This window comes from Pelodiscus sinensis, chromosome 8 (genome assembly GCF_052426305.1).
Source record: "Pelodiscus sinensis isolate ZL-2025 chromosome 8, ASM5242630v1, whole genome shotgun sequence".
In the NCBI taxonomy this organism is placed as follows: Eukaryota; Metazoa; Chordata; order Testudines; family Trionychidae; genus Pelodiscus; species Pelodiscus sinensis.
Window position 1 is genome coordinate 72,390,825 of NC_143059.1, and position 136,186 is coordinate 72,527,010.

The following is a 136,186-nucleotide window of genomic DNA, read 5'->3' on the forward strand; positions in this document are numbered from 1 at the left end:
CTGCCAGCCCTTTGGACGCTTGCCTGTCCAGCCCCTGGCGTGGCCGGGCCCTGCTGTAAGACAAAGGCACCCTGCTGTGGCTCACAATGCCCAGGAGGTCCTGCCATTCCTCACCCACGTGCCTAATAACAGCCCTGGGCCGGGAGCCGCTGGCAGGTGGGGCTCTTGGTGACCTGGGGATGCTTCCTCATTGTAGGGTGAGCGCTCATCAGGGAGCCAGGCCAGGCCCGGGGTGACCAGTTAATTGCAGCTTTCCGGGCGTGTTGTGTTCCCGCTGGTGCCGCCTGGCCTTGCCCGGAGACGGCCTCAGCCAGGCAGAGGCGGACGGGGGAGCCTGGCTGAGGTGCCCAAGGGAGGAGAAGGAGCCAGATTCCCGCCCGCGGTCTGAGATGGAGCCCGGGGAAATCAAGGTAATTCGTGGCCCTGTTTCTGTTGCGGAGGGGACAGGAGGGCAGGGGGTGGGGTGGCTGCCAGGCGGGTCCTGAGCCCGGTTCTCTGGGTTCCTTTCGGGGCCGTGAGCGCTGGGATGTATCTGGGGTCCCCTTCATTGCAAAGTCAGCCCTGGCCTCTCTCAGGAGCTTGGCTCGGGGAAATCACAAAATCCAGCCTCATGCACTGTGCTGCCCTGCCGGCCCGCTGGGGCGCCCGCCTCCTTGCTGGTCTCCCAGGAACAGCCAGGCCGGTGGGGGTCGACCCTGGCTGAGATCCCCAGGCACAAAGTGGGGCGAGGGCGGGGGGCTGGCAGAAGGCCGGGGCTAGCGGTGGTGGTGCTGCTATGCGGTAGGGGTGTTGCGGGAGGTGCCAGGCCCCATGCGCTAGGCGCTGTACAAACCTGGCACAGAGACACAGCCGGGCTCAGCTGCCCTGCATGGACAGCCCCGGGATGTTCCATGCAGCGAGCTGCTGTGGCTCTTGCTAGCTGGCTCCTTAGGGCCGGGGCTGGGCAGCCTCTGGCCCAATTGCTGACCTGTGCCCTGGGCGATCGGTCAAGTGGTGCTATTTCTTCTCCTTGATTGGGTGACTCCCAGGGGCATTTCAAGATGGCTGCAGTTAAGCAGCTGGGTCACAGAAGACTGGGTCTGCCACAGACACCTTGGGTGACCCACGTCAACTGCCTGTGCCTCAGTTTCCCCATCGATGATGTGGGGAGTGAGGATACCTCCTAGGGATTTTGTGAGGGGATTCCCAGGCTCCACCGCAATGGGGACCAGTAACACAGGGACTTTCTTGCTTCTCTGGTGACACCCAGCACTTTCCAAACACCTTAGTGCCTGAGGGGCTGTTGTCGTTAGTTTTTCTCCTGTGTCTGATCCATGCCAGGTCTCTCCATTGGTGCCAGAAGTGGGATTTTCCCTCCAGCAGCAGCGTGGTGCCCAAGCACCTCCTGACGCAGCAGCAGGGGGCGCTCATTTAGTCTGGCTGTGCCGGTGTCGGAGTCCTGAGATCCCGGCGACAGAGGGAAGGGGCAGGGGGAAGTTGCGAAGCCGCAGAGATGGGCGGAGGGCATCCGGCCCTGTGGACAAGAGGGTGGCAATATCACAGCTGGGCACACAGAGCCCCCCAGCGAGTGCCTGCTGTGACCAGGGCTCTGGCTCTGCCCCTCTGTGGGGAGTGTCCGAGCCGCCCCCCCACAGCGCTGGGACGGGCTGGGCCCACTGGGCATGTTGTCCCCCATGCAGTAAGCGGGGGTGGGTGGATTCGGGCTCCAGCCAGACCTTTGCGTCGGGGCTGCCGGGAGGCGCCAGGTGGGACCCTTAGCTGCTTGTGATGGGGGGAGGGTTAGCTCAGCAGTTTGCACATTGGCCTGCTAAACCCAGGGTTGTGAGTTCAATCCTTGCAGAGGCCATTTAGGGATTTGGGCAAAAATTTGTCAGGGATGGTGCTTGGTCCTGCTGTGAAGACAGGGGACTGGACTTGATGACCTTTCAAGGTCTCTTCCAGTTCTAGGAGATAGGCAATCTCCATTCATTTAAATTTTGTGTGGACAAATGGCTTGTGTCCCTGGGGTCCTGGCAAGCCATCTCCGGTGTGCCCGCTTGCTGCTGACCGATGCTGGTGTGTTATGGGGGCAGGATCCCCGCCCCGGCCCGTCTGTGGGCTGGGTCCTCCTGTTTCCTGGACCACGGGCTGGACATCAGAGAGATGCTGCCGCCGCCATTCCAGCCATGTGGCCACATACTGACTGCCTGGTGTCCCCTCCAAGGGCTTCCCTCTGCAACCCCTGCCCCTCCCTCCGAGTTCCAGGCAGGTTCCTTCGCTCCCAGGCCAGGTTCTGTCAGGAAAGCAAGGACGGGGGGGGGGGCTGCCCCACCCTAGAACTCTGAGCAAACAGCCCCACTCAGGCCCTTTGCTTGTCTTGGCCGGGGGAGGGGGCAGGTATCTTATTTACACACGGCTGTGTCTCCGCTTTCCAGCCCCCTTCCCACATGGCAGCGGGGGGGGGGGGGCTCTTGCGTGAGCCCCACAGCTCAGCCTGCCCAGGCTGGGGGCTGCTTCCGGGGGGAGCTATGGCTGTGCCTGCCCGGGGGCACGTCCCCAGATTCGGTTTTGATGGCCCTCGGGGCTCGCTGGTTAGATTTTTGTGTGTGTCCCCGGAATTCTGGGTTTGTTGCAAAGTCCATCTTTTTCCGGGGGTAGTTGTGCGGGTGACTGTCTACGTTCTTTAGCGGCTGTAATTAGCGTCTGGCTACAAAGGTGTCCGAAACTTTTCAAAAGACATTCAGTAAACCCTATTTGTATTTGGTTCTTGACGTCGCTGCTATTGGGTTGGGTCCTGGCTGGCGGGAAGCCAGAGTTGATTCCACTTGGGATCTGACCCTGTAATTAATTCAGCTGGGATGATGAAGTAGCAAAGTTGTAGCAAAGCATTTGTTCAGTTCAGTTCACCTTTGTTTCCTCTCTCTCCCGGAATAGTGGCTTGTCTGGGAAGAGACTGGGAAACTGTTTGACACATTTATTTTTTGGAGGGATAGCTCAGTGGTTTGAGCATTGGCCTGCTAAACCCAGGGTTGTGAGTTCAATCCTTGCGGAGGCCATTTAGGAATTTGGGGCAAATATTTGTCAGGGATGGTGCTTGGTCCTGCTGTGAAGGCAGGGGACTGCACTCAATGACCTTTCAAGGTCCCTTTCAGTTCTAGGAGACAGGCAATCTCCATTCATTTAATTAAATTTGTTCAGAATTATTCACCAATTATTTTTGCAGCCGGTTCCCCAGTTGTCAATTGCAGCTGTTTGTTGATTGCACTGGGAGTTAATTGGGGGATAACAAATCACGGTGCTTGGCCCTCATTTGGTTCGCTTCCTGGGTGGATCTCAAAGTGCTGGATAAAAAGGCCTCGATGTCATTAGCCCCATTTCGTAGATGGAGGAAACTGAGTCACAAAGAGGCAAACCAATTTGCCAGAGGCCAGGTTTTGCGTCAACAGCCGAGTGCTGCAGGGCTGTTTGGGTTTGCTTCCGTAACCTCCCACTCCCCTTGTGAAGTGTAGAGTGCAAATCTAACAACTGCCTATACAATCTGACATTCCCCTTGGGCGGTGCCCGGGATTAGCAGCAAAGACAAACAATCCTGCGTGATTTTGGAATTTACCACAACCGTCTGCGTGGCCAATGACAGACTTGACTGTAATATTCACAAATGTGCATTTCACGCTGCATTGGTTAGTTACGTAAGGGCCGCCAGTCCGCAAATGCAAACAAGGACACGGGATTTGTGAGCCCCGGTGGGGAATGTGCCAAGTGAATGTCAACTTTGCAGGTCGCCTTCTGAGAATAGTCACGACTCCAAACGGCTCGCCAGGAGCAGAGCGCGGCGTTCACTCGTTCCAGGGAGCGAAGGCAGCAGCTTTGCACAGCTGGTTTCATTGAGCTTTGCTTCTGAGTTCAAATGCGTGTCTGGGAGTGTGAGGCTCTGCACAGCATGGCCACAGGCGGTAACATGCAAAAGAGCAGCATTTTACTCCCTGGGATGGTGGAGACTCTCCACTGGCTGTGTGCAGTATAGGGCTTATGTCTCACAGGTGAGCAGTTTGATTCTATCCAGCAGTGAGCAGTAGGATTAATACATGCAGGTCAGTCCTTGTCTATCCCAAAAGCAGTGTTCTTTGTGCGCTGGGCGCTTGGGAGGCCACCCAGGAGAGATTCATTTGCTGTTTGTGTTTGTGTTTCTATGGGTGGTACACATTCACACCTGCCTCGGTGCACATAACAAAATGTATTCTGCATATGGATGGACAAAATTAGAGGGACCTCTCCTCACAGGTGTGGGGTGTGGATTAAAGTTTTCTTTTGGTGTTGGCCATGTGCGGAATAAATTCTGAAAATGGTTAGTGCACCAGGCTCAGCCAGCCAGCAGGGACTGGCTGTTTTGATCATCGGCAATACTACAACGAGGCAGGGAACCAGGCCCTGTCCAGGAGCCGCAGTCACAGAGGCCCCCTGGGTGCCCCCGGCGCTGGTCCCCGTCCTGATGCGGGCCTGGCTGTGGCCCCGTTGCCAGCATGCACTGACCGGCTGTGCTGTTTCTACTGGGGATGCCATGGCCCCAAGTGCCCTGGTGCAGCCTCGGGTCGGATGCTGTCAGCTCCAATGTGCTAAGCAGGGCCAGACAGGGTTACTGTCTGGATGGGGATTGGACGGGAGCTGACCAATGGGACGCTGCGGGTGCTGTGCCCTAGGAGCAGTGAGGGGCAGTCAGTAGGGGGCGCTCTTTCCTCTGAATGAGCCCAGGGCCCAGCCCAGCACCTGGGCGCCATGCAGCGGCAGGGGTGACTCCATAGGGGGCGCTCTGCCCTCCCAGTGAATACTGACCCCAAGGGGCACGGCTAGGGGGCAGGGGGCTTCAGGGGTGACACTGTATGGGGCACGCTCCCCACCAAGGAATGCTGACCCCTGGGGCAGGGCCAGGGCCAGGGGGCAGGGGGCTGCAGGGGTGACACTGTATGGGGCACGCTCCCCACCAGGGAATGCTGACCCCTAGGAGCAGGGCCAGGGGGCAGGGGGCTGCAGGGGTGACACTGTATGGGGCACGCTCCCCACCAGGGAATGCTGACCCCTGGGAGCAGGGCAAGGGGGCAGGGGGCTGCAGGGATGACACTGTATGGGGGGCTCTGCCCACCAGGGAATGCTGACCCCTAGGGGCAGGGCCAGGGGGCAGGGGGCTGCAGGGGTGACACTGTATGGGGGGCTCTGCCCACCAGGGAATGCTGACCCCTAGGGGCAGGGCAAGGGGGCAGGGGGCTGCAGGGGTGACACTGTATGGGGGGCACTGCCCACCAGGGAATGCTGACCCCTGGGGCAGGGCCAGGGGCCAGGGGGCTGCAGGGGTGACACGGTATGGGGCACGCTCCCCACCAGGGAATGCTGACCCCTAGGGGCAGGGGCAGGGCCAGGGGGCTGCAGGGGTGACACGGTATGGGGCACGCTCCCCACCAGGGAATGCTGACCCCTAGGGGCAGGGGCAGGGCCAGGGGGCTGCAGGGGTGACACGGTATGGGGCATGCTCCCCACCAGGGAATGCTGACCCCTGGGGCAGGGGCAGGGGCAGGGGCAGGGCCAGGGGGCTGCGGGGTGACTCCATAGGGGGCACGTGGGATCTCTGCCTTGCTCAACAGGCAGCAGCTGCCCCTAGAGGCCCCCAGGGGGGCTGATCGGGGGAGGGTCCGGGCTGTCGCTGCGGCCGGGTTCCGGTTGTAGGGACCCCCCCGAGCCGGGCCCCTCCCCAGCCGCGGCTCCTTCTCGGTGTCCGCTCCGCTGGGGGGGCTCTAGGGGGGTGGGAGGCGGCGGGCGGAGCTTGGCGCTGGGGGCTCCGGCGGGGGTGGGAGCCGCGAGCGGGGGAGCGCGGGGCGGGCGATGGGAGCCAGTGGAGCCGCCCTGGCCCGGGACGGGAGCGGAGCGCGGAGCCGGTGAGTGGCCGGGCGGGGGAAAGAGTGTGTGGGGGGGGGGGGGAGTTGGGGGCGGGGGAGGAGTTGGAGGGAGAGTGTGGGGGGGGGGAGTGGGGGGCGGGGGAGGAGTTGGAGGGAGAGTGTGGGGTGAGTTGGGGGGCGGGGGAGGAGTTGGAAGGATTCTGGGGGGAGAGTGTGGGGGGAGTTGGGGGGCGGGGGAGCAGTTGGAGGGATTGTGGGGGGGAGAGTGTGGGGTGAGTTGGGGGGCGGGGGAGGAGTTGGAAGGATTCTGGGGGGAGAGTGTGGGGGGGGAGAGTGTGGGGGGCGGGGGAGGGGGGGCTGGGGGGAGTGGGGGTGGAGGGAGGGGAGTGTGGAGGGGAGTGGGGGGGGGGGAGAGTGTGGGGTGAGTTGGGGGGCGGGGGAGGAGTTGGAAGGATTCTGGGGGGAGAGTGTGGGGGGGCGGGGGAGGAGTTGGGGGGGGGGGGAGCAGTTGGAAGGATTCTGGGGGAGAGTGGGGGTGAGTTGGGGGCGGGGGAGGAGTTGGAGGGATTGTGGGGGGGAGAGTGTGGGGTGAGTTCCGGGGCGGGGGAGGAGTTGGAAGGATTCTGGGGGGAGAGTGTGGGGGGAGTTGGGGGGCGGAGGAGGAGTTGGAAGGATTCTGGGGGGAGAGTGTGGGGGAAAGTTGGGGGCGGGGGAAGTTGTCTGGGGGAAAGTGGGGGGGGTCTCAACAGGGGGAGGAGTTGGGGGATTTGTGAGGGGAGCTGGGGGTGTCTGGAGTAGCAGGGGAAGGAGTCTAGGGGGATGTTGGGGCGGGGGAGAAGGAGTGGGAGGAGTTGGGGTGTCTGGGGCAGCAAGGGAAGGAGTGTGGGGGAAAATTGGGGCGGGGAAGTCGTCTGGGAGGAAGTTGGGGGGGTGTCTGGAGCAGCAGGGGGAGGAGTTGGGGAGATAATGGAGGGCTGGGGAAGGAGTGGGGGAGGAGTTGGGGGCGGGGGAAGAAGGGGGGCAGTTGGGTGGCCAGGGAAGGGGTCTGGTGGGAAGCTGGGGGTGGCAGGAAGCAGCTGGGGGGGGAGTTGGGGGGGATTCCTGAGGGAGTCGCTGTGGGGGGGATGGGGCATGGGAGGGGTTGGGGCTGCAGTGAGTGGGGGATGTAGGCTTCGGGGTGAGAAGGATGAATGGGACGGAGTGGGGGAGGGGGAATATTGGGGGGCTGGGGTGTTGGGGGAGGAGTTTGGGGGGCATATGAGGGGCTGGTGGAATGAGGTGTTTGGGGGAGTTTTGGGGTGATGTGGGAGGCAGAAAGAGTTGGGGGGCACGATGGGGAGGCAGGAAGAGGAGTTGTGGGGGAACCTTGGGGGCTGGTGGAATGAGGTGTTTGGGGGGATTTTTGGGGTGATGTGGACATGGGGAGTTTGGGGGATGCTGGGGTGGCAGGAGGAGTTGGGGGGCTTGGAGCAGCAGGAGAAGTTGGGGGCAGTTGTGAGGGGCTGTTCGGGTGTTGGGTGGGGGAGCATGGGAGGACTTGTGTCTGTGGGGGATGGGACATGTCGGGTGGCAGCTCTGGGGCCAGCATGCGGCAGTGGGGGGGCCGGGGGCTCTGACGCTGGGGGCTGTGGAGTGGGGGGTTGGGGGCCGCAGAGCAAGGGGGCTGGGTGTTACTGGGGGGAGTGTGGGGAGAGGTGGAGGGTTGCTGGGTAGGGGGGGGATGGGCTGCCTGGGGTGGGAGCCCGGCCTGGGGTTCAGGGCAGGCTGCAGCCGACCCCCATCACCCTGCGTGCGTCCCCCGTGCTGCTGGGCTATGCCCTGTGACGGATGGAGAGCAGGCCCCGCCCCCTCCGCCTTTGGGCTAAAGCCACCCGGCACCTCCTCCTGTGTGACCCCCCCCAACCCCCCACTTCCCCCCGCCCGGCCTGGCCCAGCAGGCAAAGCAGGGGAGATGCCCCTCTCCTGGCCTGGCCCCTCCCCTAGGCCCTGTCTCTCCTGTCCCCTGCTGCCCGACGGGGGTCTTTGGGGGGGGTGCGTGAAGGGCGGTTCGGGGTGCATCTGGGCTCGGTTCCTGGGCGAGAGGCTTAGGGCCGGGCTGAGTCTACGTGGAGGAGAGTCTGCCCCTCCGCCCTGCAGCCCAGAGCCGTTCCTTCTGGGGAGCGTCGGGGCCGTGGCGGAGGGCGAACCCCAGCGGGGGGCTGGCAGGGTGCCCGGAGCGGGCTAGGGGCAGGGGGCCGTGTGGGATCCACCCTGCTCCGGGTTTGGAGGGGCCGGCTCCACGGGGGAGGGACCCTCTCCTGTCTGGCTAGCTGCAGCTGCCCGGAGCATGCGGGGCTCTTGCTGCGCGACAGCCAGGCCGGATTTCCACCCTGGAGCACGGCGTCACCCGTCCGGCTGCGCAGGAGCGCGAGGATCTGCGGGGGGCTGTCATGCGATGCTTGGATTCGGCGGGCGGGAGTGGGCAGCCGGGGCCTGCTCCGACGGGCGGCTGAAGGCGGGCCGTCTCGCACGCCGTCCGGCTTCACGCTGTGCTGCCCGGCGCGGAACCAGCCGCCCGCTCCGTTGCTGCATGAAGGCCGGCGCCGGAGCCGTTCCCGTTCACCTCCCTCTGGCCCTCGGGGGCCACGGCCCGCAGAGCCGACGAGGGGAGTGGGCCCACGGGACCGGAGCCCCACAGGTGAACACGCACGTGGGCGCCGAGTCGCAGGCAGGAGGGGGACGCGCGGCGAGTCCCGAGGAGCGGGGCGGTTGCGTTGGTGCAACGTTGGCGCGGTTGGGCTCGTGAGCTGATCCCACCCGACGGGTTCCTGGCAGGCAAGCTTCTGCCGGGGGTTGGCAGGCCTAGTGGCAGGCTGGCGGCTTCCCCGGGCGTGTCTCTTGCTCGCCCCCAGCCGGGTCCCGGCACCCTGATGGCGCCTGGGCGGGACAGGGCCCTGCAGCTCGGCCAGCGTTCGACGGCGTTGGCGTGAGCGCGGGGCGATGCGGAGCCATGGCCCAGCCCTGCGCCCGGCCGCGCGCGTTTCACAAGGGAAACGACACCCCCCATGCGACGGCTTCGTGCTCACGCCTTGGGTTGGACCTTGGACTCCCAGGCTGGCGGCTGGGGTGGGGAATTCAAACGGGAGCCGCTGGAGAGTCCGGCCTGCGCGGGAAAACTGGCGGCGGGCAACTCGTCAACTGTGCGGAGAACCTGAAGGTAGAAAGTTGAGTGTGTACCTGTGTGTATATGTGTGTAGTGTGTTCGGGTGTGTGTTGTGTGTACATGTGTGGGGTGTGTGTAGCGTGTATTATGTGGGAGGGTGTGTGTACATGTGTGTATGCATGTGTGTGTAGTGTATCTGTGCAGAGTGTGTGTTTACGTCTATGTGTGTATGTGGTGTGTCTGTATGTGGTATGTGTGCATGTGTGTACATGTGGGGGGTGTAGTGTGTCTCTGAGGGCGCGTGTGTGTAGTAAGGGTTGTGTTTGTATGTGTGTGTAGTGACATGTAGTATGTCTTTGTGAGGTGTGTGCGTGTGTGTGCGCGCACGCATGTGTCTACATGTGTAGTGTGCGTGTGCATTTGTGTATGTGTGTGTGTGTGTGTAGTGTGCATGTGTGTCTGTGTGTGTGTGGTGGGTCTGTGTGCGAGTGCACATGTGTGTCTGTGTAGTGTGTGTGTGTGAGATGTGTGTGCATTGCTTCTATCCCTGGACTGTGGGACTCAGCAGGGCTGTGAACATTCACCAGACCCGTCTGAGCCTGAGGAATATCCCTGGTGGCTCTGGGCAGAGGGGAAAACCCGGCAGGACAAACGTTCCCAAGCAGCAGGGACATGATTCTGGGGTCTGAAGGGCTGTTGTGATACTGACCAGAGTCTTGTCGGTTTCACGCTGCGGCTGCTTCCCAAGCTCCTGAGCTCCACCCCTCCGGCTGAGCCACAGGCCTCCGTGCAGCTGCGGATGGACGCTGCCGGGGGCTGTTTCCAGGGTCCCGCAGGGAGCGGTTCTCGGTCCCACACCAGAGTTTCTCAAGCTGGGGTCCCTGCCCCTCTCCCGGAAGTGGCTGGCACATCCCTACACTCCTGGGGTTCCCCCTGCCTCGCCCCCGCCTCAAGCTCCAAGTCAGGAGCGGTGGCCAGTGGGAAGCTGCAAAGTGCCCCGTGAGCAGGGACAGCCTGCAAAGACCCCACAGGCCTCCCATCTGGGGTGGGCACTTCTATCCTGGGGAGCGGAGCCGCTGAGAGAGATTCCAGGTGAACCACAGTGAACACAGGGCGACGCTGTAGCCCAAAAAGCGAGTGCGATCCGGGGCTGTGTAAACAGGGATCAGGTCGAGTAAGAGCAGCGACGCGATCTCCCCTGTGTGTCTGGCCCCGCTGCTGGGATCCGGGGTCAGGTTGGTGGTTGATAGAATTGAAGGAGGAGGCAGGGAAAAGCCACGAGGAGGAGGAGCGGGTTAGAAACCTGCCTCGGAGGGCCGGACTCAAGGCCCTGGATCGATCTCAAAGGGAAGGCGAAGGGTTGACTCAGTCGCTGTCTGGAAAGGACCGCCCCAGGGAGCAATGTGGAATACAGCCCGGCACAGAAAGGCGGACAGTGGCGGAGTGTGGAAGGCAGACATGCCAGCCTGGAAATCAGGAGCACATTTCGGAGCAGGGAGAGGGATTAGCCGCTAGCAAAGCAATTCCGCCAGTTCCCCGGGTCGGTGGCGGTTCTTAAATCGAGAGCGGGTCTGCGGTGGGAGTTTTACTCAAGTCACTCACCATTCCTTACAAGCACTGGCCAGTTGCAACCCGGGGTCCTGCCAGCTCTTTCAATAGCTCCCTGCCACGGCTCACCTGCCTCCTTTCCCCTCCGGTTATACCGGGGCAGGTCCCTGCTACACAGGGGGTCAGACTGCATTGGGGTGGGTGATCATTTTTACAGGGGGGGCCGCTTCACGAACCTTGATTTCTGGTCTCCGCCTCCCTGGGCGCCCCTACGGGGGAGAGGGAGCTGCCAGAGGCTTTGAACAGCAGATGACTTGGTGAACTCCCCTACCCCCAGGTCCCCGTTGGTCTGAGGGCAGGGGAGCAGCAGGACGGGCCGGATGCGGGCCATGGGCCGTATCTCGGCCACCCTTGAACTCGCTCATCACAGTGGTCCGTTCTGGGCTTGGTCCTTTCTGCCCCTGTTGGTTTCTCCCCCTGCAAGGCCGTCTCCCTGCCTGTTCCCCCTTTGGAGATGTTTTGTGCCACGGGGGGGCACGTCTGTCCCTGAGGAAAGATGGAAAAGACAATCTCCCTTCCCCATCCCCGGCCCCAGGAGGCGGTTGCTTAAGAGGGAGGTTCTGGGTTGCGCTGCCCCGGGGGAATTAGTGGGTAGCAAGTCACGGAGCAGCATTTCTGCAGAGGTCACCGAAGGGCTGGGACAGAAACTTCTAACCCAGTTCCCCACATGCTTGCAGTCCCGGCTGCCAGGCAGAGGAAGCCGTGGATGAAAGCTGATCTCTGTGCAGAGCCTCTCTGGAGCCTGGGAGGCCAGGAAGACCCGGACAGCCCTGGGTCTGGACTTTCGCCTGGGTGTCTGGCCGCGGCTGCGGGTGGCTGCTTTGGCTGAGCCGCGCCGTGGTACCACTGTAAGCCGGCTGGTGTGGGGGCTGATCACCCAGCCAAGCCCTCGTTCTGTAGAAACGGCATACCAAGGACCCAGCCTGGGAAAATCTTGCTTTTTCCCCCAAGGGCTACTCGAGGCTGGTATCCGGAGTTCCCTGGAAGCTGAGCCCTTGAGGGGCCACCCAGGAGAGGTTCAAATGCCGCCCAGCTGATTAGTGCATCACCCACAGCCGGCAGCGTGTGTTTCCGTGGGTGGTGCACATCTGCACATGCTTTGGTGCCCAGAACAAAATGCATTCCACACATGGATGGAAAAATGAGAGGGAACATTGCTGCTCAGCCCATGAAATTTCAACCGGACAGGGATCTTTGGTTACGTCCTCATCGAAACAGGTCTCTAGTGTTGTGTGCCGCTAAACAACCCCGCGGTGGCTGCGTTTTGGGGGCGGACGCAAGAATCCCTCCCTCCATTGTCGCTACGCAAAACGGTAGGGCCGTGGACTGTGGCGTGCGCTGGCTTTGGTGAAAGACGAGGCTGCTGGGTGGCTTTGTGAAGCGCTGGGCTGGCCGGGTTCCCCACCGGATGGGTCCCTCTGGCAACTTTGCACCCTCCGGCCCCTGAGTCCTACGCTCCATAAAACTTCCCCCATTGTTACCTGCACAAATTTCTCTCTCCCTTCCACACTGTAGGGACACACACCCTTACCCGGTTCCTAGGGCTCAGGGTGTAACTTCCTACGGGTTTTGCAGGATCTTTAGCCACTGAAAGAGCCTCACCCAGTAATATCCTTCTCCTCTATGTATTGACAATTCCCAAACAAGCAGAATACACATGCTAAGCACACAGTGTCATGCTCACCCATCCGGGTACAGGCAGACTTCCCCTCTTGGCCAGGCAAGATCAGTCTCTCTGGTCTTAGGCTGTCTCTCGGAGGTGAATAGTAATAGAGATGCAGCCGTGTTAGTCTGGTCTAGCTGAAACAAAAAACAGGACTATGCAGCACTTTAACGACTAACAAGATGGTTTATTAGGTGATGAGCTTTCATGGGCCAGACCCACTTCCTCTTTTCCAGATCTTCCCCTTTCTCTTGGTGTTCCTGGTCTTCTTCCAGCCTTTTCGTCTTTCCTTCTGCGTCTGTTACTTCCGATCTTCCTGGTCTCCTTCTTGGACCCCAGTTTATAGAATGAAACCTGAGTCCTGCTTAGCTAGACCTTAACCAATTATTTTAGTATAATTTTACTAACTGGTCATAACAAAATTCCCTAACCAATCATACCTCCCCACCTTAATTGATTTACACCTAGCAAAATGAATTATCCAGCAGACAGGAACAGTTACAAACCAGACAGAGAACACACAGACAAACAATAGGAAAGTGAAACAAAAGACAGGACTATGTAGCACTTTAAAGACTAACAAGATGGTTTATTAAGTGATGAGCTTTCGTGGGCCAGACCCACTTCCTCAGATCAAATAGTGGAAGAAACTTGTCACAACCATAGATACCAAAGGATACAATTAAAAAAATGAACACATATGAAAAGGACAAATCAAATTTCAGAACAGAAGGGGGATGGGGGGGAGGTAAATGTCTGTGAGCTAATGATATTAGAGGTGATAATTGGGGAAGCTATCTTTGTAATGGGTAAGATAATTAGCATCTTTATTCAAACTTGAGTGTAAAGTGTCGAATTTAAGCATGAATGACAGTTCAGAGGACTCTCTTTCAAGTGAAGTCTTAAAAGGCCTTTGAAGCAGGATGCAGGGAATCAAGTCGTTGAGACAATGTCCTTTCTGGCTGAAATGGCAAGAAACTTTTTTCTTTGTGATCTTGTCTGATATCTGTTTTGTGGGCATTGATCCTTTGGCGAAGTGTCTGAGACGTTTGTCCAATGTACATAGCAGACGGACACTTTCGGCACATGATAGCATAGATTATATTTCTGGATGCGCAGGAATATGTGTTCTTGATCTTATAACTCACTTGGTTGGGTCCAATAATGGTGTCAGCAGAGTGAATATGTGGACAAAGCTGGCAACGGGGTTTGTTGCAAGGGAAGGTACCAGGGTTGGTATGAGTGCGGTATGTCCTGTGGTTGTTGGTAAGAATCATCTTGAGGTTAGGTGGTTGTCTATAGGAGACTATGGGTGCCACACCATCTCTATGGATAAGCAGTTTCTTGCCAGACACGGTGGTGTGACTTCAGTTTTCTTTACCCATCTTGGGATCTGTCTTTATCTGGTGACAGTGGGGGAGCGATCCGGGCAAAGTCCACTCCTCACAGCCCGGTGTGACACTGTGTAATACAATTTAGATGGAATGTGAGGATGAGACTTACAGCTGATGGCTGCTGCTCTTCTGTCTGGCTGCAGAAGGCGGCTTTGGCTCAGGCCTAGCACGGGTCTTCCAACCTGGCTACAGAAAAGCCGTATTGTTACACCGTCGGCGCCCCCTGTCTTAGCGTGGTAGCCATGGCGGTGGAGCCCGGCGCAAGGCCCTGCTGTGCTAGGCGCTGTACAAACAGAACAAAAGACACCCCCTGCCCCAAACCGCACGGCTGGGAGGCCCTGACTCCTCACCCCCGGGGAGGCGGATCCGACCCCCACAGAGAAGCGCGCTGGGGGGGGTTACGGCCTGGGCAGGGGCCGGCTGCGTGGTGGTGGGACGCTAGGGTTTGCGTCCGCTCCCGCAGCCGCCCCAGCAGGGCGAAGCGAGACCGTCCCTCCGCACGCTGGCCTCGCGCTGAGCTGGGCCCGGGGGCAAAGGAAGCGATGGCTTTGCCCTGGGAGAGGGGGGCTCCCTCCGGGTCTCTCACGGAGCCTGGGGGCAGGAACCGGAAGCATTTCAGGGGCGCGTGTGTGAAATATTTACGTGTGAGGGTGGAAGAATCCGCGCTGGCCCCTTTACCCGACTGGAGCCGCGCCGGGCGCCTGAAAGGCCAGCGGGGAGCAGCTGCTTGTGTGTGCACGTGTCCGCCGTCCCACCCTTCGCTTGCCACCTCTCCCTATGGAAGGGGGTCTCTGTGGGCGGAGCCTGTGGAGAAGGGGTGGGGCTTGTGGAGGGCGGAGCCTGTGCAGAAGGGGTGGGGCTTGTGGAGGGCGGAGCCTGTGCAGAAGGGGTGGGGCTTGTGGAGGGTGGAGCCTGTGCAGAAGGGGTGGGGCTTGCGGAGGGCAGAGCCTGTGCAGAAGGGGTGGGGCTTGCGAAGGGCGGAGCCTGGGAGTTGAACATGCCGCTGGGCCCATGGGTTGATGGAGAACCCCAAGGCAGATCAGCTCAGCTGCTTTCTTTTGGGGGTTTCTGCTGCATTTCCGTGGGGCAGTGGGGCTGGCTGGCAGGAGCGCACATGGTAGATCGAGGCCTAACCGTGCAGTCGGCTCCCGCTGAACAGGCTGAAGTTAATTGGCTCCCGCCGGCGCGAGGGAGTTTTCCAGCGTGAACCGGCTGGGGGTGGGCGGGGGATCCCAGCCACAGCCGCACGGGGTCACGTGCATGCCGGGGACGTCCTGAGAACGTGCGAGGCGGGAAGGGGCAGGAGGCCCGGCGGGGCTGGTGTAGACGCGGCTCCGGCCAGGCGGGAACCGAGTTGGCGGGTTCTCAGACGGGGCAGCGCGGTGCCGCCTCCTGCCCCGGGGGCCTGGGAAATGCAGTTCTGTGTCCCGTGGGGGGCGGGAGGGGGAGGGCCTGTCCCACTCCGCCCTCGCGTCTGTGCCTGGTCCAGAGGGGACAATGGGAGCGTTGGGGGCAGCGCCCGGCCGCGGCCAGCGGGATCCTGCCGCCCTCGGTGTTAATTAGCTCCCCTGGGCTGTGCCGGGTGCTGAGCTCGCCGGGCCGCGCGGACAGGGCAGAGAGACTCGGAGAGGGGGCGGGTGGATGTGGCCTGGGGAGCCGGCGGGGGCCCAAGTGTCGTCCTCTACAGAGCTGGGGGGGTTGGGGACTTGGGGGGCGGGCAGCTGGTTTCTGCTGGGGGGTGAATCGATGGGAGCCCGGGGTGGGTGCCGGGCGGGCTGTCTCATTGCTGGGCGTGTGCCACCCGGCAGCTCCAGGGCCCGTCTCGTGGGCCATGAGGTGTTCTCCAGAGCCAAGCAAAGACGCTTCGGGGGGAACTGAAATCAAATCCGGCCTTGTGCCCCACGAGGGCCTCCTTGGTGTGGGGGGCAGGCCCGATCCCCGAATGGGGCGGGGGGCTGTGATTGGCCCCCCTCTGGCTGTGCCCAGGGCAGCGATGTGACGTCCCAACCCGAATAGGGATGCCCCCCTTGCCCCCAGGGAGGCAGGCTGGGAACCTGGGGCAGGGGATCAGACTGTGACCCACCAGCTCCTGGCACCCGAGGGTCCCCGTGCGCCTCACGGGAGCCGGGCCAGGGGCACCGCCCAGGGCAGAGCTGCCCCCCAGCAGGTCAGTGGGCGACTGGGCCTAGGCCCCCCTCCCCTGGGCCCTCCAGGCCACCCCCCTCCGCTGTGTCTGGGCCCCCAGGCGGATGAGGGGCCGGTGCCAAGCTGAGCGGTGCTGATGGCGCAAGGCCCATGTCTGAGCCCCGGTGTCCCGGCCGCCCGGGTGCTCTGCCCCTTTAAGGAAGTTTGTTTTCCTCCCCGCCTGGCAGCTATTTTAGGGCCAGGCCCGCTGAGCGAGCCAGGCGGCTCCCGGCTCCTCCCCTGGCAGGAACTGGCCGGGCAGTGTGCCCAGCCCGGGCCATCAGGTAGGGGGGCCCTTGCAAAGCCCCTTCCTCGGCCGCCAGCCTGGCCTGCCGTCCTCGTGGGCCGGGAGCTGGGGAGAGCAGGGAGCCACAGGCCAGCAGGGGACCAGGGTGTGGGGAGCAGAGGGCTAGTGCCGCCCGGCCGTGGGGCCGTTGGCTCCGGGATCCCAGGGGCCGGGCGGCACAGTCTGTGCTGGCCGAGCGCCGGCTCCGGGGGCAGCTGACAAGCCCCTGTTCTGTGCAGGGCCCAGAGAAAACTGGGTGAGCCCCAAGGGGGTCCCCGCCCAGGAAAGATGCTGAGTAGCTGGGGTTGGATCGGGCTGGCTTCCGTGAGCAGCTGGGGTGCTCTGCCCTCCAACGGGGTGAATCGGGGGGGGCCCGTCTGCCTGGGGTCTCTGCGGCCCCCCGGCAGTGCTGGACGCCCGCTGGACGGGGTTCGTGCGCTCTGGTTGTGGTGGGCTGTGAAACAGCCGCGGGGCTCCACTCCAGAGGTGGCTGCATTTCAGTGGGGGGGCGTTAGCGCGGCGGGCGAAAGGGCCTGGGCAAACGCCAAGGGGCGCGAGGAGACGCGGCAGGGGAGCTTTGCGGAGCCTCCCGGGCACAGAGCGGCTTCGTCGCGGGCGCCGGGCCGGGCCAGGGCCAGTCCCTGGCGAGTCATGTGGCTGCCCCAGCGCCGGGCTGCTGGCTAAAGGAACAAACATCCAGATGAGATAAAGGCCCAGCCTGGCGCGGCTCCTTGGGGCTCGATGGGAGGGGCGGGGAGCCGGGGGCCTGGCACAACGGGCAGATCCCGCCCTGCCTCCCGGAGCCAGTGTGGCCAGGGGCCCTCGCAGCCCCCGCGGGGGTCGGGCGCCAGCGGCGGGGCTAGTGAGTGGGGGAAACGGGGTAGGGCGGGGGCTGGGCACCCCCCAGGCAGCCCTGCCGGTGCCCCTCACTCCCGACCCGCAGCCCCTCCCCCCGACCTGCAGCCTCTGCCCCCCAGCCCTGCCGGTGCCCCTCACCCCCGACCCGCAGCCCCTCCCCCCGACCTGCAGCCCCTGCCCCCCAGCCCTGCCGGTGCCCCTCCCCCCCGACCCGCAGCCCCTCCCCCCAACCTGCAGCCCCTGCCCCCCAGCCCTGCCGGTGCCCCTCACTCCCAACCCGCAGCCCCTCCCCCCGACCTACAGCCCCTGCCCCCCAACCCTGCCGGTGCCCCTCACCCCCGACCCGCAGCCCCTCCCCCCGACCTGCAGCCCCTGCCCCCCAGCCCTGCCGGTGCCCCTCACTCCCAACCCGCAGCCCCTCCCCCCGACCTGCAGCCTCTGCCCCCCAGCCCTGCCGGTGCCCCTCACTCCCGACCCGCAGCCCCTCCCCCCGACCTGCAGCCCCTGCCCCCCAGCTCTGCCCCCCAGCTCTGCCAGTGCCCCTCACTCCTGACCCGCAGCCCCTCCCCCCGACCTGCAGCCCCTGCCCCCAGCCCTGCCGGTGCCCCTCACTCCCGACCCGCAGCCCCTCCCCCCGACCTGCAGCCCCTGCCCCCCAGCCCTGCCCCCCAGCCCTGCCGGTGCCCCTCACTCCCGACCCGCAGCCCCTCCCCCCGACCTGCAGCCTCTGCCCCCCAGCCCTGCCCCCCAGCTCTGCCAGTGCCCCTCACTCCCGACCTGCAGCCCCTGCCCCCCAGCCCTGCCGGTGCCCCTCACTCCTGCCCCGCAGCCCTATCCTACCCCGGCCCTGCCCCCCAGCCCTGGGACCAGTGGGAAGTAAGGGTGTTAAGGGCTGGTCGACTATCCAATAGGCGTTTGCTTAACGGACAGTCTGTCGACTAGTCGATTCTCTGCCCCCCGCTGCCTCCGTGAGATGGGGGAGGGGTACTTCAAGGCACAGCGCTGTGTGGCTGATCTGCGGCTCAGCTGAGTGGCGCTGCCCCTTTCAAACGCTGAAGCCCCCCCTCCCCGGAGCCTGGGGTCAGCCGGGGACTCCCCAGCCAACCCCAGGCTCCGAGCAGCATTTCCCCCGAACCCGGGGTCACCTGGGCGTTTCGGGGGGCAGCCGCGGAGTCTGGGGTCACGTGGGGTTTCCCCCGCTGCCCCCGGGCTCCATGGCTTAGAAATGCACAAGAGCCCCCCCCCCCCCCCCGCCGGGGCCCTTGCCCGTTGCCCAGGAGGGACGTGGACGTGCCTGTCGACTAGTCGAGTCCTCGATGGAATTAACGGCCACGTGACCTTCGCCGTGGGAAGCCGGGCCGGGTAGGAGCCACCCAGACAGACAGATGGACCCCAGGGGACGGACAGACTCCCAGCAGCCTGACGCCAGTGACGCCTGCCCCTCCCCCACCCCGCGGGTTGGGCTCTGCCTTGCCAGCTGAGACACTAATGCCAAATGCCCCCCCCCCCACGAGACTCCCTGGCCTGAGCAGCGCTGGGTCTGGGGGGGGGGGCTTGGAGCGGGATGAACCGGTGGCTGGGCTGGTGGCTAAGGGCCCTGGGCTGGGCCCCTCCCCGCTTGGCTGCCCCAGGGCGGGGGCCCAAGGGGCACTTCTAGGGCCAAATCCCTGTGTTGCCCCCCCTGTGATTTTCTGCTGCCCCTCCCCCGCGGGAGGCTGCTGAGCTGGGCTGGGGGGGGTGGAGCCGAGCTGGGGGGCAGGGCTGGGGGCAGGTTACAGCTGTCGGGGGCTGCAGCCTGGCGCCAGGCCTGCCCCATTGCAGAGCCGCCGGGGGGCTGGTCCCTCGGCTCCCCTGAGCTGCTCCGGTCCCTGCTCTTTGGGAGGGGAAGGGCCAGCGGGGGAGGGGCTGCCCCGGTGCCCGGCTCCCCAGTGGCCACTCGGCTCCGTGGGGGTTCCCAGGGCCCAGCCCACGCGGGGTTAACACTGCTGGCTCGTGGGGAGTGGGGGGCGATGGGCAGCGCTGCCCCCTGCTAGATGGTGCCGCAACGCCGTGTGCAGCCCTGGGAGTGGACTGGGGATGTCTGTCTGTCTGGGGGGGTTCTCGGGGTGCGTGGTGGAGAGGTCTGGGGGTGCTAGGGGGCCTGGCGGAGGAGTCCAAGGGGGCTGGGGGGGCCTGGCGGAGGGGGCTGGGGGTGCAGGAGGAGGGTTCTGGGGGTGCTGGAGGTGAATGGTGGAGGGGGCTGGGAGTGCTAGGGGGCCTGGCGGAGGAGTCCGAGGGGGCTGGGGGGGCCTGGCGGAGGGGGCTGGGGGTGCTGGAGGTGAATGGTGGAGGGGGCTGGGAGTGCTAGGGGGCCTGGCGGAGGAGTCCGAGGGGGCTGGGGGGGCCTGGCGGAGGGGGCTGGGGGTGCTGGAGGTGAATGGTGGAGGGGGCTGGGGGTGCTAGGGGGCCTGGCGGAGGAGTCTGAGGGGGCTGGGGGTACAGGAGGAGGGTTCTGGGGGTGCTGGGGGGGCCTGGCGGAGGGTTCTGGGGGTGCAGGAGGAGGGTGCTGGGGGTGCTGGGGGGGAGTCTGGGGGCCCTGCCAGGGCTGCTGGCCTCTCCCTGCGCGTGGGTGGATTGATTGGAGGTGACAGCGAGACGCCAGGGCCCAGTGCCCAGCTCCGCCCGCCCCCCCCCGTGCCCATTGCATCCGTGGCTGCAGGCACTTCCTTCGCGGCCGTGCAGTGTGGGAGCAGGCGGGGGGGGAGCAGCCCTGACTCCTCAGCTGGTGCGCGTCACATGACTGGCTCCTGGCGTGGGCGGGCACGTGCCCGGGGTGAGTGTGTCGGGGGGGCACGTGCCTGGGGTAAGTGTGTCAGGGGGGCACGTGCCCGGTGAGAGTGTGTCGGGGGGGCACGTGCCTGGGGTAAGTGTGTCAGGGGGGCACGTGCCCGGTGAGAGTGTGTCGGGGGGGCACGTGCCTGGGGTAAGTGTGTCGGGGGGGCACGTGCCTGGGGTGAGTGTGTCGGGGGGGCACGTGCCTGGGGTGAGTGTGTCGGGGGGGCACGTGCCTGGGGTGAGTGTGTCGGGGGGGCACGTGCCCGGTGAGAGTGTGTCGGGAGGGGGGGGCACGTGCCTGGTGTGAGTGTGTCGGGGGGGCACGTGCCCGGGGTGAGTGTGTCGGGGGGGCACGTGCCCGGGGTAAGTGTGTCGGGGGGGCACGTGCCCGGTGTGAGTGTGTCGGGAGGGGGGGGCACGTGCCTGGTGTGAGTGTGTCGGGAGGGGGGGGCACGTGCCTGGTGTGTGTGTGTCAGGGGGGCACGTGCCCGGGGTGAGTGTGTCGGGGGGGCACGTGCCTGGGGTAAGTGTGTCGGGGGGCACGTGCCCGGTGAGAGTGTGTCGGGAGGGGGGGGCACATGCCTGGTGTGAGTGTGTCGGGGGGGCACGTGCCCGGTGTGAGTGTGTCGGGAGGGGGGGGCACGTGCCTGGTGTGAGTGTGTCAGGGGGGCACGTGCCCGGGGTGAGTGTGTCGGGGGGGCACGTGCCTGGGGTAAGTGTGTCGGGGGGCACGTGCCCGGTGAGAGTGTGTCGGGAGGGGGGGGCACGTGCCTGGTGTGAGTGTGTCGGGGGGGCACGTGCCCGGTGTGAGTGTGTCACCACCACCAGGCTCAGGCCCCAAGCTGGGAACAGACCAGCCTGCAGGGGTGGGTCCAGTGCTCTCTGAGGAACCCCTCTCGCTCGCTCCCGGAGGAGGGGAGCCCCCCGCCCTGGTGGCCTGGCTCTGCTCCCTTGTCTCTCCCCTGTCCCCTCCCACCCTGTGACGCCCCGCGGGGCTGTCAGGGGAGGGGCTGCGGCGGGGGGTGAGCAGGATCCCAGCCCCACCTGTGAGTGGGGCTGGGGGTGGGGGGACCAGCTGGGAGGGAGCCAGCCGCATTCTCGGGGCCCTTCCCACCCAGTTCTGCTCCCCTCCCCCTTCCCCGGCGGAGCCTGGCCATGGGGCACTTCCCCGGGGATGCAGGTCACGAGCCCCCCAAGCGCCAGAGGGGGAGGGGGGCTGGGGGCCCAGGAAGGCAGGCTGTGCATAGCACCTGTCAGAGCTGAGAGGGAGAGCCCCCCATCGTCAGCCCCTGCCCCCCAGCCCTGCCCTGCCCCCCAGCCCAGCCGGTGCCCCTCGCTCCCGACCTCTTGGTCCCTGACACCGAGGGCTCCACGGAGAGCCATGGATTCGGTGACTTTCCGTGACCTCCGTGACTTTCGCCGTGGCGGGTGTGGCTAACCCCAGGGTCGCCCGAGCAGCTGGCCCTGGGCAGCTGGCCCCCAGGACCACCCAGTGTGGCTGGCCCAGGCCCTCCCCCCCGAGCAGCCGCCCCCCCTGCCCCAGGGCAGCAGCCCCCCAGCTATGATTTAGTCGGGGTCTTTTTAGTACAATCACAGACCGGTCCCGGGCTGTGAATTTCTGAGGGGTGTCAGGGAACTGGGGTGGGGCTCTTGGGGTTAACTTGGGGGGCCCAGAGGTTTCCCTTTGTTGTCCTCCGACTCTGCCTTCCTTCGGCCCCAGCTGCAATAGGTCTTGGAATCTTGGGGGGGGGGGGGAGGCAGCATCTGCTGGGATCTGGGATGTTGGGGGGGGTTGGGAGGCTGTGTCCAGGAAGGGGGACTGGGGAGTGGCAGGGCGCCCACGGGGCAGGGCTACGGAGCGTTAGGTGGGGGCTTTCCAAGCGGCTGTTCCCCCTAGTTCCATGGGGGGGCAGAGAGGGGCTCTGGCCAGGGCCCCCGGCAGGGGCCAAGAGGCAGCGGGTGTGACGGAGCCAGGGCTGGGCTGGTGGAAGGGGTGACAGCTGTGGGGAACACAGAGCTTGCCATGCACGAGGGGCAGGAACAACATTATCATGCCCCTGCACTGGGCATCACAGCCAGGGGTAGAACCGGCATCCTGCTCTCTAAAAGCCTATTCCAGCTACAGGAAAATCCCCACGAGGTGGCAGCAGTACAGGGACTAGGACACAGTGGCTCCATTCCGATTCCACTCAGGAGAGGGGGGCATTGCTCAGGCACCCAGCTGCTGGAAACAGCTCGTCTCTGCTGGGAGGAATTTGGGGGGCTCGGGGTGCCTGGTTTCTCGGGTTATTCTGCGCTGGGAGCTGCTGTCGGCTCCTGCTCGCTGTGCAGCGTGTGGGCAGGGGATGCGGGGGGGGGGGGGGGAGGGGGCGCTTCTGGGCTGTTGTGCCGCCGGAATAAACAGAGCGGCTGGAGAAAGGACGGCGTTTCTCTTTGCCACTTGGGCCTCGCTCGGCGGGTTTGGCCTTGTCCGCGGCGCTGCCCGGATTTGGCCGAGACATCGCTGTGGAGAGCAGACAAGAGAGCCCGGCTCGCTGATTTCACTGGCTCGCTGATTTCACTGGGACTGGGTCCAGGCCACCGGTCTGGTCAGTTTCCTCTGTCCCAGGACATCCCTGGAGGTGGGTGAGCGCTCAGCTCTCAGCTCTCGGTAACCTGCCCCAGACCTGAAGAAGAGCCCTGTGGGGTTCAAAGTGTGTCCCCTCCCTTGCTGGTGGCTGGCCCCAGAGAAGAGGCTGCCTCCCCCACCGTGTCCCTGGGAGATCCTGGACAGAACCTGCCACCTTTGAAAAGGGGGAAGGGCAAAGCTGCTGAGCGTGGGCCAGGGAGGCTCTGCTTGGGGGGGCTGCCAGGGAGGCCCTGACTGGGCAGTGTGCTTGAGCATCTGCCCCACTGGAAGCTGGGGAGGACGACTGGTTGTTTCAGCCATGCTGTGTCAGGTGCTGTATAATCCCAAGGGAATGGCAGCCCCTGGTCCAAGGCAGCTTGCACCTCAGAGAGCACTGGACCCACCCCTGCAGGCGGGTCTGTTCCCAGCTTGGGGCCTGAGCCTGGTGGTGGTGATGTCTCTATGGCAGCTACTGGCTGGGTGCTCTGCAGGGGGGCTGTTGGCTCAGGAAGGCCCCGATCCTGCAACAACTTGGCTGAGTCCATGGCCTTGGGTGTCTAGCAGAGTGACACACGTCCCCTCCCAGGCCCATCCCTTGAAGCTGCCATGTGGGTTCCTTTTGGCTGTCTGGTCCTGACTTGGGGGAGGTGGGATTTGAACTCAGGACCCTGTCCTTCCCCAGGCTAGTGCCCGATGTCCTAGGCCATGAAGGAACCCACCCCACCGCCTTACCGTCAGGGCGCCCCTTATCCCTCCTGTATCGGGACCACATGGCTTTTGGCTGTCCCGGGGGACGTGGGCCTTGAACCCACGAGGAGCGAGCGGCCAGCCAGGGACCGATCCCATGGTGAGAGCTGTTCTCCCACCGGGGATGGGGTGGTTTGGTGGTTCATCGCTTTCTGACGTGAGGTCATCCGCAGGCGTCAGGATTGTTTGGGCTCCTTCACAGAGCTGCAATTGGAGCGGTCAGCGCACTGGCTGAGGTTCGCTGCCTGCTGGGTTGGGCGCCGGACGAGGTTCGCCGCGTGCTGGGTTGGGCGCCGGACGGGGTACGAGGTACGCCGCGTGCTGGGCTGGGCGCTGGACGAGGTATGCCGCCTGCTGGGTTGGGTGCCAGACGGGGTATGCCGTGTGTTGGGTTGGGCGCCGGACGAGGTACGCCGCCTGCTGGGTTGGGCGCCGGACGAGGTACGCCGCGTACTGGGTTGGGCGCCGGATGAGGTACGCCGAGTGTTGGGTTGGGCGCCAGACGAGGTACGCCGCGTGCTGGGCTGGGCGCTGGACGAGGTATGCCGCCTGCTGGGTTGGGTGCCAGACGGGGTACGCCGCCTGCTGGGTTGGGCGCCGGATGAGGTACGCCGCCTGCTGGGTTGGGCGCCGGATGGGGTATGCCGTGTGTTGGGTTGGGCGCCGGACGAGGTACGCCGCCTGCTGGGTTGGGCGCCGGACGAGGTACGCCGCGTACTGGGTTGGGCGCCGGATGAGGTACGCCGTGTGTTGGGTTGGGCGCCAGACGAGGTTCGCCGCGTGCTGGGTTGGGCGCCGGACGAGGTTCGCCGCGTGCTGGGTTGGGCGCCGGACGAGGTTCGCCGCGTGCTGGGTTGGGCGCCGGACGGGGTACGCCGCCTGCTGGGTTGGGCGCCGGATGAGGTACGCCGCCTGCTGGGTTGGGCGCCGGATGAGGTACGCCGCCTGCTGGGTTGGGCGCCGGATGGGGTATGCCATGTGTTGGGTTGGGCGCCGGACGAGGTACGCCGCCTGCTGGGTTGGGCGCCGGACGAGGTACGCCGCCTGCTGGGTTGGGCGCCGGATGAGGTACGCCGTGTGTTGGGTTGGGCGCCAGACGAGGTACGCCGCGTGCTGGGTTGGGCGCCGGAAGAGGTACGCCGCATGCTGGGTTGGGCGCCGGATGAGGTACGCCGCCTGCTGGGTTGGGCGCCGGATGGGGTATGCCGTGTGTTGGGTTGGGCGCCGGACGAGGTACGCCGCCTGCTGGGTTGGGCGCCGGACGAGGTACGCCGCGTGCTGGGTTGGGCGCCGGATGAGGTACGCCGTGTGTTGGGTTGGGCGCCAGACGAGGTACGCCGCGTGCTGGGTTGGGCGCCGGATGAGGTACGCCGTGTGTTGGGTTGGGCGCCGGACGAGGTACGCCGCGTGCTGGGTTGGGCGCCGGACGAGGTACGCCGCGTGCTGGGTTGGGCGCCAGACGAGGTACGCCGCCTGCTGGGTTGGGCGCCGGATGGGGTATGCCGTGTGTTGGGTTGGGCACCGGACGAGGTACGCCGCGTGCTGGGTTGGGCGCCGGATGAGGTACGCCGTGTGTTGGGTTGGGCGCCAGACGAGGTACGCCGCGTGCTGGGTTGGGCGCTGGACGAGGTACGCCGCGTGCTGGGTTGGGCGCTGGATGAGGTACGCCGCCTGCTGGGTTGGGCGCCGGATGGGGTATGCCGTGTGTTGGGTTGGGCGCCGGACGAGGTACGCCGCCTGCTGGGTTGGGCGCCGGACGAGGTACGCCGCCTGCTGGGTTGGGCGCCGGATGAGGTACGCCGTGTGTTGGGTTGGGCGCCAGACGAGGTACACCGCGTGCTGGGTTGGGCGCCGGACGAGGTACGCCGCGTGCTGGGTTGGGCGCGGACGAGGTACGCCGCCTGCTGGGTTGGGCGCCGGACGAGGTACGTCGTGTGTTGGGTTGGGCGCCGGACGGGGTAGGGCGCCGGACGAGGTACGCCGCCTGCTGGGTTGGGCGCCGGACGAGGTACGCCGCGTGCTGGGTTGGGCGCCGGATGAGGTACGCCGTGTGTTGGGTTGGGCGCCGGACGAGGTACGCCGCGTGCTGGGTTGGGCGCCGGACGAGGTACGCCGCGTGCTGGGTTGGGCGCCGGATGAGGTACGCCGCCTGCTGGGTTGGGCGCCGGATGGGGTATGCCGTGTGTTGGGTTGGGCGCCGGACGAGGTACGCCGCCTGCTGGGTTGGGCGCCGGACGAGGTACGCCGCGTGCTGGGTTGGGCGCCGGATGAGGTACGCCGTGTGTTGGGTTGGGCGCCGGACGAGGTACGCCGCGTGCTGGGTTGGGCGCCGGACGAGGTACGCCGCGTGCTGGGTTGGGCGCTGGATGAGGTACGCCGCCTGCTGGGTTGGGCGCCGGATGGGGTATGCCGTGTGTTGGGTTGGGCGCCGGACGAGGTACGCCGCCTGCTGGGTTGGGCGCCGGACGAGGTACGCCGCCTGCTGGGTTGGGCGCCGGACGAGGTACGCCGCGTGCTGGGTTGGGCGCCGGATGAGGTACGCCGAGTGTTGGGTTGGGCGCCAGACGAGGTACGCCGCGTGCTGGGTTGGGCGCCGGACGAGGTACGCCGCGTGCTGGGTTGGGCGCGGACGAGGTACGCCGCCTGCTGGGTTGGGCGCCGGACGAGGTACGTCGTGTGTTGGGTTGGGCGCCGGACGGGGTACGCCGCCTGCTGGGTTGGGCGCCGGACGGGGTACGCCGCCTGCTGGGTTGGGCGCCGGACGGGGTACGCCGCGTGCTGGGTTGGGCGCCGGACGAGGTACGCCGCCTGCTGGGTTGGGCGCCGGACGAGGTACGCCGCCTGCTGGGTTGGGCGCCGGACGAGGTACGCCGCCTGCTGGGTTGGGCGCCGGACGAGGTACGCCGCGTGCTGGGTTGGGCGCCGGGCGAGGTACGCCGCGTGCTGGGTTGGGCGCCGGGCGAGGTACGCCGCGTGCTGGGTTGGGCGCCGGGCGAGGTACGCCGCGTGCTGGGTTGGGCGCCGGACGAGGTACGCCGCGTGCTGGGTTGGGCGCCGGACGAGGTACGCCGCGTGCTGGGTTGGGCGCCGGACGAGGTACGCCGCGTGCTGGGTTGGGCGCCGGACGAGGTACGCCGCCTGCTGGGTCGGGCGCCGGACGGGGTACGCCGCCTGCTGGGTTGGGCGCCGGACGAGGTACGCCGCGTGCTGGGTTGGGCGCCGGATGAGGTACGCCGTGTGTTGGGTTGGGCGCCGGACGAGGTACGCAGCGTGCTGGGTTGGGCGCCGGACGAGGTACGCCGCGTGCTGGGTTGGGCGCCGGATGAGGTACGCCGCCTGCTGGGTTGGGCGCCGGATGGGGTATGCCGTGTGTTGGGTTGGGCGCCGGACGAGGTACGCCGCCTGCTGGGTTGGGCGCCGGACGAGGTACGCCGCGTGCTGGGTTGGGCGCCGGATGAGGTACGCCGTGTGTTGGGTTGGGCGCCGGACGAGGTACGCCGCGTGCTGGGTTGGGCGCCGGACGAGGTACGCCGCGTGCTGGGTTGGGCGCTGGATGAGGTACGCCGCCTGCTGGGTTGGGCGCCGGATGGGGTATGCCGTGTGTTGGGTTGGGCGCCGGACGAGGTACGCCGCCTGCTGGGTTGGGCGCCGGACGAGGTACGCCGCCTGCTGGGTTGGGCGCCGGACGAGGTACGCCGCGTGCTGGGTTGGGCGCCGGATGAGGTACGCCGAGTGTTGGGTTGGGCGCCAGACGAGGTACGCCGCGTGCTGGGTTGGGCGCCGGACGAGGTACGCCGCGTGCTGGGTTGGGCGCGGACGAGGTACGCCGCCTGCTGGGTTGGGCGCCGGACGAGGTACGTCGTGTGTTGGGTTGGGCGCCGGACGGGGTACGCCGCCTGCTGGGTTGGGCGCCGGACGGGGTACGCCGCCTGCTGGGTTGGGCGCCGGACGGGGTACGCCGCGTGCTGGGTTGGGCGCCGGACGAGGTACGCCGCCTGCTGGGTTGGGCGCCGGACGAGGTACGCCGCCTGCTGGGTTGGGCGCCGGACGAGGTACGCCGCCTGCTGGGTTGGGCGCCGGGCGAGGTACGCCGCGTGCTGGGTTGGGCGCCGGGCGAGGTACGCCGCGTGCTGGGTTGGGCGCCGGGCGAGGTACGCCGCGTGCTGGGTTGGGCGCCGGACGAGGTACGCCGCGTGCTGGGTTGGGCGCCGGACGAGGTACGCCGCGTGCTGGGTTGGGCGCCGGACGAGGTACGCCGCGTGCTGGGTTGGGCGCCGGACGAGGTACGCCGCGTGCTGGGTTGGGCACTGGATGAGGTACGCCGCCTGCTGGGTTGGGCACTGGATGAGGTACGCCGCCTGCTGGGTCGGGCGCCGGACGGGGTACGCCGCCTGCTGGGTCGGGCGCCGGACGAGGTACGCCGCGTGCTGGGTTGGGCGCCGGACGGGGTACGCCGCCTGCTGGGTCGGGCGCCGGACGGGGTACGCCGCCTGCTGGGTTGGGCGCCGGACGAGGTACGCCGCGTGCTGGGTTGGGCGCCGGATGAGGTACGCCGCCTGCTGGGTTGGGCGCCGGATGGGGTATGCCGTGTGTTGGGTTGGGCGCCGGACGAGGTACGCCGCCTGCTGGGTTGGGCGCCGGACGAGGTACGCCGCGTGCTGGGTTGGGCGCCGGATGAGGTACGCCGTGTGTTGGGTTGGGCGCCGGACGAGGTACGCCGCGTGCTGGGTTGGGCGCCGGACGAGGTACGCCGCGTGCTGGGTTGGGCGCTGGATGAGGTACGCCGCCTGCTGGGTTGGGCGCCGGATGGGGTATGCCGTGTGTTGGGTTGGGCGCCGGACGAGGTACGCCGCCTGCTGGGTTGGGCGCCGGACGAGGTACGCCGCCTGCTGGGTTGGGCGCCGGACGAGGTACGCCGCGTGCTGGGTTGGGCGCCGGATGAGGTACGCCGAGTGTTGGGTTGGGCGCCAGACGAGGTACGCCGCGTGCTGGGTTGGGCGCCGGACGAGGTACGCCGCGTGCTGGGTTGGGCGCGGACGAGGTACGCCGCCTGCTGGGTTGGGCGCCGGACGAGGTACGTCGTGTGTTGGGTTGGGCGCCGGACGGGGTACGCCGCCTGCTGGGTTGGGCGCCGGACGGGGTACGCCGCCTGCTGGGTTGGGCGCCGGACGAGGTACGCCGCGTGCTGGGTTGGGCGCCGGGCGAGGTACGCCGCGTGCTGGGTTGGGCGCCGGGCGAGGTACGCCGCGTGCTGGGTTGGGCGCCGGACGAGGTACGCCGCGTGCTGGGTTGGGCGCCGGACGAGGTACGCCGCCTGCTGGGTTGGGCGCCGGACGGGGTACGCCGCCTGCTGGGTTGGGCGCCGGACGGGGTACGCCGCCTGCTGGGTTGGGCGCCGGACGGGGTACGCCGCCTGCTGGGTTGGGCGCCGGACGGGGTACGCCGCCTGCTGGGTTGGGCGCCGGACGGGGTACGCCGCCTGCTGGGTTGGGCGCCGGACGGGGTACGCCGCCTGCTGGGTTGGGCGCCGGACGGGGTACGCCGCCTGCTGGGTTGGGCGCCGGACGGGGTACGCCGCCTGCTGGGTTGGGCGCCGGACGAGGTACGCCGCCTGCTGGGTTGGGCGCCGGGCGAGGTACGCCGCCTGCTGGGTTGGGCGCCGGACGGGGTACGCCGCCTGCTGGGTTGGGCGCCGGACGGGGTACGCCGCCTGCTGGGTTGGGCGCCGGGCGAGGTACGCCGCCTGCTGGGTTGGGCGCCGGACGGGGTACGCCGCCTGCTGGGTTGGGCGCCGGACGGGGTACGCCGCCTGCTGGGTTGGGCGCCGGACGGGGTACGCCGCCTGCTGGGTTGGGCGCCGGACGAGGTACGCCGCCTGCTGGGTTGGGCGCCGGACGAGGTACGCCGCCTGCTGGGTTGGGCGCCGGACGAGGTACGCCGCCTGCTGGGTTGGGCGCCGGACGAGGTACGCCGCGTGCTGGGTTGGGCGCCGGGCGAGGTACGCCGCGTGTTGGGTTGGGCGCCGGACGAGGTACGCCGCGTGCTGGGTTGGGCGCTGGACGAGGTACGCTGCCTGCTGGGTTGGGCGCTGGACGAGGTACGCCGCGTGCTGTGACAGGTGCGTGTGGGGCTTCGTGCATCTCGACAGGTGTTGGCGGGGGTGTTGCTCATCGTTTGCAGGTTTGGCATCTGTGGTTCCGGCAGGCTCTGGTGCCACTCTGAGTCGGGGCGTCGTGGCGTGTGGGTTGCTGGCGTCTGGCGACGAGGAAGGGGATGGCTTGAGGGCCAGGAGAGGGAGTTAAGGAAGGATTTCTTTCAGGACGGGGTCCCCATCGGATGTGGTTTGTAACTGTTTAATCCCCGTACGGGGCCCTGTGTAGGGCAGCAGGTGACAATTGGGGTGGGTGGTCAGTAGGTTTGGGGTTTGTTTCTGCATCGAAGGAGGTTCTCTCAAGGCATTTGAAACAACCTTAAAGTCTAACAGATTTATTTGGGCATAAGCTTTTGTGGGCAAAACCTCGGAGACAGGCTTTTGGAGTGGCCCGTTCCATCCTTGTGGCTGGTGACGGAAGTTGATGCTGGAAGAGTTTCAGAGGGAGTTTGGTGGATGGATGGGGGGTGGAAGTGTAACCCACACCCCTAGTGCAGGTCGGACCCATGGAGTGCCACTTAGACCATGTACAGGAGAGAGAAGAAAAAGGGAGCTATAAAGTGGACCACAAGTTGAATAGGAGTCAGCAGTGTGATGCTGTTGCAAAGAAAGCAAACATGATTCTGGGCTGCATTAACAGGGGTGTTGTGAGCAAGACACGAGAAGTCACTCTTCCGCTCTACTCTGCGCTGGTTAGGCCTCAATTGGCGTATTGTGTCCAGTTCTGGGCACCGTGTTTCCAGAAAGATGTGGAAAAATTGGAGAGGGTCCAGAGAAGAGCAACGAAAATGATGAAAGGTCTACAGAACATGAGCTCTGAGGGAAGGCTGAAGGAATTGGGTTTGTTTAGTTTGGAAAAGAGAAGATTGAGGGGGGACATGATAGCCGTTTTCAGGTATCTAAAAGGGTGTCTTAAGGAGGAGGGAGAAAACTTGTTCATCTTGGTCTCTGAGGATAGAACAAGAAGCAATGGGCTTAAACTGCAGCCAGGGAGGTTTAGGTTGGATATTAGGAAAAAGTTCCTAACTGTCAGGGTGGTGAAACGCTGGAATAAATTGCCCAGGGAGGTTGTGGAATCCCCATCTCTGGAGATATTTAAGAGTAGGTTAGAGAAATGTCTATCCGGGATGGTCTAGATGGTGCTGGGTCCTGCCATGGGGGCAGGGGACTGGATTCGATGCCTCTCGAGGTCCCTTCCAATCCTAGTATTCTATGATTCTAAAGCCAGCTGGCTTTGTAGTGCATGCTGTAGCCATTCCTCCACTAAACGCTAGGGCCGTGTCTACACTGGCCACGTATTCCAGAAAATCAGCCGCTTTTCCGGAATAACTTGCCAGCTGTCTACACTGGCCCCTTGAATTTCCGGAAAAGCACTGACGATCTACTGTAAGAAATCAGCCGCTTTTCCGGAAATACTATGCTGCTCCCGTTCGGGCAAAAGTCCTTTTTCCGGAAACCTGTTCTGGAAAAGGGCCAGTGTAGACAGCACAGTAGTGTTTTCTGCAAAAAAGCCACGATCGCGAAAATGACGATCGGGGCTTTTTTGTGGAAAAGCGCGTCTAGATTGGCACGGATGGTTTTCCGGAAAAGCATCCTGCCAATGTAGACGCGCTTTTTCCAGAAATACTTATAACGGAAAACGTTTCTGTTTTAAGCATTTCCGGAAAATCATGCCAGTGTAGACGTAGCCTAGAGGTCTCCGGTTCAAATCCACCTCGTGGCAGTTACAGGAGTTCAGGTCACTTGTCCAGAGAATGAAAACGTCACGGGTGTTTCATGGAGCACTTGTCCACAACTTCTTCCCGAAGGGGGCCGTGGAGAAGCTGGCCCACAGGGGAGGTGTCCTGGTGCCGGTGGCTGTTCCCATGGGTTGCACAAAGAGTGTTTGTTGCTGAATATGCAGTGCTGCGGCTGGATGAGTTTGGAGCCCTGTTTGGGGTGGATTTCTGAGCATTGTGCATTGTCTTGCAGATATCTGAAGCAAGCAGAGATGCATCATTGAGGAGGGTGAGCCGGGATGCCTGGGGCAGCTCTTACTGGAAATGCCAGGGTCGGAGCAGGCTGCAAAGGGGAGAGCAGAGATGCCCAAGACGGGTGGGTAACACTGAAGTAAAACTCCCCAACCAGTTGTGTCCTGTGCTCCTTGTCCCCCACGCTGGTTGTCAAATCACCCAGCCCCTTCCTGCAGTCCAGTCTCTCACCCCAGTGAGAAGACGGTTTAAAACTCTGCTCACAGGTCCCAAATGTGCTTCTGACCCCAAAGATCAGGCACGTTACCCGGTCAGGCCAGATTCGGTTCTTCCCCAAAATACCACATTGCCCACCAGTCCTTTAGTACTAATGCTAAAGCGTTATTATTAAGGCAGGAAAGGGAACAACTCAGCCACTGCTACGCTAGGAAAGAGATCAAAGTTTGCCCAATTTTTCGGTGGCTCTGCTCTGGATCAACTCTTGGTCTGCCTGCCACCGTTCCTTGGCTTTCCCCTGGCGCTGTCCCTGCCACACCCCACTCCGAGGTCTGCTCGTAGGTGTCCACATTTCGTCCCCGATCTAGCATTGTGTCTGCCCAGCCTCGTCTCCCCATGTGCCCGGGAGACCTGGTAGCTCCTGCCTATGCCATGCCAGAGCCTGATGAGCAGGGAGACGGCCCGGTCAGCTGGGCCGATGCTCACAGTGGAGAACTACCAGGCATGCAGGCCAAGCCGGGCAATCAGGAAAAGGCTTTTAAAAAATGGGAGGGTTGCTTTTGATCTCCGTGGCAGTGGAGTTTCTGGCGGTGACCAGAGCGGTCAGTGCTGGGCATTGTGGGACAGCTCCTGGAGGACTTTTAAAGTTGACCCAGGTATCTAGGGCCAGGCAAGGTGGTGCAGTCCAGGCTGTGGTGGGGGATGTGAGTGCTGCGGATTTTGCAGGGGAAGTTTTTTGCTGAGCAATGGATGTAAATATTCTGCGTGTGGTTGCGCCCGCGAGGGGGGCAGGGTTGTTCAATCAGCTGAGGACTGTCAGTGAAGATGTGGATGGCATATTGGCCATGAAAGACTTCTCTGCGGTGGAGCCAACAGCAGATTTCTGGTTCCCCACGTCAGAAGTTCGGTTCCTTGGACAGTGCAGATAACTCCAGTTGGAGGAGTCTCACTAGGGCGATACAGTGGGGTGTTGTGTGGTGACCGTGTCATGGGTTCTCCCAGAGGTTGGGTTGTTGGAATCAGTTGTTTTTCGTTTGGATGGTTGTCACCGTTTTGGGATTCCTGATCTCTGGGTAGGTTTCCTGATTTTTTCACCCCCTTTCCAGTGTGTGGGATCATTTCTAGGCGGAGCCGGTCCCATGTGGGATGCAGAAGATAACTCCGTGTCTCTGGCATCCGTCCATGGAGCTGTTCACTCCCTCTGGGACCCTGACATTGGCCACTGTGGGCAGACAGGACACTGGGGCTGATCCAGCCTGGCCGTTCTTATGTGTCACCATGTTTGGAGCTGGACGTCGTGATCAGAGGGTGGTAGATGGAGAGTCCTCTGGGCATGAGGTTTGAGTTCTTGCCTTTGCTCTGGAAGCTGATGCCGCTGTTCAGCCTGGCTTCTGTCTCCATCGTGCGATGCTTCCATTTGTAATGGCAACATGCGATCTCTTTCCGAGGGGGGTTTTAGTGTGATTGTGTCTGTGTTGGTCCAGCCCAGACTGTTCACACATCCAGCGACGGGCGTTCTGAGCTCCCAGGGAGAAAAGTCGAGCTTTACATCGCAGCTATTGTCTGATCTTCTCCCCCAACTGTCCCCATCATGTGCCGGGTGTATTATCACCACGTGCGGCGGCCGAGTGTGCTTGGGGCTGTACAAACAGACCAGAATGCCAGTCTGCACCCCACCCCACCCCTGAGTCATGCACAGTGTCTAGTAATGCTCAGACCTGTAAGGGGTCCTCTCGCTAGCAGCCTGCGATCAGATTTCCCAAGGCACGAGGTTCTGGAGACTGTCCCGCCATGAGGCCCCAGCCTCGGACTGCGCTTCCCAGGGCGCGCTAGGTGGTGTCCCCGCCCCGGGCGCAGACAGACAGCACCAGAAGCACAGAGTGGTGGGTGGGGGGCGGGGCCGAGCGGAGCGGGAGGGCAGGGGGCGGGGCGGCGCTCGGGGGGCGGGGCCGAGCGGGGCGGGGGGCGGGGCTGCGCTGGGGGGCGGGGCCGAGCGGAGTGGGGGGGCGGGGGGGGGCGGGGGGCTGCGCTGGGGGGCGGGGCCGAGCGGAGCGGGAGGGCAGGGGGCGGGGCTGCGCTCGGGGGGGCGGGGCCGAGCGGGACGGGGCGGCGAGCGGGGCGGAGCGGGAGGGTAGGGGGCGGGGCCGAGCGGAGCGGGAGGGCAGGGGGCGGGGCTGCGCTGGGGGGCGGGGCCGAGCGGAGCGGGAGGGCAGGGGGCGGGGCTGCGCTCGGGGGGCGGGGCCGAGCGGGACGGGGCGGCGAGCGGGGCGGAGCGGGAGGGTAGGGGGCGGGGCCGAGCGGAGCGGGAGGGCAGGGGGCGGGGCGGCGCTCGGGGGGGGGGCGGAGCGGGAGGGCAGGGGGCGGGGCCGAGCGGAGCGGGAGGGCAGGGGGCGGGGCGGCGCTGGGGGGCGGGGCCGAGCGGAGCGGGAGGGCAGGGGGCGGGGCGGGGCGGCGCTCGGGGGGCGGGGCCGAGCGGAGCAGGAGGGCAGGGGGCGGGGCGGCGCTGGGGGGCGGGGCCGAACGGAACGGGAGGCAGGGGGCGGGGCGGCGCTCGGGGGGCGGGGCCGAGCCCGAGTGCGGGCCGGGCCGGGCCGGATCGCGCTATGGAGGCGGCGGGCGAAGGTGCGTGCGCGGGCCCCGATCCTGGGCTGGCCCGGCGGGTGCAGGGAGCAGCAGGTGGCGCCCGGGGGGGGCGGGAGCCGGGACCCCCCGCGTGCTGCCCCCCCGGCCGGCTGCCCCATTGCACCCCCGGGTCCCGGCCTCGGGGGCTCCCCAGCCGGTGGGGCCGGTCGGGTCTGTGCAGGGGGGGGGGGGTGCACGCGAGCACTCGGCTCCTCGCCCCCGTGCTGCCCCTGTCCGGGAGGCAGGACCCGGGGGGGGGCTGGTTTACAAGCCGCTTCCCCCCAGCCCCGCGGAGCCACCGGCCCCCCCGGCAGCGGCAGCGGCAGGGCGGGGAGGGGGGGGGCTGCCCGCCGCCAGCCGCCAGCCCGGCCCGCCGCCCGCTGCGCCTCCGCGTCTGAGCTGTAGGAAGAGCCGCGGCGCAGGGCCCGGAGCAGCCGCCCCTGCTGGGCTCAGCGTGGAGTCCAGCTCCGCCACTGGCAGCATCCCCCTGCCCGAGCATCCTCTGGCCCGTGCGGGCGGGGGCGGGGGCGGAGAGGGGCTGCCTGGGCTCGGGGAGAGGAGACTCGGGGTGTCAGGGGGTCCATGAGTAACGGGGAGCTCAGGGCGCAGGGGGATACGGGCGCCAGTCGGTCTGTGGGGGCGCAGGGGGATACGGGCGCCAGTCGGTCTGTGGGGGCGCAGGGGGATACGGGCGCCGGTCGGTCTGTGGGGGCGCAGGGGGATACGGGCGCCAGTCGGTCTGTGGGGGCGCAGGGGGATACGGGCGCCGGTCGGTCTGTGGGGGCGCAGGGGGATACGGGTGCCAGTCGGTCTGTGGGGGCGCAGGGGGATACGGGTGCCAGTCGGTCTGTGGGGGCGCAGGGGGATACGGGCGCCGGTCGGTCTGTGGGGGCGCAGGGGGATACGGGCGCCAGTCGGTCTGTGGGGGCGCAGGGGGATACGGGCGCCGGTCGGTCTGTGGGGGCGCAGGGGGATACGGGCGTCAGTCGGTCTGTGGGGGCGCAGGGGGATACGGGCGTCTGTGGGGGCGCAGGGGGATACGGGCGCCAGTCGGTCTGTGGGGGCGCAGGGGGATACGGGCGCCGGTCGGTCTGTGGGGGCGCAGGGGGATACGGGCGCCAGTCGGTCTGTGGGGGCGCAGGGGGATACGGGCGCCGGTCGGTCTGTGGGGGCGCAGGGGGATACGGGCGTCAGTCGGTCTGTGGGGGCGCAGGGGGATACGGGCGTCAGTCGGTCTGTGGGGGCGCAGGGGGATACGGGCGCCAGTCGGTCTGTGGGGGCGCAGGGGGATACGGGCGTCAGTCGGTCTGTGGGGGCGCAGGGGCATACGGGCGCCAGTCGGTCTGGGGGCGCAGGGGGGATACGGGCGCCAGTCGGTCTGTGGGGGCGCAGGGGGGATACGGGCGCCAGTCGGTCTGTGGGGGCGCAGGGGGATACGGGCGCCGGCCGGTCGGTCTGTGGGGGCGCAGGGGGATACGGGCGCCAGTCGGTCTGGGGGCGCAGGGGGATACGGGCGCCAGTCGGTCTGGGGGCGCAGGGGGATACGGGCGCCAGTCGGTCCTTGCCTTGCACCACTTGCTGGGCCCGGGAAAACCACTGGCACCGAGTGGCAAGGGGGTAGGGGGCTGCGGGCAAGAGGATCTGCTGTCCCCCCCTCCACCCCGGCCTGCTGGGGATGTCAGCTGTCCCCGGAGCCCCCACGCCCACAGGAGTTAGGCACTGGGCCTGGCACCCGGCTGGCTGAGCTGGAGCGGCTGGGGATGACCCATGGCCCCAGAGAGAAGGGTCCGTTGTCAGCAGGTCGAGTCTGGCCCTGGCCTGCACCGGCTGGGTCGGGCCCCTCAGCGCCAGGGCTCGGGGGAGCATCAGGCGGACTAGGGCATTGGGGGAGACCCAAAGGCACTCCAGGCTCAGGGGTCGGGCTGGGCAGGGGGGCCGAGCACAGAATCCCAGGCTGGACACAGCATTGCAAGGGGGTATCATGTGGGAGGCTGAGTTTGAGGGGTGTGGGGGGGACAGACTCCAGCTCCCTTTACTGCTGTGTGGGGATCAGCAGGGGTGACCAGCTGGGGGGGGGTGTGAGCGTGGCCCCAGGATGCCTGGCTTGCCTGGACATGGCTGGGTTGTGGGGAGCCCCGTGCCGGGCAGCGGAAGGCCTGGCTCGTGAGGGGCTGGGTGCCAGAGGGTGACGAGGGCTGGTGCGACCCCCCTCTGCCTGCCAGGGGTGCTGGAGGCCTTCATAACCTCAGAGCTGACCCCCCACAGCTCCTCCCCATTGTCAGGCCCCATGGCAGGGGACTCGGCAGGTCCCCTGGTGCAGAAGGCCAGTGTGTGTGTGTGTGTGTGGGGGGGGGGGGTCGTCCCCTCCCCCACTGTCCCTGCTGGGGCCCGCTCCTCGGGGACCCCTTCCCTGCCCTCCCCCTCCCCACACTTGGGCTCCCCACTCTTGTGACTTTCTTCCCAGGCCTTGTTCTGCTGGCAGGACGGGGGGGGGGGGGGGCGGGCCGGCGGTTCTCCCGGAACAGGGCCTGAGTAACACCCCTCTCAGTGGGGGGAGGCTACCGCCCCCCCTCGGCGATTCCTTGTGCAGAGACGCTGCAGCTGAGGCCGCGCTGGGCTTTGTCCTCCCAGCCCGGGGAAATAGGCCGCGGAGGGGAGGGGCGGCGGGGGAGCGGGCTGGGCTGCTCCGCGGCTGGATGCAGCCTCCCGCTGGCCCACGTGCTCCTGCGGGGGGGCGGCTCAGGGCCTGGGGGCCAGGGTGTCTGTAGGATGCCTAGCCTGGCGTCTGGACCCGGGCCGGCCCAGCCCGGAGTGCCGGGATCCAGGGAGCCGCTGGGCGCTCGGCTCCGCAGCAGGCCTGGCCCCGGCCCCAGCGAGCTCACACATGCAGCGAGTTGGGTGGGTCTCTGCTAGTAACCCCCCCCCCCCCCCCCCGCAGACTGTGCCCTTCCCATCCGCCGGCACCATGTCAGCTCTGAGCAAGGGAGGCCCAGGGCTGGGCTAGCCGGCGAGGGGACTGGGCCACCTGCAGAGCTGCGGGTGGGGGGGCAGCTGGGGGCCGTCAAATGGGTAGGGGCCCAGGGATTCGCGTCTGTTCCAGGCCAGCCGGCTCCTCCCTGGAGGGCTTCGGCCAATGTCTCCTCTGCCCTGGAGGGAGACGAGAGGGGTGGGGGAGGGGAGGTCTGGCCCATCCCCCCTCCTTTGCAGGGGTGGGGGGTGCAGGGGAGGCTGCTGGTTACCATGGCCAGACAGACGCAGCCGGGAGCAAAGCATGCTGGGTCGGGGTGAGACAGATGGGGCCGTGGGGCTGGGCCGAGGCAGGGACAGGCCAGGTGTTCGGGTCGGGGTGAGACAGATGGGGCCGTGGGGCTGGGCCGAGACAGGGGACAGGCCAGGTGTTCGGGTCGGGGTGAGACAGATGGGGCCGTGGGGCTGGGCCGAGGCAGGGGACAGGCCAGGTGTTCGGGTCGGGGTGAGACAGATGGGGCCGTGGGGCTGGGCCGAGGCAGGGACAGGCCAGGTGTTCGGGTCTGGGAGCCTGAGGGATTGTCTGGGGGGGGAAAGGGGGCAGAGCCCAGTGCAGGGACTGACCAACCCTGGCTGAGGTGTGTGTGTGGGGGGTGGGGTGGGGCGGCAGTGTTCAGTCTCCCAGCGCTGGCCCTTATAGAGACGGGAAACTGAGGCACGGTGTAGCTGTGTGGGGTCCCTGTGCTCAGGCCATGACATCCCCCCCACCTGATCGCTCTACAGGGACTCTGATACCTGTGGGTGGGGCCCATGACGTGTGCTTTGGGGGCAACACTCCAGGTTTCCTGGCTGGACTGGGCCCCCCTCAACTCTCCCAGGCTGCCTCCTAGCCCCCCAGTGGGGCATGGCGGGGGCCAGTCTTCTGTTGCATGGCTCGTCACGGCTGAGAACAGGCCCCGTGGAGGCGGGAGGGGATGGGAAGGCGGGTGTGGCTGGGGGCGCACAGCCTGTGGGGCACCAGTGGGGCCGTGGGTGTCTCCGTCCGTTGCTTCCCCTGCGGTGGGGGGAGGTGGGGATTGCTCTGGGTGCTGGATCTTGTGTTCCTCACATGGCCCTAGCGCTTGGCAGGCAGGAACGCCCCTTAAAGGGACTGACCCTGCCCAGCCAGGCCACGGAGCGGTCCCCGGGGGTTCCTCAGACTCACTGCGTTCCTGCTTCCCTGGTCTTGTTACTTCCCACTTGGCCTTCTCCTCTGGCTAGCCCTTCTTGTGGGGCCTGGATTTACCCTCCCCTCCCCGCGAGGTGGGGGAACAGTAACCCCCATTGTACTGATGGGGGAAACTGAGGCATGGAACGGGCCAGGGACTCACCCAAGGCCCCGTGACGAGTCAGTGGCAGAAGCAGGCCTCGAACCCAGGTCTCCCCTTATCCCCCAGAGTCTCTTTGGTGTCCTGCCCCGTGGCCTTGTTGATGTGGGCAGGAGGGTATGGGAGTGGCGGCTGGCTTGCTGGGTTTGTGCGGGGTGACGGGGCCCCGGGTTGCTCTGGGGCTGCCAGCCCCATAGGGTGCCCTGTCCTCGCACCCTCCCCGGGGGCAGACACAAGGCTGGAGACTCAAGAGCAGCCGCTGCCCCCGTGTGCCAGGCCCAGGCCCCCAAACTCCAATCCCGATGCTGGTGAGGACGATTGATCGGGAAACCTGAGACCCCAGACGTGAAAGTGACTAGGGGCCAGGGAAATCCGCCGGCCTGGTGCCGCAGCCCAGCTGTTCGGCTGTGCCCAGGCGAAGGGCGGGTTTGTGCTCTCCCACCTGAGCGCCCCACTCATCTAGGCCGGGCGGGGGCACCGTAATCTCTCAGGCGGGGCAGGGCCCTGGGAGTCCCAGGGCTGTCGAATCGCTGGCCAAGTCCCACGCTGCCAGCCCGCGGGGGCTCCCGGGTGCCGGTGAGGTTCGGTCCTGTGACTGCACAGAACAAGCCGCTCCCCGGAAAGGAGGGAGCCGTGTGATCTCTCGGGCTCCTGCAGCTCCCTGCTCCGATCTGCGGAAACACAAGCTCCCTGGAACGGCTTCGTCAAACCGGGTCCCTTCCCCTGCCCTCCCCGGCCGACAAAACCCCTCCCCGTTGGACTCGGTTCTCCGCCGGGGCTGGCCCCGCCCTGGTCCCGGCTCGCGCAGGGCCTGGGGGCGAGGTTTGGGCTGCTCCGCTGGGCTCAGACGGCCCCGCTTTGAAGTTTGGATCCAGGCGCCTCCTGGATTGTGGGTGGCTGGCGCAGGCCTGGCTCTGCCAGGGGCGTTGCAGGAAAAGCGGCTCTCTTGTCTCCTCCGAGGGCAGAGGCTGCTGCCGGATTACTGCCCCCTAATCCGGCCGGTTGCCGGGCGATGCTGATTATCCGGGAACAAGAGGGCCCTGCCATCGGAGGGGGAGCGAGGCAGCAAGGGCTGGGGCAGGAACAAAGATCCGGCTTCTGTCCACGCATGGGGGATGGGGGTGTCCTGGCAGGGCTGCCTTAGGGAGCTGCTCCGGGCTTTGCTCCCAATGGGGCTGGGCCTCAGACTCGGCACGGGGGCAGGGAGTCGGGCCCAGCATGGGGGGAAGGGCCCCCACTCAGCGACCTGGCCCCATGGCTGGCAGCCTGGGGAGATGGACTCTGCCTCGTGGGCCCCCGAATGCTCTGGGCAGGGCCGCTGGCCTATGGGAGCCCCTGGGGCAGGACAGAACCTCGACTGCCCCCTGAGCTCTGCGGAGAGCTGGTGGCGGTAAGGGTGGGGCCAGCAGGGGCCATGCACAGTGGGTGGGGGGAGCCGGAGCAGTGCAGGCAGGGACCATGCGGAGTGTGGGGGGAGCTGGAGCGGTGCAGGCAGGGACCATGTGGAGTGTGGGGGGAGCTGGAGCAGTGCAGGCAGGGACCATGCGGAGTGTGGGGGGAGCTGGAGCGGAGCAGGCAGGGACCATGCGGAGTGTGGGGGGAGCTGGAGCGGTGCAGGCAGGGACCATGTGGAGTGTGGGGGGAGCTGGAGCGGTGCTGGCGGAGACCATGCAGAGTGTGTGTGGGGGGAGCTGGAGTGGTGCTGGCAGGGACCATGTGGAGTGTGGGGGGAGCGGTGCAGGCAGACACCATGTGGAGTGTGGGGGGAGCTGGAGCGGTGCAGGCAGGGACCATGAGGAGTGTGGGGGGAGCCGGAGCGGCACTAGTGGAGACCATGCGGGGCGGGCTGGAGCGGTGCAGGCAGACACCATGTGGAGTGTGGGGGGAGCCGGAGCGGTTCTGGCAGAGACCATGCGGGGGGGGGGAGGGTTGGAGTGGTGCAGGCAGGGACCATGCAGAGTCGGGGGGGTGCTGGAGCGGTGCAGGCAGGGACCATGTGGAGTGTGGGGGGTGCTGGAGTGGAGCAGGCAGGGACCATGTGGAGTGTAGGGGTAGCTGGAGTGGTGCAGGCAGGGACCATGTGGAGTGTGTGGGGGAGCTGGAATGGTGCAGGCAGGGACTATGCGGAGTGTGGGGGGAGCCGGAGTGGCGCTGGCGGAGACCATGCTGGGGGGGGGGGGTGGGCTGGAGCGGTGCAGGCAGGGACCATGTGGAGTGTGGGGGGAGCCAGTGTGGTGCAGGCAGGGACCATGCGGAGTGTGAGGGGTGCTGGAGCGGTTCTGGCAGAGACCATGCGGGGGGGGGGGAGGGTTGGAGTGGTGCAGGCAGGGACCATGTGGAGTGTGGGGGGAGCTGGAGTGGTGCAGGCAGGGACCATGTGGAGTGTGGGGGGTGCTGGAATGGTGCAGGCAGGGACTATGCGGAGTGGGGAGCCGGAGTGGCGCTGGCGGAGACCATGCCGGGGGGGTGGGGTGGGCTGGAGCGGTGCAGGCAGGGACCATGTGGAGTGTGGGGGGGAGCTGGAGTGGTGCAGGCAGGGACCATGTGGAGTGTGGGGGGAGCTGGAGCGGTGCAGGCAGGGATCATGTGGAGTGTGGGGGGAGCTGGAGCGGTGCAGGCAGGGATCATGTGGAGTGTGGGGGGAGCTGGAGTGGTGCAGGCAGGGACCATGTGGAGTGTGGGGGGAGCTGGAGTGGTGCAGGCAGGGACCATGTGGAGTGTGGGGGGAGCTGGAGTGGTGCAGGCAGGGACCATGTGGAGTGTGGGGGGAGCTGGAGTGGTGCAGGCAGGGACCATGTGGAGTGTGGGGGGAGCTGGAGCGGTGCAGGCAGGGACCATGTGGAGTGTGGGGGGAGCTGGAGCGGTGCAGGCAGGGATCATGTGGAGTGTGGGGGGAGCTGGAGCGGTGCAGGCAGGGACCATGTGGAGTGTGGGGGGGAGCTGGAGTGGTGCAGGCAGGGACCATGTGGAGTGTGGGGGGAGCTGGAGCGGTGCAGGCAGGGACCATGTGGAGTGTGGGGGGAGCTGGAGCGGTGCAGGCAGGGATCATGTGGAGTGTGGGGGGAGCTGGAGCGGTGCAGGCAGGGACCATGTGGAGTGTGGGGGGAGCTGGAGCGGTGCAGGCAGGGATCATGTGGAGTGTGGGGGGAGCTGGAGTGGTGCAGGCAGGGATCATGTGGAGTGTGGGGGGAGCTGGAGTGGTGCAGGCAGGGACCATGCGGAGTGTGGGGGGAGCTGGAGCGGTGCTGGCGGAGACCATGCAGTGTGTGTGGGGGGAGCTGGAGTGGTGCTGGTGGGGACCGTGTGGGCGGTGCTGGAGCGGTGCAGGCAGGGACCATGCCGAGTGTGGGGGGAACTGGAGCGGTGCAGGAAGGGACCATGCGGAGTGTGGGGGGAGCCGGAGCGGTGCAGGAAGGGACCATGCGGAGTGTGGGGGGAACCGGAGCGGCTCTGGCAGAGACCATGCGGGGGGGGAGGGTTGGAGTGGTGCAGGCAGGGACCATGCAGAGTCGGGCGGGGGGTGCTGGAGCGGTGCAGGCAGGGACCATGCAGAGTTGGGGGGGAGCTGGAGCGGTGCAGGCAGGGACCATGGGGAGCCTGGGGATGGGGCGCCCAGAGGGGCTGGAGGCCCCTGGGCTCACGGCTCCTTGGTGCCTCTCCTGGTGTGTGGGCGGGGGGGGGGGCGAATGCGTCGCTGAGCGGGCAGCGTGCCCTCTGCGCCGTGCGCTTGCGCAGCCACTCAGGAGAGATTCCAGCGCCGCCCAGCTGACGGGCAGAGTGCCTCAGCTAGGGGCCACGTCTCTTGGTGGTGCACATTCGCACAGGCCTTGGTGCACGTGACACGTTTATTCCGCACATGGGTGGAGCAGGTTGGAGGCGACATTGACAGCTGTGCTGGTGCCTGGGTCCCCTGCCTGCTGCGGGCTGGGCTGACCCCAGACACCCTCGGGGCAGGGCTGTTGGCTGGCTCCGCTCCTGGGGAACCCCGCGAGCCACGTTGTCTCGGCTAGGTGGGCTCCTCCGTGCAGCCAGTGGCCCTGCCGGCCTGGCGAACGCCCGGGGCAGCAGCTTGTGGCTGGCTTTGCCGAGACCCGGCGAGGGCGCAGCGCTGCCCCGGCTACCAGCAGCCTGCCAGGGCCAGCGGCGCCAGGGCCCAGCGATGCCCGTTCCCGGCTGGGTTGGGGCAGCTCCATCTGTCGGCTCTGCCCCCGGCTCTCGTCAGCGCCTTGTTCCCAGGGTGGGGGGTCCCGCGGGCCCAATCCGGGCAGGGGGCGGCTCTGTGGCAGCGGGTCCCTGGCACGAGCCGCTACGACTCGTGGCTGGCTCTGGGGCGCCCAGTGCAATCCAGGGGGCTGGCAGGGAGCCCAGCCCCTCGCCAGGGCTTTGCCAGTGCGGGGCAGTGGCCGCCCCCTTCCCAGGCTCTGCTACCAGCTCTGCCCGCGCCCTCCGTCTCGTCCTGCAGCCCTGCCCCCCAGCTGCACCGGGGCCCTGGCACCCGACCCGCAGCCCCTGCCAGCCCAGGCCTGGGTCCCAACAGATCTCCCAGCGAGGGGTGAGGGGCTGGGGCAGTGGACGGGCAGTTTTCATGGCAGATGGGCAGTGGGTGCAGGTGATATGGGTGGGAGGGAAACAGTGACCCTGCGGGAGGGCAGGCGGGCGGGGGAGGGGAGCAGTGCCGGGGGGGGGGGTAGAAGGGGCAGCGGCTCCCGCGGTCTCCGCCCAGCGGGTCTCAGTGCCGGTTTCCTCTCCCCCCAGGCCGGCTGCGTGGTGCCCCCCGCCTGCGCCCCCCGCACCATGGCCATAGTGCAGCCCCTGCCCGTCTGCATTGAGCCTGCTGCGGAGGCGGCCGGCCAGCTCCAGGCTGGTGCCCGCTCGCCCGGCGCCATGGGCAGCGTCAGCAGCCTCATCTCCGGCCGGCCCTGCCACCAGCGGCCCTGCAAGGCCGCGCCCGGCCCCTGCCGCCTGCAGGACGGGCTGCCCCTCGCCAAGCCCTGCTCGGGCCCAGCCGCCAGGGGCGGCGCCTACGCCCGCGAGGACTTCTGCCCCGGCTGGGCGGAGCCCGGCCCCCCCGCCAGCCCCTGCAGCGACGCCGAGGAGCCGCGGGACGAGCGGGCCCCGAGCGGCCACATCCGGGGGCCGCCCCCCAGGCTGGTCCCTGTCTCTGGGCAGCTGGAGAAGGTGAGGATGGGGGCGGGGGGCACGTTTCTGGGCTGGCTGGCGGGGGTCTGGGGTGGGCACCATGGCCCGGCCCGCTGGCCATAGAGTCAGTCACCCACAGCGCCACGCCTGACCCCTCCTCCACGGGGGGGGGAGGTCTGGTTACTTCCTGACCATCTCCCCGGGCCACCAGCTTCTGCCCTGAAGCATCAGGGTGCTGTCTTCATGCCGTGACTAGCAGTTCTGGCAAGGAGACAGCCTCAGGTGGGTGGGAGCCGCTCAAGGGGGCTTGGTCTGCCTCACCCCCGGGCCCACCGGCTGGTTTGTGTTCCAGAGAGCATGGCTCTTAAATCCCCCCCCCCGAAAGCGCCCCCCCCTTCCTGACACATTGGTGACCCCTGCCCCGAATGTGCCTGGTTTGGGGGCTGAGCGTCCCATGTGTGGGGTGTGGAGCAGGGTGCCCTAGGAGCGGGTGTGGCTGGCAAAGGCCTGGCTCGGTGGCACATGGCTCCTCCCCTCCTGTAGCAAGGAGTTCCACAGGCCCTGCCCCAGGAATCCGTGACCTGGGGAGATCCCCTGGCAGGACCGTAGCAGGGGAGCCCCGCCCACAAGCAGGGGTGGCCTAGTGTCGGGGGAAGGACTTGGGGGTCCTAGTGGCTGGGCCTTCACGCCCACTTGGAGGGTAGCGGGGCAGGAGGAGGCCCAAGCCGCCAGCTGAGGGGTGGTGTGAGGGGAACGGGTGCGTGGATGGGCCAGCTGGGGTTACAGGATCCTGCTGCCAGGGCCTAGCTGGGTCTGCCCGGGGCCCCTCTCCTCTATCCTGGAGCCCCCAGCCAGCCTGCCCCATCAGCTGGCCAGAGGCGGGGGTACACGGCGGGCTCGGCCGCTGAGGCTGCCCAGAACTCTCGCCACTCCGGCACCATGGGCAGCCGGTACGAGACCCCTCTCCCCCACGGTTCTCGGGAATGGGGGGGGCTGCCCGCCCGCCCCCCCCCCCCCAGCCCCGCTCACCCAGTGCAGGAAGAGGAATCGCCGCTGGTGGCTTTTCCTCCTCTTGGTGTCAGACCCCACGTGGGGCCCGTCTCATTCAACCTCGCCCCCCCCCCCCCCGCCTGTCTCCTTATTCAGCCGCCACTTTAAAAATGCCAGCGGCAAAGCTCGTCCTTTTCACGACGTCGGCATTTGAACCAAGGTGTGTGGGTGGGGGCTCAGGCGAGGAGCTGGGGGCCCTGGCTCTGGGCAGCCGGGTCTAGTGGTTAGAGCAGGGTGGTTGGTGGGAGGCAGGACACCCGAGTTCTATCCTAGGCTCTGGGCAGCGGGGTCTAGTGGTTAGAGCAGGGTGGTTGGTGGGAGGCAGGACACCCGAGTTCTATCCTAGGCTCTGGGCAGCCAGGTCTAGTGGTTAGAGCAGGACTGTGGCTGGGAGGCAGGACCCCCGAGTTCTATCCTAGGCTCTGGGAAGCCAGGTCTAGTGGTTAGAGCAGGACGGTGGGTGGGAGGCAGGACCCCCGAGTTCTATCCTAGGCTCTGGGCAGCGGGGTCTAGTGGTTAGAGCAGAGGGCTGAGCCGTGTGGCCTAGCAGTCTGGACTTGTGGGTGCTGGCACTGCTGCTGGTTGCTCAGGGGACCTTGCTCAAATCACTTGTCTGCTCCGTGACTCCATTTCCTGGCTAGGGACCGGGGGGGACACTCCCAGCACCGTCCCGAGCCCACGCTGTCAGCACGTTACAGCCAGAGATCCCAGTGCGCATTGGGGGGAAACTGAGGCACGGAGCGAGGCACTGACATGCCCTAGCCCACCCCGCAGGCCCGAGCCAGACTGAGACTAGAACCCGGGGGAGCTGAGTCAAGGACCGCTAGGCCGCGCGGCCACCCTGCGAGCGTGACGAGAAGGTGCCGTGTCTCCTGGCACTCGGCATGGCCTGGGATGCTGGGCTGGGTCTGCACCCCTGGGGGCGGTGCCGTGCCTGGGGCCGGTTGGGGGGTTGCCGGCTCCCCCAGGCCCCGTCCCGCCGCCCCACGGCCTCCCCTCTGCCTTTCAGAACGTGGAGAAGACGCTGATCCGCCCGACGGCGTTCAAACCCGTGGTGCCCAAGGGCAGGAACCCCTCGCTGCCAGGCTACGTGGTGGCGCGGCCCGGGGCGGGGGCGCTCTGCGAGAGCCAGGCCAGCCTGGCCCATCTCCTGGGCGGCGAGAAGCCCCACTCCCTGAACTGCCGCCACAGCGCCCACTCAGGCACCCTCTCGGACTCGGGGCGCAACTCCCTGTCCAGCCTGCCCACCTACAGCACCGGCTGCAGCCAGCTGCCCGAGCCGGGCAGCGCCTCCGTGGGCCACCTCAGCCTGGACAGTCACGGCGGGTACCCGGAGCCGGGCTCCCGGGGCCTGCCCAACTCGGACAGCGGGCGCTCCTCCTCCAGCAAGAGCACGGGGTCCCTCAGCGGGCGGGGGCCCCCCTCCTCCGACGGCGGCTCCGGCGCCCGCTCGCCCCTCGAGGGCCACGAGGCCCTGCTCGTCCGGGAGCTGGAGGAGAAGCTGCGGGAGCGGGAGGCCGAGCTGCAGCAGCTGCACCGGAGCCTGGACGAGAACGAGGAGGCCATCTGCCAGGTACCCTGCCGGGAGTGGGGCGCAGCAGGGTTGGGCGGTGGGGGGGGGGGGGGGTCTGCCTGCCAGGGTAATGCAATGCATGCTGGGAGCTGTAGTCTTGGTGGTCTGCATCAGAGTATGTGCTCAGGCTTGGGCAGTTGCATGTTGGGAATTGTAGTTAGTGAGCTACAGCTTGTGAGAGTGGGCTAGGGAGACAAATTGCATCTTGGGAGCTGTAGTTTACATGAGTCAGTGTCTGGGCGATACAGTGCATGTTGGGAGCTGTAGTCTCAGGGAGCCCTATTGCCATATGTGTTTCAGGCCTGGATGACATAGTGCATGCTGGGAGTTGTAGTCTCAGGGAGCTATACCTCAGCATATGCTCAGGCCTGGTGATGCAATGCATGCTGGGAGCTGTAGTCTTAGGGAGCCGCACTTTGGCCTGGGTGATGCACTTCTGTGGGAGTTGTAGTTTCAGGGAGCTGCACCTCAGCTTTCGCTCGGGCCTAGTGAAGCAGTGCATGCTGGGAGCTGTAGTCTCAGGGAGCCTCACTTCAACTTGTGCTCAGGCCTGGGTGACGCAATGCATGCTGGGAGCTGTAGTCTTAGGGAGCCGCACCTTGGCCTGTGTGCAGGCCTGGGTGATGCACTACGGTGGGAGTTGTAGTCTCAGGGAGCTGCACCTCAGCTTGTGCTCAGGCCTAGTGATGCAGTGCATGCTGGGAGCTGTAGTCTTAGGGAGCCGCGCCTTGGCCTGCCCTCAGACCTGGGCGACACAGTGCATGCTGGGAGCTGCAGCGGGTGCAGGGCCCCCCTGGTGTTAGGGAGGGGCGGCCGTGCTGGGCAGTGGGGGTGATGCTCTGCCCCGCCCCAGGTGTACGAGGAGAAGCAGAAGCGCTGCGAGCGGGAGATGGAGGAGCTGCGGCAGGGCTGCGCCTCCCAGGTGAAGCAGGCGGCGCAGAAGGCCCAGCGCACCCAGCAGGTGCTGCAGCTGCAGATCTTGCAGCTGCAGCAGGAGAAGAAGCAGCTGCAGGAGGACTTTGCCCAGCTGCTGCAGGAGCGTGAGCTGCTGGAGAGGCGATGCGCCTCCTTCGAGCGCGAGCAGACCGAGCTGGGGCCCCGGCTGGAGGAGACCAAGTGGGAGGTGAGCCTGGGAGGGGCCCCTGGAGCCCTGCGGGGAGACCGGCGGGGCTCACGTCCCCCCAGGGGGGCACTCGGTCCCAGTCCAGAAGCTCCCATGGAGGGAACAAATACGCAATCCTGGGCCCTGTGGGCCAGGACGGGGCTGGTGCCCTCCCATGGCAGGAGGTGATGCTGGCCGGCCGGCCAGGCGGACGTTGGCACGGGTAGTGGCCAGGCTAGCAGAGACTGGAGCTAGGGGCCAAGCTCTGGCACTTCCTAGCAACAGGAGAGCCCGACCTGGGCCGTGCCATGGGGCGGTCTCCAGGCTCTGACCCCCCCCGTCCATCACACTCGGGTTGGGCGGCTCGGCCCCCGTGGCGGAGTGGGGCTGGTTCAATGGGGCGTGGTCCCGGCTGCCCTGCTGCAGGGGAGAGACCTGCTCGCCTCACCGGGTCGTAAGGCTGCCCGGGGGCGCTGGGCGGGGGCTGGGGAGGGCCCCTCGTTAGGACAGTGCACCGTTGGCAGACATAGCTGAGGGGCAGGATCCTGGTTCTGGGGGTTACCCCTTGGGGGGGAAGGGGCGGGGCCTGGCTCAGGCAGCCCCATTGGTGGTGGCGGGGGGGGGCAGAGTTCTCAGGGACAGCCCGCGGTAGGGGAAGGGGCGGGGCCTGGCTCGGGCTGCCCCATTGGTGGCGGCGGGGGGGGCAGAGTTCTCAGGGACAGCCCGCGGTAGGGGAAGGGGCGGGGCCTGGCTCGGGCTGCCGCATTGGTGGGTTGGAGGTTCTGGAGGGGGCCCATTGGCCTAACCCCCGCCCGCCCCGCCCCCCAGGTGTGCCAGAAGTCGGGCGAGATCTCCCTGCTGAAGCAGCAGCTGAAGGAGTCGCAGGCGGAGCTGGCGCAGCGGGGCTCGGAGCTGCTGCTGCTGCGGGCCCAGCTGCGGGAGGCGCGGGCGGAGCAGCAGGCGGGCGAGGAGCAGGCGCTGGAGCTGCGGGCGGCGGCCCGCGCCCGGGCGCTGGAGCTGGAGGCCTGCGGCGCCGAGCTGCAGCGCCGGCGGGGCGAGGCCGAGCTGCTGCGGGAGTCGCTGGGCCGGCTGGAGCGGGAGGCGGCGGGGCTGCGGGGGGCGCGGCGCGAGCCCGGCCCGCGGGGGGGCGGCGGCGAGGCCGAGGCGCTGCGGGCCGAGCTGCAGCAGGAGCGCCGGCGGGGGCAGGAGCAGCGGGCCGCCTTCGAGGCGGAGCGGCTCACCTGGCAGGGCGAGAAGGAGCAGGTGATCGGCTACCAGAAGCAGCTGCAGCACAACTACGTGGCGATGTACCGGCGCAACCGGGAGCTGGAGCGCCAGCTGAGCCTGGCCCTGCCGGCCCGCCGGGCGGCCGAGTGTGGCCTGCGCGGGGCCCAGCTGTGCCTCGAGGAGATCGCCGCCACCGAGATCTGAGCCCGCCCCTGGCTGAATCATGGGCGAAGGGGAGCCGGGCCCGAGGCCGGGAAGAGCCGATGAGCAGCTGGTCCCCTTGGCGCTTGGGAGGGGGTGAGCAGCGCCCGCTCAGAGCCGGCTGGGCCTCCCCTCTGCCGAGCCGCCGTCCTGCGGCAAGAGTCCGCCCGCCGAGCCGCCTTGTGCGGCCGCGCAACCCCCATGGCTCGGGGGGCGGCGGGGGCGGGGCTGGGGCAAGCGGGTCCCTCCGGGGGTGCCTGGCTGAGCCAGGCTGGGGTGGGCTCTGGGCTCAGGGGCCAGCCTGGCGGTGCCGCCTGCCAGCCGGCTGTCAGGTGGGGCTCCTCCGGGGTGGTCTGAGAGCGCGTCCCTGTCCAGGCCACGCCGCCCCTGCTGCCGGGGCTTGGCATATCCACCCTCCTCTTGGAAATCCGCTGGGTGGGGGGCCGAGGCCCCAGAGGCTGTAGCGGCGGCCAGGGCCCAACCCAAGGCAGATGCCCCGTGGCTGCCCAGCCCCCCCAGCTGCCTGCAGTCCCTGTGCCTGGCCTCTGCCCGTGGGGCTCGGTGTCCTCTGGGCCCCGAGGGCGGCTGCCCCCTCCTTTCCCAACACCCGGCTTTGCAGGGTTTTGTCTGTGCCATTCAGATGTTCTCTATTTTTGTACCAGGGCTGGGGGGCACCTGCCTCCCAGGGCTGTAGCGAGGGTGGGGGGGGCAGGTGCCCAGCCTATGCCCTTGGGCAGCCTGGCAGCCGCCCACCCGACCGGCCCACCCCTCCAGCGCCTGCCAGACCCCAGCAGGGGCCACGTGTGCGCAGTACGATCCCCCCCAGCTCCGCGATGCCCGGCCGCGCTGGCACTCGACCAAAGGAACGTCTCTGCTGCGCCCGCCCCCCGCCCCGGGCCGCGCCAGCCCACGTGCTTTTGGGTTTTTCTACTTTATTTCCCACCTGGTCTGGTTCTCAGGCGTGTAAATGTTCTTGTACAAACTGAGAGGAAAATGCTAATAAACCCCCCCCCCTCCGTTTGTAAGAGCCGGGGCGTGTGTGTGTGTGTTGGGGGGCTGTGCCGCCGGGGGGCTGTCAGGGGTGGAGGGTGCTTTCGGTGCCACCCAGAGTTGCCCTACGTCCCTGGTGCTGCCAGGGAACCCAGCTCCTGTATAAAATGTGTGGGGTGCCCCCTGCAGGCGAAAAACCTACCATGGGAGGCAGCTCATGGAGGCTCCCCGGAGGGCGGCCCAGACCCTATGGGAGGAGGACCAGAGCACCAGGCTGCGAGCAGGCTCTTGCCGCTTGCGGCAGCAGTAGTAGGGCTTTTATCCCCGCCCCGAACCTCCAGCTGCTGAAGAGCCAAAGCCCTGGGGTGCTGTGGCTTTGAGCTGCCCCCCTCCCAGCATCCCCCCCAGGGCTGCCGGAGGAAGGACAGCTCCAGCCATGGGTGGCGGGTCATGGGTGGCAGCATCCCCCTGGCCCCCCAGGCAAGGGAAGGCTAGTGCCCCACCCCTGCACAGGTTGTGCGTGAGGGGGTGGGGCTGATCGCCCATGGCGCATCAGCCCCCCATACCCCCCAGCTGGGTCTGGCCCGGGCCCCCTCCAGTGCAGGGCTCAGGGGGGGGTGTCTGCATGTCAGCGATTCGGCAGGCCCAGCGGTCAGAGTGCGGCCCCCCCAGGCCGGGCCCACGTGGGGCTCCCTCCCGGCAGCACGGTGAGTCCGGGGCTGGTCCCTTCTGGTCCCCGCTGCTCGTCCTGGGCCAGGCCCCCGGCGGGGCGGCCTCGCGCCTTGGGCACCTTCACCACCAGCTCCATGGGCGCCTGGCGCTGGGTCCGGTAGGCCTGGCGGATGAGCTCCACCGCCCGCTGGTGGGTGACGTTCTGCAGGCTCGTCCCGTCCACCGCCACCAGCTCGTCCCCCGCCTGCAGGGCAGACGCGCCTCAGCCAGGGCCCGGCCCCGGGGCACCCGCGGGGGGGGAGCTGTGCCCTGCGCTCGGCTGCCTGCGGCGGGAACGCAGCCCCCCCCGGAGCGGCCTGCAAGGGCGGGGGCCGGCCGTGACACGGGGGGCTGCTCCCTGGGCTCAGGCAGGGAAGGAGGCGAGGGATGGGGCACCCCCCCCGGGATTGGGTCCTCCCTCTGTCACCTGGAGTGCTGGGGGGGCGGGAGTCTCTCTAACCAATAGCAAACTCCACCCCCCTCTGGTGGAGCCAGGAGTGTGGCTTTCCGGCTGCCCCCCAGCTGGGCCATGGGTGGAGGGGGGCGGATGTAGCAGCCCCAGGCCCTGGGCATACGGCTGCCTGCCAGGCAGGGCCTCCCCCTGCCCCCTCCACCCGCTGGAGTTGCTAAGGGCAGGGTAGGTGTGTGGCTTCCCATGGGGCAGATGGCTGGGGGGGGGGGGCACAGGCCTGAATCTGGCTGCCCAAAAGGGTGGCGCCCCGCCCCACTGCACACTGGCCAATGGGGCTGGCTACTGCTACATCCCTGCCCGGCTGGCCCGACAGGAAGCCCCCTTGCTCCCCCTTCTCTGTGCTGCCGCACACGTCATGGGGAGAGGGGCAGAGCTCGCAGGGGTAGCGGGGGGGTGTGAATGGGACAGCTGGGTTCCAAGAGTCTGCCATAGCCTCACTGCCCTGTGCCGTGCCTCAGTTTCCCCAACCATGCAAGGGGTCAGTGAGGCTGGCGGGCAGGAAGAATGCATTAAAATCTGGGGCTGGGCCGGGCCCATCCTGCCAGCTGGGTCCCTGGATCCAGACACCGCCCCCCCCCCCTCCACTTTCAAACACCCCGACCTTTCCAGCCGTGAGCCAACAGGTCTGGCGCTGGCCTGCACCTGCTGCCAGCCACAAAGAATGGCCCCAGGCAGGCTGGGCTGCCCCTGCGCTCAGCCAATGTGCTGTTAACTCTGAACCCTACTGATGGCAACATGCAACTGTTTTGCCCCTCTGGTCCCTGAGCAAAGCCCACACAGGAGAGCAGTGCTGGTGAGAGAGAACCGCTGGCACTCAGCCCTGGCCAGCACCACGGTTTTGCCATCTCGGCCCATCCCAGGGGGTGCCCGGGCTGATCGTACGGCTGGGCCGTCCCACAATGCGTCCGGCTCACTGCCATGGGTGTGACCCCCAGCCTGCCCCCCGCGCCCCACCCCCTACCTTCAGGCTCCCGCTCAGGAACGCCGCCCCGCCGGGAAAGATCTTCTCGATCCGCACCATGGGCTGCACCTTGGACTCCAGCCCGCCCGAGATGCTGATCCCTGGAAGGCAGCGAGGCAGGAGCTGGGGCAGAGGGGGCTGCCCAGACTCCGCCCCCCCAGCTGGCACCTATGGGTGGCCCCGATGCCTGGTCGGCGGTAGCCCCCCAAGTCCTGTAGCTGGCCATGCATATGGGGGGAGAGGGTCCTCATTCCCCTAGGCTAGGGAGCCCACCTGGCTCCATGGCAGGCTCCACCAGCCCCACACCCAGCCCCACTGCTGCCCCCCAAGTCCCCCGCCCTCAGTGCCACTCACACCCCAAACTGGAGGGCGCCTCCTGGGGCTGGAGGGGGGCTGGTATCTCGACTAAAGGGAGGGCCCAGCGTGCCCCCCACCCCCCCAGCAGATCAGGCTGCTATTACACTAGGTCCTACCCAAACACAGCCAGAGCTCAGCTCCCTTGGGCCTGACGGTGACTCCCCCAGGGCCTGGGCCAGGCGAGTTCCCCCCTCGCGGCTCCCGTGTCCCTCCGCTGCCCGTCCAGGCTTCCCTGGGGCTGAGCACAGCACCCCGGGGGGGGGGGGGGGATCGCGATAGCACCCACCAGGCCCCGGCCCAGAGTTCAGCTGCCCCGGGAAAAGCCCAGCCGGGAGCAGGGGAGCCCCTGGGATGAGGGGGGCGGGCAGCGAGCCCAGAGGTGGGGAGCGGGGGGGGCACATGGGGGTGGGGCACCTTGAGGTGCAGAGCTTGGGGGCAGGGAATCCAGAGGCATGGGGCTCAGGAGATAGCTGGGGGGCAGGGAGGGGCTGCAGGGAGCCCAGAGTGGGAAGCTGGGGGCAGGAAGCCCATAGGTGGGGGGGCTTGGCAGACACAGAGGGCAGGGAGGGGCTGTGAGTGGCTTGGGTGGGGCAGAGGGTTGAAGGTGGGGAGCTGGGCGGGCACAGGGGGGCAAGGCAGGGCAGGGTGCCCAGAGGCAGGCAGCTGGGTAGGCACAGGGGGGCAGGGAGCCCAGAGGGGGAGCTGGGCGGGCACGGGGGGGGCAGGGCAGGAAGCCCAGAGGGGGGAGCTGGGCAGGCACGGGGGGGGCAGGGCAGGGTGCCCAGAGGGGGAGCTGGGTGGGCACAGGGGGCAGGGCGCCCAGAGGGGGAGCTGGGTGGGCACAGGGGGGGCAGGGCGCCCAGAGGGGGAGCTGGGCGGGCACGGGGGGGGGCAGGGCAGGAAGCCCAGGAGGGGGAGCTAGGCAGGCACGGGGGGGGGCAGGGCAGGGTGCCCAGAGGGGGAGCTGGGCGGGCACGGGGGGGGGGCAGGGCAGGAAGCCCAGAGGGGGGAGCTAGGCAGGCACGGGGGGGGCAGGGCAGGGTGCCCAGAGGGGGAGCTGGGTGGGCACAGGGGGGCAGGGCGCCCAGAGGGGGAGCTGGGCAGGCACAGGGGGGGCAGGGCGCCCAGAGGGGGAGCTGGGCGGGCACAGGGGAGCAGGGCAGGGTGCCCAGAGGGGGAGCTGGGCGAGCACAGGGGGGGAGAGCGGGGCAGGGCGCCCGGGGGGGGGAAACTGGGCGGGCACAGGGGGGGCAGGGCGGGCACAGGGGGGGAGAGGGGGGCAGGGCGCCCGGGGGGGGAGAGGGGGGCAGGGCGCCCGGGGGGGCAGGGCGGGCACAGGGAGGGAGAGGGGGGCAGGGCGCCCGGGGGGCAGGGTGGGCACAGGGGGGGAGAGGGGGGCAGGGCGCCCGGGGGGGGGAGAGGGGGGGAGAGGGGGGCAGGGCGCCCGGGGGGGCAGGGCGGGCACAGGGGGGAGAGGGGGGTAGGGCGCCCGGGGGGGCAGGGCGGGCACAGGGGGGGAGAGGGGGGCAGGGCGCCCGGGGGGGGCAGGGCGGGCACAGGGGGGGGAGAGGGGGGCAGGGCGCCCGAGGGGGGCAGGGCGGGCACAGGGGGGGGAGAGGGGGGCAGGGCGCCCGAGGGGGGCAGGGCGGGCACGGGGGGGAAGAGGGGGGCAGGGCGCCCGGGGGGGAGAGGGGGGCAGGGTGCCACTCACCCAGGGCCTGCCGGAGCTTGGAGAGGTGGACGGTCACTAGCTCGTGCTCCTGCGGGGCCGGGCCGGGGCCGTTCTGGGCCTGCCCCTCTGCGCCCTGGACCCCCGGGCTGGCGGCCGGGGCGCCCGCGAAGAGCTGGCAGAGCCGTGGCCGGGCCCGGCGGGCCTTGCTGAGCCCCGCGTAGGGCGAGTCCTGCCCCGGCTCGGCCCCCCCCGCCCCGCCGGCTGTGCCCCCCGGGCCGGCTCCCCGCCGCCGGCAGCCGCAGGGGGCGCGTGGGGGGCCGCGCAGGCGTCCAGGGGCACGTCGGGCAGGGGCGGGTAGCTCGGCGGGCGAGGCCGTTGGGGGGAGCCCTCCAGCCCTGCCCGGGGGGCCCCCCCCTCTTCCGCCGCGCCCCTCGGCTCCGGGGCCTGGAGCGGCTGCAGCAGGAAACCCCCCCGGCGGTCTGCAAGGAGAGACGGGCTGTCAGCAGTGCGCCCCAGCCCCCCAGCCCCACCCCGGTCTGAGACCCAGGGGCCCAGCCCTACCAGCCCTGCAGGGCTGCTCCAGGCCCTGGCAGGATCGGGGCCTTTCCATACGTGCCCCACAGCCCCATGGGGCCAGCCGGGACATGGGGGCACCACCCCACACAGCTGGCGGCAAAAAGCTGCGTCACCCACTAGCGGACAGAGCCCGCCGTGCCGGGGGGGGATCTGGGTACTGGGCAGCAGGGGGGGTAAAGGGAGCTGGGCAGTGGGGGCTGCGGGTGCAGGGGGGCAGGGCAGTGGAGGCCGGGGGGAGGAAGGAGGGGGTGGGCAGTGGGGCTGCGGGTGCAGAGGGGCAGGGCACTGGGGGTCGGGGGCAGGGAGGAGTGGGGGGCACTGGGGGCCGGGGGCAGGGAGGAGGGGGGCAGTGGGGGCCGGGGGGAGGAAGGAGGGGGGACACTGGGGGCCGGGGGCAGGGAGGAGGGGGGCACTGGGGGCCGGGGGGGCAGGGGGGCAGGGCAGTGGGGGCCGGGGGCAGGAAGGAGGGGGGGCACTGGGGGCCGGGGGCAGGGAGGAGGGGTGGGCACTGGGGGCCGGGGGGAGGAAGGAGGGGGGGCACTGGGGGCCAGGGGCAGGGGGGCAGGGGGGCAGGGCACTGGGGGCCGGGGGCAGGGAGGAGGGGGGGCACTGGGGGCCGGGGGGAGGAAGGAGGGGGGGCACTGGGGGCCGGGGGCAGGGAGGAGGGGGGGCACTGGGGGCCGGGGGGAGGAAGGAGGGGGGGCACTGGGGGCCAGGGGCGGGGGGGCAGGGGGGCAGGGCACTGGGGGCCGGGGGGGCAGGGAGGAGGGGGGGCACTGGGGGCCGGGGGGAGGAAGGAGGGGGGGCACTGGGGGCCAGGGGCGGGGGGGCAGGGGGGCAGGGCACTGGGGGCCGGGGGCAGGGAGGAGGGGGGGCACTGGGGGCCGGGGGGGCAGGGGGGCAGGGCAGTGGGGGCCGGGGGCAGGAAGGAGGGGGGGCACTGGGGGCCGGGGGAGGGAAGAGGCACTGGGGCCCGGGGGGAGGAAGGAGGGGGGGCACTGGGGGCCGGGGGCAGGGAGGAGGGGGGGCAGTGGGGGCCGGGGGCAGGGAGGAGGGGTGGGCAGTGGGGGCCGGGGGCAGGAAGGAGGGGGGGCACTGGGGGCTGGGGGGAGGGGGGGCACTGGGGGCCGGGGGCCGGGAGGAGGGGGGGCACTGGGGGCCGGGGGCAGGGAGGAGGGGGGCACTGGGGGCCGGGGGGAGGAAGGAGAGGGGGCACTGGGGGCCGGGGGGGCAGGGGGGCAGGGCACTGGGGGCCGGGGGCAGGGAGGAGGGGGGGCACTGGGGGCCGGGGGCCGGGAGGAGGGGGGGCAGTGGCGGCCGGGGGCAGGGAGGAGGGGGGGCACTGGGGGCCGGGGGCAGGAAGGAGGGGGGGCACTGGGGGCTGGGGGGAGGGGGGGCACTGGGGGCCGGGGGCCGGGAGGAGGGGGGGCACTGGGGGCAGGGAGGAGGGGGGGCACTGGGGGCCGGGGGGAGGAAGGAGGGGGGCACTGGGGGCCGGGGGCAGGGAGGAGGGGGGGCAGTGGGGGCCGGGGGCAGGAAGGAGGGGGGGCACTGGGGGCCGGGGGCAGGGAGGAGGGGGGGCACTGGGGGCCGGGGGCAGGAAGGAGGGGGGGCACTGGGGGCCGGGGGGCAGGGGGCAGTGGGGGCCGGGGGGCAGTACCCACCAGGCACAGGTGTGATGAGGCGTCTCCGGGGCGGCGTGTCCTGCTGCGCCGGGCGGAGGGCGGGCGCGGTCCCTGCAGGCGGGCGCAGACGGGCGTTAGCAGGGGCCGGGCTGCTGCTTCTGGGCCGGTGCCCACGCGGTGCCAGGCTGCCACTGTCCCAGGCCCTGTGCGCTGGGGGGCAGGGCTGCAGCGCCCAGCCCCGCACTGACTGCAGCTGTGATCCTGCCCCCCCCACACCCCAGCGCAGCCCTCACAGGCACCCCCCCTCTTCTGCTGTGGGGTCCGGCCCAGGAAGCGCATGGGGGAGCAGCCAGCATCCCCACAGGGGCGGCCCTGCGCCCAACCCATTGCAGGCCTGATGCCGGGGTGATGGGCTGAGCCCACCCTGGTGCCGCCCGGTGGGACACAGCAGCAGGGGGAGCTTGTGAGCGTCCCTCCCACCCGTGGGGAGGCCAGTAGCTGGGATCCTCCCGCCCTGGGCGCAGGTATAGGGGGGTTGTCCCAGGACCCAGCCCTAGCGGGGACCCCCCGGCACCTGCTCTGCTCTTCAGGGTGGCGAACGCCTCCAGCTCCAGCGGCGCGACCATGCTGTCGAAGCGGCCCAGGTCGGTGGAAGCCAGCAGGCTCCTGCAAGGGGCAAGCCCAGGCAGCTGTTGTTGGTGCCGCCCAGGAAATGCAGCCACCTCTGGGGTGGAACGCGGACGCTGCCTAACAGCGCACAGCAACGCCGAGGGAGGAAGCACCCAAACTCCACTGCTGCGGGGCGGGGTGATCCTAGGGAGCCTGCTGCACTTCCCCTGCCTGTCCCATCTCGTGACGCAGCGCGAGAGCCTTCTCCCTTGCAGCCCGGGCCGAGTGATTTCATTGCCGACTCACCGCCCCAGCGCAGGCAGGGTACCGATGGCCCCAGGGGCAGCCACCAGGCCCCAGCAAACCCAGAACCAGCCTCAGGCCCCCCCCAGGCACAAGGCCTGTTTCTCTGCCCCACAGAGAGACCCTCCGTCCCAGCCTCGTCCACCCACCTGACGTCCCTGAGGAGCAGGAGTTTCTCGGGCCGGTCCAGGATGGCGAGGAGCGGCCGCACCAAGTCCTCCACACCGCCCTCGCTGACGTACTGAGGGCAAAGGATGGGGGGGGTGGGTCAGGCTGGGCAGAGCTCGGGGCACCAGGCAGCCTGTTGCCACCGAAATGCAGCCACCTCTGGGGTGGGCCCAGGGGCAGCAGCCAGCGACAAGCTCAGCACAGGGAATAACGATTCCCCCCATGGGAGGGGGGACCTGGTCAGCCCCCATCTGGCCTAGGTCAGGACTCTCCCACGGGATTGACACCCGGCTCAGTGAGAACAGGGCCCGGCCCCATGTCGAGCTGTGGGCCTAAGGGGCATGGTTTGGCACTGAGGCAATGGGCCCTAATGCCATGGCTAGTCCTACCACCTGCCCCACATGGCTGGGCCCTCCCGCCCCACGGCATGGCCTGATCATCACCCCCCCAGCACAGCTGAGCCCCTCCCCCCACATCACCCCATTGGCCAGCGCTCAGACTGGCTGTGCCCCATCCCTGGCACCTGCGCTCAGCACTGGAGGGCGACAGCGGGCGGGTGCCCCATGCCAGGCTGAGGCGCACTGGCAGAGCGGGTGCTGGGGGGGGGCAGGGTTTGCCACAAGTGATCCAGGGGGCTGAGAAACGCGGTGCCCCAGGAAAAGGAGCCTGCCCCAAAGGGGGCACCAGGGGCGGCCGGCAGGGCTGGTTTGGCTTTCGAATCAGGCCTAAGCCCATCTGACCAGTGAGGGGCGGGGGGAGCCAGGAAGCCAGGCTTCTGTGTGTGAGACTCCCGTCCTCCTGTGCCTCAGTTTCCCCAGCTGTCTCATGGGGCTCAGGACGCTGCAGGCTGGCCTCACTGTTACCATCTCCCCGCCAGCTGGTGGGGGACCCTGGGGGAGTCTGTGCCCCTGTCCCCTCGCGGGCTGCCCAGTGGAGATGCCCGGAAGTGGGGGGCAACGGGCGGGAGGGTTAATCTGGATGCTCTCTGGGCCCATCCCCTCTCCTGGCTCTGAAGGGGGTCGGGGGATGACACCCATGGGCGGGCTCCGAGCGCCATCTAGTGGTCACAGTCGACACACACGGGGCAGGCCCCCGGCTCAGCCTCTCTGGCCCCAGAGACGGGTCCCTGGGGGGCTCTGGGACAGGCTGGCAGGGCCCGGGGGAAGGCAGCGCTGCCCTGTCATCCACCGCACACAGCCCCAGGCAGAGCCAGGCACCGCCTGGGGCCAGGGCCAGGTGGGGGAAACTGAGGCACAGAGGGGCGCCATGGGGACGCAGTGGCGGAGACAGGAGTGGGAGCAGCATGGGGGGGGCGGGGGGGCCTAGGCCTGGCCTTACCCGGGTGCAGTGACGGAGCACGGCCGCCGCCTCGTCCTCCGTCAGCAGCTTGGCGGCCAGGTCGCGGAGGCGGCTCTCGGCGGCTGGGCTGGGCGCGCGGGTTGGGGGGCCCAGGCCGCTGACGGGGCCTTTGTCTGGGGAGCAGCAAAGTGAGGTCACGGGGAGCTCGGACGCCAGGGACTTCCAGAGAGCCCCCCCCCCACCCCCACGCTGGGGCCACAGCCAGGACACGGCCGGTGCCCATGGGCCCCGGCGGGAGCGACTCCACTCGCCGGCAGCAGTCGCAGGCTGTTCTCCCGCAGCGGCCTGGCTGCGGGGGGGGGGGGGGAGGGCTCTGGCTGCTCCGCTCTCCCCAAACCCCCATTGGCTCCGAACCGGGCCCCCGAGTCCAGCGCCCAGACCACAGAGACCAAAGCGCCGCGGCCCAGTGCAGCCGCCTGGCCACGGCCCCACAGACACCCAGACCCTGCCCTCCCGGGCCTGTGGATTTGCAGGGAGCAGCCCAGCAGCAGGGACGGGTGAGACACCCCCCCAGCCTTCAAGTGGGGGCCCCACATCTCCCCGCACCAGGGCACAAGGGAGGCAGGGCTCCCCCGGAGAGGAAGCAGGAAGGCAAACGGCACCCGCATGCACGTGAGCACCATCACACACATCAGCACGTGCATGTATATGCACACCTGCACAAGCACACACTAGTGCACACACAAGCATGCACACGCACACTAACAAACACATGCACATGCTAGCACACACATGCACATGCACACATACGTGCACACACACTAACACGTACACGTGCACACACACTAGCACACTCATGCACACCCCAGTCACCCCGCTTCAGGCTCCAGCTGGTGAGTTTCTGCAGGGCGCTGGCTGCAGGCAGGAAGCAGGGGGCAAAAGCAGCATGTGGGGTGACTGACCAGCACCATGGGGAGCCAGGGGGTAATGCCCTGTGGGGGGGGTGGTCACCGGCTCCCTGGTGACCAGCGAGTGAGCTGGCGCCGGGAGGGGGCCCTGGGGCTGCGACAGGCTCCCAGCTCAGGGTGTGGGTCGGGGGGGGGGGGACAGGTTCAGGGGCTGGGAATTGGAGACCAGTGGTCGCCTTGACTCTGCCACCGACCACCTGCGACCCTGGGCAAGTCACTTTGCCCCCTGGGCCTCGACGAACCCGACTGCCCGTCTCCCTGGGCTTGGGGGGGAACCCCCTATAGATGAAAAGTAAATCCCCTTGGGGAAGTTCCACGGTGCCCCCCCGGAGCCGAGTGGGCCACATCCCCCCACATGGCCTCCGGGCTGATTCCAGCCCCCCACCCCCGGTGCCCTGTTCCCTGTTACCTTTCTCCCTGTCGGGGCTGGCCGGGGACCTGGCCCGTGCCCGCCGGCCTGGCCCCCCGGCCCCCCCGCTGCCCGGCGCCCAGCTCTGCTTGGCCCGGCTGCCTCGCAAGAAGAGGTTGACCAGGGTCTTGGAGCGCCGCAGACCGGCCTTGTCCCCGGCGGGCGCTGGCGACTCCGGCCTCTTCTCCTCTGGCGCCAGGAGAGAGTCTCCGGTCGGCCCCGGGCCCACAGACACCCACCCTGCCCAGCCCCCAGCTCCCGCCGGGAGCATCCTTCTCGCCCCCGTCTCAGACGCTGGCGCAGCCTCTGCCCCCGGGGCCAGCCGGTGCCCTGCTCCCCGGGAGCCACGGCGCCCCCCCGATCCCACTGCGGGCTGCCCAGACCACGGGGCCGAGCTCCCGGGTGGGCACAGGGGGCAGGTCGGCCATGCGGCCGGATGGCTGCAGGAGACGGGGTGTCACCCCCCAGGCACACGCTCCTCCAGGCCGGGGTGTCGGGGAGGGCGCCGGCTCGAGGGCTTGCTCTGGGGGTCACTAGGGGAGCAGCAGTTCCTGGGGTGTCACCGTCTGTGCTCCAAGGACGTGGGGAGTCGGGGGAAGGGCCCGGGAAGCGAGGTGCCCACCGGACACAGGGTTTGCAGGGACTCTGTGCCAGGCGGGCGGTGGCACCTGCTTTCCCAGCTGGGCAGGTCCCCCCGCGGCTGGCAGAGCCCATGTGGCCCCATGAGGGGGATTCGCTGCTCGGGGCAGCACCGGCGTACGGCTGGGGGTGGGGGACAGGCAGAGAGAGCCAGAGTGGGGGGGCCTAAGGTGGATCCTGGGGCTGGGGTCAGCAGGTCGGGGTGGGGGGGGAGGGTGCAGGCATGGATCACAGGGCTGGTGGAGCCCAGAGCTGGGCCGGCAGGGGCTGTGGGGCAGGAGTGAGGGGCACCGGCAGGGCTGGGGGGCAGGGCCGGACCGGCAGGGCTAGGAGGGGGGCAGAGCCGGACTGGCAGGGCTGGGGGGCAGGGCCGGACCGGCAGGGCTAGGAGGGGGGGCAGGGCCGGACCGGCAGGGCTGGGGGGCAGGGCCGGACCGGCAGGGCTAGGAGGGGGGCAGGGCCGGACTGGCAGGGCTGGGGGGCAGGGCCGGACTGGCAGGGCAGGGCTGGGGGGGCAGGGCCCAGGAGGCCGGCAGGGCAGCGGGGCGGGACAGGGGGCACCGTCATGCCCACGCAGCGAGAGCCCCACCAGCCCACGCCCGGCGCCAGCACCTACCGCCGACGGCGAGGGAGCTCTGGGACCTCCTGATGGGCTGCCGGGGCCGGCTGAGCGCCAGGAGCAGGGCCAGGCGGGGCGAGTCCCAGCGCTCCCTGCCCGAGAAGGGCCGGCGCTGCTTGCCGGGGAGCGGCTCCGGGGGGCTCTGGGCCCGGATGGCCGTGTCCTTCAGGATCTCCGGGGGGTGCACGGTGCGCCAGGTCTCCGTCCCCGGGCTGCCCTCGCCGCAGGGGGGCAGGTCCGTCTGGATGGCCATCTCCACGCGCTCCAGGGAGCGGCTGCGCGCCGGAGGCTCCTCCGTGGAGATGGAGACGTCCACCGTGTGGGCCGGGGCGAGGCCGGAGAGCGGGGGCTGGGGCCGCCCGTTCAGGGAGCTGAAGGGGGTGCCCGAGGAGTAGGAGGAGATGGAGGAGCTGGTCTCTGAGGCCTGCGAGAGCTGCTGTAGTTGGCCGTTGGTCACTGGAAGGAGATGGGGGGGTGAGAATTGCCAGGAAGCGGAGGGATCACCATGAGCCATGGCCCCGGGGGGGGGGGTCGCAAAAGGTCTTCCTCAATGTTCCCTCTAATTTTTTCCATCTGTGTGCAGAATAAATTGTATTCTGTGCACCAAGGCATGTGCAGATGTGCACCACCCGTAGAAACACCTGCTGCGGGGTGTGGGTGCTCAGCTTACAGGGAACGCTGGTCAGCGTCCAGGCCCTGTCGTGTGGAACCCAGAGGCCCTGCTTGGGAACTGGCGGAGATGCTAGCTGCATATGTGTCTATGCGCCCCTTCTGCCCAGCTACGTGTCATAGGCCCTGTACTGCTGGTAGAGAACAGGGATTCTCCTTGCGCTCCTATGGCCAGGAGTTTGAGCTCTTGGGAGCAGCTGGGTCTGTGGCGTGTGGCACAGCAGCCTCTGGGAAGTGCCACCCTGCCCAAGATGGGTGGCACCCCCTGGCACAGCACGGGATCTCCAGGCCCGTTCCAGGAGGGACCAACACAGCTGGACAGCTGAGCCCTCAGCCGGCGGTTCCCGAGGCCAAGCGGAGAGACAGGGTCAGACCCGGAACAGGACCCAGGAGTTCTGGCTCCCAGCCCCAGGCTGGCCTCTCCCGCTTCCCGGCTGCGGACAGACGTCCGGGGAACCTGCCCGAGGGACGTCCCAGGCAGGCGCTGTGGGGAGCTCTCTTACACTGACTCAGCCAGCAGTATTCGGCCACCAGCTCCTTGTAGGCGGGGAAACGGCCCGTCTCCTGGATGCCGAGAGAGGACGAGGGTTAGTGTGTGGCCGGCTGCCCGGCGCGGCGGCGTCCAGCTGAACCCGATCTGCGCGCCGGGGCCTGCCATGAATAATGCAGCCGCCCGCCGGCTCCCCTGAAAGGGGATCTGCCCGAGCGCCAGGCCCGCCCCGCGGCTCGGCCACAGCCCGGAGCTCCCCCGAGCCGCCTACGTCAGGGGAACGCCGCGGCGGCCCCCACGCAGCAGTGGCTCCGGGCTGGGAGTCGCCGGAGTCCCTCCGGGGACCCGAACCATGTGCCGAGGCCGCAGCGGGCTTCGCCAGCCTCTCCCAGGGCGGCACAGCCCCCCGCCCGGCGCCCCGCGGCAGGCCCTACCCGGATGGTCAGCATGGTGTGCGTCTGCCCCTTTAGCACTTCCACTGCCTTGCTATGGCTGATGGCGTCAAACTTGACTCCGTTGGCTGCAAGGACTTGATCTCCCACTCGGATCCCGTTCTGCTCCGCCAGCCCGCCGGGGTCCACCCTGGAACGACAGCCGCGGGCAGGCAGCCAGACCGGGGATGCCCCCCCAGCCTGGCTCAACTCCCCAAAGGGCACCCGGCGCTGGGGACGTGTGGAACCGGGCTGGGCCCCCCCGACTCCCCGATCCCCCCCCGACTCCCCGATCCCCCCCCCGACTCCCCGATCCCCCCCCGACCCTCCGATCCCCCCCCAAACTCTCTCAGTCAGATGCGGGTCCGGCTGCTTCTGGCCATCAGCCGGGAGAAGCTAGGCTGGCCCCAAACTGGGTGCTTGGCTCAGGCTACTCTCCGTCTCGTCTGTGTCTGCTCTTGGAGCGAGGACAAGAGGGGGGCGTCTCTGGCCCGGACTCTGCTGCCGTCCCCCGGCTGGAAGAGGTCTCTCGCACAGCAGGATCAAACCCGCACAGGTCTGCACAGGTCTCTAGTCCCTCTGGGGCTTTGCCCACCGTCCTTGGGAGAAGGGCGATTTTTGCCAAGCCCAGAGAGAAGCCGAGTGCCCAAACCCCCAGCCTGGGAACCCGGCCTGGCATTTCAGAGGCTGCTGCTGGCCCCCTGGCCCCCGGGGGCGGGGGCTGCAAACGTCAATGGATTGACTGGGAAGAAGGAACATTCGAGACCCCCATGTCCCTTCAGAGGGGTGGTTTCTGTTGGAAAGGTGGAGACGTTTGCGCAAGGAACCTGCTGAGTTATTCTTACGGGCAGGGCAGGGCAGGGCAGGGCCGCCCCCTGAAATCTGCAGGGGGAACCGAGTCCCCGAGAGCCCCGCGCTCGCCATGGAAATGGCCTGTCAGCAGAACCCCGAAGATCCCACCGGCCGCCCCCCAGGCGATGGGCCGGCCTCTGTCTAGTCCATTTGGTCACTGTGTCGATGAGCATCGCCAACGCGCTTTCAGCCCCTCGGCCCCAGGTCTCCGTCCGCAGCCGGGGGGTTCCCCGCGCAAGATCGCAGGCCAGGGAGGCCCGGAAGGTCCCTGGGGACCAGGTGCCCGAGCCAGTAGGAGCCAGGCGCCCGAGAGGCGCCGCGCGAAGCCGACAGGGCCCCACGTACTTGGAGACGTAGATGCCGAGACCAAACTCCTTCCCCCCGCGGATGTTGAAGCCCAGGCAGTAGTCGTCGGAGGTGGTGTACAGGTGGACGATGCGTCTGGCGCCCTCCTCGGAGCTGCAGGCCGACGGGCTGGGCCCGTTCTTCTCCACCACCAGGCGCCGGTTCACCACGTCCACCCTGCCACGAGACGCAGACGCTGCAGCCCCGGGCTGGACGCTGGGTTCCACAATTCCTCCGCTCACCTAGTGCCGGCTACCCGGCCGGCTTTGCTCCATCGCCAGGCGTGGGGAGTTCCCACGGGGCTGGGTCGGTCTCGCCCAGCCTTGGAGAGCTGTTCTCCCCTGGGGGCCATCTCATCACATCGCACAATCGCTCGGAGCCTTCCGAGCACAGAAATCGCGTGTGGCTCTTTCGCCAGCCACTTCGGGCCCTCTGCTGAGGTCCCGGCTGTTGGGATACAGGCCCTGAGCTAGGATGGGCTGCGATATTGCAGTGCATTCGCAGGAGCGCTGCCAGCAGATCTAGAGAAGGGATTATTCCCCTTTACTCAGCTCTGGTGAGGCCGCATCTGTCCAGTTCTGGGCCCCCCACTACAGAAAGGGTGGGGACGCATTGGAGAGGGTCCAGCGGAGGGCAACCAAAATGATTAGGGGGCTGGAGCACGTGACCTATGAGGAGAGGCTGGGGGATTGGGACTTGTTTAGTCTGCAGAAGAGAAGAGTGAGGGGGGATTTGAGAGCAGCCTGCAACTCCCTGAAGGGAGGTTCCAAAGAGGCTGGAGAGAGGCTGGTCTCAGTAGTGACGGATGCAGAACAAGGAGCAATGGGCTCAAGTTACAGTGGGGGAGGTCTAGGTTGGATATTAGGAAAAACTATTTCACTAGGCGGGTGGGGAAGCGCTGGGCTGGGTTACCTAGGGAAGTAGTGGAGTCTCCATCCCTAGAGGTGTTTAAGTCTCGGCTTGACAAAGCTCTGGCCGGGTTGATTTAGTTGGGTTGGTCCTGCCTAGAGCAGGGGGCTGGACTTGATGACTCCTGAGGTCTCTTCCAGCTCTATGGTTCTAGCATTTGATTCTATGAGAGGCTGTTCTCAGTGGGGGCAGAACAAGGAGCAATGGGCTCAAGTCGCAGTGGGGCAGGTCTAGGTTGGACATTAGGAAAAACTCTTTCCCTAGGAGGGTGGGGAAGCGCTGGGCTGGGTTACCTGGGGAGGGGGTGGAATCTCCATCCCTAGAGGTGATTAAGCCCCATCTGGACCAAGCCCTGGCTGGGCTGATTGGGTTGGGATGGGTCCTGCTTTGGGCCGGGGGCCGGACTTAGTGTCCTCCTGAGATCTCTGCCTGCCCTGGGATACTCTGACTGCGTGAAAATGCCCGAGTCCAAACCTCCCCAGATCCTGCCCTTGTCGCACTCCCTGGAGCCTGCCTTGCTTCCTGCGACCTCACAGCACCCGCAGCCCCGAGACCCCGGTGACGGGCTCGGCAGAGGACTCTGCTTTTCCCTTCCCACAGCACCACTGCGGGGCTTGAACCCACGCGCACGGGAGCAAGCAACAGGCGGCTCTACAGCTTGTGCTAAGGAAGCTCTGGGGGGGGGGGCGGGCTGAGCCCCCATCTCCAAACAGGTCTGTTTGGGGCGAGCGTCTCAAACATTTCGCTCCCCCTGCCTGGCCTGTTGCCAACCTATGGCCCCGCCCACATCCCTCAACCCTCCTCCTGCTGCTGTACCCCGCACGCTTCCTCCTGGGTGCCAGGAGCCCCCCCCCCCCGCACTGGCCACGCCGCTTACCACGTGGTCTTCTCTCGGGAGAATTTAATCCCCGGCACCTTGCCCATGCGCCTCACCATCATCCGCAGCCGGTTGTTCCCCGTCAGGACCTTGACGGCGCTGCCCATGGTGATGCTCTCCAAGCTGACGCCGTTCACCTCCGTGATTTTGTCTCCGATGCACAGGCCCGCCAGGTCTGCAAAGGGGAAGGGCTGGGCGGTAGGGGGAGGGTTGGGGTGGCTGGGATGGGAGGTCGCTGCCCCCCCCATCACCGCAGCCTCGCAGTGTCTCGCGTGTACCCCGCTACCGCTGTCTGGGGGACGGGCTAAGTGACGCAGCCAAGGCCACACAGGCAGCCAGTGGCAGAGTGGACCAGTGGGTTGCAACTAATGAGTTGTGATCCAGCACTGGGGGGGGGGGGGAGAATGTCGGGCGTTGGGGCTTGTGGCTGCAGGGGGATCAGGAGAGAAGTGGGGGGGGAGGCTGTGTCCTGGCCTCACAGACTGTGCTGTGCCCCAGAAGCAGCTGCCAGCAGGCCCAGCTCTTAGGGGGAGATGGCTCTGTACTGCCTCTGCCCCGAGCACTAGCTCCACACTCCCAGAGGCTGGGAACCGGCTGCCGGCTGCTTCTGGGGTGCAGCAGGGGCTGCGGTGCCAGGAGAGGCAGGAAGCTGCCTTAGCCCCCGTGCTGCACGGCTGAGCGGGAGCCACTTGAAGGAAACCCCTGATGCTCAATCCCTGACCCCCAAATCCGGAGCCCCCTCCTGCACCCCAAAGCTCCACCCTCAGCCCCACTCCAGAGCCCATGATGTCCCGGCATCAACGATTTCCTTCAACTGGGACATGAGAAAAACTGTTCGAACCCCCTGGACTAGGCAATCAAGCCATAGCTTCTATCTTGCAGGGGGGTGCCCTCACCACTAGGCCAGGCTGCCTCCAGGTCAGAGGAAGCACCGGCCTGGGCCAGGCCCCTTGAGTTCTTCCAGGCTACTGGAGCGTCCCGCCTTGACCCTGCCCCGAGAGGAGGCTGCTGCGATCTTCCTCGCCCTTCCTCGGGCTAATCGCAACGCCGATTGACGAGCCACCGGAGCAGAGCGCGGGGCTGTGACGCCAGCCTGTGCCCGCAGCCCAAAGAAATCCCGTCCATCCCGGGTAGGGTTAACAGAGGAGGCGAAGGGTTCCCCTGCCCCACGCAGGAGCCTGGAGGGAACAGCCCCGCCTCTTCCCCCTCCCCGGCATTTCCCATCCCAGGGCACCCTGCGTTCGGAACGGTCCAGCCACCAGGCCGGGGTGCTGGGGAGACCGGGCCAGTCTCAAGGGCTGCGGAGGAGGGGGGATCGGGCCCCTCGCTGCATGCGCCAGGGCAGGGTCTCCTTCCGCAGCCGGGGCCCCTCAATCAGCTGCCCGCCGCCCGTTCTGCTGGCCCACGGGCACCTCGATCCGGGGGAGAACCCAGCACTGGAAACGGGGGGTCTGTCCGGATCCAGCCGGGCACGACCTCTGACCTTTGCGGAACCCCGATTCCCCTGCCCTGGCAGCTGAGCCGGGAAGCCCACGACTCCGGACTCCCACAAGGGGCGAGGGAGGAACCCTTCCACCAACCCCACCCCAGCCAGCGTCCCGGAGACCTCGCGGAGCCCGGAGCCTCCCAGCCCTGCAGGGAACAGAGCGGTGACAGCACCCAGCCGGGGCCACCCACCCACGTCTCCTGCCTTGTGGGCCCTGATGCAGCCCTGCCACGGATGCGGGGAGCCAGGACCCGCACGTGCACATGGTGCCGCCCTTCCCTGGCTCCCCCCTGCTCTGTCCCCACCGACCCACTGCCCCCGGCTGTGCAAGGAGCCCCACAGACACGTCAGCTGCACAATTCCTCCTTCCCGGAGGTACAGCCCTTGGTGACTACAAATCCCAGCATGCCACGCTCCCTGCCTCCCTGGATCAAGATGGAACGCTGCGGTGTGGGGGGGGCGGATACAGGCTGCCCCTCACTCACAGTCCCGGGGGCAGCGGCAGGACCACCCAGGGCAGGTTCTGTCTTTAGTCAAGCCCCAGGCTGCCCAGCTCAAGGAGGCGCATTGCATGCTGGGTCTTGTAGTCTCCCCGGGGCGGCAGGCACAGCCGCATGGTGCCTCCCCACCCGCTCTGCTCACCCGCGCTGCTGCCCTCCTCCACCTTGCTGACGAAGATGCCCAGGCCGTGCTCCGAGCCGCCGCGCACGCTGAAGCCCAGCTTCCCGTCCGCGCTCCTTTCCACCGTGACGGCCTGGATCACGTCGCTCTCATCGCCGGTGGCTGGGGACACAGGGCGCGAACACGCAGGAGAGCAGGGGGCCGGTTCCGCGCCGGCCCTGCACCGTGGGCTGTGGGTGCAGGAGCCAGGCCGGGCCTAGCTAGGTGCCAGAACGGGCCAGGCCGAATTCCTGGCACTCGGCCGCCCCAGCTGCTGTCTGGTGGCGCCTGGAGCGCTCACAAACTAACTCAAGGGGTTCAGAGGCGGATACCCTGTTCCCACAGGCCACAGGTGGGGAACCTAAGCCCTGGGGGCTGCATCTGGCCCCCGGCTTGTCTGGATCCGGCCCTCAAGTCTCAGCGCCCCCCCGCCCAGCAATGGGGAGCCCTTGCTGGTGCTCCAGCCCCTCTCCCATCCCACCATGGGGCCGGAACACAAACCTACTAGCCTCCCCTCCCCCCCTGCTCAGTCAGGGGCCACGACAGTGGGGGTTGGGTTTTTCTTTTTTGCTCCTCACTTGTGTGCGGCCCCCGACTGATTTTTCCGTGGGTCAGCGGCCCCCGACCCACAAAAGGTTCCCCTCCTCTGCCACATGCGACCACGGAGTCAAGTCCTCACAAAGCCCCTTCAAAGCATTAGCCGCCTGGGATGGCACGGTGCTTTCCAGGGATGGGGAGAGGGGATCATTCCCATTTCGCACCTGGGAAACTGAGGCACGGAGGCGGGAGGGCCTTGCCTAAGCTCGGCCCAGGATGGAACCCAAGCGTCCTGGCGCCCAGCCCAGTGCTTTGCCCACCACACCATCCAACCCTAACAAGGAAAGAACCCAGGGAGTTCTGGCTCCCCGGCTCCGGCTCTACCCCGTATCCCGCTCCGCTTGGATTGCTCGTTGGCCGCCCTCAGCCCTGGTGTCAGTGCCTGGGCACGAGCGCTGAGCACGGCAGGAGCGGAGGGAGCACGTGGCATGACGTGCGTCGCACGGGGGGTTCACGGGGTTCAAGCAATGGGGCACCACCCCGTGGCCAGCAGGCGGGGCTGTGAGCAGTGGCGTTACCCCGGGGTGGGCACAGTCAGACTCCTCACACCATTCACGGCAGTGGATCCTGTTCTGTGTCAGGACCTCCCAGCCCGCCCTCGCCCATGCCAAGACCCCCCATCATTTAGCAATGGGGCAGGCCAGGCTGGATGTGACCCCCTGCCATGGGTCGGGAACTGCTGGGGAGATGGAGGGTGACCCCAAAGAAGCCCCCCCAGCGGAAGCAGAGGCGCGGTGAGGAGAGGCCTGGCGAACTACCTTCTATGGGCGAGTTGATGAGAATGACGCGGCCCATGGGCGACGCGGCGCGGATGCCCCGCGGGTGCCCGCTCGCCAGCCGGTTCTGCTTCCGCAGCAGGTAGCGCGTGGGCGTGCTGGCGTCGCTGCCCGAGCCGCGGGAGTGGGCGGGGCACGCCGCGTCCCTCAGCACCGAGTCGGAGCCGTGTGCCATGGCGGGGCGGCCGCTACTCCTGGAGGGACCCCGGCGTCCGGGGCTCGTCGGCAGGGGGGGAACAGGGAGGGACCCCGCGCCCGGCCCCGGGGCAGCCTGATTCCGTCGGGCGGCCGGGGCGGAGGGTTACATTTTGGCTGCTCGGTTCGCCGCCCGCCGGTGGAAGTGGGGCCTGGCCGCAGCCCAGAGACATGTTCCTCCGCGTGGCGCAAAAGGGCCGGGGCCGCGACTCCCGTGGGGGCTCAGCTGCGTCTGGGGGCCGCACGGGAGGGGGGCGTTCCTCCGCCTGCGCCGTCAGGTCCGGCCGGAACCTCAGCCCCACAGCTCTGCCCACACGCCGGGACCGCACCTACAGGCAGGGCAACAACAGACAACAGGCATCAGCAACGGGCACAGGAACATCAGACCCGCCAGGCTGGGTCAGACCCAGGGTCCTGTCTGCCCACAGTGGCCAACGCCAGGTGCCCCGGGGAGAGGGAACAGAACCGGGAACCATTAAGTGACCCCTCCCCTGTCACCCATTCCCAGCCTCTGACACACAGAGGCTAGGGACACCATTCCTCCTCATCCTGGCTAATCACCATTGATGGATCTACCCTCCAGGAATCTATCCAGCTCTTTTTTGAACCCTTAAAGTCCTGGCCTTCACCACACCCTCTGGCGAGGAGTTCCACAGGTTGGCTGTGTACTGAGTGAAGAAAAACGTCCTTTGGTTTGTTTTAAACCTGCTGCCTAGCCGTTTCATTGGGTGATCCCTAATGCTTATGCTATGAAACAACTTTTCCTTAGTCCCTTTCTCCACACCTGTCCTGATTTTCTAGACCTGGCTCATATCCCCCCTCCGTCTCCTCTTTGCGAAGCTCCAGTCTCATCAATCTCTCCTCTTACGGCAGCTGCTGCAACCCCCCCCCCCCGCCCCCCAGCATTTCGGTTGCCTTTTTCTGAACCTTTCCCAAGGCCAAGAGATCTTTTCTGAGATGAGGCGAGCACATCTGGGCGCAGGATTCCAGATGTGGCCGTCCCATGGTTTTATACAGCGGCAAGAAGAGGTTCTCGGGCTTATTCTCTAGCCCTTTCTAATGATTCCTACCCTTCGGTTTGCTTTTTGGACGGCGGCCGCCCCCGGACTCCATTGAGGTTAATCCGGATTTACACTTGCCCTGTCAGATCTAGCCCCGCCCTGCCTGGCTGAAGGGTAATCCCTCCGGTTTACACGGGGGAAGGCAGACCCAGCCCAGCCATCCCCGTTGCCTTTGCCGGGAGGCTCTAGTTTATACCCAGCCTGCCCCACGTGTTGGTAAGTCCCCCCCCCGGCCCAGCTGGGCCCCCGCCAGTGAGTGACGCGGTCCGGGGCGTGGGGGGAGGGCGGCAGCCGGGGAAACACGCGTGGGCAGTGCAGGACCCAATGCCACCCCCTCCACGTGCGCAGCTTTCCTCACCGTGCCCCCCTGGATCGGGGGGGCTCTGTGCCTTGGAGAGACCCCCCCTTGGAGCCCAGCTGGGTCCCTGGTGCCGAGGGAGCAGCAGATGACACAGGTAAAGGGCCGGGGGGGGGGGGGGCGTCGGAGCCCTGCCTGCCCGGCCACCCCCTCACCTGGCTCCCTGTCGCTCTGCAGCCGCCTCACCTGCGAGGCTGCACCGCCCCTCTCCCACCCGGCCCCACGGATAGGCCGGCCCAGCCGGGCCCCCGGGTCCCATAGGCCAGCGTGGCTGTCAGTCAGGGCCAGCTGTCGCCCAATGTCCCTGCACAGAGGCCAGGCAGGTCTGCTGGGATCCTGCCCGGGCCTGGTGCCCCTCTAGGGAGGGCGGGTGGGCAGCTTTGCCTGGGTGGCCCTGGTGCCCAACCGGGCCAGGCTGCTCCCGCTCCCGCACCCCTGGGCTGGGGTCCGAAGGCAGCGGGCGACAGTGGTGTGTTGCTGGGATCCCCTCAAACCCTGCCAGACACCCATCGGGAGGCCCCTTCCCACGGTCCCCCCACCCTCCCACCGTCCCCAGGGCGGGAGACCGTGGCTGCGTTTTGTCACAGCACGCTGCAGTGAGCTCGACCGGACACATCGGACCCGATTGACCCTATGAACAAGGCCGAGCGCACATGCGAGATCGCGGTGTGCTTCCCAAAGGGCGCGTGGGCTTGTGATCCCCGTTGGGTAAGTGGGGAAACTGAGGCAGTGTGGCACTGAAACACGGGTGTCAGAGGAAGCCGACGCCGCTGACTTGGCTGGCATGACCAAAGGGACCCATGCGCCGAAGGGCTTTTCTGGTCAGGGCCGGTGACTCACCCAAGGTCACGCAGCATGGTGGCAGAGTTGGGGATACAATTCTAGGGGCCCTGGTCCCCGGTCCCCCTGTTCCAACCACTGGACAGTACTGTCCTTCCAGAACACAGGAGTCCTGACTCCCAGCTTGTCCCGGCTCTACTCAAGGGTGACCAGACAGCTAGGGTGAACGATCAGACCCCGGTATGCTTGGGGGGGGGGGGGGGTAGGCGCCTTTATAAGAAAAAGCCCCAAATATCAGGACGGAGCTATCTGAGCACGTTGCTCTAACCCCTCCACTCCCAGAGCTCGGGGAAGAGCCCAGACACCCTGGCTCCTGTTCCTAGTCTCAGTGCTGATGATGGGGCTAATCCCTGAGGTCCTGGTGGGAGGACCACAGACACCCCTGCCCCCCGCTCCCCCCCCTAGGCCCTGGTGCAGTGCAGTCTAGAGGAGATGGTGTGAACACACCGGCCTGGCTCTGTCCCCTCTCAAAGACACGGCCAAGGAGGCTGGGTCCCTCCCCCGCAGAGAACTGGGCATATTCCACCTCCTCCCCGCAAGGTGCCAAGGGCCCCTCCTCTCCCGGTGTCCCCTGAACCCCCTCACCTTCCAGCCTGAGGTCTTGCCACTCCTCTGGTCTGGGGCCGCGGTGGCCGCCCACGGGTTGGCGCAGCTCCCTGGCGGCTGGGATGGCCGTGAATGTCACTCAGAGGAGAACTTGATACCAGGCCGGTTTCAGGTGATACGCACCAGGCAGGTATTAGATCCCCGGGGAGCGGGGCTGCCGGGGGGAGGCCGCAGGGTGAAAGGCTGCCTGGTGCATCGCTGATCTGTCACGGTGGGAACAGCCAGACGCTTGGCAAAGCCATCGGCAACCGGCCCCACCTACCCCCCCAGGAGGTACCTGGCTCCCCACGGACTTGGGGCGCGCTGAGCACTCCCCATCCAGGCCGGCATCAAACTCTGCCAAGCGGCAAAGGAGCCAGGTGGAAACTTAATTAACATGCAAGCCCAGCAAATTCCCTTCCCGAGGCAGAGCTGAGCTGGCGTCAGGGCTGACTGTACCTGCCGGTGTTGTTACAGCCTCAAGGACGTTGTCACAGGGGCGATTTCTTCCTGACCGCAGCTACTGTGCACCTCCTCACCACGAAGCATGAAGGCTGAGAACCCACTTTGCTAATCTAAGTGATTCTCATATTTTTTTCCTCCCTCCCTTCTGTTTATACGGATCCACTGAAAACTTGAATCTGAAACTTTAGTTTGTCAAAAACGTATCCTGTATCTGATCCCAGTCACCATGGGGACAGAGCCCCTCGCGGTCAGGAATGGATTTTGTCACGACTCCCCTGGGCAGTAGGGAAGTAGCATTACCCCCTTTGTACAGAGGGAGAAACTGAGGCACCAAGACGTTATGCAACCTGCCTAAAGTAACACCCCAGGGAAGTAGCAAGTATTAAATCCAGATCTCCAGGTCTGACCTTAACCATAAGACTTTCTTTCCTTCCATCAAATACATGCCAATAATATCCAATCGTCCTGTCTCTAAAAAGCTTCCCTTTTTCTGATTACTGTGATCCTGGGCCTTTTCGGAGCCTGATTTGTCTGGGGTACCTTCAAGTTTCACCTCCCTCATACATGGCTTGCTTACAAAATCAGACACAAATGGAGATGTGTCCCAGTGCACTGGAAAATTGCTGGCGTTCTCATTGTAACCATATAATCTATTATACATTGTGAAGAGTTTGTTTGTTTGTGGGTTTGCCTGTGCAAAAGAAAGTCATACTTCGTCATCACCGACAGCAGTGGTCCCCAACGTGGTGTCCGCGGGTGCCATGGTGCCCGCTGGGGCATTTATGTGTGCCCGCCGAGTAATCAGAGCTCGGGCACCCAGTTCATGCACAGCCCCACCCCTGGGTGCCCAGTGCATGCACAGCCCCGCCCCCAGGCGCCCAGCAGCCCCAAAAGGTTGGGGACCACTGACCTACAGATAGCAAATTCTGCATCGACAATCCCGCCACTTAAATGAGCTGCATGCACTCCTGTTTCCACTGGAATATGCTGGGTGAAAGGTTTAAATCACTGGTTTTGTTTTTCATCAGAAAAAAGTCATGACTCTTATGCTTCGTGCTCATCAAAATATTTGCTCACAACATTAACATGGAGTCGCCTACTCAACTGTCATTTTAGTGCAAAGAAAATTGTGACTGTGACAAATCACAAAATAATGCAGATTAGCTCCAGAAAGAGGAATGGAAGTTTACGGGTTTCTGATTCAAATTTACTGCGTGTGGCAATTAGTCAATACAATGAATGATGTTTGAAGTTGAAATCCTACCAGTTGAAAGCGACTCTTTTACTTCCCTTTAGCAAGCACATTAATAACACATTTCTGTTACATATATTTCATTTCTTGAACTTTCCTATAAGTGTAATCTACGCAAAATGACATTGCCGGGTCAAAAGTGGCCTTGCCTGCTAGTTATGAAATAAATCAATTGACAGATAACTATCGTGCTTACATTTCAGGCTTTTCCGTAAAAGGGATGCAAATTAGACACATCGCAATTGCAAATGAATCATAGAATCATAGAATCATAGGACTGGAAGGGACCTCGAGAGGTCATCGAGTCCAGCCCCCCGCCCTCAAGGCAGGATCAAGCTCCGTCTACACCATCCCTGACAGATGTCTATCTAACCTGTTCTTAAATATCTCCAGAGAGGGAGATTCCACCACCTCCCTTGGCAATTTATTCCAATATTTGACCACCCTGACAGTTAGGAATTTTTTCCTAATGTCCAATCTAAACCTCCCCTGCTGCACTTTAAGCCCATTACTCCTTGTCCTGTCCTCAGAAACCAAGAGGAACAAATTTTCGCCTTCCTCCTTGTGACTCGCCTTCCTCCTTGTGACTTAAATCCCCCCTGCTTCATTTGCATAAACATGGCTGCCGCTTTTTTCTGGCTCAGAGCTTTGCCAGAAGAAAGCGCCAGTCTAGACGGGGATCTTTCGGAAAATAAAGCCTTTTCCGAAAGATCCCTTATTCCTCTTGTTTATGCAAATGAAGCGGGCGGGATTTAAATCCCCGCTTCATTTGCAATTGCGATGTGTCTAATTTGCATCCCTTTTACGGAAAAGGGATGCCGTCTAGACGCAGCCTTCAGTGTATAGTACACAGAGCCGTGTAAACACGTCGTTGTCGGTGTGAAATGTTAGTTGGCTTTGCTGGTGCTTGTTGTAAAACTAGGCAAAAAGCTAGATGAGTTGACTACCCCTGGAAGACTTCTGCATGCCCCTCCTCCCCCAGATACACGCAGCCCGGATGGAGAACCGCTGCGCTAGAATCATTAAGCTCTGGAGGTCCCAGGTTCAAATCCACCCTGTGATGATTACACAAACACAGCAAATGCTTAATATAACATTGGTGACTCTCGGGACCTTGGAGAGATGCACCTCTGTTGCCGTGACTATAAAAGGGGTGATTTATGGAGGCTGATGCTACTCCCCTTTGGCTACAGCACGTGTTGTGACTCGGTTTCCCTCCCTGTCTACAGAGAGCAATAACATTATGTCACATGTTGTGACTCAGTTTCCCTCCCTGTAGGAGAGCCTGCATGGCCCTGTCCTGACCGAAACAACGTCCGCCTTGTCCAAAGTTGGGATCTTTAACAAAGCAAAACAAAGGTTGAAGCCCGGAGCTCGTGGGCAAGGCTGGGCGAGCTTTGAGGCAGGAATCGTGCATATACCGCAGAGCACAGTGTCATGGTGCCAAGAGACCTGGGAGTAACCTGGTACGGGTACTTTTTATTTCCAATAAGCAAAAAGCAGAGACAGCCACAGAACTGTTAACCAAGCACATCCCGAGTAGCAGGATGTACCCCAAACATGGGCACAACGGCTACCCTACACACTACGGAATCGCCTGGTAGGTATGATTAGAACGACCAAGTCTCGCTTAGCTAGGAAACAGGTGCTGCAGGGCGCTCACCCCCGCTGGCAGGACCCGGCCGTGCTAAGCGCCTACCTCCGCGCCATGCACTGCCCGCCACGTGGGGACCGGGCCAGAGGGGACCTGCGGCGTTCAGCAGGCTTTGCAGTACACCTCGAAGAGGCTGGCCACGGAGTGCATGCGGTAGAAGATGCCCAGCGGCAGGGAGATCTTCACACGATGACCCAGAGGGTGAAGCCGTAGAAGGCCTGCTGGATCTGGCTCACCAGGTGCGGGCGCGTCCCGTAGGCGTAGAGGATCCACACCTGGCAAAACAAAGGGTGCGGAATAAATCGCGTGCGCAATACATGGGGTGCTGTGCACCGGGGCGCGTGGCGATGTGCTCCGCCCGTCGGGCGCTCGGCTCGGCAGCTGGGCCGCGTTGGAATCTCCGCCAAAGCGCTCCGCTTCCTGGGAACACTATGGGGTCCGTACCAACCGGGAGGGGCCCGCTCTGCCCCCTGGTGGATGGACTCAGACCTGCAGGGACGGGTGACGCCCTTTGCTCCTGGCCCCTCCCGCCCTGTTGAACCCGCCTCCAAGGGAGGGGCAGGCCTCGTGCATTGCCCATGCCCATGCGGAGGAGTGGGGCTCAGCACGGCCCGTTCATTGCCTACGCCATCCTGCCCAGCTGTGAAAGCCCTGTCTGGGGCACGGGCTCTCCCGGCCTGAGCGCCGCAGGGCGCTCACCCCCGCTGGCAGGACCCGGCCGTGCTAAGCGCCTACCCCCGCGCCATGCACTGCCCGCCACGTGGGGACCGGGCCAGAGGGGACCTGCTGGAATCCCCAGGCCTGGAGCCCTGCCCCATAGTGAGAGGGCTGGGGGGAGGCCCAGGGAGGGAACAGCCCCGCACTGAGCCAGAGGACGGACTAGACCGGCATTAGCTGAGCTCTGCCATGGGCTGCGTTCCACGATGAAGGGCCAAACCAGGGCAGGGCCAGGCCCAGGACCGGCAGAGTTTGGCATTTCAGTGTGAAATCTACCCACCCCCCCTCCCCAAAATGCACAGGTAGCTCTTCCTGTGCATGCACATGCATGCAGGTGTGCATATGTATGTGTGTGCTTGTGCATGAGTGTACAGGCATGTGTGTGTGCATGTGTGCGTGCATGTGCATGTGAGCACGCATGCATGTGTGAATGCGTATGCGTGTGTGGGCCTGCGCTTGCGCATGTGTGTGTGCATGCTTGCGCGAGCGTGTGCGCGTGGCATGTGTGCATGTGTAAGTGCGTGTGTGTGCACGCATGTGTGTACGTGTGTCTGCCTCCTGCCCCTTTCCCTTATCCCGCTGTGTCTGGCTGGGAAGGGCCCATTTCCATCAGGCGCTGCTGCCTATCCGGGCTGCACCCAGCACCAGAGGCAGGAGACGTGCTTGGCTGTCACGCCTCTGGACACACTGAGTTCTGATTGGCAGGGCTGGGCCGTCCCAGTCTGTGTAGCCGAGCACAGAGCAGCCCGACATGGGGAATAAATATCGGATAACGGGCTCTTCGGCCCAGCAGACAAAGACCTGGCACCATCCAGCGGCTGGAAGCTGCAGCCAGACAGAAAGGCGTAAATTACGGCCAGCCAATGTAACGAAGCCTTGGAGCCATTTGCAAGGGCAAAGCCCCAGGTAAACCATGGCAGGTTTTACATCCAGGTTGGGGGTTTTTCTAAAGAGCCCGGGAAGAGCAACGCAGGGGATCCTGTGACGCTCTGATCTCCATGCAGGCCGACATGTATCAGGCACGGGGAGAGGAAAGCTGGCTTTTCCTGCCCCATGGGTTTGCCCAAGAGGCAGGTGTGGAGGGGGAGGGGGCGTGAAACTGACTAGGACCAGTGCCACACAACAACCTACAGAACTGGTGGGACGTACTTTGTGGGGTTCAAGTCCATTCCCTTGCCATGTCAGATCCTAAACTGGTGCAAAGCAGCTCAGGGCGGCAGGTGACCAGGGATCTGAGGATCTGCCCCCAGGCCCCGTTCCACAATCTTTCCTCCACAGTCCTTTCCAGGACACGTGCCCACCTCCGGGTGGATTTGAACCTGGGACCACTGGAGCTTAGCGGAGGAGCCGCTACAGCTTGAGCCAAAAGCCAGCTGGCCTCAGTCCAGGCTATAGAGCCCCTTGGTTCTTACCTCTGGCTGTACATGGCGTAAGTGCCACTCCTAGGCATGCGGGTTACTGAACAGGGAGGGGCTGTGAGAGTGTATCAGCCACAAACCGTATAAACCCAGTGGCTATGTCTACACTGGCGGGTTCTTGCGCCAGAAATATGCAAATGAGGCTAAGCGTGGAATATCGCCTCATTTGCATACCTAATGAGCTGCCGTTTTTGCAGAAGAGGCTCTTGCGCCGGAAGGAGCTGTCTACACTGTCCTTTCTTGCGCAAGAAAACCCTTCTTGAGCAATGCCGTTCTTCCTGAAAATAATCAGCGTAGCGGCGTTGCGCAAGAGGGCTTTTCTTACGCAAGAAGGGGCCGTGTAGATGCTCCTTCTGGCGCAAGAGCCTTTTCTGCAAAAAAATGGCGGCTCATTAGGGATGCAAATGAGGCTCGGCGATATTCCACGCTTAGCCTCATTTGCATATTTCTGGCGCAAGAACCCGCCAGTGTAGACATAGCCAGGGTGTCCAACACACTCACTACTAGCCACGTGTAGCTTTTTGGCCAGTTGAGTGGGGCTAGTTGGCTTGACCAGTGAAAACTCAAAAATCGTTGCCTTCAAATTTCTTTTGAGTCAAAAAACAAAAATGTTGAGAGAATTAAAAAAAGACAAGTTCAGAAGATCTTCGTGAGTTCAAAAAGCCCCTTTCCATTCATTTGACCCATCTGCTGGATGGAGACTTCCACCAGTTCACAGAACAACTGAAATATGCTGCTTAGGCCAGAAATCACGGATTAAAACCAATATTGGAGTGTTCTGTTGACATTAAAAGACAAGAAGTGGCATTTTTCAGGGAGTCAAGCACAATTATTTACGTTGTCAGGACAATGTGGCTAGTTCGCTAGCACAGTAGCCTCTCTAGTGGCTACTGCTTCAGGACTGGTTGGACACCCCGGCTGCGTTTACACTGGCGCAATCTCGCACAAAAACTCTTTTGCGGACGAGTTCTTCTGCAGAAACTCTTCCAGAAGAGAGTGTCTACACTGGCACGTGCTTTTCCTCAAGAGATGTGCTTTGGCGCAAGAGCATCCATGCCAGTGTAGACGCTCTCTTGCGCAAGAAAGCTCTGATGGCCATTTTAGCCATAGGGCTTTCTTGCGCAAGAAATTCATGTTGCCTGTCTACACTGGCCTCTTCTGGAAGAGCTCTTGCGCAAAAGGGCTTCTTCCTGAGTGGGAGCATCAGAGTTCTTGCACAAGAAGCCCTGATTTCATACATTAGAACGTCAGTTTACTTGCGCAAGAACACGTGGCCAGTGCAGACAGGCAGCAAGTTTTTGCACAAGAGCGGCCGCTTTTGCGTGAGATCGCGCCAGCGTAGACACAGCCCCCAGGTATAAGCGGACTCTCTAGGCCAGTGGCTTCCAACCTTTTTGAGCATACGGACCCCTTTTCAATCTATTAACATTTCCTGGACCCCATCCCACTCCTTGGGGGAGAAAGAAAGGGGAAAAAAAGTAAGGAAAGAAAAAGAAAAGAAAAGTAAGGAAAGAAAAAGAAGAGAAGAGAAGAGAAAAAGAAAAAGAAAAAAGAAAAGAGAAAAAAAGAAAAGTAAGGAAAGAAAGAAAAAGAAAAAAGAAAAGAGAAAAAAAGAAAATTAAGGAAAGAAAAAGAAAAGAAAAGAAAAGAAAAGAAAAGAAAAGAAAAGAAAAGAAAAGAAAAGAAAAGAAAAGAAAAAAGGAAAAAAGGAAAGAGAACAGAGAACAGAGAAAAGTAAAGAAAAGAAAAGAACAGAGTAAGGGTTGTGCCCACCACGGCAGGCCCAATCCTTCTTCCCAGGACCCCCGGGCAGTGCGGTTGCGGACCACCAGGCGTCTGCGGACCACAGGTTGGGAACCACTGCTCTAGGCCATTCTAGACCAGTGATGAGACACTGGACACAGGGCCGATCCCTCTGGGACCCCACTCCTGCCATCCCGCCAGCTTGGCTGAACCAAGTATCTGGGGATGGTCTCCCAACAAGTTATGAACCCGCCGTATGGCAGCTCCCTCCAGCCTGGCTTTCCCCAGCTGGTTCCTGCGAAGGCCATGCAAGACGGGCTCAAACGCTCTCCTAAAGCCAAGAGGTGCTCTGGGGTCTGTCTACTGCTTTCCCTGTTGCAGTTAACAGGGGAGGGAGGGGGACCCAGGCAGCCCCCCGCTTTGTTGGGTGGGCACTGGGCAGTCAGATCGTTTCGGAAGCTGCTTTGTGTCAGAGGAGGGCGTCCGCATGGGGCCGGGAGAGCAGCTTGCGCTGGGAGGGCAGGCAGGGACGCGGAGCCAGGCCAACAGCTGGAGGAGTTTTCACTGGAAACCTTGAAATTTGGCTCCAACTCCAGAAAATCTGGTGGAAAGTTCGGTGTAGGTGAAAAAGCTGGTTTTGGTCCCTTACCTCCTGACAGACAAATTCCAGCCATCTCGAGTGAAAAGCCCCAGGACAGACTGCAGGGATGGGGCGTGAAGCTGGAGACCCCAGGCGGGAGGGGTACCCGGGAGCCCTGCTTGCTGGGCTGGTGTGCTTTGGCTGGCGGGTCTGTGGTCAGAGGGCCATGTGTGGATTTGAGCCCTTATTATGAGAACCAGGCAACATTTTTCAACTGAAACTTTTCTCCAGCAAAAACCTGCAGATTTGGGTCGACCGGAAGCTTTCAGCAAATGTGCCAATTTAGGCAAAATGTTTCACTTGGGAAAAAAAAAACCCTTGAACAGAATCCAAGCGGTTTTCTCTGACACGCTCAAAAAGAAACGCGTCACTTGTTTGATGCCCAACACCTTTTAGGGGGCTCTTCCTTCCGCTTTGCTAAGCCACCTCGAACATGGTTTCGGAAAAAGATTCAAAATGGAAACAAGTTTTTTTTTTGGTGGCGGGTTGGTTTTGTCGAAATCTTTTTCGACTGTTCAAAAAGGTCAGTTTGGGGTCAACCTAAAATGGTTCTTTGCCCCCCGCTCGATTTTTCAGGACCGGCAGAGAACCAAAACCCTCAGAATTTGCCCGACGCGGTTTGGGATCGTCCTGTCCATCGAAACAGGCTCTGGGTGCATTCTCCTAAGAAGCCGCTCCCACTGGATACTAGCTGGACTAGGTGTGACGGCGCGTTGGGGGTCCCCCGTCTCCTGCACCCCGAAATGGCACAAACAGACTGCACCAGCCGGTGGAATAGAGGAAGTTTATTGCCTCTCCAGGATACAGCACAGCACAGATGGAATCTGGTCACAGAGCTGGGCTAGGATGCCTCAGGCCCCCTTGAAATGGGGGAGACTGGGCCCCTAAACTCCAGCCCCTTTCCCTAGGCTGTCTCCTCCATGCTTCCAGACAGCAACTAACTAACCCTCTTCCAGCCCTGCCCCCCAGCCAGGGCAGCATCCACCTTCCTTTGTTCCTCTCCATGGGGGGTGTCTGGCCACTGGTTTGCATAGTGACTCATCCTGTTTTGCTGGGTCGTGGTACCCACGGCAGCCAGTGGGGGTTACCCCAGAGCCAGCAGCATAGAAACCAGCCAGGTACCCCCACTACGTCACACTAGGGGAGATGGATTTCTGGCCCGTCTCCTCACCCTGTGGCCAAGGGTGGCATTTTTCTTTGGTGGTCTCTGTGAAACCAACTGGTGGTGCTCAGTGAAGTTTCTAATGGATGACTAGTCTCACCCCACCCCCTTGTTCGGATTGAAAGTTTTATTCTGTTTATATTGTATTTTAGGTTTAGTAATATAGTCATGTAATTCAATCATGTAGCAATATAGCCATAGATATTTAATATTGTATTGAATTAAGTCCTTTTAGTTAAATGTCGATTCCTTTGCCCGAAAAGTGAGTTTAGTAAATGGGCCTAAATGGAAAGACAGTTCTGGGTATTGTGTCTGTGTTCATAAGATTAGAAAAAAGTTGAAGGTTGAAGTCTTAATTGTTTGCTTTCCAACGCCTCTTTGCTTTGCCCGATGCAGATCTACGTAACCTCGAAAGCCCTTGTAACGTTGCTCATGTGTGTGCGAGGAGTGTGAATGTGTCGAGATAAGATGCAAAGTTATACTGCTTAGAACCAGATGCCAGAGAAAGGGGGTGAGCGAGCGTGGGCGAAGGCCACAACACGAGGCAACCTGGCTGCAAAGAAGCCATCTATCACCATCGATGGGTACCCCCTACTCACAAGAGGACTGGCAGACTGACGAACCTTGAAGCGGAACGGGCACCCCCAAAAGACGATTGATGACAAGATGCGCCTTGGAAGATGTTTGAGAACGATTGACAACAACAAGATCACATTCCGGGCACAAGCTGACAGAGCGGAACCCATGGATTTCAACAAGAGAAAAGGGTTATAAAAGCGGGGTGCTTGGCTATGGAACGTGGGTTCGTCTGCCACCATCTCCAGAGGCGCATCGGATCCATCGACCGACAAGGCCCTGCTCCTCCCGTGTTCGATCTAGATTGACCCAGACTCTGGACTGGTAACTATGACATCGTCTGCACGGTTGTGTATGCATGATGTTTTGTGTGTGTGTGTGATTGAAAAGCACATGCAATTGTCTTAATAAATGTGGCATATTGCCTTTTCCCCTCTAAGGGTATGTCTACACTGCAGAGTTAGTTCGAACTAACTTTAATAGGCGCTACACTAGCGCTCCGCTTAGTTCGAACTAGGTAAACCTCATTTTACGAGGATTAAGCCTAGTTTGAACTTACTAGTTCGAATTAAGGGCTGTGTAGACCCTTAATTCGAACTAGTGGGAGGCTAAGGCTTCCCAGTTTTCCCTGGTGGCCACTCTGGCCAACACCAGGGAAACTCTATGCCCCCCTCCCGGCCCCGGACCCCTTAAAGGGGCACGGGCTGGCTACGGTGCCCGTGCCAGGAGCAAGCCTGCCAGCACCCAGCCAGCAGACCCTGCACCTGGCACGGATCGAGCCAGACACCCGATGCCCCCCAGCCCTCCCCTCTTCCCGGGACCAGGCTGGTGGCTCCCGGGAGCTTGCCCAGGACCGCAAGAGGTGGGCACCTGCCTGGGCTAGTGCGGACATCGTGGACCTCGTCCATGATCTCCGCACTAGGCACAGGAAAGTGGCCGTCTTGGGCAGGAGAGCTGCCAGCCTGGCCATCAAGGAGCAGGAGTGCATGAAAATCAAGGTGGTCCACTGAGACCCCCGACCCTGAGCCCTGAGCTTACAATGGCCATCCTGGGTCAGACCAAAGGTCCATCTAGCCCAGTAGCCTGTCTGCCAACAGCGGCCAACCCTAGGGACCCTGGAAGGGATGGACCGGGCGCGCTGCGGCTCGGGGCGCCGGGCTGGGCCATCTCGGCCAGTGGACGGCACTGCCCAGGAAGGTGAGCAGCACCAGGTAGAGCAGGGACAGCAGGGAGCCAGCCCGAGCGCTGGCCGAGTCCTGCCAGCCTGCGTGGGGGGCCTCCGGGGCTGCCTGGCCCTGGCCCATGGGGGGCTCGGCTGCAGCACGTCGCTCATGGCCCTGGGGATCCTGACTGTGAGGGGAGGGGGCAGCGGGCATCAGGGAGGGGGCCCAGGGCAGAGGTGGGAGGGGAGGGGAACAGGGTCGGGAGGGGGTAGGGAGAAGGAAGGGGGGTCACGCTGCTCCCTCCCACCCCCACGTACCCGCCCAGCCCATCTCACTCCCAGACCCGGCGTTCATCCCCCCCCCCCCCGGCCCTTTGTAAACGCCGGCACACGGTGCTGGGCAGACAGGATCCGGCTTCCAGAAGCCAGGCTGGGGACCGGAGTCACACCGGATCCTCTGCTCCTGGCTCCCAGGGGTCCCACGGGGCGGGGTGCAGCCCCTCCAGCCAGCTGCCCTTCCTGGGCTGGGCTCCCAAAGCGATGGGTCCAGGGGCTTTTGCCCCGTTTGGTGCCAGGATGGGCAGACGGACGCCTCCTCCCACACCGGCCACACAAACCCGGCCAGAACGGCCCACGCTGGGCAGAGATGGCCCCGTGGGGTGGGACAAGGCCTGGGCCTCTGCCCCACACTTACACAGCACCACCGGTCCCGTTGCCGACTCTCCTGCCACCCTCCGTCCTCGCCGGCTGTATGGGGCCCTGCGCACCGCGGCCGCCTTAATATCCTGGGGGCGGGGCGCTCCTCTGCCAACCTGGCACCTCCCACTACAGCCCTGGGGATTGGGGGGCACAGGCAGCCCCCTCCCCCTGCACACCGAGAGGGGAGCGGCCCCTCCCCACAGGCCTGCCCTTTCACGGCACATTGGGTTGTAATAACCGGCGCGTTTGGAGCAATGGCGACCGGGGAGACCTGGTGCTAGAAATCCGAGGCTGGAGAAATGGGAGACGGCGTGTTTGGGGTGGGGAAGCAGGAAACGTTCGTTAGTTGAGGATCAGATTGTCCCTGCGACCCCAGGGAATTCCCCCCCAACTCCAGGGGTGAGCGCTGGCCAGACCTTGGACTCTGCTGCTCTGCAGTCATGCGGCCCCCCCAGCTCAGGCAAAGGACGGGACCCTTCGGCCAGTGGAGCCGGCAGCGGCCAGGCCCGGGTTCAGTATCGAGGGGTTCCGCTCCACCCAGCCAACCCAGAACCGGCTCGGCCCCCTCCCAGTAACCGGGGAAATTCACACCCCGCGCCAGGCGCTTGGAGAGGCTCGCGCACCGAGGCTGAGCTAGAAACTCGGACTAAAAGGGAGGGAAGGAACGTGGCGGTGATTTGGGAAAACTCCTAAACCGGGCTCGGAAACAGACCCCGAATAGAAGCCCCGTCCTTTTCTCATGCCCGGTCCGTCTGCACCCCTCACACAGCCCCTGCCCTCCGTGGGGCCTTGGCTCCCGGGGCAGCTGGGCATCTCTCCTACCCAAAGAGCACCCCTCTGTGTCCAGCAGCCTCCCTGTGGTGTGCACAGTGAGTCTTGGGGGCCGGTGTTCCCTGAGATTCTGTCCGCGCCTTGTGGGCACCCATCCGGAGGCGATGGATCACTGAACAATAGGGATGGGCAAGGGTGGGGCTGAGGGGCCGGGGCGTGGGCACTGTGGTCGCCTCTTCTCCGAAAAGGTATCTCGGCATTGGACACCGTGCAGAAAAGGGCAACAGAATCAATGTGGGGTTTGAACGGGTCCCATATGAAGAGAAATTAAAAGACCGGGACTTTTCAGCTTAGAAAAGAGGAGACGAGGAGGGGGTACGATCGAGATCTATAAAATCACCACAGGTGTGGAGAAAGTGAATAAGGAAAAATTATTTCCTTGCTCCCATCACATAAGAGGTAGGGGTCACCACATGAAATAAATAGGGAGCAGGTTTAAAACAAAGGAAAGGAAGTTTTTCTGCACGCCAACCTGTGGAACTCCTCGCCAGAGGATGTTGTGAAGGCCAAGACTACAATAGGGTTAAAAAAAGAGCTAGATGGATTCAGGGAGGTTAGGTCCATCCATGGCTGTTAGCGGGGATGGGTAGGGAGGGTGTCCCTGGCCTCTGTCTGTCAGAGGCTGGGAATGGGCGACAGGGGAGGGATCACTGGTTGGTTCCCTGTGCTGTTCCCTCCCTCTGGGGCACCTGGCAGTGCCACTGTGGGCAGACAGGACCCTGGGCTGGAGGGACCTTTGGTCTGACCCCGTCTGGCCGCTCTGCTGTTCTCTGGCTGGGGTGCGGGTGCAGGCGCTGGGGTGGGTCCAGGGTTCATGCTGCAGATGCGGGGACCCAGGATTACCCCAGCCCCGCTGAGGGCGCCCCGAGGCGGCTGGCGCTCGCCCCAAGGGGAGGCCCAGATCAGCCAGCCAGGGAGCTCCAGGAAGCCCTGGGCAGGGGCATGGCAGCGACCCGGCCCGGCCGCCTTCTCTTGGGGGCAAACTGCTCCGCCAGGTCCCTGAGCGGGTCACGGCGAGCCTGGGCCGCGGGGCAGGATCGGGCCCCGGGTGGTCATGCGCCCCCCGCCCCGAGCACGCGTGCCAGCGCCCCGGCCGGCTGGGCACGGCCCCTGCGCCCGCAGCCGCCTGGCTCCGCCCCGCCAGCGCCGGCCCCTTCCAGCTGCGCTCCCCGCCCTCCGGCCTGCGCGCCCTGGGCGCGGCGCCGCTGCGCACTGGGCCGCTGCCGAGCCGAGCCGAGCCGGGGAGCACGGGCGGGGCCGGCGCTGCCAGCGAGCCGGTGAGTCGGAGCCGCCCTGGGCGCGGGGAGGAGGCGCCCTGCAGCCAGGCAGGCGGGCGGGGGGTGTCCGGGCGGGCTCCTGAGGTCCACGCGTGCCCGGATCGCCCCGGGGGTCCTGGGGAGGGTCACGTCCCCCTTCCCCACCCCCCCGTGACAGCAGCCGGGCGGCCTGCGCGGAGGCAGCTGGGGGGTCAGGCTGCCAGTGCCCGGGTTTGTGCCCCCCCCCGGGGATTCGCTCCCGGCTCGGGGCGCAGGGCTCCAGGGCGCCCGTGGGAACGGGGCGGGGGCCCCTCGCCGGCCTGCCCGGGCGCTGCGCCCAGCGGGCACGTGGCGCGGCTCGGGCAGGGGGCGAGCAGCGGAGCCGGGCGCTGGCACCTGCTTTGACCTTGGTCCCCTCCGCCAGGGCTGGGCCCGGTCGCCTGCCTGGCATCCTCCTAGGTTTGAGGCACCTGCCCCGAGTGACCGGGCCTGGCTGCGGGGGGCACCCCATTTCGCTCGCCTGCCCCCCACCCTGGGCTGCCTCCCGGGGCCCCCTGCCGCTGGGCCTAGCCGGAGTGGCTGCCGCAGCTGCCAGGCGGGTGATGCTCTGGGCAGGCGGCAGAGCGGAGACATTGGGCGACCAGCCACCGCCCCAGCCTGTCCCGTGGTCCTTGTCTCACGCTGCTCCCCGGCCGGCTCCCTCGCCGTGGTGCCCGCATCCTACCTCGCTGGCGCAGGAGCCTTCTCCTCTGCATCTCCGGCCATCTCCCGTGGCTTTGGGTAGGGACGTAGGTCACGGAGGCCCAGGGAAGGCCCTTTGGCTTTGGGGGAGCCGAGTCGCTGGCCTGGGGGCATGGCCCTGAGCCTGTGGGCTCTGCACACTCCAGCGTTCGCTGTTCGGGGCAGCCCAGCGCTTGCAGGGGTCACGTCCCCCGCGGAGCTCGCCCGCCTTGGGAGACACCAGAGTTAGCAGCAGAACGACACGCTGGGGGGGCAGGCAGGCCCCTGGTGTCCCATTAGCAGCCCCCCCCCAGGCGGGGCTCCCAGGATCGCTCCTGCTGGAGAGCGGGACAAACCCTAGAATCCGCCCGGGTCCGGCTGGCCTGGGGGAGCTGCCGGAGGCTGGAGCGAGGGGGAAATGCACAGGCTTTAGCCGGAGCCAGATGGCAGGAGAGAGACGGAAAGAGCCGGAGGGCGCCAGGCGTTTGCTCACACCAGGGTGGGGCTGCTGGGACTCCGTTGTTGGCAGGGAATGACTCCGGATTGACACCGGGCCGGGTTCTCTGCGGACACTGCCAGGCCGGCGCGAGGCCAAGCCCGCTCCGTTAGCCAGGGCTGTTGCAACCTCTGGCTGCCCCCGTGCGGTGCAGTGGGGGACGCTGCCTCAGTTTCCCTCCTGGCATGGCCCATTTACAGTAGGCTTCCCTCGTTCTGGCGTCCTGGGCAGCGGCCGGTGGTTCTTTAGCCTCCCATGGCTGCCTGGCACCCCAGCGCACCAGCTGTTCCTCAGGATAAGCTCCTTCTGCCGACTCTCCATCCGTCCTGCCTGGGCACCGCCCGCTCGGTCTAATCCTTAATCGCCTGCGAGCCCCGGACCGGAGCCCTGGGCTCCCCTTAACCCCCGCCTTGCCGGCGTGGGGCCGGATCCCATGCAGGAGCCCTCTAGAGGGGGATGGGCGCTACCCGGAGGAGCTGTGGGTCTTACTGGCTGCTCCCTTCTCTGACGGGCTGGGGGGTGGGACAGCATCCTGCCCCCCTGCCCGGGGCTCTGGTCCCTGGCCGAGGAACCTGCTCCCCTCTTGTCAGCTGCCCTGTTGGCTCTAGCGGCTCCGGGCGCTTTCCGGGCCTGGCGAGATTTCGGCCCTGCGAGGCTGGCTCCGTTTCCCAGGCCCGGGGCACTGCCCGGGGGCCCGCGCCGGTGCTGGGAACAGAACCGGGGAGTCCGGTGCCCCAGGGCTGGGCGCGGGCGGGGCCAGGGCATCCTCAGTGGGCTGAGCTGTGTTTGCCGGGTGGATCCCAGCCGGCTCCAGCTGCCTCCTGGAGGTTTTTGCTGGCTGCTCCAGCGCCGTGTGCGCATGCTGGGGGGAGGGGGGGGGTCACTGCCCCCCAGCCTCTCCGGGCGAGTGAGGGTCACAGGACGCCATGGCCCCTCCCCCGGGGAGGACAGTGCCCTGCGGGGGAAGAGCACAGCAGAGCTGATCTGTGGACCGGTCTCCCCGGGCCCCTGCAGCGGAGGCAGGCCCCCTCCCCGAGTGCCTGTCCGGCGGGAGCTGGGCCCCCTCCGTGGGGTGTCTCTGGTTCAGCCCGTAACCTCCCGGCGCGCCGTCTCCCCCCAGAGGATGGCGGAGGGGCTGCCCTTGCACATCAACATCCGGGAGCCCCGGTGGGATCAGGGCACCTTCCTGGGCCGGGCCAAGCACTTCTTCACGGTGACCGACCCCCGGAACCTGCTGCTGTCCGGGGCCGCGCTGGAGGACGCCCGCAGGGTGGTTGAGGATTACAGGTGGGCTGGGACGCCTGCGCCGAGTCCCCCGCTGGTGCTCGGGGGAGGGACGCTCTCTGCCATCCGGCTGTGTGCCACGGGGACTCCCGGGGGCAGGCTTGGGGTGGTGCCCTGGGCGTGGGAGGGGATGGCAGGTGATCCGTGCCCTTGGCTTGAATGAGCTGTCCTCGTCCTGGCATGGAAGTACAGGGCCGGGCGGTGACGTGGGAAGGGTGGGGGGGCGGGCAATGCCTGGGGCCACGGCAGTGATGTGGGGGGGGCGGGCAGTGCCCAGGGCCACGGCAGTGATGTGGGGGGGGCGGGCAGTGCCCGGGGCCGTGGCAGGGCATGGGCGGGTTGGGGTTTAAGCCCAGAGGGCGGCGTGGCACGGCGGAGGGTGGGGAGCCGGCGGTAGCCGTGACGTCCGGGGCGCTGGCATCGTGGGGAGGAGGAAGCCAAGTGGCACTGGCCTCCTCCCAGGGGAGACGTAACTCGTGGGGACATCATTCCAGCTGGAGACGGGGCAGCCCGGGCCTCGGTGCCCGCCAGAGAGGCTGGGGAGGGCGTTCGCTCCAGGGAGACCTCCGGCTTGGCCAGGGGCGCTCGCTGAAGCCGCCAGCTCTCCCCGGGAAGGAGCCGGAGGCAGCTGGCGTGGGGCGTTTGCCCTGGAAGGGGCAGGCGGTGCCCGGCTTGGGCGCGGGGGTCCTGGCAGCGGGCAGGGCAGTGCGAACGGGGGTAGCTAGTCACGGCTCCCTCCCCCTGGCACCGCCGCAGGTCGGGGAGGGCGGCGCCGGGCCTGACGGAGGACCAGCTCTGGCGGGCGAAGTACGTCTACGACTCGGCCTTCCACCCCGACACCGGGGAGAAGATGATCCTGATCGGGCGCATGTCGGCCCAGGTGCCCATGAACATGACCATCACCGGCTGCATGCTCACCTTCTACAGGCACGTGGGCCCTGGGGGGCAGGGACCCCTGCCCGGACCTTCCAGCGCCCCCTGCTGGCCCCAGGGAGGGGACCCTCCAAACCTCTCCAGCACCCCCTGCTGGCCCCGGGACGGGGACCCCCCCAAACCTCTCCAGTGCCCCCTGCTGGCCCCAGGGAGGGGACCCTCCAAACCTCTCCAGCACCCCCTGCTGGCCCCGGGACGGGGACCCCCCCAAACCTCTCCAGTGCCCCCTGCTGGCCCCAGGGAGGGGACCCTCCAAACCTCTCCAGTGCCCCCTGCTGGCCCCAAGGAGGGGACCCTCCAAACCTCTCCAGCGCCCCCTGCTGGCCCCAGGGAGGGGACCCTCCAAACCTCTCCAGCGCCCCCTGCTGGCCCTGGGACGGGGACCCTCCAAACCTCTCCAGCGCCCCCTGCTGGCCCCAGGGAGGGGACCCTCCAAACCTCTCCAGCGCCCCCTGCTGGCCCTGGGACGGGGACCCTCCAAACCTCTCCAGTGCCCCCTGCTGGCCCCAGGGAGGGGACCCTCCAAACCTCTCCAGCGCCCCCTGCTGGCCCCAGGGAGGGGACCCTCCAAACCTCTCCAGCGCCCCCTGCTGGCCCTGGGACGGGGACCCTCCAAACCTCTCCAGTGCCCCCTGCTGGCCCCAGGGAGGGGACCCTCCAAACCTCTCCAGCGCCCCCTGCTGGCCCTGGGACGGGGACCCTCCAAACCTCTCCAGCGCCCCCTGCTGGCCCCAGGGAGGGGACCCTCCAAACCTCTCCAGCGCCCCCTGCTGGCCCTGGGACAGGGACCCTCCAAACCTCTCCAGTGCCCCCTGCTGGCCCTGGGACGGGGACCCTCCAAACCTCTCCAGTGCCCCCTGCTGGCCCTGGGACGGGGACCCTCCAAACCTCTCCAGTGCCCCCTGCTGGCCCTGGGATGGGGACCCTCCAAACCTCTCCAGTGCCCCCTGCTGGCCCTGGGACAGGGTCCCTCCAAACCTCTCCAGTGCCCCCTGCTGGCCCTGGGATGGGGACCCTCCAAACCTCTCTAGTGCCCCCTGCTGGCCCTGGGACAGGGACCCTCCAAACCTCTCCAGTGCCCCCTGCTGGCCCTGGGATGGGGACCCTCCAAACCTCTCCAGCGCCCCCTGCTGGCCCTGGGACGGGGACCCTCCAAACCTTTCCAGTGCCCCCTGCTGGCCCTGGGGCGGGGACTCCCCCAAACCTCTCCAGCGCCCCCTCGGGGCCCATTCCCGCCCATCCCCTCGGGCTGCTCCCTGCCCAGCCTGTGACGTGCTCTCCCCCTGCGCAGGACGACCCCCGCGGTGCTGCTCTGGCAGTGGGTGAACCAGTCCTTCAACGCCATCGTGAACTACACCAACCGGAGCGGAGACGCCCCCATCACCGTCGGGTAAGGGGGCCGCAGAGACTGGGAAAGCCGGGCAGCCTTGGGGCGCTGCGTCACCAGGCAGGGCTGGGGCCGTCCCCATGGCATGGCCACGCGCCGAGTGCCGCGAATGCGGCTGCTTCCGGAACAGGTGCGGCCACTTGCTGCAGGCTGATGGAGTCGGTGCAGCGGGCTCCCTGCAGGGGTGCCAGGCTGGTGCCCTGCTCTTCTTCCCTGTTAACTAAGTGCTTGGGCAGCCACCCAGGAGCGATTCAGGTGATGCCCAGCTGCCCACTGTGTTTCTGTGGGTGGTGCACATCCCCACATGTATTGGTGCATGGAAAAAATTATTCTGCACACGAATGGAAAAATTGGAGGGAGCCTCCGGGGTACCGGGAGGGAAGGGCTCCCCATGGAGCGGCCTGCCCAGCGGGTTGCTGACTCTCTGGACTTGCCCGCTTCCTTTGTAGCCAGCTGGGGACGGCCTACGTCAGCGCCACCACGGGGGCGGTCGTGACCGCGCTGGGACTCAAGTCTCTCACTAAGGTAGGGACCCAAGGTCGGGGCACGCCTGGCCCGGGGCCCGGAGAGAGGGGCTGCCCAGGCGTCATGCTGCAGGACAAGGCGCTGGTCTCCGGCCACTCCTTGCAGCTCTGCATTCATGCCCGTCCACCCAGGAGCCCGGGAGGGGGGTGTGTGTGTCTCTCTTTTAGGGGAGCCCCAAACATTTTACTGCCACCCGTGTCCCTCCATCGGGCGTCCAGTGCCCCCCACCGGCTCTCTGCCCCAGCTACCAGCACCACCAGCAGACAGTACTGGCCTTGATTCTGCTCTCCCGCTGGGGGTGGGCCCGAGGGCCCCCCTGGAGCTGTGCCCTGCGGGATTAGCCAGCGCAGAGCCGGCAACCCTAAGACAAGCTGTGGCCAGCTGGAATCCACTGGAGAACGGAGCCAGCAGGGACCCCAGCTGAGATCAGGGCCGTGGGGAATGTAAACGCACCAGGCAGACACAGGCCCAGTTGTTATTCCTGCTTTCCTGAGGGGGAAAGGAGGCCTGGAGAGGTGCAAGTGACTGGCTCGGGCAGAGCCCGCAATGGAAGCAAGCCCTGTGCTCTAACCACTGGCCTATTCTCCCTTCTCCCGTTTCATTTCCTGGTGTGCGATTCTCTCTTCTCCCCCTCTGCAGCATTTGCCGTCAATTATCGGCCGATACGTGCCTTTTGCTGCCGTGGCAGCGGCCAACTGCATCAACATTCCTCTAATGCGGCAGAGGTAAGAGACCTTCCCCCTCGGGCCCCTTGCTTCTGGCGGCACCAACAGTCTGGTGCTGGAGGGGGAAGGCAAGCCCATCCTCCGTCCTGCTCTTGTTCAGCAATGCAGCTCCGGGACAGGAGGGATTGCTTCCTGACCCCTGTGGCTGGTCAGTACGTGCCCTGAAGCATGAGGGTTGTTTTAGTTGCTAGCGCTGGAATAAGGGTCAGTTTCCAGACAGAAACGCCTCCCATCAAACGCAGACCCAGTCGGGCCCAGGCAGTGGTAACGGACCCCGGTCTGTGTCTTCCGCAGGGAGCTGAAGTTTGGGATCCCTGTGATGGATGAGGACGGGAACCGGCTGGGGGAGTCGAGGGCAGCGGCCCGCCAAGCCATCACTCAGGTGGTGGTGTCCCGCATCGGCATGGCCGCCCCCGCCATGGGTGAGTCCCTTCCCGGGCGGAGCTGCGCTGCGTCCGGGCTGGATCCGGGGCTCTTTGGGCCCCGATGTCACCGACGCGGGTCGATCTTCAGCCCGCCCGCTCTTCCTGCCGCCCGCTAACGTCCTTCTCCTTCCCCTTCCCCTTCCCAGCCATCCCCCCCGTGATCATGAACGCCCTGGAGAAAAGAGCGTTCCTGAAGGTAAGTCCGTGGCACGGGCCGTCGTGACGTTCCCAGCCCAGGCCTGCCCCAGCAGCCTCTCCCGGGGGCTGGCTGTCGTCCCGTCTATGCGGCCTGGGGTGCCCCCTCGGCCAAGGGGCAGCGAGAGCCCTGGGAATCCTGGGGGCACCCCGAGGTCATCCTGGGGGGTTGGGAATCCAGCCCGTTGCTGGGCTGGGGGCAGGAGGGTTCCCATCGCTCTGGCTGACGGTGGAGGTGCAGAGATTCTCTACACGGCGGCTCTGTGTGTAGCCTGGGCTGGCAGGGAGCTGCTGGGTTCAGACCGGAATCCGGGCGCCGTGTAGACAGACCCGTAAGCACCAGGTGGATCCGGGGCCGCAGCCTTTTCAGACCAAAGAGCCGAACGGCACCAAAGTGGCCCACAAAGAACCGCACGAGAATGCCCGTTTGCATGGCTGAAAACACGCAGCGTCTAGTCTTGGTAATTGACGTGAGGGTTAATGGCGCACGGGGCCCGTCCAGGTTCAACAAGGACAAGGGCAGAGTCCTGCACTTGGGACAGAAGAATCCCAAGTATTGTTACAGGCTGGGGACCGACTGGCTAAGCAGCAGTTCTGCAGAAAAGGCCCTGGGGGTTACAGTGGATGAGAAGCCGGATATGAGTCAACAGGGCGCCCTTGTAGCCAGAAGGCTAATGGCATATTGGGCTGCATTAGGAGGAGCATTTCCAGCAGATCCAGAGATGTCATTATTCCCCTTTATTCGGCTCTGGTGAGGCCACATCTGGAGTGTTGTGTCCAGTTCTGGGCCCCCCCATTACAGAAGGGATGTGGACGCATTGGAGAGGGCCCAGCGGAGGGCGACCAAAATGATGCGGGGGCTGGAGCACATGACCTATGAGGAGGGGCTGAGGGATTTGGGTCTGTTTAGTCTGCAGAAGAGAAGAGTGAGGGGGGATTTGAGAGCAGCCTGCAACTCCCTGCAGGGGGTTCCAAAGAGGCTGGAGAGAGGCTGTTCTCAGTGGGGACAGATGGCAGAACAAGGAGCAATGGGCTCAAGTTGCAGTGGGAGAGGTCTAGGTTGGAGATTAGGAAAAACTCTTTCCCTAGGCGGGTGGGGAAGCTCTGGGCTGGGTTCCCTAGGGAAGTAGTGGAATCTCCATCCCTAGAGGTGTTTAAGTCTCAGCTTGACCAAGCTCTGGCCAGGTTGATTGAGTTGGGATTGGTCCTGCCTAGAGCAGGGGGCTGGACTTGATGACTCCTGAGGTCTCTTCCAGCTCTAGGATTGCATGAGTCTAGGCTGATCCGGGCGTGTAAGTCCGTGCGTGGATCTAGGTCTGTCTCCCCTTGTTTCTGTTGGGCAACTACAACATTCGAATGCACCAGAATAAGAATCATTAATAGCAGTTGCTGTGAAATACGAGACCACACCCCCGCCCCCCGGAGCCCGTGCACGCCCCTGCCAGGGGCTCCTGCCAGCCCTGCGGCGCGGGGCACGAGGCAGTGGGAAGCGGCGTCCCATGGCACCCTGAGGAGGCAGGAGCCATCAGGTCTCTCCCCGGGGCTGGAGCTGGGGCCAGGGTGGTGTGGTGGCTGCCGAAAAAGGCAGATTTGGCTCGCGAGCCATCGGGCGCCGACCCCTGGGCTGCGGGGACCGTGCCTCTGGAGCAATGTTCCCTGGAAGGTTTTCCATCCCTGTGCGGAATACATTTTGTGGTGTGCACCAAGGCATGTGCAGATGTGCACCACCCCTAGAACCACACGCGGTGGGCGCTCTGCAAATCAGCTGGGCGGCCCCAGAATCTCTCCTGGGCAGCTGCCCAAGCGCTCAGCTTACAGGGACCCCTGCTCTGGAGCCCTGGGAGTGCCTGGAGATGGGGGGTTGTCCCTAAGCCCGGACTGCGGTCTGACAGTGCTCGTCTCCTGTCCCCCCCCCCCCCACTCCCCTTGATGGGACGCACCAACCCTGCCGGTGCCACAGGGGAGAAGGGACCCTAGAGAAGGACTTTCCCCTCTTTCCGAGCTGCTGGGGAGCTGGGAACGAGGGAGGAGCCGGCAGCTCTGCATGGATCACTGGATCACAGTGCATGGTGCCTACCCCTCCAAACAGTCCCCTTGGCCGTGACATGTCAGGGACCCTGTGATCTGTAGCCCCCCTCCCCCATTACTAGAACCCTCTTGCTAACCCAGGTCCCCCTCTCTCTCTCTGCAGCGGTACCCCTGGCTGAACGCCCCCTTGCAGGTCGGACTGGTGGGGTTCTGGTAAGTGACGGCTGCCAAGCGGGGAAGCTCGCCCAGCCCAGCTGATGGGGAGAAGCCCCTGGATTTGCTAGCCCGGTCTTGGAGTCCGACGCGTCTTTTGCTTCAAGCTGGTTGGGCTCCAAGCAGGACGGCCGAGAGCCGTTGAAGGGAAGGCGCAGGGAAGAGCCCGTCGTTCCCCACTCTCGCCTCATCATTTATGTTGCAGTTAAATTCCTGGCCAGAAAAGTCAGACCAAGTCCGTGGGCCAGGCCACTGCTTTGCCGTGTGTACGCATGCCCTGCGGAACTCCCTGCTGCAGGATTTTTGTCAGGCACGAGGCTTCTGGGTCAGGCCAGAAGCAGGGGCGGCAAGAGACCCTGAACCGGTGGCTTCTGGTTGTATTTCCCACAGCAGCGGGAAGGGATAAAACTCACAGGCGTGTGTGCGTCTGGGAAGGTTTCCAGTACAATGTGGTAGGGTCAGGGGGTTGGATACTTCAGCTCAGCAGCCGGGTCGCCCCATTGGAGTAATCCAGGGAGAAGGGAACCTGGCCGGGAGGTTCATTGGGGGCAGAGGAGGGGGAATGGCGGTGTCTCTCCCTGTCTCATTTAGGGGCTGCCCCAGCCCTCATTGCTGCACCTCGTTTTCATGGGGGAGTTTTCCCACAAGATCCCCCCATTGGGGGTGGAGGCACCAGATCCGCCGATGGACCTGGGTCTCCTGAGTCCCAGCCCGCAGCCCTGATCACCTGTCTCTCCTTCCTCCCTGCCGTGGGCCTGTTCCACCCAGAGGCAGGCGTGGTTTCTGGTGCTCATGCCAGCCTCTCGCTCTGTGCCGGGGTGGGCGATATGCGGCCTGCGGGCCGGGCGTGGCTTGCCAGGGTTAGCTCCTGGTGGGCCGCCTGTCGCTTTATTTCCCTGTGCGTCCACAGAGCCGGCTGCTCGCCGTGGGCAGCTCCTAGGGGCCAGGAACGGCGATTTGCAGCCGACGAGAGTTGCGGGCGGTCGTACCTGCAGGTGCTCAGCAATGTTCCCTGTACGCTGAGCGCTAGGGCGGCCACTCACGAGAAATTCAAATGCCGCCCAGCTGATCAGCATGAGTGTGTCTCCTGGTGGTGCACATTTGCACATGCCTGGTGCACAGAACAAAATTCATTCCGCACACTGGTGGAACAAATGAGAGAGAACCCTGGCACACAGGCAAATAAAGCATCTGGCGACCGGCGAGGGCTAACACCAGCCCCATGGGACCTGCTTACGGCCCACCCCTGTTCTGTGGGCTGCTGCTTTTGTTCCCACCATGGCTCCAGGGACGATCCGGGGCGGAGGCGCTAGAAATCCTCTCTGTTCATGGTGTCTTCCCTTTCACAGCTTGGTGTTCGCGACCCCGCTGTGCTGCGCGCTCTTCCCGCAGAAAAGGTAAGGCTGGCCGGGGTTTGTGAGCGGGGCAGGGCAGGCCGTCGGGGTGTGTGTGTGTGAGATGCACGGTGATGGGGTAAGACAGTGACTCTGGACCTTTCCGGACATCCGGCCCCTGCTCAGGCTCTGATTTGGGGGTCTCCCACGTTCCTCATTTCAAAGGGCCGGGCTCCCCAAATCAGATGTGATGCTCAGAAGCGTCGCAGGATGATACACCTGGCACAGGGGGCTGACGTCCGGCTCCAGGCTGCAACGTGCGGGGGCTGACCCCCCCCCCCCGCTGGACCTTGCATGTGGGGCTGACTCCCCCCGCCCCCCCGCTGGACCTTGCAGGGTGGGCTGACTCCCCCCGCCCCCCCGCTGGACCTTGCAGGGGGGGCTGACTCCCCCCGCTCCCCCGCTGGACCTTGCAGGGGGGGCTGATCCTCCTCTAGGCCTGGCGCGGGGGGCTGACTTCCTCCCGCCAACCACAGAATTCATTCTAAAATAAATCACCCGGGATGCAAATCTTGTGCTTACATCTCCGTGTCTAGCGCAGTATCCCCAAGGCATTTCCATAGGCAATTTTACTTGGCACTGTGTTGGCTAGTGCTTTGGATTAGGGGTGTCAGACCGGACCAGGATAACAGCTGGGGGGTGGCGCCGGTGCTAACGGGTGATGTTTACTGGTTTTGTTAGCTGGGGGGGGGGGTGCAACAGCCCCCTGCCTGCTGGGGACAAAGGGACTCCTCCAGCCCCATGGGACCTGCTGTGGACGGGGTGCTCCAGCCCACCCCCCCTTTAATCAGTTAACCGGTTAACCAATTACACGGGATTTTACATCCCTGCTTTGTATGCAGCCTGTTGTGAAACCGGCAGGTAGGTAGAGTCGTCGATGTACCCCTGGCGGACCTTTGTGTACCCCAGGGGGGCTGGTGTGAGACCTCTCTGCTCCTTGGAGACGCTAGGCAGGGAGGCCGGAGGCTGTGATCAGTTACGGGATGGGTTACTCCTGCTGTCCCTGGAGGGTAGCCAGGAAGCAATCCGCTGAATCCGCAGCCAAGATCTCAGTGAGAGATTAGGAAAAACCTTTCCAGCTCTCAGCGGGTGGAGCTCGGGAACAGGCTTCCAGGGTGGGTTGGGGCATCCCTGTCGCTGGAGGTCCTGAGGACCAGGCGGGACAGAGCTGCCGGGGCTGCTCTCGATTTCCTTGGCCCTGTCTCGGAGCCGGGGACTGGCCTTGCTGACGTCTCCGGAACCTCTCAGAACGGAAGTGCTGCCGTGGGCGGCGGGGCAGCCAATCGCGTGCTGCAAAGAGCTGCCGAGCCGCCCCGTAGGCTGGGACGTGCCAGGTCCTAGAGCACGTGCCGGAGCCGAACGCTGCCCCATCCGAACCTGTCTGCGGAGATCCGTGAGCAGACAAATTGAGGCTGGAGTCGGGGAAAGGGGGCTGTTCCGGCTCTCCCCGCCTCTGCTCTGAAACGGTCTCTCCCTTCCGCAGCTCGATGCGCGTCACTCGCCTGGAGCCGGAAGTCCAAGCGCTGCTCCGGGAGAAGGCTCCCCACGCGGAGATGGTCTACTTCAACAAAGGGCTTTAAGCCAGGCTGCCCCCGGTCTCCCTCGTGCGCCGCTCCAGGGAGAGATCGGGGAACACGGCGGGACCCAGGTGTCCGGAGCTCCCGGGGAGAGCGTGAAGTGTCGCGCTAGCCGAACGCCCGTGCGCTGCTGCTTTGTTCTTGGCTGCCGTGTCGCCGTAGGCCCTGCGTGTCCCGCCTCGGACTCCGCTGACCCCTCGCAATAGGTAGTGGGGGTGCTGCCGTAGCTTTGTCTTTCCTGGCCACACCACGAGCATTCCCGTCTCCTCCCCGCAGGGCCCTCCGCCGCCTGCCCTCTGCCCAGCCCGCCTGCTGCCTACGGCCCCAGGCGGCTCCCCTTGCACGCCCGTTCTCGAGGTGCTTCGGGGGAGACGCAGCGTGGGCAGGGGCGCAAGGCGAGCCAGTGCCCAGGGCCATGCTGTGGCCTGCTCTGGTGGGATTTCAGAATGGACGTGAGGCTCAGGCCGGGGTAACTTTCGCCACAAGGCTGCGGAGAGCTCCCTGGCCGGGGGGAAGCTTTCCTGCCCTCGCCGTGAGGACGGGAGCTCCCCTGATCTTCCCAAGGGAGGGCATTTTCCGGAGAGGGAGCCAGTATGACTGGCCTCGAGCGGCGTGGCTGGTTGGAGTAGAACCGTCCAAGGCGGGGAGCAGATGCCTTTGCAGCAGGCTGGGGTTGCTGTGTGCGGCGTGGCTTGGCTGTGCCCTTTCTCTAGCTGCTCCGGGCGTCCCTCGTCCTTTTAGGGTCGGCCTGCTCTCGTTCCTCACAGCCTGCCCACGTTTGCTTCTCTGCAGGGTGCCAGACAGCGGCCCAGCCTGTCTGTGGGTTCGTAGAGCGCAACCCTGCTGCTCTGTTTGTAGACGCTCGTGTCCGAGTGGCTCGGAACGAGATCCCGGGGAAGAACCGACGAGGCAGCTTAGGGCAAAGTCTTTCACTTGGGTGGGGGTGTAGAGGTGGAGTTTTGGGGGGTCTCTGCCACGGGTGGAGAGCTAGCTGCAATTCCTGAAGGCGGGGGAAGCTTGGAGCCCAAATCCGTATCTCTGCTGCGCACCTGGGCCCAGCCCTGCCATTGGAACCGGGCGTTTGGACCCAGGTTTCATGCAAGTTTGAATTTGGGGGGCTCAGCCCCTGTGCACGTGAGAGATCATTGCTAGCTGCTGCCTGCCTGTCTGCACAGACCTTCCCTTCCGCCCGTTGCATTGCCCCTTTGAAACGCACGGGTGGGGGGGGGTGGCGTGACGGAGAGTCAAGGCCTCCCGGTTGTGTTGCGACTGTAGGAAAAACGCAACATGGCAGTGTTAGGATGCAAAAGACAGTCGCCCAGCACAAGAGAGATCAGGGACAAATCAGGCGCAAAAAGAGGAGAAAACCCGCTCCCCTTCCGTTACCTGATGGAATTCAACACTACCAGGAATCCAGAGACTAGTCCAGTAATCGCAGCTTAGAATATTTCTGGTTTGGGGTCTGATCCTGATTTCCGCAGGAGTTGTCCTGTGAGCCTCCGTGGCAGGCGTGGGATTCTGAATGCAGAAATCTTTTAACCTTCCTAAAATCATTGAATCGAGTAAGCTCACAGCCTGTCCTCGAATGCAGTGTTTCTCAACCAGTTGTACGAGTCCCCTTAGGGCACTTGAGAGAAGTCGGGGGGGGGGGGAGAGGAGGGTACGCCCATGCACAAATTTGCAGAAAACTGAATTTTGGTTTTAAGCTTCATCGCTTTTTTTTTATTATTTTTTTTGTACTTTTTTCACCCACAAATTTCATCGCCTGCCTGGCTACGATTAAGTTGTTTAAGCAAATGTGTTGCAATGGTAGAAAAAAGTGTCTGAAAACTGTAAGTACTGGAGTTACTTACAGTTTTTTAAGGGGTACTTTTTTTATAAAGGTTGAGAAACACTGCTCTAATGGAAGGAGCTGCGGAATGTCCCAGCTAAGCCTGCGAGGCCCGAGGCGACTGTAGGTCAGCACTTTAATCCGGTTTTCCGCTCCTTTCATCTCCAGAGCAAATTACGCCCTCTAATCTCCGAAAACCAGCCTGTGGTTTTTCCCTCCTTTAATGTTGTCTTTGTTCCAGGCTCAGGCTGCATCCTGGGGCTGCTCGACTCCCTTTTTCTTGTCTCAGTGCTGTAAGCTCACCCTGTTCCTTAGCTCGCTGTGCTGCCCTTTTAACAAGGCCGCCATGCTGCTGTACGCTCGGGTAGGGCGGGGGCGTGTGTAAAAACGAGGGATGTTTTACAGCCGCTACACCAGACAGAAATGTGTCTGGGACACGGACGAATTTCAGTGAAAACACTTCAGTCCTGGCTGGGTTTTACTCTTCCCCTGCTGTGCTGGGGATTGGCTGCTGCACCAAACACCTGGACTTGAAACTGACTAGCCTGAGGGGGTGAAATTAACCTGCCTGGTTTGCCTCCCCAAGCTGAGTGAGGGGCACAGAGGCAGTATGTGGAGGGGAAAGGGAATTGGCTCTTTAAAAATCAGAATGAGCAGGAGGCGGTGTCATGAGTAAGAAGGGCAGGAGGAGCCTTGGCCTGCATGGTGGAGGGGGGATTAGCCCCCGTCCTACAAGAGAGACCGAGGGGCAATCCGCTGTGTTCACGTCTCGCCCCTTCCCTGCAGAAGATGGCTTGTTGCTTCTCCCACTCTTCCCATCTGGGCAAGGCCTCCCCTTGCACGGCACTGACAGGATCGGGCCCGGAGCTTGTCTGTAATGTGCCCGGATTGCAGTCTCTGGGATGGCAGCGCTCCAGACCAGCTATCCTCATGCTTCAGGGGGATGAGCAGGTGGGGTCAGGCAGGAATTTGCCCCGTCCCTAACAGCCCTTTGTGGGCGTGTTACATTGTTCTCTGAAGTGTCTGGCACAGCAGTGGCGCTAGATGCAGTAGGACTTAGGTAGGGCCGGGCTGACTCAATTCTCGTTTCCACCTCCCGTTTTCAGGGGTTCCAAAAACCCTGAAGCCTGGGTTTCGAGGGAGGCTGGAGGCCATTTGGTGGAGTGGTTTGAGGGGGCCGCTGCCCTGAATCTGAGCACTGGGGGGGCGGGGGGTAAAGGAGAGAAAACACGAGACACTCCACATTTTTGCCGGGAGAAGGAAACCAGGCAAATCACCGTCCTCTCGTCTGTCAAAGTAGCTGGGACTCGCTTCTCCTCTGCATTCGCTTCTATTCCAGCAGGGGTCTGCACAGAACTCAAATCTTGGGAGGGGCAGGATGTTTAAAAACCAAACTATCAAAAAAAAAAAAAGCCGTGGACATGCCACGCAGGAGTGTTATGCAATGCAGTGTTTATATGTAGGTCCTACAAGAAGTGTGGCATTGCCTTCTGCCGACCCAAGGGGGCTGGGGTGCTGGCAGGAGGTGGGAATCGGTGCTACGGGATGGCTGGACATCCAGGGGGAGCGAATTTGGCCAATCCCCTCCCATTGTGTGCTTTGTAGCTTGGATGTTGGTCCCGGGAAGCGAGCTCAGTCCAGAAAGGGCTGGGGGGCGCGTCTCTGAGGACGGGGGCCAGATGGGGAGATGCCAGTTTTGAAGGGCGGCGTCACTGAACCAACCCGAGCAGCGCTGGGACTGGCCGCGGAGGGGGCGCCCGGCTCTCCCCGTCAACGCTGCGTGCCGCCTGCCCGCCCTTCCGTAACACCGGCGGGGAAAACCCGAGGCAGCTGGAAGCCAGCAGGATCTGGCTGCCCTGCACGCGGGCAATAAAACAGCACGCAGAACCCCAATGGGCCGGAACCGCTTGCAGGGGGAGACTTGGGGGGAGGTTGCTGCAAGAGGGGTGTCTTTGCCCTGCCACTAGGATGCTGCGGTGCTCTCCCGGGGCGCCCGGCCCCCTGCCAACCCAGCACCCCTGCCCGAGAACAGAAAGCGTCTCCAACCCTTGTGCAATACGGCCCAGGGCCCTCGGTGTCTGTCCGCCCTTCCCCGGGGTGAGTCGCAGGTGGAAGGCCTGGCATGGGGCGCTGCTCTCTCAGCTGGCGTCCTGGATCTCACCCTCCTGGTGGAGGGAGGCTGAGCCTGTGGCGACCTCTGTGGCTTTAAAGGGGGCAAGCGTTCCAAAATAAAGGCAGTCTTTTCTGGCCCTTGCATGTGGCTTTGCTGCTTTTTGGGGGCAGGAACCTGGTGGCCTTGTCCGATCTCGAATCCGCTCCAGCTCTTAGCTGACTCTTCTCCACTGCCCTAAAGGGGCGCAGTGCGAGGTAAGGGTGTGATATCCTTCCTAGTGGCTGGCCTGTACAGGGGACAAGTGACCTACTACTGCTGCCAGCTAAGGGAGCTCTCCTTCAGCTCCAGTGGGAGTATGCTGGGTTTGTGGAGGGGTGTAATGCCACGTCCCTCTGTGTATGCATGTGAGCGAGCTAGCGTCAGGGGTCTCTGGTGCATGTGGACATCTCTGTGTGCATGTGTTAGTGAGCTAGCTTTGGAGGTAGGGTTGCCAGAGGGTTTCAGCAAAAATACCGGACACACTTGACATCACATCACAATCGACATCACATCTTAGTTAGAAAATACTGGACAGTTCTATTTTCTCCATTTGTTTCCCGAACAGAAAGCTCAAATACTGGGCCGTCCGGTAAAAAACTGGACACCTGTCCACCCTATTTGGAAGGGGTTCTGGCGCATGTGGATTTCTCTGCGCGTGTGTACGTGAGCTAGCTTGGGAGAGGGAGGCCTGGTGCATGGGGATTTCTCTGCGTCGTGTATTAGTGAGCTAGCTTGGGGGGGTGCCTGGAGCATGTGGATTTCTCTGTGCCTGTGCGAGTGAGCTAGCTTCAGGGGGAGGGAGGTCTCTTGTGCACGTGGATTCGTTCCAGTGGCTCTGAGCTGTGGAACGTGGCATGCAGAGCTGTATCCGGTGCTCACAGGTGTTTGGATCCAGGACGGGTTCCACCCTAGAAGTGGCTGCAGACACACAAGCCAGGAAGTGCCTGGGGCCCGCAAGGCACCCTAGAAACCCCAGCTGCTGCGGCTGTTTCTCTCCTTCCCCGGCCCCGTCACACCTGCATGCTTCGCAGGCTAATCCCTTTCCACAGGGCTAAGCTGCCTCGCAGCCCATCTCCCCGTCTAGGCTGGGTGACCTTCAGTTCTGCTGGCGCTGGAGCTGCTGCACCCCAGGGCCTGGCTCCGGCTCCGGTCAGCGGCTTAGTTGGGCTCCAGGTCTGGTCTGTGCCCCTGATTCTGGAGCCATGGCTCCTGCTTTCACTGGAGCAGGGACAGACCAAGCCTGGCTTCAGACCCATCTGCTGCCTCAGTTTCCCTCCAGTGGCGCTCTGCCTCCCGTCACAGTTTGGAGGGGACTTACCCCTCTGGGTAAATCAAATCCAGCCCCTACTGCTGTTTCGCCCTCCCCCCCCCGACTTACCCATTCCACCCCCTTCCCTGGGCCACCCCCTGGCTTTCACCTCCTCCCCCTACCGTGGCACCTCTCCAGCATGGTAGCTTGGGGGGAACTTCCCTCCCCCCTTGCAGCTCTGAGCCCTGGCGCCCTGCAATCAGACTGCCCCATCTCTCCTTCCCTTGGCCTCTTCCCAGGCTGCCAGCCGAGGGCACAGTGCCCCCAGGTCTGCCCCCCCCGGACTCTCCTGCTCGGGCCCGGGGGGCTCGTACCATGCTCAGCAGGTCTGCTCCCCCCTCTTGGGGCCCTGCTCATGTCCCCCGCAGTGGGGGCGGCAGGGCTACGCCGGGGAGCTGTGCTCCAGTCTCTGGCCGTTTGGGGGCTGGGCATCTCCATGAATTTGCCAGCCTGGAGCATTGTCAGAACCACGCTTGGGCCCAAACTCCGGGGTTTTATACTGGGCAGCACCAAGGCCGAAGCCAAGTGTCCCAGCCGCAGCGGGACCCTGCCCTGGGTGGGAAACGGACCCTAAAAGGCCCAGAGGCAGGGCTGGCTAACAGATCAGGCTTGGTGACGTGCACCGACATTTCCCCATTGGTGCCCCGTGCCTCAGTTTCCCCATTGGTACTCTGGAGTTGGGAGGATGAATTCATGAGTCGTTCTTTGCCCAAGGGCACCGGGAAGCGTCTTCCAGGTTGTCCCAAAGCGGGAGGACTGGTGTCCTGGGCAGGGTTTGGGGGTTCAATCTGCCGGTGCTTTCTCCTGCTCGCACCAAGGGGCTCATCCTTTGAAACACCCTTCGCTGCGTTTCTCCAGGCGGATCCTGCTGCAGGGAGTTCCGCAGGCTCACACTCTGTCCTGGGGCAGCGAGGATGGGGGGGGGCACCTTTCTCATTGCACTTTCCTGGGGGAGGGGGTGAAAATCCCTGGGCGCCCAACGCCTGCAGCCTGCTGGCCCCCTGGGGTGTCTCTTGGGGAGCGGGGGAGATGTTTGGTCTGGAAACTGGAAGGAAACTTGGGGAGGGGGATGGGAACCGCCAGCCAAAGGCCACGGGGAGGGGCCCGAGCTGCCGAGGCTCCGCGAGGGGCTGGGGGCTGGGGGCTGCTCTCCCCTCTGATGGGCTCCGGGCAGATGCTTTTCCTGGGACAATCCAGCTGTTCGCCCTGCGCCTTCCCAGCGAACTTCCCACTTAGCCCCGCCCCTCCGCTTCCCCTCCCGCCTGCAGGGCGCGGGGATCCCCAGCAGAGGGCGCCCCGCACCTGGAGAACTCGGGTGCCCGGCTGGCTCCTGCGGGGGGGGGGGACGACTGACCCACATGTCAGCGCGAGGATGCGGGGCTGCCGGCCCCACGTGCAGACCGGGGGGGGGGGGTAGTGCAGAGGGAGACCTCCCGGGGCTGGTTCTGGGGGGTGCCAGGCTGCATGGCAGGGCCAATGGGGCACCCCGCAGCCTGGGGGCCCGGCCTGTCAAGCACGTCGCTGCAATCGCTTGGGGGGGGGGGGGGGGCCTGGGTTCTTGTGCCAGCCTGACACCAGGGCTCTGCGCCCAGGTCGGAGGTGGGCTGCACCCCCGTCACCGCAGCGCCTGGGTCCCCCCAGTACAGCAAGGCTGGGCCCCCCATCACTGCAGTGTTTGGGCCCCCCAGTACAGCAAGGCTGGGCCCCCCATCACTGCAGTGCCTGGGCCCCCCAATACAGCAAGGCTGGGCCCCCCATCACCGCAGTGCCTGGGCCCCCCAGTACAGCAAGGCTGGGCCCCCCATCACTGCAGTGTTTGGGCCCCCCAGTACAGCAAGGCTGGGCCCCCCATCACTGCAGTGCCTGGGCCCCCCAATACAGCAAGGCTGGGCCCCCCATCACCGCAGTGCCTGGGCCCCCCAATACAGCAAGGCTGGGCCCCCCATCACCGCAGTGCCTGGGTCACCATCACCGCAGCACCTGGGTCCCCGTCACCGCAGTGCCTGGGCCCCCCCAATACAGCAAGGCTGGGCCCCCCATCACCGCAGTGTTTGGGCCCCCCATTACGGCAGCGCCTGGGCTCCCCATCACAGCAGTGTCTGGCCTCCCCCATCACCGCAGCACCTGGGCCCCCCATCACCGCAGCGCCTGGGTCCCCATCACCGCAGTGCCTGGGCCCCCCCAATACAGCAAGGCTGGGCCCCCCATCACCGCAGTGTTTGGGCCCCCCATTACGGCAGCGCCTGGGCTCCCCATCACAGCAGTGTCTGGCCTCCCCCATCACCGCAGCACCTGGGCCCCCCATCACCGCAGCGCCTGGGTCCCCATCACCGCAGCGCCTGGGTCCCCCCAGTACAGCAAGGCTGGGCCCCCCATCACTGCAGTGTTTGGGCCCCCCAATACAGCAAGGCTGGGCCCCCCATCACTGCAGTGACTGGGCCCCCCAATACAGCAAGGCTGGGCCCCCCATCACCGCAGTGCCTGGGTCCCCGTCACCGCAGTGCCTGGGCCCCCCCAATACAGCAAGGCTGGGCCCCCCATCACCGCAGTGTTTGGGCCCCCCATTACGGCAGCGCCTGGGCTCCCCATCACAGCAGTGTCTGGCCTCCCCCATCACCGCAGCACCTGGGCCCCCCATCACCGCAGCGCCTGGGTCCCCATCACCGCAGCGCCTGGGTCCCCCCAATACAGCAAGGCTGGTCCCCCCATCACCGCAGTGTTTGGGCTCCCCATCACCGCAGCGTCTGGACCCCCCCAATACAGCAAGGCTGGGCCCCCCATCACCGCAGTGTTTGGGCCCCCCACTACAGCAAGGCTGGGCCCCCCTATCACTACAGCGCCTGGGTCCCCCATCACCGCAGTGTTTGGGCCCCCCACTACAGCAAGGCTGGGCCCCCCATCACCGCAGTGTTTGGGCCCCCCACTACAGCAAGGCTGGGCCCCCCTATCACTACAGCGCCTGGGTCCCCCATCACCGCAGTGTTTGGGCCACCCCATCTCTGCAGTGTCTGGCCTCCCCCATTACAGCAGCGCCTAGGCCCCCATCACCACAGCGCCTGGGGCCCCCATCACCACAGCGCCTGGGGCCCCCATTACCGCAGCGCCTGGGCCCCCCCATCACCACATCACCTGGGGCCCTCCCCGTCACCTTGGTTCTTCCTGCCCCTGTTGGCCCGTCCCTGCTGACAGTGCTGGGACATGGCAGGGGAACCACCCATGGACACAGCAGCATGGAGGCTCCAGAGACGCAGGTGTGGCAGCACGTTGGGGTTCCCACGACTCCTGCACCCCCGTAATGGCACGGACAGACTCCACCAGCCGGTAGAACAGAGGGTGTTTATTGCTTCTCCAGGATACAGCACAGCACAGATGTAATCTGGTTCCAGGGCAGGCCTAGGATGCCTCGGCCCCCCTTGAGATGGGAGAGACTGGGCCCCTAAATCCCAGCCCCTTTCCCTAGGCTGCTTCCTCCTGATCCCAGACAGAACTAAAAAAACTCCCTTCCAGCCCTGCCCCCAGCCAGGGGCGGCATCCCACCTTCCTTTGTTTCTCTCCCTGGGAGGTAACCAGTCGGACAGGTTGAGAGACCCTTGCCTAGTGACCCATCCCCTGTCCTGCTGGGCCGTGCTACAGACAGCAACCAGTGGGGGTCACCCACAGCCCCAGCACAGCAACCAGCAAGGTACCAACACTACGTCACAGCAGGGCATGGCCAGGGTGTGCCCTGGGGGAAGGCAGCCTCTTGGCCCTGGTTTAGGGCTCTGACCCCCGCGAGCAGGCGCTGGGGCCTGCCTGTAGTGCTGGTGGCGGGCGTGAAGGGGGCGGCTCTGAGCAGGGAAGTTTGGGGGCATCCCAGCCCCGTGGAACAGCTGTCCTAGAGCCCTTTGCCACGGGCAGGGCCGTGGTATGCAAGGTCCAGCTGCAGACCCAACGGAGCCCAACCCAGGGTTCCCAAAGGGGATTCGTCCCTCTGGTGCCCAGCTCCCCCCTCCGCGGGACGCGCCCACGCTCAGCGGGCGACAGGTGGAGGAGAGGCCCTTCCCGCCCGAGCCAGGCTGGGGCCAGGGGGTGGGCACAGGCGGCAATGCCACGAGAATGACGGATCGGTTCAATAAATCACTCCCCCCCACTGCCGCCTCATTCATCTCGGGGCTAATGCATGTCAGGACAGGGCCCTAATGAAAAAGTAATGAGCAGCCCTCGTGCGAGATTGACACGTGAGGTCACCGTGGGCCGTGCCACCTCTTCGGGGCCGTGCCCGCCTGGCTGGAAGAGCCGCCAGAGTCACGGGGAGGAGGGTGACAGATGGCGTTAGTCCCCACTTTCAGGGCTCCCCCTACCCGCCATCTTGTGCCTTGTTAGCGTCTCCAGCCCAGCAGTGAAAATTTCATTACCCGCTTCAACTATTATTCTAGTGCGCTGCAAAGCAGTCACTATTAATGACCGTCTCCTGATTGCATTCGGTGCATTTCCAGGGCTCTCATGTGCTCTGGGCACAAGTCATATAAAAGCCTCATTTGTCTGCATGCCTTTTTCACCCGTGTGCTGCCCACCTTCTCCGAAAGGTGCAGGCCTAGAGATGCCCTCACTAGGGGGGGCGCCACGCCAGGCTTGCGGGGCAGGATTGGAGAGACGGTAACAGGGGCATGTCTGGAACTCGATCCCTTTGCTCAGTAAACTAAGGGGTCCAAACCACCCTGCACTTTGGCTTCAGAACCTGAGTTTTCTGATGGGCGTGAACCAGAAACCCAGATCCAAACACACCTGAGCTTTGGAACTGCTACAGAAGAACCTAAGAACGGCCAGAAGGGGTCAGAACAAAAGTCCATCTACTAGTCCTGTCTGCCCACAGTGGCCAATGCCAGGTGCCCCAGAGGAAGGGAACACAACAGGGAATCCTCACGTGATCCCTCTCCTGTCACCCATTTCCAGACAAACAGAGGTTAGGGACACCATTCCTACCCATCCTGGCTAATCGCCATTGATGGACCTAACCTCCATGAATCTATCCAGCTCTTTTTTGAACTCTGTTCAAGTCCTGGTCTTCACACCCTCCTCTGGCAAGGAGTTCCACAGGTTGACTGTGCGCTGCATGAAGAAAAACTTCCTTTGATTTGTTTTAAACCTGCTGCCTATTAATTTCATTGGGTGACCCCTAGTTCTTGTGGGAATAGGTAAATAACTTTTCCTTATTCACTTATTCCACACCAGTCATGATTTTTAGACCTTGATCATATCCCCTCTGCATCTCCTCATTTCTAGGCAGAAAAGTCCCAATCTTTTCAATCTCTCTTCATATGGGACCCGTTCCAAACCCCTCATCATTTTTGTTGCCCTTTGCTGAACCTTTTCCAGTGCCAATGTATCTTTTTTGAGGTGAGGCGACCACATCTGTGCGCAGTATTCCAGATGTGGGCGCACCATGGTTTTATATAGAGGCCATAAGATATTCGCTGTCTTATTCTCTATCCCTTTTTTAATGACCCCTAACATTCTGTTTGCTGTTTTACCTGCCGCTGCACACCGGGTGGCTGTGTTCAGAGAACTGTCCACAGTGACTCCAAGATCTCGCTCTTGAGTAGTTGTAGCCAAATTAGTCCCCGTCAGCCCGGAGTCTCCAAGCGCTGGCAGATCTGGGCAAAGACTCAAGTCTCTCGCCTGATCCAGTGTGAACAAGGAATAAAGGGTCATTATTTGTGTGGTATAATAACCAGTCTCATGATTATTGTTACCATCAGCTGGTATTAGCATAATTGGGCATGGCCTTTCCTGAGCGCCTCCCTACGAGAAAGCTGGGAGGAATTCAAAGAGCAATAACAATGATTAAGGAGCCGGAGGGATTGATTTATGAGCAAAGACCTGAATGCATCTAGCAGGGCTAAGGGAGAAGGAAGGGGGGTGGGGAGATGAGAACCATCCATAGCTGGATGTTTGAAAGGCTGTAAAAGCCAAGGAAGGGTGTTAGCTAAGGGCTGGGATGACATTTAAGGAAGGTGGGGGGACAGGTTGATTTGCAGCATGCGAGTTGCCACTAGATGGCTCCCTGGCTTCCATGGAGTGCCCAACTGGTAAACGAAAGACACAAAGGTAGAACTTGAGCCACGTGGAAGCCTGTTTGTTGTATTGGCAATTTTTCAGAAGTTATGAGCTGGGTCCAAAAATGATGAGCAGGTCTTCAGCATCAAGAGATGAAAAAGAAACCAGCACTGGCTTCTTCCTGTGCCCTTTGGTTCCTGAACTGTTGGGTTGCACTCAGGCACATTTCCAAACTTTTCTCTGTGACGAGGCGGGCTGAAAACGTACTTTCTAAAGAAAGCTGAGATTCTTGTTGACTCACAAGTCTCCAGGGGGCTGAGGTTTTAAGAGACACACCAAATAGCACAGCTGCTGGCAACACTGGCTGTGCGTTCTCTGGAATAAACACCTCGCGTGTAAGGCCTTGGGCTCCAGAAATCGTGACAGAAGGGGACCGACAAAGCCGAGTGCCGAGAAGCGCTTCCTTTGAGAACGATCTAGCTTGTGGAACGGCTTCCAGGGAGAATGACGCTAAGGCTGGCGACCTTTCAAACTGGGCTGGACCAAAGTTGGGCGACCAAGCCAAAGGCCTTAGCCTGGGGGAGCTGGGCTGGGTGGCCTGCCGGGTCTTTCGCAGTGAGGGAGTCTCTGGCGGGTGCCTTACAGGAATCTGGCTGGATGGTCTTAGGGTCTTTCCTGGCTGGAAGAGCTGGGACGAGCTTTCGAAACCTGGCAGAGCACAAGGGACTCGTGCCCATGGGTTCTAGCTGGGACCCGACCACAGGGGACCCGTGGGTTGCTGCTCTGATCCCTGCCAGAGTCAGGAGGATGCCCGGACGAGCCTGCTGGAGATTGTGGGCTGACCCAGCAGGCACCCGGGGCAGGGGTGGTACCAACATCCGACCCAACACCCGGACCGGTCAGTGGGAAAATTCCTGTTGTCCTCCATGGGCTTTGGATCTGGTCGTAGGGGGAAACACCGGGGGTGGGATGGGGGGGGGGGACAGACTGCAGCCAACCCCCCAGCGCTAACAGCCACAGTGGTGGTGGGGTGTCCCCCTGTGCTGGCCAGCGCCTGGTGACTACGGGGTTAAACCCAGGGAGCTAGCCAGGGTGTTGGCAGGGGGCCAGAAGCGCCAATGGGGATACGGTGCTGAAACGTGAATAGTGTAAGATCCCTTGCCCGCTCGCTTTGTGTGGGAGTTAGGCCAGGCGCTGAGAGACACAGAATGATTCAAACCCAGGCGGGACTACCAGGCCTCCAAGGGATTCGGGGCGTGGGAGTGGACTGAACCAGGAAGGGATCGTGAGCAAATAAAGGGGAAAAAATGGGGAGCTAGTCGCGAGCTGGTATTTTGCTTTATTTTGGGTTGACTCTGTGTGACTCCATGCCTTCCCTCCCTCTTTCACCCTTTAAGTGACTGCCCAAAGGCTCTTTGGCTACGTCTACACCGGCATGATTTTCCGCAAATGCTTTTAACGGAAAAGTTTTCCGTTAAAAGCATTTGCAGAAAAGAGCGTCTCGATCGGCACGGATGCTTTTCCACAAAAGCACTTTTTGTGGAAAAGCGTCCGTGGCCAATCTAGACGCGCTTTTCCGCAAAAAAGCCCCCATCGCCATTTTCGCAATCAGGGCTTTTTTGCGGAAAACAAATCTGAGTTGTCTACACTGGCCCTTTTCCACAAAAAGAGTATAGCAGTAGGAAGTCAGTAGGAAGTCAGACAGTAGGAAGTCAGTGTTCTTGTGGAAATGCAAGCGGACAGTGTAGACAGCTGGCAAGTTTTGTCAATGAAAATCACTTTTTGCAGGCGATGGTTTGATCCTTGTGTCCTGCAAAGTCACAGGCAGGGCCGACGTATCCATTAGGCACGGTAGGCACAGGGCCTAGGGCCCACGAGACTTTTAGGGCCCCACGAAAATGTTTTAATTTCTTTTAAAAGCAGAAGAAAAAAAACGAACTTTTAGGGTCGAAGAAAATGCTGTAATTTTTTTCTCACATCAGAAAAAAAATGAAACTTTTAGGGCCCACGAAAATCTATGACAGTTGCCTAAAGCAGAAAAAAAAATGTTGACGTATTTAAAGTGATATCAAAAATAATTTGTAATATTGATATTATGATGGAGGAAGGGGCCCACGAAGGCCAAAGTGCCTAGGTCCCACGAAAGTCAGAATGCAGCCCTGGTTACACGGGTCTGTGTGTATTTGCCTGCCTGTCGGGGCGGTCAGCTACCAGAGATGGCAGCTTGTTTGTCTCTTGCCTTTTTTTTCCAAGCTCTTTGGGGCAGAAGAACTTGGGGTACCCCCGGAGGAGGAATTCAAGTGTCCCCCTGGTTTTTTAGTGTCAATCACTTGATGGGGGCAGCTTTTGTTTTTTCTCAGAGCCAGGGATCTGTGACTCTGGGAGTTTTAGAAGCAAAGGTATTTAAGGTCTGTGCGGGCCCCCACCTTCTGCACTTGGTGTGCCAGAGTGGGGATCAGCCCTGACACCCCCAAATAGGAACAGGCAGCCAGACCTGACTGTTCAGTTCCCCCTCCACTCTGCAGTGAGAGGGCCCCAAACCCTGGATAGATTCCACCAAGGCACAGAGGGCTCCCCCAATGTATCCGCCCTGACTCGGGCTGCAAATTCGTTATCCTTCATCTCTCAGCTGGGGCCCTGGAGCAATGGATGCTGGGAACTGTAGTCCCATGGGGCTGCCCCTCTGCACTGACAGACCACTGCCGGCTCTGTATTGTGAGCTCTGGACTTGCCTCTGCAGGGTGAGGTTCAGGAGGAGCCGTCACTCCTTAGTCCTCACAGGCACCCGGCTGGGGTGAGCCTTATGGTGCAGAGGGAAACTGAGGCAGAGAAGGCCTGTTTTCAGGAGTTCACAACTTCTCTGCCCCTGTGAGTCATGGCGACTCCCCTTCCTCCTCCCCATGCCCTGAGCCCATTCCAACCCTTCTCCAAGCCCTGGGCCGGGGAGACTGGTAACCAAAGAACGGCTGTGATGGGTTGGGGACCTCCTGAGATGTCACCTGATGAGCTGAAATACCCCGAGCCTGCCTTTTCTGCCAGCCTGGGTCTGCTTTCCCTGGCCTTGCTGGGCCAGGCTCCCCTGCCTCTTCTAGCGGAGCCCACAGGCAGCGCCGCGCCCAGCTGCAGAGCAACATAGACACGGAGATGAGCTCAGGAAGGCTCTGTTGAGAGGCCTTGCCCGGGAGGTCCGACAGAATTCCTGGACAGGGTGGGGTGGCTCATCGCCTCCAGCCAGCCCTTCCCTACCACCCGGGCATGCCGGGGCTTTGTCAGCGATGCAAAGAGTCCACGAGCCCTTTTCAATTGCTGGGACCTGGGACCGTTGCCCCCGCCTCCCACCCCCGTTGGCAGGCCTGGACTTGCCACAGCCCCCCGTGTCAAACCCAAAGTTGTATGACATTCGCCTCCTCCCTCAATGTGGAGGAAGGGCGGCACGTCCCCCCCGTATAGCCTGGGCCATATGATCAGCAGGAAATAAGATTATTCACTCCAGAAGGGGGATTTTAAGAGGTAGAAAACAGAGCAACGCAGCTGATTAAGAAAAGACTCCAATCCTTGCAAACTAAGCTAGGTTCACTAAAGACATTGGCTACTCATAATCATTCCGCACCCTGGATATTGTTTGAGGTCGAGTCCTTCGCAGGGCAGGTCCCGTTTAGTCTGGGACCGGTAGTCACTCCCCCTCAACCTTGAATATTTCCCTCCCCTCTTTGTATAGGGCTCCTGTAAGGCAGGAATCGTGAGTTTTATCCCCCCTCCCAGTGGAACGGTTCAGCAGTCCAAGGGGACAGTCGCACTCTGTAGTATCACAGCAGCCCGGAGTCAGAAGCAGGGTGGAGCATCTGCAGGCAGGACTTTTCCCAGAACACTGTCCTCATTGACGGGCCATCGGCCCTGTCTGGCTTTCCCAGTGCTGGACCAGGAGTATCTGCAGTGGGCGTCACCCAAAGTTGCATGGCTCGAATAGAGGCGCATTAGCCAATATTCCTAACGTCAGGTACAGAAATGAAACAGACCCACACACATGGGATAATCATAGTCAGCAAGTCATAACCTGGCCACCGATGCCAGGTCATCAGTGTATTTCCATAAAGATATGGAGTGTCACGTCCAGGACTGTCCCATGGCGGGTGGGGCCTGGGACAACCCCCCCTTCATCCCAAGCCCTGCCCCCAATTCCAACCCTTCCCCGAGCCCTGCTCCACCCCCACCCTGCTTCCACTCCACCCTTCCCCCAAACTCTGTCCCTGCTTCACCTCGCCTCTCCCCACCCCGTTGCAACCCTTCCCCCCAAGCAAGAGATGTGGTCGCCTGCTCTCCAAAAAGCTCTCTCGGCCTTGGAAAAGGTTCAGAAAAGGGTAACAAAAATGATGCGGGGTTTGGAACGGGTCCCCTATGCAGAGAGATGACAAAGACTGGGACTTTTCAGCTTAGAGAAGAGGAGACGCAGGGGGGCTATGCTAGAGGTCTATAGAACCATGAGTGGTGTGGAAAAAGTGAATAAGGAAAAGTGATTTACTTATTCCCACAATTTAAGAACTAGGGGTCACCCCATGAAATTAATAGGTAGTAGGTTTAAAGCAAACCAAAGGACGTTTTTCTTCACTCACAGTGAGAAGTCCTGTGGCACCTTATGGAATGACAGATTTATTGGCGTATAAGCTTTCGTAGACAAAGTCCCACTTGGTCAGATGCATGCGTCTGACAAAGTGGGTCTTTGCCCACAAAAGCTTATGCTCCCATAAATCTGAGAGTCTTTAAGGTGCCACAAGATTTCTCATTGTTTATGCAGATTCAGACTAACATGGCTCCGATACTTCGCTTCACTCAGCGCATAGTCAACCTGTGGAACTCCTCGCCAGAGGATGTGGTGAAGACCAGGACTTTAACAGGGTTAAAAAAAGAGCTAGATCAATTGATGGAGGCCAGGTGCATCAATGGCTATTAGCCAGGATGGGTAGGGAGGGTGTCCCTAGCTTCTGTTTGGCTGGAGGTGGGTGACAGGGGAGGGATCACGTGAGGATTACCTGTTGTGATCCCTCCCTCTGTGGCACCTGGCATTGGCCACTGGGCTGGATGGACCATTGGTCTGACCCAGTCTGGCTGCTCTGATATTCAACACGACTCAGGAGCTTACCTGCAGCAGAGATCGGGCACTGCCAACTCCCCATGGCTGCGGGAAACAGAGCGACCCAGCTGCAGCCTGCTGGGTTCCTCGAGCCCCGCATGGCTGCTCCGCGTCTCGCGGTTCCACCACCACTTGTGAGCGTAGGGGTGGCACTGACCCCTGCTGCTGTCACCAAGCCCCCTGGTAACACCCCAGGCTTCCCTGGCACCCATGGAGCCCCTAAAGCAGCTGGGACGGCCGCCCCGAACCGTCAGGCACAAAGCCAGTGTGACATTGACAAGGAGTAAGTCAAGTAGCCCTGGGACTGGTGTCTTTCACCATGTACTGCCTGGGAGATCCAGGCGCTAAATGTCACCCTGGACGTCACAGGCCGGGGAACAGAGATAATGGGATTTGCCCAAGGCTAAAAAGTGAGTCAGTGGCAGAGCAAGGCCTAACCTTTCCCCCCCTCCATGGATCTTGACTCCCAGTCTAGCTCCCTAACCATCCTGCCATGCTTCCTCATGAAGGCCCGTTCCCATGCGTACGCAGCTCATCTTTCTACTAAGTCAGCTGGCTTTGGCTTAGCCTGCTCCTCTTCTCCTTGCCGTCAGTGGCAAAACGTCCTCTGACTTCCGTGGGGACAAGATCAGGGCTGGAGCAGAGAGCGGGGTAGGTACCCTTCGCCTCTCCCCGCCCCCCCGCTAGTCCCCTGCCACCTCCAGCATGGCACTTGGCGCCTCTTGCTGCTGTGCCATCCATCGGTGGCTGATAAATAATGCAGGCGCCCGCTGCACAATAAGACGCGTCAATTGCTGTTCTGCTCTCATAAATTAAAGATGAAAAGGTACAAGGCTCTTGCCAGAAAAATGAAGACAAATTTTTAATAGCTTGCCAAGCTGCGGGGAGAGGGAACACTCAGGAAAAATGAATTACGTTTTTATTATGTGTTTTATTATGCTGTAATTGACCAGGACGAGTGGAGAAGACAATATATTGCTACCGCAGCGCAAGGCAAAACAATGATCACCCGCCTGCACCGCAGCCCCCCAGTCTGTGGGGCGGCCGGGTCACGGGTGCGGCATGAAGGGGAGGCAGCACCCACGGACTGGCACAGGCAAATTCTCCTCCAACTCGCAGGGAGGGGCGGGCGCTGGCACTGTTGGAAGATAGACAGGGGTGAGGTGCTGCTAGGAACCCTCAGTGAGAGAGAGACAGTGTGTGGGGACGGACAGACAGACAGATAGATAGATGGGATATATGGGGATAGATAGATAGATACAGGGGATCTATGGGGATAGATAGATACAGGGGGTATGTGGAGACAGATAGATAGATAGATAGATAGATAGAGGAGGTGTGGGGGGATAGATAGATAGAGGGGGTATATGGGGATAGATAGATAGATAGATAGATAGATAGATAGATGGGGTATATGGGGGGATAGATAGATAGATGGGGAGTGGGGGGATAGATAGAGGGGGTATATGGGGATAGATAGATAGATAGATAGATAGATAGATAGATAGAAGGGGTATATGGGGGGGATAGATAGAGGGGGTATATGGGGATAGATAGATAGATGGGGTATATGGGGATAGATAGATAGATGGGGAGTGGGGGGATAGATAGATAGAGGGGGTATATGGGGATAGATAGATAGATAGATAGATAGATAGATAGATAGAGGGGGTATATGGGGGGGATAGATAGAGGGGGTATATGGGGATAGATAGATAGATAGATAGAGGGGGTATATGGGGGGATAGATAGAGGGGGTATACGGGGGGATAGATAGAAGGGGTATATGGGGGGGATAGATAGAGGGGGTATATGGGGGGATAGATAGAAGGGGTATATGGGGGGGATAGATAGAGGGGGCACATGGGGATAGACAGACAGACAGATGGATACAGGGGGTCCGAGGGTCTAGCCAGACAGCCCTGGTGCCTTACGCTGGGGGCTCCGACTCACTTCCCCAGGCCCGGGTGCAGGGGTGCCCAGTCTCTCTGCGGCTGGCTGTCCGGCTGAGCGGGCGGACGGCTGGGAAGCTGCAGGGACGACGCTGACCGGAGCCTGACATGCTGCCGCTTTGGATGCCCTGGGACCAGCTCATTTCTCGGGACTCAGGCCGCCGGACGACAGTGGTTTTCTCAGCGTGGCCTGGTGGCCCACGGCCCCCTGCACCCCGCAGCCCCCTGCGCAGACAGCCCCGGCGGTGGCAGGGCGGAGGCGGGCACAGAATGGCAGCGGTGCCGCCTCGGTGAAATCTGCCCGCTGCCCAGGAGACATCGCAGCCGCCAGCGGGGCCCGGGTCTGAGGAGCCTCCTTTAACCCGCAAACAAATTCCCTCCCACTCGCAGGGGGCTGTTCAACGGCCCTTGCTGAATGGAAATCTTCACCGGCAACCGGCAACCCGCTGCTCTGCTCGGCGGCCCAGCACAGCGCCTTGCTGTAGGGCTGGTCCGGAGTCCGGGCTGCACACCCAGTGTGTTAGTGTAGGGAGCTGGGTTTGTTATTGTAGGGTTGCCTGGGAGCGCTGGGTTTGTTATTGTAGGGTTGCCTGGGAGTGCTGGGTTTGTTATTGTAGGGTTGCCCGAGAGTGCTGGGTTGGACACCCTAGTGTGTTATTGTAGGGTTGCCCACGAGTGCTGGGTTTGTTATTGTAGGGTTGCCCGGGAGCGCTGGGTTTGTTATTGTAGGATGCCCGGGAGCGCTGGGTTTGTTATTGTAGGATGCCCGGGAGCGCTGGGTTTGTTATTGTAGGGTTGCTCAGGAGGCTGGGTTGGACACCCTAGTGTGTTATTGTAGGGTTGCCCGAGAGTGCTGGGTTTGTTATTGTAGGGTTGCCCGGGAGCGCTGGGTTTGTTATTGTAGGGTTGCCCGGGAGCGCTGGGTTTGTTATTGTAGGGTGCCCGGGAGCGCTGGGTTTGTTATTGTAGGGTTGCCCGGGAGCACTGGGTTTGTTATTGTAGGGTGCCCGGGAGCGCTGGGTTTGTTATTGTAGGGTGCCCGGGAGCGCTGGGTTTGTTATTGTAGGGTTGCCCGGGAGCGCTGGGTTTGTTATTGTAGGGTGCCCAGGAGCGCTGGGTTTGTTATTGTAGGGTTGCCCGGGAGCGCTGGGTTTGTTATTGTAGGGTGCCCGGGAGCGCTGGGTTTGTTATTGTAGGGTGCCCGGGAGTGCTGGGTTTGTTATCGTAGGGCTGTTAGTGAGCTCTGGGCTCAGCGTATGATTTTGTTATTGCTCCGGATACCGCTCGCCTTTGCCCCGAGCGCGCCGCGCAGTGTTCACTGCGGAGAGCACAGAAGCGGAACCCGCCCAAAGGATCCAAGTGGCAGACGCTGGATTCCTGGCCTGACCGACCTAGGTCACCTCCGCCTGGGCCAGTGGATTTCGTCGGTCGGCTGCCGGGCAGCGGCGCAGCCTTGGGGGGGGGCAGGTCTCAGACCCACCCCAGCGTCATCTGTGCCAGGAACCGGCCTGTGGCAAAGCCGAAGCGTGAGCGCCCTGCGCCGCCCCGCCAGCCGGGAAGCACCCTGCTCGGGACCCCGACGCTTCCGCGCCCCAGGAATTCCGGGCTCAGCTGCTTTGGCTGCAGTGCATGCTGGGTACTTCGCCCGGATGTCCTAGCACAGCTGCCGGAACAGCCTCCCCAGGGGAATGGCGCGGCGAGACGTCAAACTCCCATGATCCTCTAGGAATGTCCCCGAATTCCCTCTCCTGCCTCCCGACCGGTCACGCCGGCCGTTCCCGCGCTGCGGACGGACAGGCCCCGGCCTGCGTGTTTCTCTTCCTAGCTTCATTAGTGCCCGGCTCCGGCTCACCTGCAGTAATCTATGCAATCCCTCGCTGCTGCTCCCAGGGACCCGGCGCTTGGTTATGATTAAGCGGGCCATTAAGTGGAGAGTGCTTTTACCTTTAGGGCTGGAGCGGCTTCTACCTTGCCTCTCAATTAGCACTTTGGAAACGTCAGCCAAGATTAATAGGTGTGCTGCTCCGGGGCAGGGTAAATGAGGGCTGCGGAAGCCAGGCTGGAACAGGAGGTTCCCAGCCAAGCCTGGCTAGGCCTTCAGGTTTGCCAAGGCCTGCTCCTGCCGCCGCCGACCCCGACCGCGGCTCCCACGTGATGGAAGAAGCAGGGAAAGACAAGAAGGAGCTTGTCGGCTCCCCCCGCGGGTCCAGAGTTACACGACACAGAGGTCGCGGCTGTGCAAACGCACAGTGCCGTGCGCACCGGTTCCTAACAGGCTTGGAACGTGCCCCAGCGGGTGGCCAATTCACGCAGAGGGTAACAGCCTACTACTGCCGTCGGCCAAATGCTCTTGGCCTTTTACAGCCCCTTGTTTGCTTGTGTCCTGATGCACAAGGCGTCAAATTCAAACGCATCTCGCCGTGGCTTTCGCTCATGGAGCTGAAGGCCAGCAGGGGTCTGATCTCTGGCTCGGTGGCCCACACCCTGCCGAATTCCTCACCGGGCCCGATACACGGTAACGCCTCCGGCTGTGACCGTCTTGTCACGCCCTCGCATTCCCTAACCGGGCTGGACCGGCTTCTACTGCTGGGTCCCCCGGTGTTTATCTAGCGCCCCGGATTTCCCGCAGGCTCTGTGGGCTGAGATCAGAGTCCAGGACCTGAGGTCAAGTCTAGTAACTCCGTGGTACAAAGCGGCTCCTCCACTTGCTCACGGGCACCCAGGAAGTTGGGGGGCTGGGGGTGGGTGGGAATGGAACGGCTGTCTCCCTATGGTGCAGGCTTGTGTTCTACCCCAGGGGGCCCCAACCTTTTTAAGCACGAGATCACTTTTTGAATTGATGTGCAATCTAGGATCCACCTCCTACCCAAATACTCTGGCCCCGCCTCCTTCCCGCCCCTCCTCCAAGGCCCCGCCCCCTGCTCACTCCATCCTCCCTCCCCCCCATCCTCATTCACTTTTATCAGGCTGGGGGCACAGGGCTGGGGTGCGGGAGAGGGGGATGCAGGCTCTGATCTGGGGCTAAAGGATTTGGGGTGTGGGAGGGACTTGGGGGGCAGGAGGGGATTCGGGGGGCAGGCTCTGGGCGGGAGTCTGGGTGCAGGGGGGACTCAAGACTAGGATAGGGACTTGGGGGGCAGGAGGGGATTCGGGGGGCAGGCTCTGGGTGGGAGTCTGGGTGCAGGGGGGACTCAAGACTAGGATAGGGACTTGGGGGGCAGGAGGGGATTCGGGGGGCAGGCTCTGGGTGGGAGTCTGGGTGCAGGGGGGACTCAAGACTAGGACAGGGACTTGGGGGGCAGGAGGGGATTCAGGGGGCAGGCTCTGGGCGGGAGTCTGGGTGCAGGGGGGACTCAAGACTAGGACAGGGACTTGGGGGGCAGGAGGGGATTCAGGGGGCAGGCTCTGGGCGGGAGTCTGGGTGCAGGGGGGACTCAAGACTAGGACAGGGACTTGGGGGGCAGGAGGGTTCAGGACTGGGGCAGGGGTTCGGAATGCGGGCTCCAGCTGGGCACCGCTTACCACAGGTGGCTGCTGGGTGGTGGGGCAGGGGGCTAAGGCAGGATCGCCCCTACCCTGGCCCTGCACCCCTCCCTAAAGCAGCCAGCGACCCCCCTCCATCCTTGTCCCCCCCTGCTCTGTGGCGATGGGATACGGGGGGGGGGGAAGGCACCCACAGATCAGCACCCCCTCTTATTCTTCTCATGCTCTGTACAGCAAGCAGGAGGTTCCCAGGGGGTGGGAGCCAGCTCCAAGGATGGGGGGCAGGAGGAGCAAGGCAGCGCTGAGGGGCAGATGAAAGGCCGGCACTTGACAGCCTCCTGGCCAAACCTGCCAGGATCCCCTGTCAGAGGCTCCAAGATCTACCAGTAAATCCAACCTACTGGTGAGTGACCCCTGCTCTAACCACTAGGCCATCCTTCCTCCCCTAGGTTGTGTCTCCCCAGCCACTTCTGAGAGCAAATGTAAGCCCAAGCCCCGCTCCCTCCATCCCAGACAGGCCATGGGGCTGGGAGACTGTCTCCTCGTGGCCTCAGTAGGAACAGCTCCTCAGGGATGGCTACGCTGCTTGGGAAGCCCGGCTCAGGGGGCCCATCTCCCGCTAGAGCAGCCACACTGCCTTTCAGCCGCTGGCCCAGGTCCCACGACTGAGCTAACACCGGGCTGCTGCTCACACTACAAACAGGCAGGGCTTGGAGCTGGGTTGCAGCAGGGCTCGGGCACTGACCAATGATCCCTCGAATCTTTTCCACCCATGTGTGGATGTTTTCCATCCCTGTGTGCGGAATAAATTTTTTGATGTGCACCAAGGCATGTGCGAATGTGCACCACCCTTGGAAAGACAAACCTAGCTGCTGATCAGCTGGGTGGCACTGGGATTTCTCCTGAGTGGTCACACAAGCACCCGTCTTACAGGGATCACTGACGCTGACACCCCCCACAAACAGGGCCCTGCATGCTCCACTGACCCGAGCCAGACAGATTTGTGAGTAGACAGGAGCCGGGCTTTTGCTCCGACCTGGACTCGGTCCGGGCTTAGTGGACAAAGCTCTTGTCTGCACACAAACCTGTCTGAAGTGGGGCAGCGGAGCAAGCAGGGCCCTGCTGTGAGGGAGGGTGTCCGCGCCTTGGTGCACATAAAACATTATTCCGCACATAAAAAATTATTCCGCACATGAATAACCAGCATGCACGTCAGGGATCAAACCGGTGCAGTCTGGTGACAGCCGGGCGGACCCGATCACTCTGCTTTGCTCTCTTAAGTACATTTAAAGGCCTGCTGGGTGCAGTCCAGGGGGCAGGTAGCGACTCAGGAAAGAATCACCCATCCAGGCTGGTTGGAGTTTGCTACCTCCATTGTCTGGGCCTTCTGGGAGCGCAGCTCTAGAGGGGACTTTGCTGGGCGGGACTCGGGGGTGTCCCACGAGCGGATGATCCTTCCCAGAGCTGGGCTGGGTGTGACGCTAACCGGGCGGTGTTACACCCGGGGTGGTGCGAGGACCGCCCACGGAGGGCAGCCGCAGCGGCGGACCCTCCCCAGAGGCTGAGCTGGGGACGGTTGGTTGCATTGGAGCCGCGTGACTCTCTAGCCGCCGGGGGCTACGGTTTGTGCCTTGTAGTTCCAAGCTGGAAACGCACGGCCAGGATCTCCGGGCTGGTGGGCCCATTCGGACAAAATGTGGTGGTGCCGGCCCATCTCGGAGCTCTGGAGAGGCCGGTGCCGTGGCTCAGAGTCCAACAGACTCTGTACTGCCGGCCCTGATCCTGTTCCAACAAAATCTCAGAGCAGGGAAGGACTCAGACACCCCTGTCCCACAGCCACTTGGGCCACCCCAACCCCTCTGTGGCCAGTTCTCCTGGGCGGTGTCCAGCTAAGCTAGAGGGCCAGGGGTGTTCCTGGTGAAAAGGCCTGATAAGACGGTAGATGGGCACCCCTGAGCCCTCTGCTCTCCAGGAACCGTGGGGCTGCGGCTTTGGAGTCCAAGCGCCCTGCTTGTTGTACACGTCCCCAGGGCAAAAATCCCAGCCCAGAGGGGCAAGAACACACCCAGAATCAGAACCAAACTGGGCCCAGCCTTTCCCCACTGCCAGCTGGGTCGCTGCCTCCTGACAGCTACATCGGAAGGTGGGACAGTGGCTCAGTGGTTAGTGTGTGTGTGTGTTGGGGGGTCTCTCCTCGAGGGAACGCCTTGGCCTCAGTTTTGCCATCTGTAAAATGGGGAGAATGACATACATCCTGAGTGGAGATTCTGAATTCCTGGGGCCTTATTTCCCTCCCCGCCCAAATCTCTGCTCAGCTCCGGGGCCCCGGGGGGGCAGCCACGCTCTGACACCTTCGAGCACCGCAGAAGAGCCCCCGTGTTGTGTTTCCCCGGGCACGGGGGGAGGGATCGATTCAGCGCTGGGATTTTTAATGAGGTGCCACCACCGCAGACTTTAACCTTGCAGCTAATGGGCTGAGCGGTGGGTAATGCCTATCGACAGAGCCGGCTCCCCCAGCCTTAATGAGCTAATCAATACTTGTTCTCAGCTTAATTTCCATCTAATTGCTCTTTAACGACGCCGGATAATGGGCAGCCCCCCGTGCGGTGGCGAGGGGGGGCATGGCGGGAGATGGCACAGTCTCGTCCTTCGCTCGTATCACACCTCTCCCCGCCTAGGATCATGGTGGGACGGGGGGGGGGGGGCGGGGGCAGTTTTCCTGTCCAAGGAGGCAGGGCTGGAGGTAAGGACTGGCTCCGCCTTCGCTTGGCTCCCTGGCCCCCGCTGGCATGGTGCCATCCCTCAGCGCTGGCACCCCCCCCCCCAGTGCTCTGCACAGACAGGCCCATCCGTCAGGCAGATCCGAGGCTTAATGCGTTATCCTAAACGAGGCTCATTAATCTGCCGCCACAGCCTGATCCGGCATGGGGAGAGCCAAGGCCCAAACCTCCCCTTTCCCAGGAACCTGAGCATCCCTGGTTCCTTCCCTCTGGCCAGGCCAAGGAGGTGCCATGCTGGGAGGCCACGAGGCCGATGGGCTCATGCCCGGGGAGCACCCAGCATGGGCGGGGGGGGAGCCCCCGTCTGTGATAGAAGGGGGCAGTTCTTCTCCTGTGCCCCGGCTCGCCTGCCCATCCTGGAGGGGTCCCCGGAGGGCCTGTAGCCTTTTCTTGCATTTAAGGTGAATTTCGTGTGGTGCTGGGCTCGGATCTCAGGGCTCCGCTGCCAGCTTCCCAGCGCGAAGGGCGCCCCTGCTCCTCTCTGGAGAGGTAGGTCTGTAGGGACACAGCCGGACCCGGGGCAGGACCCCCCAGACGTGCACCCCGGCCAGGTCTCGACTCTTTTACAAGCGTGATGGACTGACAGCAGCAGCGAGGCCTGCCTGAGCGCACGGCCCTTCCGCCCCACTCGACGCCCTCACGCGCCCAGCCCTGACAGCCAGGGGAGGGCGGGCGGGTCCCTCAAGGCCTGGGCGTCAGGAGACGGGGGGGTCTTGCTGGAGGCCCAGTTTCCCCATTCTGGGGAGCCCCTGTTTAGACTCTGTGACATCGTGGGGGGGCTCTGCGACCCGGGTCCCCCTGCGCTGTGAGGTGCGATTCCCACAGACTCACCCACGTGGATTGGCCCAGACACCTCGGTCCAGCTGGACAGTTGGCAAAACTCTTCCCAGAGGGAGAGACAAAGGGAGGGAGGGGGAGACGGACACGTGGCTGGGGGCAGGGTCTGGGGGCTGGGCAGTTTCTGGCTGGGAAACATGAAGAGAACAGACTAAGGGTTGAGGGGGTGATGGATCCCCTAACCCGAGGGGCCTGAGGCATCCTGGCCCTGACCCCTGTAACCACATCACGTCGGTGCTGCATCCTGGAGCAATAAACCCTCTGGCTACGTCTAGACTGGCAGGATTTTCCGCAAATGCTTTTAACAGAAAAGTTTTTCCGTTAAAAGAATTTGCGGAAAAGAACATCTAGATTGGCACGGACGCTTCTCCGCAAAAGCACTTGTGTGTCTGGCTGTGTGTGTGCATGGCTGTGTGGAGGGGCTGCGTGTGCGCGTCTCTGTGTGGCTGTGCATTTGCGTGTCTGTGTGCGTGCATATGTGTGTCTGTGTGTGTACGTGTCTGTGTCTGTGTGCGTGCATATGTGTGCATGTGTGCGTGTGTGCATGTGTACGTGTGTGTGCATGTGTACGTGTGTGGGCGTGTGTGCGCATGTGTGTATGTGTGTGCATGTGTGTGTGTGTGCATGTGTGTGTGTGTGGGCGTGTGTGGGCGTGTGTGTGTGGGCATGTGGGCGTGTGTGTGCGCGTGTGTGTGTGCGTGTACACAGCAAAGAGCCAGCTCCCGGTTGCCCGGCTCCGCTGGCCGAGCAGAGGACCTGCCTCCGGGTGCTGGCGGGGGCTCCACAGGCGTGGCTGGGACCTTGCCGGCGGAGCGGGGAGGCGCCTTGCGAACGGGCCCCAGGCTCTGGGGGGCTGTAGGGGAAGTCTCCTGCCCCCACCCTCCCACCTGCCCAGGTGCCCCGCCCGGGGCCTCTAGCTGCACAGAGCCCCTGTTATTCCCTGGCCTCCCACCCGGAGACCCCACTCGGAGACTGTCCCTGTGCAGCTGGCCGGGGCCACCTGTGCCCCGGACACACGGACAGACACACGCCAGGAGACTGGCCGGACCCGCACCAGCCCACGTCCGCTGGACAGCGAGTCCCCACTAGGTGGCAGCCTGGCCAGTCGCTCCAGGGCCGTCCTAGCCCAGCCCTTGGCCCCGGGCCGGTGCCTCCGGATCAGACCCGGCTGGCTTAGGGGGTGCAGGATGGGACAAGTGGGTGGCTCTGACTTTGGGGGGGCGGGCAGAGATGGGGGGGAGCAGCAATGGGGCCACCTCTGCAGGCCTGGGGGAGAGAGGCGTCGACACCCTGGCCGGGGCCCCGCCAAAAGGGGGGGCCCATAAATATGAGCGTCCCCGCACTCTTCCCCCAGCACTCAGGGCTTGCCCCCCACTCTGTCCGTGGGGCGCTCCTGCTAGGAGGGGGATCGGGGCCTGCCCCCCTGCTCCGCTCCCCCATAGTCCGAGTAGGGTCTGGGCTCTGGGGCTTGCACTGATCTCCCCACCCAGTGGGGTGCAGGGCACAGGCGCCCGCTTACCACCCCCAGCCCCGCTCCCCAGGCCTGGCTGGAGCATGGGGGGAAGAGGGGCGAGCCCCCACACCGGGGAGAAGCAGAGCCAGGTCTGGGGCGGGTGGGCAGGCCCCACCAGGCCCAGCTGTGGCTACGCCCCAGGCGTGAGCAGGGCCTGGCAGTCTGGCTCTGGATGTGCCCTGGTTCAGGGGAATGACGCCGGCTGAGCGAGCTGGGGGTGGGTGTGGGTGGGGGGGGGCTGGTGCATCATCGGGGGAGCGAGCCTGACCCCAATCCAGCCCCCCCAGCCGCAGCGCATCCCCCACCGGGCCGGGAGGCAGCTGGGGCAGGTCTGAACCACGGGACGCAGGCTGCGCCTCGGTGCTAATGAGACTAAAGGGATCGTGCCCAGCTGTGGGAAATCGGGGCCCTGGGGAGGCAGAGAGATGGGGGGGGAGGGTCCCTGTTGGTTGGGCGGGCGGCTCCTCAAACCACCAGCTGGGGGACAAAGGCAGCAGGGCTGCAGCGGGGGTGCCCGTCGCCAGCTGATCGGCAGAGAGGCATCAGCTCATGGGGCCGGCCTGTGCAGCAAGGAGCAGCCTCCCCCGAGCCCCGGTGCCGAGGGGGGAGCAGCAGAGCAGAGACAGGGGTGCCAGCCGGGAGCTGTCTCTGGAACCTGCTTGGCTTGGGCTTGCCGGGATCGGGGGTGGGGCAGAGAAAGGCCTCGGTAGCAGCAGCCACGAGAGCCAAGCCGGGCTCCCAGTCCCGCCGAGAGCCTGCGGCCCACGGGAACTGGTGGCTGCGTGGGACTGGACTGGTCACCGGCGCCGGGCCGCGGACCAGGGGAGCCAGGACGAGAGGCCAGCGGAGGTGACGTCCCAGCTGGGGCGTGGGGCGGTTGGCAGATGGCTCGGGGATGAGATCAGAGGCCTGGCAGAGGGTCCTCAGCTGGATGAGGGCTGCACTGGGACCAGGTTCTGAGACGCCGCGCTGATTTCATCCCGACAGCAGGGCGGGGGCCAGAGACGCACGGTCTGAGATGCCTGGGGGTGTTAGTAGCAAGCCCCGAGCTTTTCCATTAGGACAGGGACGTGATCAGGGAGCGGAGTCTGTCGCCTGCCAGGGCTGGGGGTGCAAACCCAGGCCCTGGAATAAAGCAGAGCGCAGCCTCGTTCCCCTAAGCAACCCTACGTTGCAGCCCGGCTGGTGCGGGGCTGAACTTTGTTTCGGGCCCCAGGAATTCACGAGGGTCCGGGCCCCCCAGTCCGAGAGCAGAAACAAGAGCATGTGACTCAGCTGACCAATCCCAGGCTGCCGTCTCTGTGATTTTCTCATGCGTCTCAGGATAGTTCCTCTTTTTCTCAAGCCCCAGCTGCTGGAATCAGGGGATGGATCAAAACTTCAGCTGCCATTCCAGCTGGTTTCCAGCTCTCACGGTGGGGGAGAAAAGCCCGACATGTGGCGCGGAGGCACCGTCAAAGTTTGGAAACGAGAAGGGAAGGAAAAAAGAACTCAGCGATTGTTGAAAAAAAATCTCGTGATTTTTAAGTCAGTCGTGTGATTTTTTTTAAATATTTGGGCTTGGCCGTGTGGCCCAGAGACTGCATTTTCCTGGGTCGCCCAGGGGCTGGGACAGGCGCACAGAAACATTATCCAAAGAGATTGACTGTGGGGGGAAAAAAAACCTGGCTAGCTCTTCCCAATCCTTCCTCAGCAGGGATCTCAACACCCTTTGCGAAGGACAGCCGTATCCTAAACCGAGTAAGATCCAGTTGTTCGATGGACCTGGTTCCCCTGTAGATCTCCAAGCCCTTTAGAAAGGAGGCCAGCTTCATTAGCTCCATTTTACAGCTGGGGAAACTGAGGTGGCTCAGGACTTTGGGAGCAGCGCTGCTGGATTCTCCTGAGTGGAGCAGCCTAGAAGAGAGAAATCCTTTCCTGGGGAAAAGGTCACATTTTGGAAAATTGTCCTGATTTGGGCCAACCCCCCCCAAAACCTCCAAGTTTTTCCACAGAAAAGCGTCCTAAGAAACATTCCCCTTGGGGAGAACGGAAACAGGCGTGTCTGGTTAATTTCACTGAAATTGACCAGATGTGTGCAGGTAGGTGCTGGCTGGAGGCTGAGCAGGTCCTCTGGGCGGCTCTCCCTGATTCCTGGTTCTGCCTGCGAGCTGGGGACCCGTCCTTCCACCTCCCCTCCCAGCGCTTGAAATGTGCTGGCAAAATTCCCCCGTGGAAAATCGTTCGGAGGGAGAAATCCCGGCCTGCTCCACTCCCCGGACTCTTGCAAGATGCCCCAAGCCTGCTGCAGTGGAGAAAGGTCCCTGTTCCTTCCCTCTCCCTTTGGCTGCTGCAGCTGGGCCTTTGCCCTATGGAGGGGGAGCGGGTTTGTGGTCGGAGGCCAGGCCCACTGTCTGCCCCCAGCGCTGGGGCTTTGCCTTCCAAACCGGCAGCAGAATGAGGCCACTGTCCTAGCCCAGGCCTTGGCCTGCCCTCTCCAGCAGGGGGCGCACTGTCTGTTTTCACACCCCCTATGTCAGTGGTCACCAACCAGTCGATCAGGATCTACTGGTCGATCTTGGAGCCTCCGACAGGTGATCCTGGCAGGTTTGGCCAGGAGGCTGTCAAGTGCTGGCCCTTCATCTGCCCCTCAGCACTGCTTTGCTGCTCCTGCCTTCCATCCTTGGGAGCCTCTTGCTTGCTGTGCAGGGCATGGGAAGAAGAGGAGGGGGTGCTGATGTCAGGGGGCACCTCCCTCCACCCTGTACCCCATCTCCACAGAGCGCAGGGGGAGGGGGAATGACAGGGATGGAGGGAGTTTGCTGGTTGCTTTTGGGAGTGGTGCAGGGCCAGGGTAGTGGTGAGCCTGCCTTAGCCCTCTGCCCCACCACCCAGCAGCCTCCTGCCCCCCAAACTGCTGCCCCAGCCCTGAGTCCCCCTGCACCCACCCAGAGCCTGCCCCTGAACCCTCTCCTGCACCTCAACTCCCTGCCCCAGGCTCGGTTCAGAACCCCTCCCTCACGCCAAATCCTTAGCCTGAGACCAGAGCCTGCATCCCCCTCCCCCTGTGCCCCCCAGCCTGATGAAAGGGAGGAAGGGAAGATGGAGTGAGCAGGGGCGGGGCCTTGGAGAAGGGGTGGGAAGGAGGCGGGGCCAGGGTGTTTGGGTTTGCGATGGATCCTGCTGCTTGGAAAGGTTGGAGACCCCTGCCCTAGGGGAAGCCAATGAGAAACCCAAACGGGTTCCCCCGGGCATCAGAGCCCGGCCTCTTATTTTGGACCCATTGGGCCTTGCAGCATCTCCTGGGAGGTTGATACCCATGGGCCCCCGGCTCTCGGCTCCGGGGCGCTGATGGCAGGTGCCCAGAGGGACGCTCTCCAACGCACTCACCCGCTCCTGTCCCTTGGCATGATCTGGAAGCAACCTTCCTTCCTTCAGGGGCTGGCTGGCGGGAACCAGAGCCCCTCCCCCCATTCCATACGGGCCTCCCCCCCCCAGCTCGCGGATTCCCGGCCACCCGGACTCAAACAGCCTGCAGCCCTGGGGGGCTGGCAATGAGTCCAGCCCTGGGGGAGGGGAGACTCGCCCCAGCTGGTCAGGGAGCAGCCAGGATCTGTGCTGCCCTCTGCCTGGCTGCTTGTGTGTCCCGTAGCCTAGAGACGGAGCATTCCCTGTGTGCCCCCCACCCCGAGTGGCAATGCCAGGGGGTCCCCTCCCTGTGAGGGGCAGACGCTGCATTGGGGCCTTCTTGCAGCAGCAGCGAGGGGCCCTTTCCCTTCAGGTCCAGCAGGGCTGGGAACCAGGGTCCTGGTGTAACCACCACCAGGCAGATTTGAACCTGGGACCTCAGGTAAGAGCCGCTCCCGCTTGACCTACAAAGCCAGCTGGCTGCCAGCCGGGCTGTAGAGCTCCCTCGTTCTTATCTCTGGCTGTAAGTCACACTCCATGGGACAGGGACCCGCACTAGGGGGGCGGGTTACACTTGCCCCTCCAGCGTCGGGGACTGGGGTGTGAGAAGCACGAACCCAGCCGCCACCATGTGTCGGGGGGGGGTAGTTGCCCACCCAGCAGTGGTTCGTGGGGTGAATTCCCCACCGAAATGCCTGGGGCCGTGTCTCCTCTCAGAGCGGCAGGATCGGGCCCTCTGCAGACACAGGCAGCGTCGCGGTGTCACTCGCAGCCTCTCAGAGCACGCTGTGACCTAGCGCACTGCCCAGAACTCTGCCTCGGTTTCCCCATCTCGAAAATACACCCGCCGCCCATCCCTGCTGGGGTCTGAAGCCCCCTCAGAGCAGGGGGGAGGGTTGCTGGGGACGTGCCCAGGGTGGGGGAGAACGACTCGGTAGATCACGGCCAAGCAGGATTTGCGGAGACGCTTCCCGCATGTGTTGGGAGAGCGGCCGCTGCTCCCCGCCTCCCCTGTGGAAGCCAGATGTGTGTGAGTGTTTGAGGCCTGCAGCTCCTGCAGCTGTCCCTCCCTGGCTTTGCGGGAGCCAGGCCTCAGGAAGACGGCGCTGCCAGACCGGAGGACTTGGAAGGCTTCCTTGCCCCACCCATCCCCATTTAGATCTGGTGGGGGGGGTCGCAGCTGATGGTCAACGGAGGGGGATCTGGAAGGGGGCCGGGGGAAGGAGTAGGAGGTGATGGATCAATGGGGGAAGAGGGGAATTTACCCCGGCAGAGGGACCCCTGAGTCGCTAGGGGAGGGAACAGGGCAGCCGGCTCTGGGAGCAGCCCCCCGTCAGCTCGCTGAGTGATCCCCTCCCCCTCAGCCTAGAACCCTTCACAGCTGTCGCTGGCTTCAGCTCTGATTTCAGCCCTTGGCCTGACCTCGCCCCACACCTGGGGCTCGGGGACCTCGAAGGGGGCCGGGCTTGGCCGGGAGCCCGACGGCTTTCCAGGAACTCCGGCTGCATTGGCGGCGCGGTGTGGGGACGGCCCTGGGGATGCCTCCTGCAGCCTGTAATCAACCCCTCTTCCCAGCGCCGGCTGCAGCAGGCTCTGCAAGGGAAGGGCCATGGGGCTGAGTGGTCACATCTAGCGGGCGGTGGCGGGAATCCGCCTAGATACAGAGCCACAGGCCTGTCTCCTGGGCTGGCCCGGAGACCGTCTCAGGTGGGTGCTGGGAGCCCGTCTACCACAGCCCCCACTCAAATACCGCCCAGAGCGCCGGAGACCCTGCTCCAGGGCCGGGCAGCCGCGGATATTGGGTAGGCCGCATGGGGCGGCTCCTTCACCTCGGTGGGCCACAGCAGCCCACGGCCTACTGGGGTTCCACAGGGGGCCCTGCCTCCCCTCCCCCGCTGATGAACTGGGGCACCAGAGCCCCACGCTTATCTGCCCCTTCCCCTCCCTCCCAGCACTTTTGGGGCATGTCAATTGCCTGATCCGTCCTCCCTCTCTGCTCCTCCCCCTCCCTCCCAGATCCGGAATGCCGTGAACAGCTGATTCCCTGCGCTCCCGCTCTGGGAGGGAGGGGGGGCTGGAGTGTGAATCGGGCGATTCGTGGCTCTTCCAAATGTGCTGGGAGGGAGGGAAGAAGGGAGGGGGCTGGACTAAGAAGTGTGGGGCTCCGGTTCCCCGTCGCCGCAAGGCCTCTGCAATCGGGGGCCATGTCGCCTTGGTCTGACCAGGTCTGGCTGCTCCTATGTAATACCCCCTAGACCTCCCCGGCTGCCACGTGAGCCCATCGCTCCTGGTTGCGTGGCGTGTCCTGCAGCAGGTCCCTTTCGCTGCATTGCGGGGCTGCCCGGGGCTGGCGTGGCCGCATTCCCGCGGCCCCAGCTTCCTCTGGGCAGGCCGACGAGCGAGGTGGGGCGGGCACAAAAAGCGGACCACGGCCAGGAGCGGGCGAGCCGGGCTTGACTTCGCCTCGGGCACCCCCAAGGGGGCGGGCGCGCCAGGCCGGGCTGGGAGGCGGGCGAGGCCGTGTCTCCCTTCGCGGGGAGCGGCTGCGTGCGCCCCAGTGGCTGGACGGGACTTGGTTTTGGGCCCGCAAAGAAGCCGCCGTGCAGGACGGGGAGGAGGGATCCCCGGGCGGAGGCAGGAACCCGCCCAGCCATTCCTGGCCGCCCCATCGACGCATGACTAGTGCTCACCCCGCGGTGCGCGCCGCGGACTCTCCAGTGCGCTCCGTGGGCTCTCCAGTGCGCGCCGCGGGCTCTCCAGTGCGCCCCCGCCCCATGGACTCTCCAGTGCGCTCCGCTGGCTCTCCAGTGCGATCCCGCCCCGCGGACTCTCCAGTGCGCGCCGCGGGCTCTCCAGTGCGCGCCGCGGGCTTTCCAGTGCGCGCCGCGGGCTCTCCAGTGCGCTCCCGCCCCTGCAGCTGCTGCTAGACACAACATCCGCCCGGCTCCCCTGGGCCGGAGCGCCGCAAGCGCGCAACTGTGGCCAACCGGTTCGCCGCGAAGAGCCCTGCCCACTCCTGGTGCTCATGGCGGGCGCCCGGGGGTGGAGGTGGGAGGCGTAGCTGCGGCATGGGTGGCTGTGGGGCCAACTTCCTCCATTGGCTGCTTCCCTGCTGGCTCGACCCGCCCGCCCCTTGCACACCTGAGCCCACAGCCCCTGGAACGACAGCGCCTCCTCCTAGTCAATGTCTTTGCCTTGCCAGCTCCCAGCACGGCTGCTCTCCCGGTTTTACAGGTGGGAAACTGAGGCACAACGCGATTAAGGGACCAGCCCAAGGTCACCCAGGGAGTCGGTGGCGGGGCTGGGGATCAAATCCAGGCCTCCCCGCAGTCCCCGGATTAGGGCCCTTGCCATAGCAGAGGGAAGGCTGCAGGGGTGGCAGATGGGTTGTGACCAGGGCCACTAGCAATGGAGGTTTAGAGGAAGGATTGGGGTGCAGAAGGAAGGGTAGTGTGGTTCAGTGGCTAGAGCCCCTGAGAGGGATTCAGGAGACCTGGCTTCCAGTCCCAGCGCTGGCCTACTGGGTGGCCCTGGGCATATTGCTGTGCCGCTCTGTGCCTCAGTTTCCCCTCTCTCCCTCCTGTCTATTTTGCAGGCTCTTTGGGGAAGAGGCTCTCTCACCATGTACAGCGCCTAGCGCAGGGGCCTGCTCTTGGCTGGCTGCTCCACACAGTCCCCCAAATCCGGGATGCTCTAGGCCAGGGGTCTCCACCCTTTTTAAGCACGAGATCACTTTTTGAATTCAAGTGCCATCCAGGATCTACCTCAAACCCAAAGGCCCTGGCCCCGCCTCCTTCCAGCCCCTTTCTGAGGCCCCGCCCCTGCTTACTCCATCCTCCCTTCCTCCCATCTTCCCTCCCTTTCACCAGGCTGGGGCAGAAGGTTGGGGCACAGACTGTGGTCTTGGGGATTTGGAGTGTGAGGGGGCTCGGAGCTGTGTCTGGGGCAGGGGTTGGAGTGCAGGGGGGGTTCAGGGTGAGGCTCCGTAAGGGAGTTCGGGTCCAGGGGGCTCAGGGCTAGGGCAGGGGTTGAGGTGCAGGGGGGGTTCAGGGTGAGGCTCCGTAAGGGAGTTCGGGTCCAGGGGGCTCAGTGCTGGGGCAGGGGTTGGGGTGCAGGGGGGGGTTCAGGGTGAGGCTCCGTAAGGGAGTTCGGGTCCAGGGGGCTCAGGGCTAGAGCAGGGGTTGGGGTGCAGGGGGGGTTCAGGGTGAGGCTCCGTAAAGGAGTTTGGGTCCAGGGGGCTCAGGGCTGAGGCAGGGGTTGGGGTGCAGGGGGGGTTCAGGGTGAGGCTCCGTAAGGGAGTTCGGGTCCAGGGGGCTCAGGGCTAGAGCAGGGGTTGGGGTGCAGGGGGGGTTCAGGGTGAGGCTCCGTAAAGGAGTTTGGGTCCAGGGGGCTCAGGGCTAGAGCAGGGGTTGGGGTGCAGGGGGGGTTCAGGGTGAGGCTCCGTAAGGGAGTTCGGGTCCAGGGGGCTCAGGGCTGGGGCAGGGGTTGGGGTGCAGGGGGGGGTTCAGGGTGAGGCTCCGTAAAGGAGTTCGGGTCCAGGGGGCTCAGGGCTAGAGCAGGGGTTGGGGTGCAGGGGGGGTTCAGGGTGAGGCTCCGTAAGGGAGTTCGGGTCCAGGGGGCTCAGGGCTGGGGCAGGGGTTGGGATGCAGGGGGGGGTTCAGGGTGAGGCTCCGTAAGGGAGTTCGGGTCCAGGGGGCTCAGGGCTAGGGCAGGGGTTGGGGTGCAGGGGGGGTTCAGGGTGAGGCTCTGTAGGGGAGTTCGGGTCCAGGGGGCTCAGGGCTAGGGCAGGGGTTGGGGTGCAGGGGGGGTTCAGGGTGAGGCTCCGTAAGGGAGTTCGGGTCCAGGGGGCTCAGGGCTAGAGCAGGGGTTGGGGTGCAGGGGGGTTCAGGGTGAGGCTCCGTAAGGGAGTTCGGGTCCAGGGGGCTCAGTGCTGGGGCAGGGGTTGGGGTGCAGGGGGGGTTCAGGGTGAGGCTCCGTAAAGGAGTTTGGGTCCAGGGGGCTCAGGGCTAGAGCAGGGGTTGGGGTGCAGGGGGGGTTCAGGGTGAGGCTCCGTAAGGGAGTTCGGGTCCAGGGGGCTCAGGGCTTGGACAGGGGTTGGGGTGCAGGGGGGGTTCAGGGTGAGGCTCCGTAAGGGAGTTCGGGTCCAGGGGGCTCAGGGCTAGAGCAGGGGTTGGGGTGCAGGGGGGGTTCAGGGTGAGGCTCCGTAAGGGAGTTCGGGTCCAGGGGGCTCAGGGCTAGGGCAGGGGTTGGGGTGCAGGAGGGGTTCAGGGTGAGGCTCCGTAAAGGAGTTCGGGTCCAGGGGGCTCAGGGCTAGAGCAGGGGTTGGGGTGCAGGAGGGGTTCAGGGTGAGGCTCCGTAAGGGAGTTCGGGTCCAGGGGGCTCAGGGCTTGGACAGGGGTTGGGGTGCAGGAGGGGGCAGGGGATCGGCGCTGGCTCCAGCTGGACACTGATTATCTCAGCTGGCTCCTGGGTGGTGGGGCCATGGGGCTAAGTCAGGCTCCCCCCTGCCCTGGCCCTGCACCACACTGCAAAGCAGCCAGCAAACGTCCTGTATCCCAAGCCCTGCCCCCGCCCTCCGTTCTGTAGAGATAGGCTACAGGGTGGGAGGGGGGCACCCTGACATCAGCGCCCTCCTCTCCCTCCCCTGCTCCGTACCTGCTTGCAGCTCCAGGGCAGAGGGCAGGAGCCGCGCAGCACCCTGGGGAGAGGCAGCTGAAGTGCCGCCCTTGATCGCCTCTTGGCCAACCCGTCAGGGTCACTTGTCAAAGGCTCCAAGATCGACCAGTCGATCCCGCTCTACTCATTGGTGACCACTGCTCTAGGCAGCTGCAGGCTGGGTCGGGGGCGGTGCCACCTCCAGCAGCCAGCCCCATCCCTTGGCGGCCCCCCTGCTTGCAGGCTGCCCTCAGCAGGGCCATCCCTGGGGGAGTGCGGGACCCCAGGACACGCCTTGCACCACCCGCACCCTGCCCCCGTTCCACTCCTTTCTCCCAGCGATGCAGCCCGGGGATCCGGCGTGGGCAGCAGGGTTGGACACCCCCTGCACTCACTGGATGGGGGCAGTGTGCTGCGTGATCTGTGGACAGGGCGCCTGCTGGGCAGGGCCACACGGTCCCCACCGCCTGTTGCTTTGAAACGGGCCCTGCTATTTCCAGGCTACACGCTGGAGTCCAGCCGCAGCCTCAAAGACGCAGGCTGGCGGCACACCCTGTCATTAGGGAACGCGGGCGTTCCCGGCAGAGCCGCAGGGAAAGGGAAGGCCCCGGCCCGCCAGGCACGCGACGGACGCAGCCTTAGACACTAGTAGCAGCTTCACGGTCACGTCCGTGGCCCCGGATTCGGTCCCTGACGGCCGAGTTAGATTCTGGCGCCGCTGGGGCCGTGGGAGCCGATCCGCTGCCTTGCACGTCCGCCGCTGCTTTACCGAGCGGAGGAGCATTGGCAGGTGTGACGGCGCATTGGGGTTCCCCGTCTCCTGCACCCCCGTAGTGGCGCACACAGACTCCGCCAGCCAGTAGAACAGAGGGAGTTTATTGCTTCTCCCAGATACAGCACAGCACAGATGTCATCTGGTTACAGGAACTGGGGCCAGGAGGCCACAGGCCCCCCCCTTGAGATAGGGGTCACTGGGCCCAATCCCAGCCCCCCTCCGTAGCCCCTTCTCCCCTGCTTCCCAGAGAGAAAGTAAACTCTGTTCCAGCCCTGCCCCCCAGCCAGGTTTGGACTCAGCCTTCCTCCCCTTGTCTCTGTCCCTGGGAGGCGACCGGTCGGACAGGTCGGGAGACCCTGGCCTAGTGACCCATCCGCTGTCACTGCTGGGCCGTGATACAAACAGTGGAGGTCAGCCACTGCCCAAGCCCAGCAAGCAGCAAGGCCCCGCACTACACCACAGCAGGCATGTCCCACATTCCCAACATGTGCCGGGGATCTTTAATTTGGACCCTGAGAGGCCCCCTGGACAAAAGGGAGGGGGCTGTAGCCTCTCCCAGAAGGTTGACACAATTTAGGACGCAGGCTCTTAATCCTAGAATCCTAGAACCGGAAGGGACCTTGAGAGGCCATCGAGTCCCGTCCCCTGCCCTCCCGGCAGGACCAAGCTCTTGAAGATCTGGGCAGCACGCCGGGCATCCGCGGAGCCCATGCCATTCGCTCACACTGGAAGTCGGCAGGAAGAATGGGGTTTGATCCCTGGGCTGAGGTTTCCCTTGGGCAGCTTTCAAATATGGCGTGAAAAGAAAGCTCCAGGATCCATTCCCCGCAGTGACACAGGCGAAATTGAAGCTGGTTCCGGCTCAGTGGTTTGCTTAGGCCAGGGTCAGGCTGGAGAAGTGACCAGAAGATGCTCTGAGGTGGGCGTTCCCGATGAGAAAGGAGGGTTGGCGCTAGATGTGCCCAGGGCATGAGGACCAGGGTTAGCCCATGCAAATCTGGGGTCATCTGGAGGGAGCGTTACAGGGGCCCGTCTTTAGGAAGTGATCCTAGAAGGGATCCAGAAGAATTTGCTGAGGTTCTAGGAGAAATTAGCCCAGGGAAATACAAGCCCTCAAATCTCTGAGCGCCAACCCCAGCAATGCATGGGACCTTCACTCAACTGGTCCAGCTAATCTACTGTCCTGTCACGATGGCCGGATGCGTGAGCTGTGACATCGTCCAACCAGGGGTCAGAAACAGTGGCCTGTGAGCCCTGTAACTAACCAATGAGTGGCCAGCTGCACATATTCCACCCCGAGGGTGGCGAAGAGCGATCCTCAAAGGGAACACGCCGCAGCTGAAAGCGTCGGAAAATTTCGTGGTCTGCGGGGACCAATTCACGGGCACAGCCAGAAAGGCTCATGCTCACGCAACATTGCGACTCGTTCGCTGAGCCTCCGCAGAGATGGACGAACGGACAATAAAAAGGATGCTCTAAAGCACAAGACAAAGTGGGTTTAACTCATGAAAGCCGGTGCCCAAATACATCCCGTTGGTGTCTAAGGTGCCACTGGACTGATTGTTGTTTTTGCAGATGCAGATTAACACGGCGACCTCTCTGGGGCTAC

The 136,186-nt window shown here is 64.2% G+C and overlaps 3 protein-coding genes across 12 annotated transcripts; 2 read left to right on the forward strand and 1 right to left on the reverse strand.

Annotated features, from left to right (window-relative positions):
• Positions 1-385: 385 nt before the first annotated feature.
• On the forward strand, positions 386-49,780 carry LZTS2 (leucine zipper tumor suppressor 2). 10 transcript variants are annotated; one of them, XM_089780238.1, is made up of 6 exons: positions 5,773-5,903; positions 31,291-31,413; positions 43,217-43,639; positions 45,660-46,223; positions 47,077-47,346; positions 48,154-49,780. In XM_089780238.1, exons 3-6 carry the CDS (start codon positions 43,256-43,258, stop codon positions 48,754-48,756), a joined length of 1,821 nt encoding a protein of 606 aa, XP_089636364.1. In that variant the 5' UTR covers positions 5,773-5,903; positions 31,291-31,413; positions 43,217-43,255; the 3' UTR covers positions 48,757-49,780. The 10 variants fall into 10 exon arrangements, with proteins under 10 accessions (XP_089636363.1, XP_089636366.1, XP_089636364.1 ...); XM_089780241.1 differs by having other exon boundaries at positions 5,782-5,903; positions 31,291-31,326; XM_075935594.2 differs by lacking the exon at positions 5,773-5,903 and adding an exon at positions 8,941-9,060.
• Positions 49,781-50,295: 515 nt separating this feature from the next.
• Positions 50,296-73,488, reverse strand: PDZD7 (PDZ domain containing 7). Its single transcript, XM_075935590.2, is given in 17 exon segments — positions 50,296-50,659; positions 51,888-51,988; positions 53,956-54,171; positions 54,174-54,395; positions 56,157-56,228; positions 56,692-56,783; positions 57,179-57,270; positions 58,536-58,669; positions 59,874-60,062; positions 61,129-61,587; positions 62,304-62,364; positions 62,725-62,872; positions 63,919-64,095; positions 65,705-65,879; positions 67,833-67,973; positions 69,206-69,747; positions 72,263-73,488. Coding segments are annotated over 16 exon segments (2,736 nt in total). The 5' UTR covers positions 69,399-69,747; positions 72,263-73,488; the 3' UTR covers positions 50,296-50,395.
• A 12,214-nt stretch (positions 73,489-85,702) lies between these two features.
• On the forward strand, positions 85,703-101,824 carry SFXN3 (sideroflexin 3). The gene is made up of 11 exons (XM_075935596.2): positions 85,703-85,858; positions 88,174-88,340; positions 89,094-89,264; positions 90,562-90,660; positions 91,107-91,182; positions 91,822-91,907; positions 92,202-92,329; positions 92,479-92,528; positions 94,719-94,768; positions 96,118-96,165; positions 97,646-101,824. The coding sequence occupies exons 2-11, from the start codon at positions 88,177-88,179 to the stop codon at positions 97,740-97,742; spliced, it is 969 nt and encodes a 322-aa protein (XP_075791711.2). The 5' UTR covers positions 85,703-85,858; positions 88,174-88,176; the 3' UTR covers positions 97,743-101,824.
• Positions 101,825-136,186: the final 34,362 nt, after the last annotated feature.

What these genes read in the sequence shown, in the direction of transcription:
- LZTS2 (XM_089780236.1), top strand. Translation starts at nt 8,854, where the DNA reads ATGGCCCAGCCCTGCGCCCGGCCGCGCGCGTTTCACAAGGGAAACGAC. An exon ending in ACTGTGCGGAGAACCTGAAG is followed by an intron (nt 9,061 to 43,216) that starts GTAGAAAGTTGA and finishes CTCTCCCCCCAG; the next exon opens with GCCGGCTGCGTGGTGCCCCC. An exon ending in TGGAGGAGACCAAGTGGGAG is followed by an intron (nt 47,347 to 48,153) that starts GTGAGCCTGGGA and finishes CCCGCCCCCCAG; the next exon opens with GTGTGCCAGAAGTCGGGCGA.
- SFXN3 (XM_075935596.2), top strand. Translation starts at nt 88,177, where the DNA reads ATGGCGGAGGGGCTGCCCTTGCACATCAACATCCGGGAGCCCCGGTGG. An exon ending in GACTCAAGTCTCTCACTAAG is followed by an intron (nt 91,183 to 91,821) that starts GTAGGGACCCAA and finishes CCCCCTCTGCAG; the next exon opens with CATTTGCCGTCAATTATCGG. An exon ending in CATGGCCGCCCCCGCCATGG is followed by an intron (nt 92,330 to 92,478) that starts GTGAGTCCCTTC and finishes TCCCCTTCCCAG; the next exon opens with CCATCCCCCCCGTGATCATG.